General features: G+C 43.5%; 3 protein-coding genes across 3 annotated transcripts; 2 read left to right on the top strand and 1 right to left on the bottom strand.

Annotated features, from left to right (window-relative positions):
• Positions 1–22,040: 22,040 nt before the first annotated feature.
• Positions 22,041–32,574, top strand: LOC311113775 (visual pigment-like receptor peropsin; the record flags this gene model as incomplete). The annotated part of the gene is made up of 6 exons (XM_084157085.1): positions 22,041–22,203; positions 23,205–23,410; positions 30,820–30,919; positions 31,079–31,183; positions 31,558–31,781; positions 32,071–32,574. The coding sequence occupies 6 exons, from the start codon at positions 22,041–22,043 to the stop codon at positions 32,572–32,574; spliced, it is 1,302 nt and encodes a 433-aa protein (XP_084013211.1).
• An 18,664-nt stretch (positions 32,575–51,238) lies between these two features.
• Positions 51,239–117,125, bottom strand: LOC311113263 (striatin-like). Its single transcript, XM_084156471.1, has 18 exons — positions 116,782–117,125; positions 84,965–85,068; positions 76,517–76,593; positions 74,065–74,146; positions 69,113–69,283; positions 68,657–68,792; positions 67,856–68,015; positions 63,832–63,942; positions 62,140–62,283; positions 61,892–62,028; positions 58,651–58,826; positions 58,156–58,203; positions 57,720–57,841; positions 57,213–57,380; positions 55,938–56,078; positions 55,410–55,511; positions 55,163–55,249; positions 51,239–54,870 (listed from the first exon to the last, which is right to left on the bottom strand). The coding sequence occupies exons 1-18, from the start codon at positions 116,998–117,000 to the stop codon at positions 54,701–54,703; spliced, it is 2,355 nt and encodes a 784-aa protein (XP_084012597.1). The 5' UTR covers positions 117,001–117,125; the 3' UTR covers positions 51,239–54,700.
• An 877-nt stretch (positions 117,126–118,002) lies between these two features.
• On the top strand, positions 118,003–118,883 carry LOC311113432 (microtubule-associated protein 1 light chain 3 gamma-like; the record flags this gene model as incomplete). The annotated part of the gene is made up of 4 exons (XM_084156645.1): positions 118,003–118,063; positions 118,151–118,206; positions 118,292–118,398; positions 118,676–118,883. 4 exons carry the CDS (start codon positions 118,003–118,005, stop codon positions 118,881–118,883), a joined length of 432 nt encoding a protein of 143 aa, XP_084012771.1.
• Positions 118,884–144,179: the final 25,296 nt, after the last annotated feature.

Here is a 144,179-nt window from a genome sequence, read left to right as displayed (position 1 = left end):
ATTCTGAACCTTACAGCCCCTGTAACCGATGTGTGGTGGGCGTGTGCCAGTAAGGGCAGTATAAGGCAGAGAATTCCAAAGGGGTGGCTAGATATGTGCGCCCTGGTTATACTGGTTCAACTAGTTAGAATTAGTCACCAGGAACCAAGGATTAAACAGATGTAGGAGGAGTTTTAACAAGAAGAAGAATAGCCCTATTTAGATGGATGCGATTGGGATACCAAGGGGGGGTATCGGATGGATACCGAGCTATGAAACAATTAGGGGAAGGGTTTACTACCACGTTCTTTTGGTTGGTGAAAATAAACAAAATTGTGAATTGGATTAATTATATCTATTACGACCAACAACGATTTCTTGGCTGGACTAGGGATGCAACAGAAGGGATCTTTTGAACAATTATCCGCCATCTCACTCTTATGACTTAGTAAAAAGAGGTTGGCTCTAGATCAGGCAGAAAGGGGTGGTGTCTATAGAATGGTAAGCCATTGTTGTACGTTTATCCCTAACAATACCAGTCCTGACGGGAGTATCTCTAAAGCCCTAGTTGGTTTGGATAAACTATCAGCTGAAATGAAGAGCATGGCTGGAATGGAGGGAAACGGACTGTTCTCCTGGTTGGGGGAGTGGTTTGGTAAGTTCGCATCATTGGTGGTTACTGGATTTCTGACCCTAGTAGTTGTGTTTCTAATATTAATGTGCTGTACTGCCTGTGTAATTCCTTGTCTGAGAAAGTCTGTTACTTATTTTATATTTTATTTTATAAATACTTTTTTTCCACCATAATTTGCAAATAAATTCATTAAAAATCCTACAATGTGATTTTCTGGATTTTTTTCCCTCAATTTGTCTGTCATAGTTGACGTGTACCTATGATGAAAATTGCAGGCCTCTCTCATCTTTTTAAGTGGGAGAACTTGCACAATTGGTGGCTGACTAAATACTTTTTTCCCCCACTGTAATAGTAGAGAGAATGATTTATTTCAGCTTTTATTTCTTTCATCACATTCCCAGTGGGTCAGAAGTTTACATACACTCAATTAGTATTTGGTTGCATTGCCTTTAAATTGTTTAACTTGGGCCAAACATGTCGGGTAGCCTTCCACAAGCTTCCCACAATAAGTTGGGTGAATTTTGGCCCATTCCTCCTGACAGAGCTAGTTTAACTGAGTCAGGTTTGTAGGCCTCCTTGCTCGCACACGCTTTTTTAGTTCTGCCCACAAATTTTCTATACGATTGAGGTCAGGGCTTTGTGATGGCCACTCCAATACCTTGACTTTGTTGTCCTTAAGCCATTTTGCCACAACTTTGAAAGTATGCTTGGGGTCATTGTCCATTTGGAAGACCCATTTAACTTCCTGACTGATGTCTTGAGATGTTGCTTCAATATATCCACATAATTTTCCTTCCTCATGATGCCATCTATTTTGTGAAGTGCACCAGCCCCTCCTGCAGCAAAGCACCCCCACAGCATGATGCTGCCACCCCAGTTCTTCACGGTTGGGATGGTGTTCTTCTGCTTGCAAGCAACCCCCTTTTTCCTCCAAACATAACGATGGTCATTATGGCCAAACAGTTCTATTTTTGTTTCATCAGACCAGAGGACATTTCTCCAAAAAGTCTGATTTTTGTCCCCATGTGTAGTTGCAAACCGTAGTTTGGCTTTTTTATGGCGATTTTGGAGCAGTGGCTTCTTCCTTGCTGAGCGGCCTTTCAGGTTATGTCGATATAGGACTCGTTTTACTGTGGATACAGATACTTTTGTACCTGTTTCCTCCAGCATCTTCACAATGTCCTTTGCTGTTGTTCTGGGAACCAGACTTGTGGAGGTCTACAAATTTTTATTTATTGCTGAGGTCTTGGCTGATTTCTTTTGATTTTCCCATGATGTCAAGCAAAGAGTTACTGAGTTTGAAGGTAGGCCTTGAAATACATCCACAGGTACACCTCCAACTGACTCAAATTATGTCAATTAGCGTATCAGAAGCTTCTAAAGCCATGACATCATTTTCTGGAATTTTCCAAGCTGTTTAAAGGCACAGTTAGTGTACGGAAACCTCTGACCCACTGGAATTGTGATACAATGAATTATAAGTGAAATAATCTGTCTGTAAACAATTGTTGGAAAAATTACTTGTGTCATGCACAAAGTAGATGTCCTAACCGACTTGCCAAAACTATAGTTTGTTAACAAGAAATTTGTGCGATCACTTCCGAGCAGCTATTTGTATGCCCAGCGTAGCGACTTCTTCTCTGTAGCCCTCCGCGAGAAGGCAATTGTCACCCTGAAAGTCAGGGTGTTTGACTTCATCCCGGAAGAGGGCGAAGTGTATGCAACTCCTGCAGCGTTGATAGCCCAATGAGTCCTCCATTTTTTCTGTGCTTGGTCTGTTTCGCAAGCAGTTGCCATACCAGGCAGTGATGCAACTGGTCAGGATGCTCTCGATGGTGCAGCTGTATAACTTTTTGAGGATCTGAGGAACCATGCCAAATCTCCTGAGGGGGAAAAGGCGTTGTCGTGCCCTCTTCATGACTGTCTTGGTGTGTTGGAACCATGATAGTTTGTTGGTGATGTGGACACCAAGGAACTTGAAACTCTCGACCCGCTCCACTACAGCCCCGTTGATGTGAATGGGGACGTGTTCGGCCCTCCTTTTCCTGTAGTCCACAATCATCTCCTTTGTCTTGCTCACGTTGAGGGAGAGTTTGTTGTCCTGGCACCACACTGCCAGGTCTCTGACCTCCTCCCTATAGGCTGTCTCATCGTAGTCGGTGATCAGGCCTACCAACTACAGGAGGGGACTAAGCACACACCCCTAAGGGGCCCTGTGTTGAGGATCAGCGTGGCAGATGTGTTGTTACCTACCCTTACCACCTGGGTGCGGCCCATCAGGAAGTCCAGGATCCAATTGCAGAGGGAGGTGGTTAGTCCCAGGGTCCTTAACTTAATGATGAGCTTTGTGGGCACTATGGTGTTGAACGCTGAGCTGTAGTCAATGAACAGCATTCTCACATAGGTGTTTCTCTTGTCCAGGTGGGAAAGGGCAGTGTGGAGTACGATTGAGAGTGTGTCATTTGTGGATCTGTCGGGCGGTATGCGAATTGGAGTGGGTCTAGGGTTTATGGGATGATGGTGTTGATGATGGTGTTTGAGGGCCCTCAGAGGAAGGCCCTCAAAATTGTCAAAGACTCCAGCCACCGTAGTCATAGACTGTTCTCTCTGCTACCGCACGGCAAGCGGTACCGGAGTGCCAAGTCTAGGTCCAAAAGACTTCTCAACAGCTTCTACCCCCAAGCCATAAGACTCCTGAACAGCTAATCATGGCTACCCGGACTATTTGCACTGCCCCCCCACCCCATCCTTTTACGCTGCTGCTACTCTGTTAATTATTTATGCATAGTCACTTTAACTCTACCCACATGTACATTTTACTTCAACTACCTCAACTAGCCGGTGCCCCCGCACACTGACTCTGCACCGGTACCCCCCTGTATATATACCCTCCCTACTGTTATTTTATTTTACTTCTGCTCCTTTTTTCTCAACACTTACTTTTTTGTTAAAAAATAAATGCACTGTTGGTTAAGGGCTGTAAGTAAGCATTTCACTGTAATGTCTGCACCTGTTGTATTCGGCGCATGTGGCCAATAAAATTTGATTTGATTTGATGTGAGCCATGACCAGCCTTTCAAAGCACTCCATGGCTACCGACGTGAGTGCTACGGGGCGGTAGTCATTTAGGCAGGTTACCTTCACTTTCTTGGGCACAGGGACTACCTAAAGGTTTCTGGCAAGGAACACAAGCATGTTCACCTTTTCTGGCTTTAATAGACTGCGGAGTGGGGTAACAATATTGCCTGCTGGAGGCCTACTGAAAATGTTCAGACTAAACTCTTTTTGCACAGATGCAGAGGTAGTGTTTGAGGGTGACTTTGGCCAAGAGCGGAAAGTGCCCCTCATTCCCTCTCCACCATGCCAGTGGGTCATCATCTCCTCCGATTACATTTTAGAGTAGGTAGGATGAGAGCTCTGCACTGGCCGGCTGTTGCGCACTGAGTGTGACTGTTTGCTTGGCTCTCCCAAGAAGACTGCCCAGTGATGCCTTCTATGGTGACGCACACTCGATCTCAGTTGAAATTGTCCAAAATCACCATTGAAAGGGTCTCATATCACACTGTAGGTCTACAACGTTTGGTTCCAAATCACCATTCAAAGTTATCGGTACCACATATCACCATATGATTGGTTTATATTTATGTATTTATTTGCACACAAGAAAATACAATATTGGTAAGGTGATTTCCACATTGTAGTCAAATGATTAAACTTTAAACGGTGGTTTGCGCACGAAACAGGCTGCATTACACATCGTTTACCGTGTGTCATTCCAGACTCCCCCAACCCTAATCTACATAATGGGACAGTTCCAAGGACAGACTGGGGTGGGATTAGAAGCTATTTAATTGAGTTAAATATGAGACAGCCAGGATCAACAAACGGCACCGTATAACCCCAAATACTTTCATCAGAGTTGTCAACTAGGTTTTACGAAATGGCATGCAACTACAGGTGCTGTATTAAAGTAAAAAACATAATACATCTGGCTGCACACTGGTTGGAGTATGTTCCCAAAACTGCTGTTTTCCGTTGAAGCACTGTCCAAAAAACCCTTAATGACAGAAGAATTCCAAAAAACGTACCATTGAGAGTAATCCTCTCCACTGCAAAAAGGCAGTGAGTGTTGATAAAGAGGGAGAGACAATCATGTGTTTCTCCTCCTCGCTCTAAGCTTCATTGAGGATTCGTTTGAGAGGAAAACGAAACGTAATGTTTAATCACAGAGCTACAAGTCATCCATTCACTGAACACTTCCTCACATTAGCATAGAGATGGTAGGCTAAACAAATAGGCCCTTGTTGACCATAGTCAAGTGGAGCCCAGAGTATGTATCGTTTTAAGCGGTGTGTGTTTGTGCTAACTGCTTTGATATCTGTATATCGCAATCACTTGACAAATTTATACTAACATTAAATAACCCTGAAACAACACTTGAGAATTAAACTCCACCTCAGACTGACAGTACCTCACAGTGGGCAGTGTATCAGGGTTTCCCTGCAGAGGCCCAGTGTTTTCCATCACTCACTAACAGGCATTCTGCTCATCTGATGCAGTGGTTAAAGTGGAACTGACAGCATTTTAACTAATTTGCAGATATGAAGCAAACAGACAATCATATATCAGTAAAAAATATCAAATTCCTAGTTTATGCTATAAAACCAACTTCATAAGAGGTTTTAAAAATAGGTTCAAGCGAGTTAACAGATGAGTCATCTACTTTATGAAATTACAGCCTGATGCGCTTGCAAAGGTGAATTCAACTTCAATTGCGCTGCTTTCGTTTGTTACTTTTACAGCGTGCAGCGGAGGGAAAGTGTACAGACACATGCCACAGTCCTGGCTAGGCTACTAAAATGTTGCAGTCCGGCTTCGGTTTTTAAAGCTTGACAATGAATAACCCAAAAAATAAACCTGCAACAAAACACCATGCAAAGGAGAAACATGTAGGCCTTTACAGGAATATTTGAGCAGTAGCCTAGGCTGGCTACACAACTACAAGACAATTTGAGTGCACTATACAGCAATGCTGCATTCAACCGCACCAGTGAACCATGCAGTGCAAAAAAAGGAAAAACATCTTTTAAGTTTAAATGGTTTCGCAGCATATCATGCAAATCTGCAAGCAGCAAAGTCTGGACAAATATTATTTGTCTCTTCTTTTGTTTTAATATGTTAAAATGCTATACACAGCATACTTTGTACATAAGTGGACATTATAAAGGGCCTTATTTTTTCAAATAAAACAATGGCCAGTTTGGGTTACAGAAAAAAACAGTTACAGTTACAAAAAAAACAACAAATAGGCTATGCCTGGTCCGTGAATTTGTTGTGTTTCTTCAACACGGCCTGTGCACTGATTGAGTTTGACACCCTTGATCTAGCGTATCTATTTATGTAGCTAGCTATTTATTTAGCAAGCTAAAAACACGGAGTCTAACATTAACTAGCTAGCTACTGGGAGGATGTCATGTTATTGGAAGAGTGGGTGAGTGACTGACCTTTTCCCCTCATATCGTTTTTCAGTGGCTAAAACCAGAGATGCAGGTGTCATTTGGTTAGCTAGTAAGAAATGTGAATCGCTTGGCTAGCTAGCTAGCTATGCTGAACTTGAACGACTGTTATCCATAGTTAGCATATATCTTAGCTGTCAATCAAATGTATTTGGCAGGCAGGCAGGCAGGCAGGCAAGTTCCCATTCAGTTGTCAAAACGTGGGTTGGGACAAGCATGCATTGGCAGGCAAGCTGCAGAAGGACGAGCAGGCTACTATTCCCTATCGTTTATCAGTGTAATTTTGACGGTAAACTAGCTGAAAAAGTTTGAGAGGGTTTATCTAGTGTTCCGTCATTAGATTTTAGCTCATCTCGCTCTGGCTAGCATTAGTTGTTGATCTTGTTGTTGTTGATGTGCAAAGGCAACTGAGGGAGAGAGACTACCTTTTCATGGCAGTTTGATCAATAGGACTGTGAAGTTCCCAAATGTAAGAGGACTCACATGGTATTTACATATTTGCAGAAATCCATTCAGGTGGCTTTTGGCGAATGCGTTTCTAATGATCTAAAGTCGCGCTGTTGCAACTGCCTGTAAACACACAGTCCACTTCAAAGTGAATGATAGCAGGCCGTGTGGCAAATGGCTTACTTGCATATAGGCTTACTGTAGCTCTGATTGGCTATGGCTCACTGGTCTGCGTAGACACTGGTCCTGGACAAGACATATTTTTATTAGGTTTTATTTACTGCAGTGTCTATTAATTGTCCAAGCCCACGGCCGCTTTCCCACTCTATATTGCTATAGAATTATCACAGATGCCTTAGTATACATAATTCCCAAATGTTCTATGAATTTATGAAAACTTGAAAATGAAAATATCTAACTGCACACTTGTCAGAAAAAGTTTTTAAAAAGTGTCATATTGTTCCTGGGGGTGTATATGAACAGATTTCATTAAGATTTCATGTTGCTAAAATGCTTTCAGTTCCACTTTAAGCTCTGAACACTTAATGCTATTTGCGCCGTTAAATTGACATAGATCACTGTCTGCCTCCCGACCCCCTCAATCCTACGCTTCCTCATTAACACCCCTCGCTAAGGCCAAACGGCTTCCATTTGCGCCACCGTCAGACGGAGAGCGAGGGGAATTGGTAAACGACCGCGTTAGAGGAGAGAAGAACAGAAATCCTGTAGTGATACAGTAATGGTGATACTATAGAAATAGAAAGGAGAGAGGGAGAAGAGAGCAAGAGACAGATGTGCACATTCAATGTGCTTTGACCTTGGAGTTGGATATACAGTGGGGGAAAAAAGTATTTAGTCAGACACCAATTGTGCAAGTTCTCCCACTTAAAAAGATGAGAGAGGCCTGTAACTTTCATCATAGGTACACGTCAACTATGACAGACAAATTGAGAAAGAAAAATCCAGAAAATCACATTGTAGGATTTTTAATGAATTTATTTGCAAATTATGGTGGAAAATAAGTATTTGGTCACCTACAAACAAGCAAGATTTCTGGCTCTCACAGACCTGTAACTTCTTCTTTAAGAGGCTCCTCTGTCCTCCACTCGTTACCTGTATTAATGGCACCTGTTTGAACTTGTTATCAGTATAAAAGACACCTGTCCACAACCTCAAACAGTCACACTCCAAACTCCACTATGGCCAAGACCAAAGAGCTGTCAAAGGACACCAGAAACAAAATTGTAGACCTGCACCAGGCTGGGAAGACTGAATCTGCAATAGGTAAGCAGCTTGGTTTGAAGAAATCAACTGTGGGAGCAATTATTAGGAAATGGAAGACATACAAGACCACTGATAATCTCCCTCGATCTGGGGCTCCACGCAAGATCTCACCCCGTGGGGTCAAAATGATCACAAGAACGGTGAGCAAAAATCCCAGAACCACACGGGGGGACCTAGTGAATGACCTGCAGAGAGCTGGGACCAAAGTAACAAAGCCTACCATCAGTAACACACTACGCCGCCAGGGACTAAAATCCTGCAGTGCCAGACGTGTCCCCCTGCTTAAGCCAGTACATGTCCAGGCCCGTCTGAAGATTGCTAGAGTGCATTTGGATGATCCAGAAGAGGATTGGGAGAATGTAATATGGTCAGATGAAACCAAAATATAACTTTTTGGTAAAAACTCAACTCGTCGTGTTTGGAGGACAAAGAATGCTGAGTTGCATCCAAAGAACACCATACCTACTGTGAAGCATGGGGGTGGAAACATCATGCTTTGGGGCTGTTTTTCTGCAAAGGGACCAGGACGACTGATCCGTGTAAAGGAAAGAATGAATGGGGCCATGTATCGTGAGATTTTGAGTGAAAACCTCCTTCCATCAGCAAGGGCATTGAAGATGAAACGTGGCTGGGTCTTTCAGCATGACAATGATTCCAAACACACCGCCCGGGCAACGAAGGAGTGGCTTCGTAAGAAGCATTTCAAGGTCCTGGAGTGGCCTAGCCAGTCTCCAGATCTCAACCCCATAGACAATCTTTGGAGGGAGTTGAAAGTCTGTGTTGCCCAGCGACAGCCCCAAAACATCACTGCTCTAGAGGAGATCTGCATGGAGGAATGGGCCAAAATACCAGCAACAGTGTGTGAAAACCTTGTGAAGACTTACAGAAAACGTTTGACCTGTGTCATTGCCAACAAAGGGTATATAACAAAGTATTGAGAAACTTTTGTTATTGACCAAATACTTATTTTCCACCATAATTTGCAAATAAATTCATTACAAATCCTACAATGTGATTTTCTGGAAAATGTTTTCTCATTTTGTCTGTCATAGTTGACGTGTACCTATGATGAAAATTACAGGCCTCTCTCATCTTTTTAAGTGGGAGAACTTGCACAATTGGTGGCTGACTAAATATTTTTTTTCCCCACTGTAACACCTACTCTGACAATCAATGGTGTTACTTTTCTTATATGAAAATGTCTTCAATATAATTGGTTCACAAGAAATTTCCTTTGAGTTGCCATGGTAAAATGAAGCTTTGTAGGAAGCGTCCTAAGTTGCAGTAGGAAATGCTCTACAAGAAAACGTATGTATTTATGGCCTACAGTGCATTCTTCTGTGAATTTCCTTTCGGCATGACATTTCATTTCAAGGACTTCAAACGTGATACACTGATTGTTAAATAGAAACATATGGCTCCGAGAGAGAGCGAGAGACAGAGAGAGATAGAGAGAGAGATAGAGAGGCAGAACGAGAGAGAAAGAGAGACAGAAAGAGAGAGATAGACAGACAGAAAGAGAGAGAAAGAGAATCAGCGATGAAGGCGTGGGTTGGGTGCTGACGCAAGTAAGAGCCCTCATTGAAAACAGCTACACAGGAATAGTGGCGTCCTTCCGTCAGAACATTACTTATTAACCATGACTCACTAAATGAAGGGCCCTCTGTCTGGATCATTGAAGCCAACATCATAATTTGACTCCCATGCGTAAGCTTGGTGGGCTCAGCTAGTTGTTACGTGCAATTAGGTGGTCTAGGAGTACACTTAGACTGAGGTGAAAGGGAGGACTGGTCTTCCTGGTTATGGAGGACATCTGATAGAATTACTTTACATTTACATTTTAGTCATTTAGCAGACGCACTTATCCAGAGCGACTTACAGTTCGTGAGTGCATACATTTTATATATAATTCATTTTATGAATGAACCCAGCTGCTATGACTCTGAAAGCAACAGATATTAACATGCAGTGACAGTGGCTATCAAGAGCTGGCTGGTGTGTGTAACAACGGATATCATGACACAGCTTGTGTGTGTGTTCAGCTCATGAGGTCCATTTCCACGTCACACCTTACATTTGACTAGTGTACACTTGTTCTGAGATCGCACAACTCTCTACTCCAGGTAGAATGTATGTAGCCCCAAGGCACAGATCTGGGATCTGTGTGATCTGTTCACTGTGCCAAAGTTTAACATTAAACATTACACCACAGCAAAACTGATCACGGATCAGTTTAAGCAGCATGTCTCTCTGAGGTCACATTAGCTCAGTAAGCTCCTAATGGGCCTGATCCTAGTAGAGAGGCCATGACAGTGAAGGGATGACCTATGTACACAGTTTGACGTCTCCCTTTGCAGTTCAAGGCATAACAAATGTCTACCAGCTATAGCATGTATCAATCCACAAACCGGGCCTTAAATACAGTTGGCATCTTATATTCACACAATTCACAATCAACACAACATAGGCTATTCTTGATGGTTTTGTTATTGCACTGAGGTTACCAAAGGAAGGTCAAACTAAACAAAAAGTATGTAAATTGTTTCAGATTATTTAAAAAATAAATGAGGGAAATTCTATTTATTTGACCCTTTATGTCAGGGCTATTCAACTATATTCTTACAGGGGCCAAATGTAAAAAAGGTTAATTGCAGGGGGGCTGGACATTTTCCACATGCGAATATTATTTGGAAGAACTGTATAAAAAAGCAACACACACACCAATAAATAAATTTTCTACAAATTAAATGTTGCTAAAAGTAATTAGGAAAAAAGTGGAGAGTGCTCAACCAAAAGATTTGATAATAAAGCACAATGCTCGCTCACCATTTTTATTTTTTATTTAACCTCTATGGGATGGATTGGTGTCCCGTAAACGGGACGGTTGAGCTTGTTTGAGGAGAGTGCATAACAACAAAAAACTTATCACGGCAACTGGTTTGATACATTCACCTCTGAAGGTAAATAATGTACTTACATTCAGTAATCTTGCTCTGATTTGTCATCCTAAGGGTCCCAGAGATAAAATGTAGCATAGTTTTGTTTGATAAAATACATTTTTATATTCAAATGTAGGAACTGGGTTCTACAGTTTGAACCCCTGCTGTCTCTGGCTTCACACCCACCATGCCTGGCCATCTAGAAAGTTAGTGTATAAGCTAATGATCCATTATGTATGACATTCCTGAGAGTGTGTAAACTTACATTTTGTATTACCATATCATTTTTGTATGTTTTCTATAGTTATGTACTTGAAAATGTATTAATTGACCAATTCGGCACATTTGGGCAGACTTTAAACAAAATAGTCCAGTATTGCAATCCTTCACTGGATCAATCTGAAACTTTGCACACACACTTCTTCCATCTAGTGGCCAAAATCTAAATTGCACCTAAACTGCAATATTATATTGTGGCCTTTCTCTTGCATTTTAAAGATGATGGAACAAAAAAATTAGATAAAACGCCTGTTTTTTTGTTTGTATTATCTTTTACCAGATCTAATGTGTTATATTCTCCTACATTAATTTCACCTTTCCACAAACTTCAAAGTGTTTCCTTTCAAATGGTATCAAGAATATGCATATCCTTGCTTCAGGTCCTGAGCTACAGGCAGTTAGATTTGGGTATGTCATTTTTGGCGAAAATTGAAAAAAAGGGTCCGATCCTTAAGAGGTTAAATAACTATTAAAAGCTTCTTAATTAAAAGTAATTAGGTCATTTAAAAATCATCTGAAAGCAAATGATCTCAAATCAGGTAATGCCAAATTTCAGTCTGAAGGAAGTATGCTTTGAATTAATTTCCCTCAGTCATTTCTCTCACACTCCATTTTAACGAGTCCTTGTGAGCATCAGAGAGGAAAACAGAAAGCATGTACATGTTCCTGAGAACATGCTTGCCATTATGGAACAGAACTTCAGATTTTGGCTGTTTTTTTTTTGTTGCAGATCTTTTATTAATGTTCAGAATTGATCAAAGGGCCCGTCTAAATTAATAAATGGGCCGAATCTGGCCAGCGGGCCGCCAGTTGAATAGCCTTGCTTTATGTTTACCATGTTCCATTTAGCTTTTGAGGATACAATATATACTGAACAAAAATATAAACGCAACATGTAAAGAAATACAAATCCCAGACATTTTCCATACCCAAAAAAACCTAATTTCTCTCAAATTTTGTGCACAAATTTGTTTACATCCCTGTTAGTGAGCATTTCTCCTTTGCCAAGATAATCCATCCACCTGACTGACAGTTGTGGCATATCAAGAAGCTGTTTAAACCGTATGATCATTACATAGATGCACCTTGTGCTGGGATCAATAAAAGGCCACTTTAAAATGTGCAGTTTGTCACACAACACAATGCCATAGATGTCTCAAATTTTGAGGGAGCGTGCAATTGGCATGCTTCCAATTTGAATGTCCACCAGAGATTTTGCCAGAGAATTGAATGTTCATTTCTCTACTATAAACTGGCTCCAACGTCATTTTAGAGAATTTGGCAATACGTCCAACCGGCCTCACAACCGTAGACCATGTGTAACCACGCCAGCCCTGGACCTCCACATCCGGCTTCTTCACCTGCTGTCATGAGCCTCTCACTCCACCGGGTTACCACCTTTATTTTCTTCCACTCTGCTCACCACTCTCTCTACTCAGCCTAACTAGCTCCACCTGTCCCTGCTCTGCTCTGCTCTAATTACTCTGCCAGCTGCGCTGCATTACCCACTACCTCTCCCAGTATTTAAGGCCCTGTCTTTCAGCTCTCCGGTGTCAGATCGTCTGCAAAGCTCACACCCGGAACCTGTTTGCTCGCGCTTCTGGCTCACCCTGGTTTTGTGACCCCGGACCTGCCTGATTTTTGGATACTCTTCTGCCCCAGGAGATCCAGACCTGCTTCTGCCATAACGACTCCTGACTACTCTTCAATCCCGGTAACTCTGACCAGCCTTCTGCCTTGCTACTACGTATTTTGGATTTCCCTTGAACTGTACTGCTGCCTTGTTTCATTCCGCCCTGTTGTGTCTGTGTCTCCCCCCCCCAGGACTTCTGGACCACCCACCACCGGCTTCATAGGACGCATCGCTGCCACTGGGGGGGGCACAGACCCAGCACATTGGACGGGATCCCTGTTACCCCTGGAGCCTTCATTCACTCCCTACTTCCCTTTTCCCTTAAGTTTTAATAAACTTTCTGGTGTGACGCAATTGTGGTCCTCTGGTCGTCTGTCTGAACCGTGACAGTACGATCTGACCATTATGGACTCAGCGCACACTTTCCCCGACATGGAAACCGATGAGCATGAGCAGCAGTTCCAGCAGCAGCAACAACAACTCGCCATGATCATTCAACTCCTCACCAACCTTACCCCAGCCAGTCTGCCCACCAGCCCTGCCCCCGAGTTACCTGCCCCGGTCATTGCAGCCGCTGCTCCGGAACCCAAGATTGGAAACCCCGAGCGGTTCAACGGCGATTCAACCCAGGTCCGGCCATTCCTGACTAGCTGCCGACTTCAGTTCTCCTTGCAGCCAAGGACCTTCGCCACGGAGGGGGCTAAAGTTGGGTATGCCATCACTCACCTGACGGGCCGAGCTCGACTCTGGGGAACAGCAGAGTTCGAACGTCAAACCCCCGCATGTGCAACCTTCGACCTGTTTGCTGAGGAGATGCTGAAGGTGTTTGACCTGGATTCACCAACCGCAGAGGCGTCTCGTGAACTGTTCAGTATTCGACAAGGCAGACGTACAGTCGCAGACCATTCCATCGACTTCCGAACCCTGGCTAGACGAAGTTCTTGGAACACACCATCGTTGGTGGACGCGTTCTTCCATAGTTTGGCTGACTATATCAAGGACGAGTTGGTCTCCCATGAACTGCCTTCCACTCTTGATGAAGCCATCGCACTGACTGTCAGGATCGACAGAAGGATACAGACCCGTCGTCGTGAGAGGGGGCGCCAAGGTCCACCTACTACCGGCATTCGGAGAGATCCGACTGGGCTCCTGTCATCTACTGCCACTCACCCAGGTCAGCTTGATCAGTCTGAGCCTATGGAGATTGGGCGAGCCTCTCTCACTCCTGCAGAGCGCCAGCGCCGCTTCACCTCAAACCTCTGCCTCTATTGTGGAGGTGATGGACATCGTGTGGTAACCTGCCCTTTAAAGGGCCGAAGCTCACCGGGCATAGGGGGAGTCCGGTTGAGTTCAATGACCATCCAGTCCTCCGACCGCAAACCCCTGCTGCAAGTTCACCTCCGCCTCTCTGACTCAACTCACACCCTGGCTGCTCTGGTGGATTCTGGCGCCGAAGCCAACATAATGGACATCAAGCTGGCACGCCAACTGGGACTGGAGAACCTCCGTTTGACACCTCCTATTCCTGCCCGGGCACTGGACGGACACTTACTCGGATCGGTCACTCATGTCACGGCCCCGGTCTCGATGGGTCTGTCCGGAAACCATCAAGAAACTATCCAGTTTCACCTGCTTCCCTCTCCAGGCCAACCCCTCATCCTGGGTTACCCATGGCTCCGCCGGCACAACCCTCAGCTCGACTGGGTGACCGGGGTGATCAGGGAGTGGGGAGAGGACTGCCACCGAACCTGCCTGCTTGCTGCCGCACTACCCCCTCGGCCAGTACCTACTAACTCCGCTCCTGACCTCTCCAATGTCCCAGAATGCTACCATGGTCTCAGAGAGGTGTTTAACAAAGCAAGAGCCACATCTCTGCCCCCTCACCGACCGTACGACTGTGCCATCGACCTCCTCCCTGGAACAGCCCCTCCAAAGGGTCGTCTTTATTCGTTGTCTGCTCCTGAAAGAAAGTCCATGGAGGACTACATCAATGGCTCTCTGTCCGCAGGATTAATCCGTTCATCTTCATCTCCTGCTGGTGCTGGCTTCTTCTTTGTGGGGAAGAAGGACGGATCTCTTCGCCCCTGCATCGACTACAGGGGACTCAACGACATCACAGTGAAAAACCGTTACCCTCTGCCTCTGCTCACCTCTGCTTTTGAGTTGCTCCAGGGAGCCACTGTTTTTACCAAGTTGGATCTCAGAAACGCTTACCACCTAGTGCGGATCCGGGAGGGAGATGAATGGAAAACCGCATTCAATACACCAACAGGCCACTACGAGTATCTGGTTATGCCTTTTGGCCTCACCAATGCTCCTGCTGTGTTCCAGGCTCTAGTGAATGATGTACTGCGGGACATGTTAAACAAGTTTGTCTTCGTTTACCTGGATGACATCTTAATCTACTCCAGAAACCTGTCTGAACACACCCGCCATGTCCAGCAAGTCCTTCATCGTCTTCTGGAGAATTCCCTCTACGCCAAGGCAGAGAAATGTGAGTTTCACGTCAAGACAGTGGCCTTCCTGGGGTACATAGTGGCAGAGGGAAGTATCCAAATGGATCCTGCCAAAGTATCAGCAGTCACTTCATGGCCAGTTCCGGAGAACAGAAAGAAGCTGCAACAGTTTCTGGGGTTTGCTAACTTCTATAGAAAGTTTATCCGGAACTACAGTACCGTTGCTGCCCCTCTCACTGCTCTAACCAGCACCAAGCAACCCTTCACCTGGACCCCAGCAGCCGACAAAGCCTTCAGTACCCTCAAGGTGAGGTTCACCTCCGCTCCCATCCTCCAGATGCCTGATGTGGACCGGCAATTCATTGTGGAGGTGGACGCCTCGGATGTGGGAGTTGGTGCTGTGATTTCTCAGTGGGCTGCGGAGGATAGGAAGCTCCATCCCTGTGCCTTTTTCTCACGTCGGTTGTCCCCCTCTGAGTGCAATTACGACATAGGGAACCGTGAGCTGCTGGCTGTGAAGCTTGCCTTGGAGGAGTGGCGTCACTGGCTGGAGGGGTCCACCATTCCATTTCTCGTTTGGACCGATCATAAGAACTTGGAGTACATCCGCACGGCCAAACGGTTGAACTCCAGGCAGTCCCGCTGGGCCCTGTTCTTCACCAGGTTTAATTTCACTCTGTCATACCGGCCTGGATCACGCAACACCAAGCCAGACGCCCTCTCCCGTCAATTCCAGAAGGATGACACCCCCTCCAAGGACCCTGTGTCGATTCTGCCAAGTCCCTGCATCGTTGCAGCTCTGACCTGGGCTGTTGAGGAACAGGTGCTGGAGGCTCTCCGTAACCAGCCAGGTCCCAGCACTTGCCCAGCTGACCGCCTTTTTGTCCCCGAAGACCTGAGGTCCCAGGTCGTTCAGTGGGGACATGACTCCCGCCTAGCTTGTCACCCTGGCTCCACCCGCACTTACAACCTGCTCGCCCAGAGGTTCTGGTGGCCCTCTCTGAGAAAGGATGTACGGGAATTCGTCCAAGCCTGCCCCATCTGCAACCAACACAAGTCGTCCTACCAGCCCCCAGCCGGATTGCTGCAGCCCCTGCCTGTGCCCAGACGTCCCTGGTCTCACATCGCCCTTGACTTTGTCACGGGGCTGCCCCCTTCAAGTGGCATGACCGTCATTCTCACCATAGTTGACCGTTTCAGCAAGATGGCACACTTCATTCCCCTCCCCAAGCTCCCAACCGCCAAGGAGACCGCCCAGGTGGTCCTGGAACACGTCTTCCGGATCCACGGACTGCCAAAGGATGTAGTTTCTGACCGTGGTCCACAATTCTCCTCCGCTTTTTGGAAGGAGTTCTGTCACCTGCTGGGAGCCACAGTCAGTCTGACTTCCGGATTCCATCCCCAATCCAATGGGCAGTCAGAGCGGGCTAATCAGGAGCTCGAGAAGGCACTGCGATGCATGACTTCACGCAACCCCCACTCCTGGTCGCAGCAATTGACATGGGTGGAGTACGCACACAATTCTCTGACCTGCTCTGCCATCGGTATGTCCCCTTTCCAATGTGTTTATGGATACCAGCCTCCTCTATTTGCCAGCCAGGAAGAGGAGGTTACTTGCCCATCTGCACTTGCTTTTGCCCGTCGATGTCGCCGCACCTGGTCACAAGCCCGAGCCACACTCCTCAGATCCGTTGCCAGCTACACTACCGGGGCCAACCGTCGGAGAATTCCTGCTCCCACCTACCATGTTGGTCAAAGGGTGTGGTTGTCATCGAAGAACCTGCCACTCAGGGTGGAGTCGCAGAAGCTGGCACCTCGGTTCATTGGCCCATTCCCTATCATAAGAGTGATTAGCCCAACTGCTGTCCGGCTCCAACTGCCTAATTCCCTGAGGGTGCACCCCACTTTCCATGTGTCTAAGATTAAGCCCATCCATGAGAGTCCGCTGGTCCCTGCTGCGCCTTGTCCTCCTCCTCCACGGCTCGTCGATGGTGGTCTGGTTTACACCGTCCGCCGCCTGCTTCGGTCCAGACGGAGGGGTAGGGGTCTCCAGTACCTCATTGACTGGGAGGGCTATGGACCTGAGGAAAGGACCTGGGTGCCAGCTAGTCGGATTGTGGATAGGACTCTCATCACCGCTTTCCACCAACGGCATCCTGATCAACCTGCAATCCGTAGGGGCCGCCCCAGAGGGGTCCCTAACCGTCCTGCCCGCTCGGCTTCCTGTCCTGTGCCTGATCCTGTCTCGGGACCTGTCCCATCTCCCGACCACGGCCCTCCGGCTTCCTCCGAGGATGAGGACGTTCACTCGGACCGTTCGGAGGAGTTCTAGCCCTCCTCCGGCTCCCCTCCTCCCGCCCGGCGTGGTGTTGCTCTTGGGACTTCTGGGGCCGTCCCTTGGGGGGGGGGTTCTGTCATGAGCCTCTCACTCCACCGGGTTACCACCTTTATTTTCTTCCACTCTGCTCACCACTCTCTCTACTCAGCCTAACTAGCTCCACCTGTCCCTGCTCTGCTCTGCTCTAATTACTCTGCCAGCTGCGCTGCATTACCCACTACCTCTCCCAGTATTTAAGGCCCTGTCTTTCAGCTCTCCGGTGTCAGATCGTCTGCAAAGCTCACACCCGGAACCTGTTTGCTCGCGCTTCTGGCTCACCCTGGTTTTGTGACCCCGGACCTGCCTGATTTTTGGATACTCTTCTGCCCCAGGAGATCCAGACCTGCTTCTGCCATAACGACTCCTGACTACTCTTCAATCCCGGTAACTCTGACCAGCCTTCTGCCTTGCTACTACGTATTTTGGATTTCCCTTGAACTGTACTGCTGCCTTGTTTCATTCCGCCCTGTTGTGTCTGTGTCTCCCCCCCCCAGGACTTCTGGACCACCCACCACCGGCTTCATAGGACGCATCGCTGCCACTGGGGGGGGCACAGACCCAGCACATTGGACGGGATCCCTGTTACCCCTGGAGCCTTCATTCACTCCCTACTTCCCTTTTCCCTTAAGTTTTAATAAACTTTCTGGTGTGACGCAATTGTGGTCCTCTGGTCGTCTGTCTGAACCGTGACACCTGCGGGATTGTCTGAGGAGTGGTGGGGGGAGTGCTGAGGAGTATTTATGTCTGTAATAAAGCCATTTTGTGGGAAAAAAATCATTCTGATTGGCTGGGCCTGGCTCCCCAATGGATGGGCCTGGCTGCCAAGTGGATGGGCCTATGCCCTCCAAGGCCCACCCATGGCTGCACCCCTGCCCAGTCATGTGAAATCCATAGATTAGGGCTGTCACGCCCTGATTTATGGGACTCTTGTATGTTGAGTCAGGGTGTGGATATCTATGTTAGTATTTCTATGTTTTCATTCTATGTGTGTGTTTCTATGTTGGCCGGGTGTGATTCCCAATCAGAGGCAGCTGTCGCTCGTTGTCTCTGATTGGGGATCATACTTAAGTAGCCTGTTGGCACTCATTAGTTGTGGGATCTTGTTCTGTGTAGAGGCTTGTATTGTGTTTAGCCTGAGGACGTCACGTCACGTCATGTTGTTTTGTTGGTGTGTTTATCGTTATAATAAACATGTATGCATTTCACGCTGCGCCTTGGTCTGACCCGTCCTTAAACGACCGTGACAGAAGATCCCACCAAAAATGGACCAAGCAGTGTGCCCAGGAGCAGACATCATGGACATGGGAGGAGATCCTGGACGGAAAGGGATCCTGGATATGGGAGGAGATTCAGGGTGGGATGGATCGCCGTCCTTGGGAGGAGACAGTGGAGGCCCGGTTTAGAGAGGAGCAACGGCAACACAGAAGGCGCCGGCCGAGGAGGAAGCCCGAGAAGCAGCCCCAATACATTTTTTTGGGGGGGGCACACGGGGTGGTTGGCGGAGCCTGGGTTCAGAGCAGAGCCAACTCCCCGTACTCACGCTAGGATGTGTGTGACCGTGCAGGCTTCGTGTTATACGGAGCTACGTACTGTGTCGCCAGGGCGCCGGCACAGTCCTGTACGTCCTGTGCTAGCACCACGCACGTGCCATGCGAAAATGGGCATCCAGCCAGGACGGGGTGGGACGGCTCAACGCTCCTGGTCTCCAGTACGCCTCCTCGGTCCAGCATATCCTGCGCCGGTTCTACGTACTGTATCGCCAGCGCGCGTGCACAGCCCAGTGCGTCCTGTGCCCAGTGCGTCCAAGCCAGTGGTGCGTGTTCCCAGTCCGGCCTGGCCCGTTCCTGCGCCCCGCACCAAGCCAGTGATGCGTGTTCCCAGGCTGGCCCGGCCCGTTCCTGCTCCTCGCACCAAGCCAGTGGTGCGTGTTTCCAGTCCGGCCCGGCCCGTTCCTGCTCCCGGCACCAAGTCAGTGGTGCATGTCGCCAGTCCGGCCCGGCCCGTTCCTGCTCCCGGCACCAAGCCAGTGGTGCGTGTCGCCAGTCCGGCCCGGCCCGTTCCTGCTCCTCGCACCAGACCAGTGGTGCGTGTTCCCAGTCCGGCCCGGCCCGTTCCGGCTCCTCGCACCAAGCCAGTGGTGCGTGTTCCTAGTCCGTTCCGGCCCGTGCCTGCTCCTCGCACCAGACTGGAGCCAGAGTAGTCCGCTCCACCGGTGCCCAGTTCAGCTCCGGTCAGCGGATCCACTCCGGAACCAGAGCAGTCCGCTCCACCGGGGTCCAGTCCAGCTCCGGTCAGCTGCTCCACTCCGGATCTAGAGCAGTCCGCTCCACCGGTGCCTAGTCCAGCTCCGGTCAGCTGCTCCACTCCAGAGCTAGAGCAGTCCGCTCCACCGGTGCCTAGTCCAGCTCCGGTCAGCAGCTCCACTCCGGAGTCAGAGCAGTCCGCTCCACCGGTGCCTAGTCCAGCTCCGGTCAGCTGCTCCACTCCAGAGCTAGAGCAGTCCGCTCCACCGGTGCCTAGTCCAGCTCCAGTCAGCAGCTCCACTCCGGAGTCAGAGCAGTCCGCTCCACCGGTGCACAGTCCAGCTCCGGTCAGCAGCTTCACTCCGGAGCCAGAGCAGTCCGCTCCACCGGTGCCCGGTCCAGCTCCGGTCAGCGGCTCCAGTCCAGACGTCAGCCCCTCTCCAGGTTGGGGGTCTCCCACACCAGGGCCCAGACAGAGCTTGGTGCATCGCCGGAGGATTGCCGATCCAGGCCCAGACGTCAGCCCCTCACCAGGTTCGGGGTCTCCCACACCAGGGTCCAGACAGGGCTTGGTGTATCGTGGGAGGAAGGAGAGGGGAAGCAGCGCGCCGAGGTCCAGACCAGACCAGGGGCGCAACGGGGAGGCTGAGAGAATGTGGTCATCACGCCCGGAGCCGGATCCGCCTCCGAGGCGGAATGCCCACCCGGACCCGACCCTGTTATGTCAGGTTTGGGCGGTCGGAGTCCGCACATTGGGGGGGGGGGGGGGGGGTACTATCACGCCCTAATTTATGGGACTCTTATATGTTGAGTCAGGGTGTGGATATCTATGTTAGTATTTCTATGTTTTCATTCTATGTGTGTGTTTCTATGTTGGCCGGGTGTGATTCCCAATCAGAGGCAGCTGTCTGCTCTTTGTCTCTGATTGGGGATCATACTTAAGTAGCCTGTTGGCACTCATTAGTTGTGGGATCTTGTTCCGTGTAGAGGCTTGTATTGTGTTTAGCCTGAGGACTTCACGTCACGTTGTTTTGTTCGTGTGTTTATCGTTATAATAAACATGTATGCATTTCACGCTGCGCCTTGATCTGACCCGTCCTTAAACGACCGTGACAAGGGCCTAATGAATTTATTTAAATTGACTGATTTCCTTATATGAACTGTAACTCAGTAAAATCTTTGAAACTGTTGCATGTTGCGTTTATATTTTTGTTCAGTATAACTAACTGTGCCACTAGAGATCCTGGTTCGAATCCAGGCTCTGTCGCAGCCGGCCGCGACCGGGAGACTCATGGGCGGCGCACAATTGGCCCAGCGTCGCCCAGGGTAGGGGAAGGAATGGCCGGCAGGGATGTAGCTCAGTTGATAGAGCATGGCGTTTGCAATGCCAGGGTTGTGGGTTTGATTCCCACGGGGGGCAAGTATAAAACAAAATATGTATTCACTAACTGTAAGTCGCTCTAGATAAGAGCGTCTGCTAAATGACTAAAATGTAAATAGGCAGCCTACTTCATCGCAAAAAGATTATTGGCAGCATTAATCAATTTTTACATATTTAAGCATTTTCTTTTAAATACATTTTCTAAATGATTTTTGTCAAGGAATTATAATAATCTTCGCCCAATGCTATAAGTACAGTTACTTAAAAATAAAAGTGACAAAAAGTAGGTTAATATGACGAAATGTAAGTCTAATTGATGTGATATCATTGATTTGACTCAGTCACTGCAACAACCTATTTCTTAAAAGCCTAATTGAAAGCGCTCTCATCATCAGCACCTTGGACAGCGGTTTCAGGCTACATGGAAATCCTTGTTTGCTGTCCCTGCCTGACTTGCTCTAAATTTGACAGCAGCGTGTCCCTGTAAAACGTGTAGGCTGGCTACTCTACTAATATGTTTCATTATACACTGGGTTATATTAAATTGAGTTGATCATGTAGTAAATAAAACCCACAACAACTTGTGCTTAGCCTACAACTTCACCCAAATACAACACACTGACGCTTGCCAAGTTGTCCTCGAGGACAAAACAACATAGCTCAGGTCAGAAACGACAAGTGATTTTCCCCTGCAGGGTATGAACCTCGGGGTATAATTGGGATTAGCGAAGTACGTGTCATCCCTCTCAGACAACACACCGTGCGCCGAAAAATATTTTTAGACAGGATTTAGAGAAAGAGGAGCCGGTCAAGTGTTTTCTCGGAGGAAGCACCTTTGTGTCTTAGAAAGCAGAGAGCGCGCAGCTCCTTGTATGTCTCGGCAGCTGGGACGTTCGGACAACAAAATGTCAGTCAATAATGCTTTTCAAATGGCTAACATTCCATGGAGGAATAACACTTTTACCATGTCAAATAAAGACCCATCTTTCTCGGATCAAGGGGAGACCATTATAGGAGTATACCTGTTGGTGCTAGGTGGGTATACATTTAGAGAACTTGCTTATGGAGTTGCTGGAATGTAATTTCGTTTTTAAAATGCAGCTTTGCTTTTATGATGCAAATACATTATTTAGTTTTGCTTTCATGGCTAAAAATCTGGAAATATGTCATTAATGGCTTGTTTACCACTACATAATTTCTCTATTATTTCCTAAACGTTAAGGTAAGATGAATGACAGTACTTATTTACTAATTTACAAAATATGTGATTCAGAGTAGCCTACATTATCTTGTTCTTTTTTAACTCTACCATGTGTTGATATCGCAGTATACAACAATTGGGTGAATAGTTCGATTGCACTGCAGAATACAAATTACCAATGCCAGAAAGCTTTGTTATTGCAGTTGTTATACTACTGTCAGTGTAGTGTATGGGCAACAGTTAGTGGATTTGGTGCTATAAGTAGCTCAGGACAAATCTTCTCCAGGGAGAGAGGTGAATCCTGCAGCCATTAAGATCCTGTCTAAGCCATGGAAATCGTCAATCAAGAAAGGATGGCAGTCAGCCAGACTTTCTTTAAGAGAGGGCAGAAAGACATATAATTCCCTGTTATTTGGTGCAAATATATTTAAAATGATCCTGACTTTTGAAATCAATAGGGTTATTGTAATTTTAGTTAGAGGATAGGTAGGCTACTCAGTGCACCTACTATTATCTCTAAAGGAAATTTCATGAAGGAAGATTTATGCTCATTTCAGCATTTGAATATTTAGTGTTTGAAGAGAAGGTCAGTAGGTTAAAATCACAGATGAGGCACTTTGTCACCTCAATGCTTCATGCTGCTTTATGAGCTGCATTTTGAATGGCTACAATTCCATTACTTTTCACAAAACTGAAGAGGCCTTTGCTCATAGGTAGTGTGGGACACACTGGTAATAGATGGGGTGAGTTTCCCTCTATGTAGTGCTTTTAGTGTCTGGAAAAGAGCTACATAAAGCCAATCAGTTAGTATGTCAATGGGTTTTTTCCTCGTCAGGTTGGCTGTCGTGGTTCGGCAACAGTATCGTGATCTTTGTCCTGTACAAGCAGCGTGCGTCACTGCAGCCCACGGACTATCTGACCTTTAACCTGGCCATCTCCGACGCCAGTATTTCCATCTTTGGCTACTCCAGAGGGATCCTGGAGATCTTCAATGTGTTCCGGGACAACGGATACCTGGTTACCTCCATCTGGACATGCCAGGTAGGCAATGAGGGGATCTGGTTGGAGGGGGAAAAGTTGTTTTGTGAGATGCTTCCAATTTGTATGCTTCAAATTAGTATTGTATGTGAATGGTACTGTGTTGCATGTGTAGCATGTGCCATCCTACTGCAGGATCCGATACTATACTTACTTACAGCAATACTCACAAAACACAGACATTACCGCTATCCCATAAAACATGGCATTATTGGATAGGACTTTAGTAGTTCAGGTCTCCTGGAAGGTGACGTCACTGTGAGATGCTAACTTCGCCATCCTCTACACAAATGTCAAACACACAACCAGGACAACTTACCTTTATGATTGCAGATTTGCAAAAACATTGCTCTATGGCTTTGTTCCTATTGACAGTTCTTTATAATTTCCAGCTAATTGCCTAGTTATGAATATCAACGGTCCACTCAGAATGGAAGACTAAGTAAATATAACACAATGGGCAAAGCATAGAAATGTGTTGCAACAGATCATTATATTCACTACACTACAAAGGTTCTTTGGGGGGATGGTCCTTTCTATTATTAGCTTGGTGACGAATAGAATATTAACAATGGGTGCTCCGGACAGTTGATAATTAATTCAATAAAAAGTAGTGTGTTGGCATATTCATCACATTGAGTGATGACGATGAGTCACCTGGAAGAAGCGAGATGGTGGTTTTACAAGGTGTCACAAAGGCATTATATTGCTAACTACAGCACAGGAGAAAAGGTCTATAGGCTTCACCTGAAGTAATATAATTTTAACACTATCTTAGGGGGGAATAAGAATGCTTTAGCCACATCAACAGCCAAACATAGATGGATGGTTAAGGTCTGGTACATGCTTATTGCATTTGATAAAGAGGAAGCGTGATTTGCACAAGGGTCAATATCAATAAGGTGTCCTGTAATGTCTGTTTCCTTGTGTACGCGTGATTAACGGGCAATATCCATTACCTTGTTTTATTGGGGTCTCTTCTTGAAAATATACATTTTAGTTCAAGCCTATCAATCAATTTACCAGATGGGTTTTTGTTTTGGTGCACAGTGTGAGAAAATGGCACCTAAAAAAAAAAACGGAATGCAATGTCTGTGAAATTACAATGTAATCCCTGTTTTATTTGTATCAAACTTGTTAACACAACAACAGTATGTGTGTTTTAATGTTAATTACAGTTATTTCCCCAAGCAGGTGTTGCTGCTTGTTTGGTACAAATCGTAGTTGAATAATGTCCAACTAACACTGAACAAAAATATTTTCATTAACTATTGGCCAATGCTAAAAACAACAGGAAAACAACTAAATGAAAACTACTGTATGAAAACAAACAAAGGAGAGAGTAACAGGGCAGAGAGAGAGAGATGAGGAAAACATAAATATGAGGAAGAGAGAAAGGAGAGTTTCTTCTGAGAAAGAAAAGTGGTGAAAGAAAAGTGGTTCACAGGTCAACATTATCCCTGAGGTCAGCAGACATTGAAAGCTGGATTATAGAATGTCTGGGTCAGAGTGAGGTCAGAGAGTAGTCATTTACATTTACATCATTTAGCAGACGCTCTTATCCAGAGCGACTTACAAATTGGTACATTCAACTTATGATAGCCAGTGGGACAACCACTTTTTATTTTATTTTATTTTTATGGGGGGTGGGGGAGGGGATGGTCAAAGATGAGATTGCGGACCATAGGATAAAATCTAAGTTTAGACATTTCTAACATATACTGTCCTAATTTTTGTAAGAAAAGTGAAGATAATATGAAAGATTAATCTCTCGTGAAATTGTATGACTTGACTTAAACCATATTTTTTTTATAGACAAAAATATTTGATAAAATATGTGAAAAGTCCGGACTGGGTTTAATGGGTACTGAATGTACCCTTTAAGCCCATGGGTATTCCAAATAAGCCCACCTCTTAAATAATCCATTTGAATTATTTCCTAATGCTGAAAACGTACAAACTGACATATCTTATGTTAACTTAAATTATAATAATCTCCCCCAACGTTATTAAAATCAACTGATCATTACTATTCATCATGGAAGTATCACTCATAAAAGGGGGTGTCCAATCGTATCCGCAGAGAACAATGTGGGCCCAGGCTTTTGTTCATGCCAACCAGTACACACCTGATTCGACTAATCAACTAATCATAGACTTCAACCAAGACTTGATAAGTTGAATCAGTGTTACTGCTTGGTTAGGACAAAAACATGCACCCTCACCGGCCTTCTGTGGATAAGACGCCATGCACAAAGACCATAACACAAACAACTTTTAAAGAATTATCTAAAAGCTGGTTCACATTTGCTGTACTCTTATTCTTGTTCATTAGTTCAACTTGTCTTCCTAAAGCTTGTCTGAAGACAGTTTAAAATCTCCCTCTCTACTGTTGTATTACAAAGGTACATGTGCTGAACGAAACAACAGAAACACCTGGATGAACGAGGGACAACCATATGACAATGCCCCTGGCTCTAACTGCATAAGTAGTCATCCAATAATCATCGTCTTGTCCCTCATTTGTTTCCATTTTTGTCCACTACTTTTAGGTCTTCCATCCCTGATATCCTTCAACCCTGATCTTATTCTACTCTCTCTGCATCAATGACTACCTGTCCACTCCAAACGTCTTGCAGAGAGAGTACAGAGGCTTTTAATTGTTCTTAATTGTTTTTAATCTTGTTAAACGCACCATTGATAGATGCATAATATGCATAAATGTAGTTTGAGCATTTTAATGAAAATAAATCTGAAGAAAAATCATTTATGCTCAGGTTCATTGAATATTAGGGATATCAACACACAATCTCCATGTGTTTCAATGCAAACCGGGCTACTGGGCTTAATCGGAACAACAGTGATTTATGGTAAAAAAAGACAGAATAGCAAAGTTCAGTCAAACTATTTGGAAACCAATGGTTTTCGGGTATAAATATACACTATAGACTACAATATGATGTGATGTTAGTTTTGATCATATTGAACAATATTATTTAATTTTCATTTACATTCTGTATAGAGCGAGTGCTTTTTGTGCTACTGTACCCTTTAAACCCATCTGAGATAAATGTCCAATTTACAAAAAAGGCATCCATGTATAAAAATGCAAGGTTCATTTAACAGTAAAATAAGACAAAATGAATTTAAAAAATGTGAGCTGTGAGTGCTTAAGATCTGTTATATTGTTGTGGTTCACCAAGTTATGTTGCTACTGTATTGACTGACATTTGGTACGACTGCTAGCATGAAAAACCCATCTTTTCAATTGGCAAGAAATAGTAATTAATACCTACAGTGAGGGAAAAAAGTATTTGATCCCCTGCTGATTTTGAGTTTGCCCACTGACAAAGAAATGATCAGTCTATAATTTTAATGGTAGGTTTATTTGAACAGTGGGAGACAGAATAACAACAAAAAAATCCAGAAAAACGCATGTCAAAAATGTTATAAATTGATTTGCATTTTAATGAGGGAAATAAGTATTTGACCCCCTCTCAATCAGAAAGATTTCTGGCTCCCAGGTGTCTTTTATACAGGTAACGAGCTGAGATTAGGAGCACACTCTTAAAGGGAGTGCTCCTAATCTCAGTTTGTTACCTGTATAAAAGACACCTGTCCACAGAAGTGATCAATAAATCAATCAGATTCCAAACTCTCCACCATGGCCAAGACCAAAGAGCTCTCCAAGGATGTCAGGGAAAGATTGTAGACCTACACAAGGCTGGAATGGGCTAGGTCCATCGCCAAACAGCTTGGTGAGAAGGTGAAAACAGTTGGTGCGATTATTCGCAAATGGAAGAAACACAAAATAACTGTCAATCTCCCTCGGCCTGGGGCTCTATGCAAGATCTCACCTCGTGGAGTTGCAATGATTATGAGAACAGTGAGGAATTAGCCCAGAACTACACAGGAGGATCTTGTCAATGATCTCAAGGCAGCTGGGACCATAGTCACCAAGAAAACAATTGGTAACACACTACGCCGTGAAGGACTGAATTCCTGCAGCGCCCGCAACGTCCCCCTGCTCAAGAAAGCATATATACAGGGCCGTCTGAAGTTTGCCAATGAACATCTGAATGATTCAGAGGAGAACTGGGTGAAAGTGTTGTGGTCAGATGAGACCAAAATTGAGCTCTTTGGCATCAACTCAACTCGCCGTGTTTGGAGGAGGAGGAATGCTGCCTATGACCCCAAGAACACCATCCCCACCGTCAAACATGGAGGTGGAAACATTATGCTTTGGGGGTGTTTTTCTGCTAAGGGGAGAGGACAACTTCACCGCATCAAAGGGACGATGGACGGGGCCATGTACCGTCAAATCTTGGGTGAGAACCTCCTTCCCTCAGCCAGGGCATTGAAAATGGGTCGTGGATGGGTATTCCAGCATGACAATGACCCAAAACACACGGCCAAGGCAACAAAGGAGTGGCTCAAGAAGAAGCACATTAAGGTCCTGGAGTGGCCTAGCCAGTCTCCAGACCTTAATCCCATAGACAATCTGTGGAGGGAGCTGAAGGTTCGAGTTGCCAAACGTCAGCCTTGAAACCTTAATGACTTGGAGAAGATCTGCAAAGAGGAGTGGGACAAAATCCCTCCTGAGATGTGTGCAAACCTGGTGGCCAACTACAAGAAACGTCTGACCTCTGTGATTGCCAACGAGAGTTTTGCCACCAAGTACTAAGTCATGTTTTGCAGAGGGGTCAAATACTTATTTCCCTCATTAAAATGCTAATCAATTTATAACATTTTTGACATGCATTTTTCTGGATTTTTTTGTTGTTATTCTGTCTCTCACTGTTCAAATAAACCTACCATTAAAATTATAGACTGATCATGTCTTTGTCAGTGGGCAAACGTACAAAATCAGCAGGGGATCAAATACTTTTTTCCCTCACTGTATGTAGTATGCTATCATGTGCATATATCAACACATTAATCTCTTAATTTTACATTAAGTGTGATCGCTTATCTGAGAAGGTACAAAAAATATCTAAAAAATGTGTTTATCTGAGAGTCACCTCCACACCAAAGTTTTTTTGCAGCTTTGAAATGGACCGCTAGTAGGAACTTACACATAACTGTCAATAACTTAATAATACAACATCTGATTGTTATTTCCATAACAGTTTTTATTCTAAGACAATCAGATGAATTGGTTGAAACATTAAACAGCAGGAAATGTTTTTTTATATTTTTTTATCCAAAGATGGAAGTGGGCTTCATGGGAACGTGGGCTTAATAGGTACGCTTACCCTAACAAGCAGCAAGTAAAATGCATGATGGGACATGAACTCTGACATATAACTACTTTCCAACCAGACCTGGGTTCAAATACATGTGTATTTGAGTATCTGGTATTTAAAATACTTTTTTCTGTGTACTTGAGCTTAAAAAAAATACACAGCCCAAAACAAGTACTTTTATTGAAATATTTGAATGGTTATTCGTAAAAACCAAATCTACCAAATTGTATTTGAGAGTATTTTCAAATACTTTCCAAGTGTATTTCCAAATACATTAAAATATTAAACTACTTAAACTACTTTTCAAATAAAATATATCTGTATACTTACTTTGAATGTATGTAAAAGGAATTGAGATATTTGAAAAAGCATTTGAACCCAGGTCTGTTTCCGATTACAGAGAAACCCCATTTGCAGAAAATGCTATGTTGCTCGAAGCATCCCACCAGGTGTTTTTCAAATTATGGTCCAAGGTTTTTCCTCCAATAGACATTTGAATTGTCCTCCAAAGTGCAGTGGTGGAAAAAGTACTGAATTGTCATAGTTGAGTAAAAGTAAAGATACCTTAACAGAAAATGACTCAAGTAAAAGTGAAAGTTACCCAGTAAAATACTACTTGAGTAAAAGTCTAAAAGTATCTTGTTTTACATGTACTTAAGTACAGTGGTAGAAAAAGTACTCAATTGTCATACTTGAGTAAAAGTACAAAGTAAAAGTAAATGCTATACATCAAATTCCTTATATTAAGCAAACCAGACGGCACAAATGTTGTATTATTTTTAATTACGGACAGACAGGGGCACACTCCAACACTCAGACATAATTTACAAACACAGTATTTGTGTTTCGTGAGTCCACCAGATCAAAGGCAGTAGGGATGACAAAGCGTTATATTGATAGGTGCCATAATTCTGTTGTGCTTGAGCATTCTAAATGTAACAAGTACTTTTAGGTGTCAGGGAAAATGTATGGAGTAAAAAGTACATTATTTTCTTTAGGAATGTAGTGGAGTAAAAGTAAAAGTTGTCAAAAATATAAATAGTAAAGTAAAGTACAGATACCCCAAAAAACGACCTAAGTAGTTACTTAAAAGTATTTTTACTTACGTACTTTACACCACTGCCAAAGTGTATCTGACCGTGAGGCAAAAGTGAATGGGGCTTGGATGTAAATATATTAGATTAGATTAAGTAATCCGATCAGTCAAAGTACATTGGGTCCTGTCTCCACTAGGAAGACAAGTTAATTCGGTAGAAGCTGTCAATCTTGATCAGACATACTCACCACTGCTGACCATAGCTGTAATGGACTGATCTTTAACTCCATTCAATATACAGTTGAAGTCGGAAGTTTACATACACCTTAGCCAAATACATTTAAACTCAGTTTTTCACAATTCCTGACATTTAATCCTAGTAAAAGTTCCCTGTCTTAGGTCAGTTAGGATCACCACTTTAATTTAAGAATGTGAAATGTCAGAATAATAGTAGAGAGCTTTTATTTATTTCATCACATTCCCAGTGGGTCAGAAGTTTACATACAGTGGGGAAAAAAAGTATTTAGTCAGCCACCAATTGTGCAAGTTCTCCCACTTAAAAAGATGAGAGAGGCCTGTAATTTTCATCATAGGTACACGTCAACTATGACAGACAAATTGAGAAAAGAAAATCCAGAAAATCACATTGTAGGATTTTTAATGAATTTATTTGCAAATTATGGTGGAAAATAAGTATTTGGTCAATAAGAAACTTAACAAAAGTTTCTCAATACTTTGTTATATACCCTTTGTTGGCAATGACACAGGTCAAACGTTTTCTGTAAGTCTTCACAAGGTTTTCACACACTGTTGCTGGTATTTTGGCCCATTCCTCCATGCAGATCTCCTCTAGAGCAGTGATGTTTTGGGGCTGTCGCTGGGCAACACGGACATTCAACTCCCTCCAAAGATTTTCTATGGGGTTGAGATCTGGAGACTGGCTAGGCCACTCCAGTATTCAACAGCAGGATACTTGTTTTCAACTTGATCTTCTGAGTGATTGCGGTCCTTCAACTTCTGCAAGAACAGTGGATGTCTGTTTTTTCTACTGTTTTGTATTTGTTTTGAGATTCTCTTCCCTGCACCTTCCCCCTCTAAGCATCACTAACGGTATTGTTGGTCTTTCCCAGGTGGACGGCTTCTTCACCTTGGTCTTTGGCCTCAGCAGCATCAATACTTTGACTGTCATCAGTGTCACAAGATACATCAAGGGATGCCATCCGAGTAAAGGTAAGGCACTGTGACACGACCTTTAACCTTTAATCTTCATCTCAATGATTCTAATAAAGTTGGAAGAAAAATGCCCCTGTAGGCTAGATGTTCTAGTCAGAGACACAATGTTCTTGTGGGAGCCTTTCTTTTAACTTTCAACTCTTTTCCTTTACCTAGCTCACTGCATAACCAACACAACCGTAGGAATGTGCCTAATATTCATCTGGTTGGGGGCTGTGTTCTGGTCGGGTGCGCCCCTTCTGGGCTGGGGGAGTTACACAGGTGAGATAAACATGGCTAGTAATCATGTGACATACTATTTTATACAGGGGCACTTACTTCTGTTAGGATCTTGTAACATTCTGGTTGGGCAACATTTTCAAGATTTGTATGTGCACAATGACGACAAAAAAATAATAGCACTAAAGCAAGTTGTTATCTAAAACATTTGCAGAAGACAATCTTTAAACGAGAACTGACCATATTTTGACATATGTGGACCTTTTTTCACCCTGACTTTTTTAAGGGCCATAATAGAGGAAATTCTTCTTACATTTTAAACAATCTTCACCTGAACAAATACAAAAAAAATTCTAACATACGCAAAAACGTTTTTACCTTCATGTGTTTGTATCTCAATCTCCTCCTCCTTTTAGATCGTGGATACGGAACATGTGAAATCGACTGGGCCAAAGCCAACTACTCCACCGTCTACAAGTCCTACATCATCTCCATCCTCATCTTCTGCTTCTTCGTCCCCGTGCTGGTCATGCTCTTCACCTACGTGTCCATCATCAACACAGTGAAGCGAGGCAACGCCATGGCCGCTGAGGGAGACCTGACCGACAGGCAGAGGAAGACTGAAAGGGACGTCACCATTGTGAGTAGGATTCAAATCAAATCAACGTTTATTGGTCACGTACACAGATTTGCAGGGGTTACTAGCTCCAAGAGTGCAGTAGAATGTCTCGCAAATACAATACAAAAATCTAAACAAGAAATCAAGACATGACAGAGTGAGTCCAATAAACAATCCAGAGTAGATATATTAGAGTGAGCATGTGTCAGAATCCAGAAAATAAGAGATGTACAAACAATACTACATATAGACCAAGCGTTAAACGATGGGTTATGATTTAACGGTCATCCTAACTTTCGTTTTCTCCCAGATATCCATTGTCATCTGCACAGCCTTCATCCTGGCGTGGTCGCCGTACGCCGTGGTCTCCATGTGGTCGGCCTGTGGCTTCCACGTACCCAGCCTTACCAGCATCTTCACCCGCCTCTTTGCCAAGTCGGCCAGCTTCTACAACCCACTCATCTACTTCGGCCTCAGCTCCAAGTTCCGCAAGGACGTCGCCATCTTGCTGCCCTGCACCGGCGATGGCAAGGACACGGTCAAGCTCAAGCGTTTTAAGCCGAAAGGTGAGGGTCACCAGGGCTCCGGAAGAGGCAATGGACTCAAAGCACCTCCTCATCACCAGAAGATGAAGGAGATGAAGTATGCCCCTGGAAATCCGTATCCGCTCACAGCGCTTAAGGCGGCCCCAAGCCCAGATTCGGGAGTGGGGAGCCCCCCCTGTACTCCTCCTCCTCCCGCCAACAACGAGGTGTTCTTTATCAACGTGCCCCATCTGTCTGATGGGCCAGAGTGGGAATGCGACAGACTCTAAGAACAATACATTTGTTTTTTGTGTTACTTTTTTATTTGAAAACACATGGGAATTTACTTGAAAGGGGGCTACTTGAATTTTAGGGGATCATGTTAAGGATAAATATTTTTGTATTTGATTTGTGTAAGTATGTATACCTGTTGATACAGTTAGTTATTTTCTTAATGAATTGTGTTTATACTTGTGAATAAAACTGTTTCTATTTAAAGGGAACAAGTTGAAAGATGTTTGCAATATCAATACTCATTCTGTCACTCTTTTAAAATATATATTTCTGTCCAACATAATAATTCAACCCCATGAGCAAATATAGGAGAAGACATTACAGAAATGTAAGTGTATCTCTTATGAAAATGCTCAATATATCCTACTGGCTCTGAGATGCTCAGCTCACGCATAGCCGACATACCAGTTCTAATGATAACTTTACTTGAGTGAGGCAGGCACGTCTTCATGGGCTGACTTGTTTTCGTCCAGTGAAAAAATAATCCATCTGTTCCCCCTCCTTCCAAGGAACTCCACACAAACCAACTTTACCTCAGATAGGACAGGTGCCATAAGAAACAGTTGAAGTGAATTAAAGTGCATTAAACTTTATGATAGGCTACAAGAATAAGCTACAATACCCAAGAGAGCTGGACTAATACAAAACATAAAACGGATACGCCTGCAATATGCTCGCGCGTGGGACACGTTTATTAAGTCCGACATTGGAAAGAGGGAGAAAGTAAAAAATCATTTGAAAGGTTCTTCGAAGCCCCACAGGACAACAGGTTAGCAGATGTTATTTTTGTTTTCTTTATCTTCATGCTTCCTTCAACTTATTTGATGGTGTCTATTCAATAGTTTGATTGCACATTGTGCAAATAGCCTACAGCTTTTAACATTAAGGTAAGCAATTTAACATTTTGCCAAGTGTTGCAAGAATTCTCACTAATGGGGCGGCAGGTAGCTTAGTGGTTAAGAGCATTGTGCCAGTAACCGAAAGGTCGCTGGTTCTAATCCCCGAGCCGACTAGGTGAAAAATCTGTCTGTGACCTTGAGCAAGGCACTTAACCCTAATTGCTCCTGTAAGTCGCTCTGGATAAGAGCGTCTGCTAAATGACTCAAATGTACTTCTAATGTTTGTCTTGACATAGGCTATTGGTCTGCAGTGGACAATAGCCCAAGACACACTCTTAAAGGAAAACTCCACCCAAAAACTATATTTTGTTATTTGTTTCATTAGTCCATTGTTGACATAGTCCCAAAATGTTTTGCTTGTCAGCAATCAAGTTTTCAAGACATGTAACTTTCAAAATACAGAAATCATCCCTGTATGATGCTTTTTGCATCATATGAAGCAAATTGCATCATACGAGGTGATTTCTGTATTTTCCTTTAATGAGCCTACCATTACTCCTTAAGGTCCAAGGACCTTGTGTACTGAACAAAAATATAAATGCAACATGCAACAATTTCAAATATTTTACTGAGTTACAGTTCATATAAGGAAATCAGTCAATTGAAATAAATACATTAGGCCTTAATCTATGGATTTCACATGACTGGGAATACAGATATGCATCTGTTGGTCACAGCTACCTTAAAAAAAAGGTAGGGGCATGGATCAGAAAACCAGTCAGTATCTGGTGTGACCACCATTTGCCTCATGCGACACATCTCCTTCGCATAGAGTTGATCAGGCTGTTGATTGTGACTTGTGGAATGTTGTCCCACCTCTCTTCAATGGCTGTGCGAAGTTGCTGGATATTGGCCGGAAGTGGAACACGCTGTCGTACACGTCGATCCAGAGCATCCCAAACATGCTCAATGGGTGACATATCTGGTGAGTATGCAGGCCATGGAGGAACTGGGCCATTTTCAGCTTCCAGGAATTGTGTACACATCCTTGCGACATGGGGCCATGCATTATCATGCTGAAACATGAGGTAATGGCGCCAGATGAATGGCACGACAATGGACCTCAGGATCTCATCACGGTATCTCTGTGCATTCAAATTGCCATCAATAAAATGCAATTGTTTTTGTTGTCCGTAGCTTATGCCTGCCCATACCATAACCCCACCGCCACCATGGGACAGTCTGTTCACAACGTTGACATCAGCAAACCGCTCACCCACATGACACCATACACGTGGTTGGCGGTTGTGAGGCCGGTTGGTCTAAAAAAAAAACGACGTTGGAGGTGGCTTAAGGTAGAGAAATTAAAATTCACTTATCTGGCAACAGCTCTGGTGGACATTCCTGCAGTCGGCATGCCAATTGCACGCTCCCTCAAAACTTGAGACATCTGTGGCATTGTGTTGTGTGACAAAACTGCACATTTTAGTGGCCTTTTATTGTCCCCAGCACAAGGTGCACCTGTGTAATGATCATGCTGTTTAATCAGCTTTTTTATATGCCACACCTGTCAGGTGGATGAATTATTTTGGCAAAGGAGAAATGCTCACTAACAGGGATGTAAACTAATTTGTGAAATAAGCTTTTTGTGCATATGGAACACTTCTGGGATCTTTTATTTCAGCTCATGGAACATGGGACCAACACCTCACATGTTGCATTTATATTTTTGTTCAGTGTATGATATCTTCAGAGGTAGACTCTGGCAGCCAAATACTCCATCTAAACGTGAATCGATTTTAAATTGCGATACGGTTCTAGAAACATAAAGCCCTTTACTTTCATATCACATCTAAATGCAAAATATACAGTTGCTGTACACTGTTTTAACCGGCTTTATCACAGTTGCAGCCGATAGTCTCCTTCCGTTACACATAGGTGTTCGGCGCATGTTAGATAGCTAATTAGCACAGGTGGTACCTCTGTCTTCCGTCTGTGTTCCGTAAACACGCAATGTAACATGGATATACACAGTGGCGGCTCCTGAAAAAATTCTCAGGAGGGGCAATTTTTCTGATGATTTAGGTGACCTACACACGTGCACGAGTCCGTGCACGCGATTCCAGATATCTTTACCTCTGAATAAACTGCCTTTATTATACCATATCCACCCTGTCCAAAGTCTCTACTTGGTCTCAGTTCTCCAGTAAACTTGTGATTATCAACAGTACACAACGGTAACAAACAATTGGGGGAACTCACGGGGCAGATAGTAACCACTTAAAAGGAAGCGATTCCCAAACCTTCCATAACAAAGCCATCACCTACAGAGAGATGAACTTGGAGAAGAGTCCCCTAAGTAAGCTTGTCCTGGGCCTCTGTTCACAAACACAAACAGACCCCACACAGCCCCAGGACAACAACAACAACAACAACAACAACACAATTAGACCCAACCAAATCATGAGAAAACAAAAAGAGAATTACTTGACACATTGGAAAGAACAAACAAAAAAACAGAGCAAACTAGAATGCTATTTGGCCCTAAACAGAGAGTACACAGTGGCAGAATACCTGACCACTGTGACTGACCCAAACTTAAGGAAAGCTTTGACTATGTACAGACTCAGTGACCATAGCCTTGCTATTGAGAAAGGCCGCCGTAGGCAGACCTGGCTCTCAAGAGAAGACAGGCTATGTGCACACTGCCCACAAAATGAGGTGGAAACTGAGCTGCACTTCCTAACCTCCTGCCAAATGTATGACCATATTAGAGACACATATTTCCCTCAGATTACAGCGATCCACAAAGAATTCGAAAAAACAAACCCAATTTTGATAAACTCCCTTATCTACTGGGTGAAAAACCACAGTGTGCCATCACAGCTGCAAGATTTGTGACCTGTTGCCACAAGAAAAGGGCAACCAGTGAAGAACAAACACCATTGTAAATACAACCCATATTTATGTTTATTTATTTTCCCATTTGTACTTTAACTATTTGCACATTGTAACAACACTGTATATATACATAATATGACATTTGAAATGTCTTTATTCTTTTGAAACTTCTGAGTGTAATGTTTACTGTTAATATTTATTGTTTATTTCACTTTTGTTTACTATCTACTTCCCTTGCTTTGGCAATGTTAACACACGTTTCCCATGCCAATAAAGCCCTTAAATTGAATTGAATTGATAGTAAGGTCGCAATGACACAGAAAGCAGTTCAATGTCGGGGTACAGAGTCGCTCTCTTACCAGGATCGCGGTCCGCTCTGACCAGGGTGAAGGTGGCCGGCTCCACTTCTCTGTCCGGGACTCATCCAGCCAAGTCTCCCAGCTGTATTGGGATTCAGCTGCCAGCAGCGTTTTCATTATTTAGTCCGTTCGTAGCGGGTATGTACACGATCAACAAGATCAGTCCAAAACCAACCACTGGAAATCCATGGTTGGCAGAATGTTTGTAAACTAAGTCTACAAATTAAAAACATAAAATAACGCCGCACTGCAGGTCGCAACAGAGACGCTGATAGCCGCCATTGTCTTAGTTACGTTCAACGTTACGTCACGTATGACGAAAGCGCGTAAGTGCAAGCCCACAGACACCCATAGAGAATGTATTGAAAGCTTTGAAATGTGAAAAAAATAGATTTTACATGACAGGCTATGAGAGACTTCTGGGCGATTTTCAACTTGACTGAAATCGCCCCAAAAACGGGCGGGGCCATTTGAAGCACGACTTTAGCCTGATTTGACATTTAGTGGCTGGCAGATCAGACGTGAACACTGATAACTGCTGTTGCCGTGATATAATTGATTAGAAAAAAAATCCCTTCCTTTTCCCGTTTGGCAGTGCGTCGCCCATATCGCCCTATTGAACAAGCCGTCCCTGGATATACAGTATCGTCGTCTGGGAACACTAACCCTAACAAGGTGTGTATCAATGTATCCTTTTGTTTTTTGAAAATTATTTCTCGAAGAAATGAAAGATAAGGTCCTTATTCTTCCAAAACCTTACCGCAAGCAATGCGTGTTAACAAAACTCCCCCGTACAGAAGACGCCTTCGTCCAATGACTCTTATGTGTAATGTAATGGGACTGAGAGTCATGATCAAGGGCTAGTAAGACAAGTGCGGACTTGAGCATAGCCTACTATGTGCTTTTCCTGTTTCCCATTTTTAAAGGCACACCCACATATTATAAGGTTGCTGTTAGGCCTGTTTTAACTCATTGGATAAAGTAAACATTCCAGTGTGCTTTTGAATCTGGTGAACTCAACATGCTGATTTCCAGCATTATCTGCTTTAATAACTCTTCTTATAAAATGATATAGGCCTACATGACTTGACAGACAGAAAAACATTAACTCATACGCCACTGTATCAAAACATGTGGGGTTGAGTCTTTACTTTGACAAAGGAATAATATGTTATACAATTTATTTTATGTATTATTCTTTATTTATTCATTGAGACCATGGTCTCATTCCCAACGGTGCCTTGATCACAACAATACAACAACCAATACAATGGCAATCAAAACAAAACATTGATGAAAAACTATCACAGTCCTAGGTCCTTAATTAACACCCAAAACTGCCCGATCGGCACCAGAGCATCTAATTGTAATGAGTTATGCAAATTGTTTCAGCAGTGAGGCGCATTAAAACTAAAAGCGGATTTACCTAATTCGGTGGAGACGCGAGTAACCTCAAGAGTTAACCAACCCTGTGAACGGGTTTGGTAACTGGTGTTTTTATAATTCAACAATGCAGTTATGTAAATCAGAAGCTTGTGAAGTAGAGCTATATACTGTAGGGTAATCTAGGATCGTATTGGTGGTCTGTAGGATACTTGCAACGACCTAATGGCTTTTTGACAGGTACCAGGGCAGCAGATACAGTACATGGCTGTGTCTGATGTCACATGGACCTTTTACCTTGCCTCTGCATGAATATACTGTCTCCCTGGCATTCTACAGCAGCAGAACCGCACATAAACATACATACATCTTTAGCATCATGTCTCCCTGCTTCCAAGTCACAGCAGTGACAAATAGTACCTGCCACCTAGAATAACAGTCAGTGTTATCAACAATCTGTCCTTATCCTCCACTGGACATTAATATACTTCCATAGGATGGATGCTAAAGTGTATAGTCTGGCTGGCTGTGCTCATACATTTTTACTCCCCCAAACCAGGGTTTAAAAATACTATTTTTTGAGTGCTGAAAAAACAGTGGGCTGGAAGTCCTTCACCAATATAAAATGTCTAACAATCATGGGGTGCCCATATTCATATCAATGCTTATGGGTGTGGCCACACACCTGGTCACCTCTGTAATTTGAACCCTCAAAACTGTCCACCCTGCAGACCCACTAGACTGTTCATGCTTTCTGTGATTCCTCAAATGGGTAAAGAAGAGTGGTCATTACTACAATTCTTCAAAACTTTCCAATTGTGTACACACACAATGTACGTAAACCTGCATAAGCTTTATGCCATAATTCAGTAGAATGAAAACAGACTTCAGTCCACTTCAGGTCTTCAGGGATTCTTTAGCCTGATATTGGAGCTTGCTGTAGTGTCTTACTAGTCTAGACCATGGTTAAATTAAGATTGTTTCTGTGGGGACATCACTGGCATTGTGAGTCGTCGTGACATGTTCTTTCTCCAACTGTGCCCACATGTTGGTTCAACTGAAGAGGTTCCAAAACCTGTTTCAACTCTGGAGTGGTGATGTACAGGAAGAGTCCTCAGCTCTGTTTGTGTCTGTAGGTGTCCTTTCGGAAATCACATTACCCTTTTAATCTCCACCATCACATTTTACATTTACATTTTAGTCATTTAGCAGACGCTCTTATCCAGAGCGACTTACAGTTAGTGAATACATCTTTTTTTAAATACTGGCCCCCCTTGGAAATTAAACCCACAACCCTGGCGTTGCAAACGCCATGCTCTATCAACTGAGCTACATCCCTGCCAGCCATTCCCTCCCCTACCCTGGACGACGCTGGGCCAATTGTGCGCCGCCCATGAGTCTCCCGGTCGCGGCCGGCTGCGACAGAGCCTGGATTCGAACCAGGATCTCTAGTGGCACAGTTAGCACTGCGATGCAGTGCCTTAGACCACTGCGCCACTCAGGAGTACACCATTCATTACAGATTACAGGACCACACACAGAATGCTTTGAACCGAATGTGGCTGGTTATATTGAATTTAGCTTGATCTGTTGGGGGTTCAGTGGTAGTTGAGGCAAGGGATCAACCTGTTTAACTTCTATTAGAGAGAAGAAAAATAGGGCTTATATTGAAGGGTTGAACAGTAACCAGCTGTTACTTAGCATTTTAGGTGAAGCGCCGCTGTCACCTTGGACATAAATCAACATTATTCACACACAGCTTATGATTACAGTGAGGGAAAAAAGTATTTGATCCCCTGCTGATTTTGTACGTTTGCCCACTGACAAAGACATGATCAGTCTATAATTTTAATGGTAGGTTTATTTGAACAGTGAGAGACAGAATAACAACAACAAAATCCAGAAAAACGCATGTAAATTTTTTTATAAATTGATTTGCTTTTTAATGAGGGAAATAAGTATTTGACCCCTCTGCAAAACATGACTTAGTACTTGGTGGCAAAACCCTTGTTGGCAATCACAGAGGCCAGACGTTTTCTTGTAGTTGGCCACCAGGTTTGCACACATCTCAGGAGGGATTTTGTCCCACTCCTCTTTGCAGATCTTCTCCAAGTCATTAAGGTTTCGAGGCTGACGATTGGCAACTCGAACCTTCAGCTCCCTCCACAGATTTTATATGGGATTAAGGTCTGGAGACTGGCTAGGCCACTCCAGGACCTTAATGTGTTTCTTCTTGAGCCACTCCTTTGTTGCCTTGGCCGTGTGTTCTGGGTCATTGTCATGCTGGAATACTCATCCACGACCCATTTTCAATGCCCTGGCTGAGGGAAGGAGGTTCTCACCCAAGATTAGACGGTACATGGCCCCGTCCATCGTCCCTTTGATGCGGTGAAGTTGTCCTGTCCCCTTAGCAGAAAAACACCCCCAAAGCGTAATGTTTCCACCTCCATGTTTGATGGTGGGGATGGTGTTCTTGGGGTCATAGGCAGCATTCCTCCTCCTCCAAACACAGCGAGTTGAGTTGATGCCAAAGAGCTCCATTTTGGTCTCATCTGACCACAACACTTTCACTCAGTTCTCCTCTGAATCATTCAGATGTTCATTGGCAAACTTCAGACAGGCCTGTATATGTGCTTTCTTGAGCAGGGGGACCTTGCGGGCGCTGCAGGATTTCAGTCCTTCACGGCGTAGGGTGTTACCAATTGTTTTCTTGGTGACTATGGTCCCAGCTGCCTTGAGATCATTGACAAGATCCTCCCGTGTAGTTCTGGGCTGATTCCTCACCGTTCTCATGATCATTGCAACTCCACGAGGTGAGATCTTGCATGGAGCCCCAGGCCGAGGGAGATTGACAGTTCTTTTGTGTTTCTTCCATATACGAATAATCGCACCAACTGTTGTCACCTTCTCACCAAGCTGCTTGGCGCGGGTCTTGTAGCCCATTCCAGCCTTGTGTAGGTCTACAATCTTGTCCCTGACATCCTTGGAGAGCTCTTTGGTCTTGGCCATGGTGGAGAGTTTGGAATCTGATTGATTGATTGCTTCTGTGGACAGGTGTCTTTTATACAGGTAACAAGCTGAGATTAGGAGAACTCCCTATAAGAGTGTGCTCCTAATCTAAGCTCGTTACCAGTATAAAAGACACCTGGGAGCCAGAAATCTTTCTGATTGAGAGGGGGCAAATACTTATTTCCCTCATTAAAATGCAAATTAATCCATAACATTTTTGACATGCGTTTTTCTGGATTTGTTTGTTGTTATTCTGTCTCTCACTGTTCAAATAAACCTAACATTAAAATGATAGACTGATCATTTCTTTGTCAGCGGGCAAACGTACAAAATCAGCAGGGGATCAAATACTTTTTTCCCTCACTGTATAGTGGAATTCACCTTAAAACTCAGTGACAACAGCAGTAATGCACACATTTGATTTATTTCCAACACATGTAAATACTCATTGTACATATTCATTATGGCCCTAAAACCTCCACGTGCTTAACTCAAGTTTCCTCACAAATATTCCATTGACATTGGTGGATTAAACTGAAATTGCAACCAACTTTCTATGGCTTGTTTTAAAAATAGCAATATTTTGGAGATTATTTCATTTTCAAATAACCGAAAGTGTCAGGTTGTAATCTGAATAAAGGGAAAAAGGCCATTCTTAAACATGAGGTGAGACATTTACTAATCTGCTAGACAACAAGTTCGGATTTTAGTATAACTTTTGTATTACTGACGCCTTTAGTGAGAGGTATAATGCTTTAACATTTAATAATTTCGGCCCTCCGAATTCATATTCATTGTATAAATCAAATAAATCAAATGTTATTTGTCACATACAACAGGTGTAGACCTTACAGTGAAATGCTTACTTACAAGCCCTTAACCAACAATGCACATTTAAGAAAGACTACCAAGAATAAAAATCACAAAACAATACAATATCAAATAATACGAAATAAAAGTAACAAATAATTAAAGAGCAGCAGTAAAAATAACAATAGCGAGGCTATATACAGGGGGTACCGGTACCGAGTCAATGTGTGGGGGCACCGTTTAGTCGAGATAATTGGGGTAAGATGTACATGTAGGTAGAGTTATTAAAGTGACTATGCATAGATAATAAACAGAGAGTAGCAGCAGCGTAAAAGAGGGGTGGGGGGGCAATGCAAATAGTCTGGGTAGCCATTTAATTAGATGTTCAGGAGTCTTATGGCTTGGGGTAGAAGCTGTTTAGAAGCCTCTTGGACCTAGACTTGGCGCTCTGGTACCGCTTGCCATACGGTAGCAGAGAGAACAGTCTATGACTAGGGTGAAATTGGCTCATTTAATTTTGTCTGGCTTACCGTTCCAAATAAAATTGAATATTTTTTGCTCATATAATTTCAAAAACAAGTTGCTAGGTGTAGGCAAGGCCATAAGCAAATAGGTAAACTGGGATATGACTAAAGAGTTAATCAGGGTGATTTTCCACAAATAGACAGGTATTTTCCTTTCCATGGTAGCAAGATCTTATCTATTTTTGCTAACTTTCTATTAAAATGTATTGTAGTGAGATCATTTTTTTCTTTCGGGATATGTACAGTTGAAGTCAGAAGTTTACATACAGTTAGGTTGGAGTCATTAAAACTCGTTTTTTCAACCACTCCACAAATTTCTTGTTAACAAACTATAGTTTTGGCAAGTCAGTTAAGACATCTACTTTGTGCATGACACAAGTAATTTTTCCAACAAATGTTTACAGACAGATCATTTCACTTATAATTCACTGTATCACAATTCCAGTGGGTCAGAAGTTTACATACACTAAGTTGACTGTGCCTTTAAACAGCTTGGAAAATTCCAGAAAATGATGTCATGGCTTTAGAAGCTTCTGATAGGCTAATTGACATCATTTGAGTCAATTGGAGGTGTACCTGTGGGTGTATTTCAAGGCCTACCTTCAAACTCAGTGCCTCTTTGCTTGACATCATGGGAAAATCAAAAGAAATCAACCAAGACCTCCACAAGTCTGGTTCATCCTTGGGAGCAATTTCCAAACGCCTGAAGGTACCACGTTCATCTGTACAAACAATAGTAAGCAAGTATAAACACCATGGGACCACGCAGCCGTCATACCGCTCAGGAAGGAGACGCGTTCTGTCTCCTAGAGATGAACGTACTTTGGTGCGAAAAGTGCAAATCAATCCCAGAACAACAGCAAAGGACTTTGTGAAGATGCTGGAGGAAACAGGTACAAAAGTATCTATATCCACAGTAAAACGAGTCCTATAGTGACATAACCCGAATGGCCGCTCAGCAAGGAAGAAGCCACTGCTCCAAAACCGCCATAAAAAAGCCAGACCACTGTTTGCAACTGCACATGGGGACAAAGATCATACTTTTTGGAGAAATGTCCTCTGGTCTGATGAAACAAAAATAGAACTGTTTGGCCATAATGACCATCGTTATGTTTGGAGGAAAAAGGGGGCGGCTTGCAAGCCGAAGAACACCATCCCAACCGTGAAGCACGGGGGTGGCAGCATCATGCTGTGGGGGTGCTTTGCTGCAGGAGGGACTGGTGCACTTCACAAAATAGATGGCATCATGAGGAAGGAAAATTATGTGGATATATTGAAGCAACATCTCAAGACATCAGTCAGGAAGTTAAAGCTTGGTTGCAAATGGGTATTCCAAATGGACAATGACCCCAAGCATACTTCCAAAGTTGTGGCAAAACGGCTTAAGGACAACAAAGTCAAGGTATTGGAGTGGCCATCACAAAGCCCTGACCTCAATCCTATAGAACATTTGTGGGCAGAACTTAAAAAGCATGTGCCAGCAAGGTGGCCTACAAACCTGACTCAGTTACACCAGCTCCGTCAGGAGGAATGGGCCAAAATTCACCCAACTTATTGTGGGATGCTTGTGGAAGGCTACCCGAAACATTTGACCCAAGTTAAACAATTTAAAGGCAATGCTACCAAATACTAATTGAGTGTATGTACACTTCTGACCCACTGGGAATGTGATGAAAGAAATAAAAGCTGAAATAAATCATTCTCTCTACAATTATTCTGAGTTTAAATGTATTTGGCTAAGGTGTATGTAAACTTCCGACTTCAACTGTAGTAACCAAAAAAGTGTTAAACAAATCAAAATATATTTTATATTTGAGATTCTTCAACTAGCCACACTTTGCCTTGATGACATCTTTGCACACTCTTGGCATTCTCTCAACCAGCTTCACCTGGAATGATTTTCCAACAGTCTTGAAGGATTTCCCACATATGCTGAGCACTTGTTGGCTGCTTTTCCTTCACTCTGCTGTCCGACTCATCCCAAACCATCTCAATTTGGATTGTGGAGGCCAGGTCATCTGATGCAGCACTCCATCACTCTCGTTCTTGGTAAAATAGCCCTTACACCGCCTGGAGGTGTGTTGGGTCATTGTCCTGTTGAAAAACAAATGATAGTCCCACTAAGCCCAAACCAGATGGGATGGTGTATCGCTGCAGAATGCTGTGGTAGCCATGCTGGTTAAGTATGCCTTGACCATGAAGGCTTGATTCACACAGTCCCCTCTGAACAGTTGATGTTGAGATGTGTCTGTGACTTTAACTCTGTGAAGCTTTTATTTGGACTGCAATTTCTGAGGCTGGTAACTCTAATGAACGTATCATCTGCAGCAGAGGTACCTCTGGGTCTTCCATTCCTGTGGTGGTCCTCATGAGAGCCAGTTTCATCATAGCGCTTGATGGTTTTTGCGACTGCACTTGAAGAAACTTTAAAAGTTCTTGAAATGTTCTGTATTGACTGACCTTCATGTCTTAAAGTAATGACGGACTGTCGTTTCTCTTTGCTTATTTGAGCTGTTCTTGCCATAATATGGCCGCTGTGGCTGCCTCAAGGAAACAATAAGTCTGGAGGTCCTTCCCTGAGTCCAACCATGAGACTGGTAAGTATTCCAAACACCTGATGATCACTGTAGGATGAACTTGCTGAACGGGATGTACTGTATGTATTACAACAGTAAATCTAACTTTGAATTCTCTCAGGTGTTCTCTCACAAGATCAAGGTCCTGAGGCTATTCCTGAGGTTATTCCTGAGGTTATTTCTAAAGGAGACCCAAGTAGGTACACATGATCGTCATCTCTCAATGTTATCTCATGTCTTTCTATTAGGAGAAAAAGCTGGATGTTTTTACTGAAGTGAAGCTCATTAGTCACACATTTTTTAAATAGCATTTTTGTTGAAGAAATTGACTTAATAACATAATGAGCGATAATGTATTATGTTGTCACCACCAGACTTACTGCTCTGCCTCCCTTTTCCCCTCAACTAGAGAGAACAAGAGAAATGTAAGAACAAGATATTTGATATGGTCACTAGGACGTGCGTTCATCCAAACAAAGTAACTTACAGAACTGTAGTCCCGTGTAGCTCAGTTGGTAGAGCATGCCGCTTGCAACGCCAGGGTTGTGGGTTCGATTCCCACGGGGGACCAATATGAAAAATGCACTCACTACTGTAAGTCGCTCTGGATAAGGGCGTCTGCTAAAATGTAACTGTCAACAGTGACCCATTTATTAAATAACACCCTGGTGTTGCTAGCACCATGGTCTCAGCCATCTTGCAATGTAAGACATAATATTTGAATGTAGGCATTATTAACTCGGTTCAAATTCAGTACAGGATCATGACCGTGTTTTCCCAGTGACAACCCAGTGACAGAGTTTGGACTGAAGGCCCATCGCAACCCCAGGGATCTTTAAGGAGCTATAGAGCGTATTATCTAAAAAGGGGGTCACTCCAATGTGGGTGAGTTGCCACACACAGGATTTTAAATAATTTATTTGACAGTTTAAAAAATATATAATAAGCTGCTCCAGCGAGAGATAACATACATAAAAATTATTGAGGATAACCTTGATAAAGCCTAAAGGCTTATTTCCATTGTGGGCAACAGGATGGCAGACAGGCAGGCAAGGTTGACACTCAATGCAATTTAGAAAAACTAGATAGTATGGTTTGGGTGGGATGGGTTTGGGTGGGATGGGTTTCCAGGGATTAGCCACAATATGTCTCTTGCAACGACGTGAGTGCTACGGGGCGGTAGTCATTTAGGCAGGTCACCGTCGCTTTCTTGAGCACAGGGACTATGGTGGTCTGCTTGAAACATGTAGGTATTACAGACTCTGTCAGGGAGAGGTTGAAAATGTCAGTGAAGACACTTGCCAGTTGGTCCACGCATGCTCTGAGTACATGTCCTGGTAATCCGTCTGGCCCCCGCGGCCTTGTGAATGTTGACCTGTTTAAAGGTCTTGCTCACAACGGCTACGGAGAGCGGGATCACACAGTCGTCCGGAACAGCTGATGCTCTTATGCATGCTTCAGTGTTGCTTGCCTCGAAGCGAGCATAAAAGGCATTTAGCTCGTCTGGTAGGCTCGCGTCATTTGGCAGCTCGCGGCTGGGTTTCCCTTTGTAGTCCGTAATAGTTTGCAAGCCCTGCCACATCCGACGAGCCGGTGTAGTAGGATTCAATCTTAGTCCTGTATTGATGCTTTGCATGTTTGATGGTTCGTCTGAGGGCATAGCGTGATTTCTTATAAGCGTCCGGATTAGTCCCACTACCTGAAAGCGGCAGCTCTAGCCTTTAGCTCGGTGCGGATGTTGCCTGTAATCAATCCATGGGTCTGGTTGGGATATGTACGTACGGTCACTGTGGGGACGACGTCGTCGATGCACTTATTGATGAAGCCGTTGACTGAGGTGGTATACTCTTCAATTCATTAAAGTCCCCGGCCACTAGGAGCGCCGCTTCTGGATGAGCATTTTCTTGTTTGCTTATGGCCTTATCCAGCTCATTGAGTGCAGTCTTAGTGCCAGCATCGGTTTGTGGTGGTAAATAGACGGCTATGAAAAGTATAGATGAAAACACTCTTGGTAGATAGTGTGGTCTACAGCTTATCATGAGGTAATATTAGACATTGCGCACCAGCTGTTATTTACAAATACACACACACCCACACCACTCGTCTTCCCAGACGTAGCTGTTCTGTCCTGCCGATGCATGGAAAATCCATCCAACTGTATATTATCCGTGTCGTCGTTCAGCCACGATATTACAGTTTTTAATGTTCCGTTGGTAGGATAGTCTCGAACGGAGATCTTCCAGTTTATTCTCCAGTGATTGCATGTTGGCCAATAGAACGGATGGTAGAGGCGGGTTATCCACTCACCGACGAATTCTCACAAGGCACCCTGATCTCCGCCCCCTGTATTTCTGTATTTACTTCACGCGGATGACGGGGATTTGGGCCTGGTCTATGAGAAGCAGTATATCCTTCACGTCGGACTCATTAAAGAAAAATCTTTGTCCAGTTCGAGGTGAGTAATTGCTGTTCTGATATTCAGAAGTTATTTTCGGTCATAAGAGACCGTAGCAGCAACATTATGTACAAAATAAGTTACAAACAATGCAAAAAAACACACAAAATAGCACAGTTGGTTAGGAGCCCGTAAAAACGGCAGCCATCCCCTCCGGCGCCATTATATATACCAGTGTATGCTAATGTCCATTTGTCTTTTTATTGATCCTGACAAACCAACTCTGATAATTTACCTTGTCTTGTCCCCAATTGTGCACGTGGATATGTGTTCTGTTTTCATTCAAAGCCGGTATATAGTACAAATGAAATAACACTGTGCTGCCTCCGTGTGGTCTTCCAGGGAAGTTACATAAAAGTGTCCACTAAAGTTCTACAAAATAATATTCTACAAAATAATGTGTTACATTCATGATAAAGCCTGATTACCTTCTAATTATTTGGAATACTCTCTCATTGACTGTTCCTGGGTCGTGTTCAGTAGGCACCAAACGGAAGAAAACAGGGAGGGACTACGCTTTGCGTACCCTAATGAACAAGTCCCTGTTCTCCCAGGCAAGCCCTTGGCCCACATCAACAATCACTACTTTACTTACGGCAACATTAACCGGGGACAGGCGCCTAACGATGCCGTGGTCCTGGTGGATGGTAGGCCCTCGACCACGTGGAGGAGGCTTCAAGGCTTGCCCGGGAGTATTATACAATTTTTCATTATTTTTGATGAGGAATCTTTCAGTTCATGAATTAAAACATCAGTTAAACACACTTTAACTGACAACCTCCTTCCTCTTCTCCTCTATCCTCCTTTGTCTATTCTCCTTTCCTCAGATGGTGTCGGCCCGGCAGCTTCTTCTCCCTGCCCGTTGTCAGTTGGTTCTCCTTACTCTACACCGCGCGGCCCCTGGTGAAACGCATGTGTTCCACGCCCCGCCTGTTATACAGCCGCACCTGCCTCAATGCCCACGACCTCATCTTCCTATTGGATGGCTCCAGCAGTGTGGGCACCGCCCACTTACTCAAGTTTGTCGCCAATGTTACGTCAATGTTCGACATATCCAACATGGACACGTGTGGCGCTAATGCAGTACTCATATGAGCAGAGGTTGGAGATAGGCCTTGGGGAATATGGTGGAAAGAAGGAGCTGTTGGACGCCATTTTGGGGATAAGCTACTGGAGCGGGGGGGACGAGCACAGGGGCGGCCATTGCGTTCACCATCCGGGAAGTTTTCGGCCAATCGAACGGGAGTAAGCAGAAGGTCATGGTAGTTATCACTGACGGGCGTTCCTATGATGACGTCAGGGACCCTGCTCTGGCCACTCAAGTTAGGTAAGGTAGGGAGGGAGGGAGGGTCAAGAGGTGATTGGCTAAGAGGGAACAATGGGGGGTGGAAAAAAAGAATTGTAGTAGGACAGAGGCGCCCTATTTGAAGACTTTGAAAATACACCTCTCCTTCATTTTTGAGGTCCCATTTGTGTGACTTGAGTGAATGAAAGCAAGGTTTCACTTTCCACATCATTGCTTTCATCTATTTAATCAGGTGCTTGGGATTCCCAGGAGCAGCTAGAAGACATAGCCAGCGAGCCAGTCAAGGAGCACTTGTTCTTGGTGGAGGACTTTGATGACCTCCATAAACTGGTGCCCACTATCGTACACAACATCTGTCAAGAGTTCAACTCACAGCCCCAAAACTGAACCCTTAAGTATAACACACCAAAACGACGGTCAGCTTAGAGTACCTCAGACCAGAATATCAGGTAGCATTTTCTGGTCATTTTACAACGATTCTACATGTTAAATTGGCAAAGAAAACAGGCACTGCTCCCTATAACATACCCCACGGCGAAAGTCATTGATGGAACGGCCCCTACTGCGCTCGGCTGACCATCGTTCTGGTGTATGTGGGCTCTTACACACTGGGAGAAGTACTACATTGTCAACAAATGATATGTACATACAGTGAGGGAAAAAAGTATTTGATCCCCTGCTGATTTTGTACGTTTGCCCACTGACAAAGAAATGATCAGTCTATAATTTTAATGTTAGGTTTATTTGAACAGTGAGAGACAGAATAACAACAAAAAAATCCAGAAAAACGCAAATGTTATAAATTGATTTACATTTTAAATGAGGGAAATAAGTATTTGACCCCCTCTCAATCAGAAAGATTTCTGGCTCCCAGGTGTCTTTTACACAGGTAACGAGCTGAGATTAAGAGCACACTCTTAAAGGGAGTGCTCCTAATCTCAGTTTGTTACCTGTATAAAAGACACCTGTCCACAGAAGTGATCAATAAATCAATCAGATTCCAAACTCTCCACCATGGCCAAGACCAAAGAGCTCTCCAAGGATGTCAGGGGCAAGATTGTAGCCCTACACAAGGCTGGAATGGGCTACAAGACCATCGCCAAACAGCTTGGTGAGAAGGTGACAACAGTTGGTGCGATTATTCGCAAATGGAAGAAACACAAAAGTACTGTCAATCTCCCTCGGCCTGGGGCTCCATGCAAGATCTCACCTCGTGGAGTTGCAATGATCATGCGAACGGTGAGGAATCAGCCCAGAACTACACGGGAGGATCTTGTCAATGATCTCAAGGCAGCTGGGACCATAGTCACCAAGAAAACAATTGGTAACACACTACGCCGTGAAGGACTGAAATCCTGCAGCGCCCACAAGGTCCCCCTGCTCAAGAAAGCACATATACATGCCCGTCTGAAGTTTGCCAATGAACATCTGAATGATTCAGAGGAGAACTGGGTGAAAGTGTTGTGGTCAGATGAGACCAAAATGGAGGTCTTTGGCATCAACTCAACACGCCGTGTTTGGAGGAGGAGGAATGCTGCCTATGACCCCAAGAACACCATCCCCACCGTCAAACATGGAGGTGGAAACATTATGCTTTGGGGGTGTTTTTCTGCTAAGGGGACAGGACAACTTCACCGCATCAAAGGGACGATGGACGGGGCCATGTACCATCAAATCTTGGGTGAGAACCTCCTTCCCTCAGCCAGGGCATTAAAAATGGGTCGTGGATGAGTATTCCAGCATGACAATGACCCAGAACACACGGCCAAGGCAACAAAGGAGTGGCTCAAGAAGAAGCACATGAAGGTCCTGGAGTGGCCTAGCCAGTCTCCAGACCTTAATCCCATAGAAAATCTGTGGAGGGAGCTGAAGGTTCGAGTTGCCAAACGTTAGCCTCGAAACCTTAATGACATGGAGAAGATCTGCAAAGAGGAGTGTGACAAAATCCCTCCTGAGATGTGTGCAAACCTGGTGGCCAACTACAAGAAACGTCTGACCTCTGTGATTGCCAACAAGGGTTTTGTCACCAAGTACTGTCATGTTTTGCAGAGGGGTCAAATACTTATTTCCCTCATTAAAATGCAAATCAATTTATAACATTTTTGACGTGTGTTTTTCTGGATTTTTTTGTTGTTATTCTGTCTCTCACTGTTCAAATAAACCTACCATTAAAATTATAGACTGATCATTTCTTTGTCAGTGGGCAAACGTACAAAATCATCAGGGGATCAAATACTTTTTTCCCTCACTGTACCAATTGTATATGTATTTAAATAATATACATCTTAGATTTATTTATTAAATGTTTTTTAAAGTATTGGTATAAACGTTGCTATTGGATTACAATTAATACATATTATGGGGTACTTAAAGTATTAATCAAATACAAATGCATTTTCCTATAGGTAGGTATATACTTGAATGGAAAATGTGGATTAATGTTGAAGCAATGAAAGGCATTATTCTAAAGGTGGGAAACAAATACTACATTACCAGTATGATATACAACATATTCCTTTATTGTTGTTATTGATAAATCTGTCACTCTCCCATCTGAGAAAAAATACAATACATCATGAAAAAAGAATAAACTATAATGACAATAATTATATGTACTGTATGTACAGTCCAATTAGCATATTTATCAAATTCACATCATCTTAAAAGAATTCTCTATACACCTGGAGGTTAAAAAGGGCAATGACTTGATTTACAACAGGCAAACTTGGCTTCGCCCAGGACTTTGTGTTTGTTTTCCCATTGGTTATTAATAGGTTCTTTGTTTTGTGTGATCTCTTTTCATACACTTTGTAGTGCTTGTAAGCAACACCCCCTGCTGCTCAGAATAGACAAGTGAATTTTAGATGCATATATGAGTCACTATTTAGACTATAGCATTCTGCTTTTACACTGCCTTTCACAGTATGATAATTATTTGTTCAAATTGTCCGACTCCTGGTTCTGGAGGACCACTGTATTTGCTTGGTTATTATTATTCCAATTGACGACCTTATGCAGTATTGATGGACACACAGCTAACTATGGTATTAGACCCAGTTTCAAAAACGACAGCTCAAACTGGTTTGGAGAAAACAAGTATTTAAAGTGGTTCTCTACGACCCAAAAAACACACAAAAAATACACACTAGCCTATGGTCAGCCTCATTATTCTGTCATTCAAATGGACATACAGCCCATTAAAAGACATGAAATGAGAGCCAACCTGCTGAAATATGCTTCTTCCACATTGTGAGCAGCAGGGGGCCCTATAATAACTCCTATTTTGTTCAACTACTCAGTGTTGTGATGAAACTACTGTACGTTTACCACGACAAGCGCACCATACATACTGACTCCATTTCACATCACTCAATATACTGTGTTAATAAATATCTTTTTTTTTATACTTTAAAACTGTACACATTTTTGTTCTTGCCCTTACATTGTCTAAAATTACCTGACACCAAAGTAAATAAAAAAGAACAAATATCTTTGTACAACGCAAGCACACCGAATTCCCCACAGATTTTGATCCATCCTTGTCATTCAACAGTCCTCATTTTAGAGACCAAAGCATTTGGTAGATCACGAAATCCTAATCTCTCTCTGTTCAACTGCAGATGAAACAACTTGGAGAATAATGACAAAATCTGTCTTGTTTTGTAATGCTCACAACCAAAGGCATACAACTTTTGATAAGACCGGCAAATCTCCAACCATTCCACTACAAAATAAAAAAAGTACACAAGTCCCCCAAGGAATAACTCCTAAATGTTCAAGTAAAACAGAAAATATTCTTTAAAAAAATATCTACCTGTATTTAACAAGGATTTCTTTACCTTTTTCAACAACCATGTATAGTAAATAAAAAAACGAGTAATTGTTCAAAATAATGAGACAATTCTATTTTCAAACAGTTATTATATAAAGCATTTACCTTGCTTTCTGACCAGAGCTGGTCATATCGCCTAAACACAGGAGCGTAGCTTGTGGGCAGTTGAGTACTGAGAGACCTCAGTTCTGCAGTCAAAAATGGGAGCCAAGGGGCTAACTCAGCACAGGGGCAAGCAGGATAGCTATGAAGAAACTACCTTAGCAGTCATAGCTAACTTAGCATTAACTTAGCATTAGCAAAAGAGCTAACTTAGCGTTATAAGCTGAAAGAGCCAATTTAGCGGTCGCAGGAAACTTTACATTCGCAGGCTCTCTGTGAAGCATCTTGTCGTTGTAAGACAATACTTGGTTGATCCTTTTGGCTTAAAATGACACGGAGGCATAAATAAATACACAGCTCAAATAAAAACAATCAAATGAATAAATTGTTTCACTGCAAACCATTTTCAGTGCAGTTTGTCTGGTTGTTCAACTATAAATACACGATAAAGCAGCATGTACTCAAATTAGGTCAAACCACAACATTGATCAATCAATTGCGTTAAATTGTGAAACAAAGTTTGTGTAATTGATCTACTGCTAGCAAAGTGTCACAGGACAGATCTTGTTAAGAGTTAACGCTTCTACTTATGTTGGTACTGTATATTACAATGTAGGAGTTGCGGTCCTATTTATGTAAAGAATGGAACATCCAAACACCAAAAGAGGCACTCCTTGTACCTAGGAGAACTGAAGCTGGAGCATAAAAGCATTTACAATTTAATTGGAAACTAAATTAAGTTTAAGAATGGATGTGGCCTGGGTAAGTCAGTGTTTTGGCTGTGTACAGACAATTTGGATTTGAACACTGATTCAACAGTGAAGCAAAGCAAGCTGGAATACAAGGATGGCTTACTCACATAGGTGACAGATTCACATGGGCTAATATGTAGGAATTTTGTTAGCAAAGTTTCATTACACAATTACATTACTTTCATGGGGTTGGCTTTTCAAGAGGGTGCAAAACAAGTGTGTGCACAATAGGCACTACGTAAAAAGCTACATTTTTACTTTTTAGAGATGAACTAATGGAGTCATTTCGAATTTGTTGTGATTAAATACAAAACCACAGACATAAAACAAGGCTATAATAAATCACACATCGAGGAAATGCAGCCTCATGGCCTTTACTTCAACTTCAAACGGACTTTCAGGTTACTTTAAACTTCTTTACCATTTTTCTTATTCAGGGGGACTCCAGTTCTGCACGCTACTGTATATTTCAGTGGATTTGAGGGCATTGTGGCTCCCAACTCCCACGTTCAATAACTAAAACAGTACTGTGACTATTGACCACTAGCCATACATATGCTGTGCACATAGAATGAAAATATAATTATTTTCAAACTTAGTTTTATGGATCAAATGGAATAGACAATGTCCAGTACTATGTTGGACAATAAATGATAACTTGTTGTTGAACGCCCTGCCCACTCCTACGTTGCACACAAACTGTAAAATAACGTTGTTTGCAAGACGATTGACAAAAAAGGCACATTTTCATGAAATCTTTGAAAACGACAACATTGAAGACACAGGCAGTCTTAGGGGTGGCCGGGGGTGGGGGTGCAGAATACGAGTCTTGTGTTTCTGTTAGGACACAAACGCAATGTTTCTAAATGAGAGTACAGGTCTTGAATTTCCTGGATATCCGCCTGGTCTTTGTGATGTTTAACCACTGGTCTCCTGGTTTGGATGTAGCACCCAGGCCTGCCCGGGTTAGCTGGGGAGTGTGTGTGTAGGACAGGAAGTATACGGTGGAAAGATAGTAGCCCTCTTTCTCGCCAACTCTCACGTTCACCCCTTTCAGCCTTCAAACCATCAGGTGTCTAACCATCCCGCTCGACTGCCACTGGTCGAGACCCAGATACCAATGGCTAGTTACCCATCCATCTCACTACATTTCCTTCCACACTGCCTTTGAGTTGGGCTCTAACTCCCATCCCTCCCTTCAGTTACACCACACCTCGTCCCCTTTTTCATGGTCCTTCGAGCCGGACGCAGCTGTTAGCCATTGGAATTTGCGGTCATACGAAGACCTTGGCAAGCGCGTCGGCCCCGGCGCTGCCGATGTAGCACTTGGTGGGATGGAACGCCACGTCGTGAATGGCCTCGTCCGACTTCTTGCGGTGCGCTGTGAACTCCTGGATGCATGTCTTGCTCTCCATGTTCCACAGGCGGATGGAGCAGTCGTGGCCTAATAGGGCGGAGGAGGGTAAGAACAAAAATATTAAGAAATAGGGAGGTAGAGTGAGAGAGGGAAACAGAGAGAAAGAAATAGAGGGAGATGTTACAATTCTAAAACTGCCTGTTAGTGAAAGTTACCACAAGAAAGATCCAAGGGGGCTTCCGTTTCTGTGCTCAGATATCATATTTGCCACACTACCAGTTTGTATCTCCAGTTTTGCAAGGAACAATATTTCTGTAACTACATGAAACGCTAACCACCATAAACACTAGTACTTCTCTGTTACCAGATAAATACTTACTGCCAGACATCAGGTACAAGCCGTTGGGATCCACAGCTAAACAGGTGACTGCGTCCAGGTGGGCCACCATGGAGTGAATACATTTCCCTGTAATTGGAACGCAGGATGAGTACAAAATCACTGTTCTCAATGTTATAGCCAACTGTTATAAATACATTTTATACTGTGACAAAATGTCTTACTATGTATATCTTTTATTTTAATTCCAGCTGGAATGTCGGTTCAAACTGGACGCTGTCTATCTCACCCGTGTTGTTGTCGAAGAACTGGATGTGTCGGTCCTCCTGGGCCGTGATGGTTATGGGCAGAGTGGGGTGACTCAGCACCTTGTTGATCTTGCACGGGGCTTCTGTGTGTGCGGGGTGGACGTGAAAAGACATGCAACTCAATTGAACATTGCTATTAGCCTTTCTCATTTACATTTAGTCATTTGTCAGAACAACAGGATAAATGTGAGTTATAACTCGAGCCAAAATTATTCAAAAGAAGGGAGTTGGAAGGGAGAGCCACAGAGCTATAATATAATTGGAGGGTACTAGGGTTATTATATTGCTGACTTTACTGACCCTGTTGCTAATATAACTAAAACATATGTTAGGGAAACTTTCTGAAGTGAGTACACCAACAAAATAAGAGTATGACTTTTAATGCACAAACATAAACATTTGTGTTGTGACAAGAGGGTTAAAGGGAGTTGACAGGGAGAGAGCAAGAAAATAGCCAGTGAGTGCATAGTGCTATAGAGTCACTGTGTAGAAATGGCAGCGGAGTTTACCGGGCTCTCCGGTCTGGTCCAGCTTGAGAATCAGCTGCCGCGTCTCCATGTTGAAGAGTCCGATCTCCCCCGTGCTGAACGACGTCACCATGTGGGCCGGCTCACTGCACACCAGGTCCACTGACGTGGGGACGCCCAGCTCTGAATCCGACAAGAGTTGGAAAGGTTATGAACTAATCCTAGAGTAGTGGTTCTGTTGAAGGGGGCAGGATTTGCGTGTGGTGACGATAGAATTAGAATGCCATTCTATAGATCTATTTCTATGGTGGTGACCTGGTCCTAGGTCAGACCTTTTTTTCTGGGGCTGATAGTGTCCTGAATTGAGTAACTCTTTATGGAGCTAATTCTAGATCCGTTTTAGCTCTGAATCAGACAGAGGTAGAAGTGGAGAGGTTAGGGTTTGGCTGTGGGGACCTGGCTGGTCCTAGGTCAGACCTCTTTTTGGGGCAGGTAGTGTTCTGAATTGAGTAACTCCATTTTGATATCAAAAATGTTTTGCAACCCCACCATGTAAAAAAAATTATGTAATCAACGGCAAATGTTTACTTTTTTTAATTGGGACTATTACAAATCAGTCTGATAGTATTTTTGACAGTATTTCAATTTGAAGACCGTATGGTTGAAGTGACTGAAATGCATCAGAAAGGTATTGGGAAGTTCAGAAGACCATCAGGCAATAATGTTGTATGATCTTCTGTGTAGAAAACAACATCATCATTGATGATGTTCTTTCCCCCCCCCCCCCCCCCGAGTCTGATTTAGTACGTACGTGTTCCTGAATGTCTTATCTTTCAGTGATGGGGTCATAATATTTTGTAGCATAAACCATTCAAAAGATAGACACATTTGTAGAAAGAAAACAGAAACCCCTCTGTTTCTTACAACCGCATTTAGCTGCTACTGGTGGTTACTAACGTAACCCCGGTTCTATGAACCAAGCGTACATTTTCTCTCGAGACCCCATTTTTTAATCAGGTGACCCTACATGGGGTCGCGACCCCTAGTTTGGGAAACCCAGGTGTAACTCTTTATGGAGCGGATTCTAGGTCATTGTATAGCGTGAAATTACAAATATATTTTATGAGCTGATCATAGAGCAGTGGTTATGTGGGACAGTCAGTGTAAGCGGGTCAATTAGGTGTTGTGGAACATTAAGTTAAAATGTGCGAGGTATCTGTTTTATGAACTGATGCTAGTGCAGTGTTTGTGTGGGAGAGCCAATGCAAGTCTATTGGGGGATCATTTCGTTGATCTGATCTGCGTTCAGCATCTCACCTCCTTTCTCGTTGAAGATGGCGAGTGCGGGGGAGGTGTTGGCAGCGTTCCACAGGCGCACAGTGCCGTCCCCGGAGCAGGAGAGCAGGCGCTGGTGGGCCGAGCTGTAGACCACTCCCCACACTGAGTCAGTGTGACCCAGCATCGCCCCCCGCAGCACCGAGGGCTCTATGGCAGGAAAGAGAGAGGGAGAGTTAGAAGGAAGCAGAGGTGGAGAATTAAGAGGTGGGGAGAGTTAAAAGGAGGGAGGGGAAAAGGAGAGAGGGAATGATAGAGAATGAAAGATCATGTGGAGACAGGGAAAAAAAAGAGTTGGATAAAGAGAAGAGAATAGAGTGAAAGAGGAGGATGAAAGGAGGATGGAAAGTTGGAAGAGAGATGTAGTGAAAGGGAAAATAGAGGTAGAGAGGGAAAGAAAGAGTAAAGAGATTAAGAGGATATGAAAAAAGAGAAAGAAGAGCGATGTACTAATAATCAGTGGTGTAGCTAAGGCATCTGGGGGCGTACCATATGAGTCATAGGGGTCGATATTAGGGTTGGGGGTGTTCCAGCTCTGAATGGTTCCATCCACCCCCCCACTGAAGCACTGCTCCCCTGTAGAGCTCATGGTCACACACAACACCGCACCCCTACAGAAGACAGAAACATGCAATCTCATTATTAACTTCAACTTGTTTTTGGAAGACAAAACACAACACCGCACTCCTACAGGAAAAAGTGGCAATACCTGTCATTATAAAATTCAACACGTTATTTTTTTTTCTTCCCATTGCACTTTAGCAGTGTTTTACTTATGCAAAGATACAAAGTATGTGAATATGTACATTTGATGGTTTGTATGGAATACATTTGATAGAACAAATTGTTCATGTATACAAGAGTATCAGTCCAGTTGTCCATTTATAAAAAGGTTGGGTTATAGTGGATAAGGAAGGTTACTCACCGATGGGCCCTGAATGTATAGATGGGTTCCACATCTAGAGCAGCACATCTAGGAAGACAGACAGGGAACGTAACTACCTTCGATGTACATATTCAACAAGCATACACTAACTAGAACAAAATGTCCCATTACAGCCCTCAGAAATGTATAAGAAAAAGGCATGCTTTAACTATCGATTGTCTTTTCACAATAGCGCTCTTAACAATTCCACATGATTCTTACCCCATTGAGTGGCTAACACTTTCACTACTTAGGTACCTTCTTCAAAGCATCACTGTCTTTGATTGACAGCAGGGTCGTATTCGTTAGTGCAAACCGAGAGCTTCTTTAATAATGTGTATCGCTCTTAACTTTGTCAGGTCGTTATTGTAAAAGAGAACGTGATCTCAATTACTTCCCTGGTTAAATAAAGGCAAACATTTACATTGTTTGGGGTCTAGTAAATACGACCCAGGTGTTTGACTGACAGCAGGGTAGGCCTATGCGAGCTCTTACTTCTTGGCGGGGGCGGTCTTCTGGAGGTTCCACAGTTTGAGGGTGTGGTCCTCGGAGGCAGTGACCAGGACGGGCTCCACGGGGTGGAAGGCCAGGCCCCGGATGGAGTCAAAATGGCTCCGCAGTGTGAACTTGGGGTTCCACGTCTTCCGCAGCGCATCCTGGCTGTTGGTCACCTGAGGAAAATGGCAAAGAGTATTGATGTCAATTGGAGATTTGCAACAAAATGCAAGTTATGCACACATATGTCCCCCTTTTGACCACCTCGCAGTCCAGACCTACTCTGTCATATAGCTGTTTATTTGATTGTTTTTGTTTCGCTTATAGAAGTTGAGAAATGTTTTATTATTATTAGGATTCAAGCCTAAGTGCTGTACAATAATGTATCAGAAGGTATAGCAAGCTAGGAGTCACTAGTTTTGCCTTATTTATTTCAATTTACAAAAAGTAACTTACGTAGTCACACTGACTTAATAAAGGTTTGTTCCTGTTTGCAATTGCTGTTCAGTGGTGCTATGCTCTTCATTGAGTCTGCTAAGCATGTCTGCAATGTGCCCCTTGTGCTTGACCCCAGTAGATAGTCACTGCTTAGATCTTCATATCCTTTTAATTTCCTGCTTGTTAGAGCTGCAATATCTTAGTATGACAGTTCCCATAGAAACTTTAATGTTATCTAATGCACACAAATCCATGCCTATTTTGAGATGAGTGTGTCCATCATAGAAATATAATTAGAACACTATGGTGTCCTCCCACACTGGGTCGAACTGAGCAATGACACTCAGTCTCTTCAATCACAACCTCATTCTGCATGCTAGTGTGTGTAAGTGCCTGTGTCTCTGTGCGGCGTGTGCCCGCTTGTGTTAGTGTGTATGCGTTTAGGCGTGTGTTAGTGTGTGTCAACAAAAGCTCAAGTCAAAGCCCATGCTAATCAGACCAGCCTGTTTAAATATTGACATTTTGAAAGCTGGACACCAGCCTCTTCCATAAGCTTGGCTCAGTTCTGTGGATTACTATTGATTTCAAGGCTTCTGTTTACAGTCCCTCTCACTAACTCAAAGCCTATGCATATAAGCTCAGAGTTAATAATGTTAATAAACCTACTCTACCAGTCAGCTTGATCTTAGGCATATTGCCGTGCTCCGGGGTGAAGGATCAGTTTCTAGGATCAGTTTCTCCTCCCCCAATCCTAACCTTAATCATTACCAGGGAAAATGCTAAACTGAACCAAGATCAGCAAAAACGTACCTCTACTCCTACTGGCTCACCTGGGGTACATACCTGGGGTACATACCTGGGGTACATACCTGGGGTACATACCTGGGGTACATACCTGGGGTACATACCTGGGGTACATACAATACAGTAACTCCACTACGTACAAGTCTTATCTGTCAATGATAACTGGCTAAGGTTTTGAAAAATAGGTAGGACTTTTAGATAAATATATGCCTTTCTACTTAGTGTTCCAGTTTGGAAGCTCTAAATCTAGCTAATTAATTAAATGAATTGATCTTCTGCTACACGGCAATGTAAAGCAGTAGATATTTGCTGCCCCGAGGGACCTAAGTGCTGAAAGAGTTGTCCATGGGGCTCCACAGGTTTAAGGTCATGTAGATACATAGTTAATTTACCTGGGTGCAAACACACCATGCAGTACATTCCGAAAGTATTCAGATTTGTCACATTTTGTTACGTTACAGCCTTATTCTAAAATGGATTAAATTGTCCCCCCCCCCCTCAATCTACACACAATACCCCATAATGACAAAGCAAAAACAGTTTTACAAATTTGAGCAAATTCATTAAAAATAACAAATTGAAATATCAAATTTACATAAGTATTCAGATACTTTACTCAGTACTTTGTTGAAGCACCAGCCTTGAGTCTCCCAGTCCCTGCTGCTGAAAAACATCCCCAAAGCATGATGCTGCCACCACCATGGTTCACCGTAGGGATGGTGCCAGGTTTCCTCCAGACGTGACGCTTGGCATTCAGGCCAAAGAGTTCAATTTTGATTTCATCAGACCAGAGAATCTTGTTTCTCATGGTCTTAGAGTCCTTTAGATGCCTTTTGGCAAACTCGAAGCGGGCTGTCATGTGCCTTTTACTGAGGAGTGGCTTCCGTCTGGCCATAAAGGCCTGATTTGTGGAGTGCTGCAGAGATGGTTTTCCTTCTGGAAGGTTCTTCCATCTCCACAGAGGAACTCTGGAGCTCTGTCAAAGTGAACATTGGGTTCTTGGTCACCTCCCTGACCAAGGCCTTCTCCCCCAATTGCTCTAGGAAGAGTCTTGGTGGTTCCAAACTTCTTCCATTTAAGAATGATGGAGGCTACTGTGTTCTTGGAGACCTTCAATGCTGCAGAAATTTTTTGGTACCCTTCCCCAGATCTGTGCCTTGGTCACAATCCTGTCTCTGATCTCTATGGAAAATTCCTCCGACCTCATGGCTTGGTTTTGGTCAACTGTGGGACCTTATATAGACAGGTCTGTGCCTTTCCAAATCATGACCAATCAATTTAATTTACCACAGGTGGACTCCAATCAAGTTGTTGAAACATCTCAAGGATGATCAATGGAAACAGGATGCACCTGAGCTCAATTTCGAGTCTCATAGCAAAGGGTCTGAATACTTATGTAAATAAGGTATCTGTTTTACATTTGTAATACATTTGCAAAAATGTCTAAAAACCAGTTTTCGCTTTGTCAATATAGGGTATTGTGTGTAGATTGAGGAGGAAAAAATAAGGCTGTAACGTAACAAAATGTGGAAAAAGGCTATGGGTCTGAATACCTTCCAAATGCAATGTATATACAGCAGAAAATAAAATATGTGAATGCTGCTGCCCGCTGTTTGGTGGTGGTGCACTTTGCTCTGATTAGCTGAATGTTGTACTGTCTGTCATTAATTGCTATGTCCGTGTCTACAAAACATTTTCCGATTGCAGTGGTCATGATATGCAAATAAAATTCCCTTCGGGGCAATAAAGTGTGTCCTTAATAAAGGTTTTCATTAATTTATTAATTTATTCATTCATTCATTGCTAGCTGGCTTGCTCCTGCTCCTACATCTTGCAGTGGTTGGTGCCCCTTGTAAGGAAGGACAGATGCCACTCCCGTTGTAGGCCAGGCTGTCGGCTTTGTTGGCCATGGTTATGTTCCCAGCTCGCCCCCCTTACTCCCCTCACCCTCCCTTCCTTCCTTCCTTATCCTCCCTTCCCCTCAGAGGTAGGTACTCACGTCGTAGGCCAGGCTGTCTGCCTCGTTAGCCACAGTGAGGCCCGCCAGCTCGCCCAGGCCCAGCTCGCTCTCTGCCGCCTCGTCCGGCCCCATGATGAACGACTTCCCTGACGTAGGCGGAAACGTCATGGCCTCCACTGGGATGGATGGATGAGATAGACGGATTATTTACAGTCAATTACGTATATTTGGAAATTGTGCATTCTGTAAATTCAAACCCTTTGAGGACAATTGAGCTCTCGTCTTACCTTCTTCGGGGCGGCCCACTTCGTGCTCGTTGAGCCTGGGGACGCTGGGCCGGGAGGGCGGTGTGACGGGGGGCTGCATGGATGGGAGGTCCTCTGCGTCTCGCAGGTTGGCCAGCATATCCTGCAGTTTGGACCGGTTAGGTCCTGGGAGGAGGAGGAGGAAGATGAAAAGAGGATCATGGAGGAGAAGGAGTAGAGACAAAGAAGGAAAGGAGAGGGAGGAAGAAGAGGAAGAAGAGGAGAAGAAGTAGTATACAGAGAGGACCAGGAAGGAGAAGAGTCAAAGAAAGAAAGGAGAGGGATAAGGAAGGAAAAGAGGAGGAGAGGAGAGGAGAATGGAAGGTCATTATCTTAGAGTAGAAGGGCACCCAATCCTCATCTTAAATACTGTAGGGCAGGGTTCACCAGCTCTTTGGAGTTACTGGGTGTGCAGGGGTTTGTACCAGCCCAGCACTACTAACCTATCAGTTTCAAATAATCACAGGTTTCAGTCTGAACCATTATTAGTTGAATCAGGTGCACTAGTGCTGGTTTGGAACAAAAGCCTGCACTCCTAGTAGCTGGAGGGTTGATTGAACACAATCAAAAATCAACAGGAGAAAAGTGATGCAGAGAATGGACAAGATAATTGGGCCCGTATTCATTAAGCATCACAAATTAGCAGTGCTGATCGAGGATCAGTTCATCCTTTTAGATAATAATGGTGATAATGATTTTATGGACAGGGGGAACCCGATCCTAGCTCAGCACTCCTACTCTGAGACACTTTATGAATATGGTCCCTGAAATAAGCAGCTTGAAGAGCAGGTCCATGGCTGATGCTTGGCGAAGGAGAACTTTGTAGCTAGAACATAGAAATAACTCATAGAAAAATGAAGGCAACTAAAGTTGGGAGGAAAGGAGAGTGTTAAGTCACTGACATGATACTTTCAGAGAAAATAAGAAGTTGGAATGGTTGGAAAATACAGAGAACCAGCACACATACAAAAGACACAGGTGCAGCTGATAACCTATGGCAGAATAAAGACCGGTACAAACATGACGAAACGGGGATGGAATGTCTTGGGTAGGATGGTGCAACCATACACATACAATTACTAGAAGGGGCGCGCCCATTCAACACAATGAGGCCATAGGGTATGGGCTATGCCCTTTTTAGTAATTATATTTCTATGGGTGCAACTTAAAACAGCAATGAGTATTGTCAACACAGTGAGGGTTAGGAATGCAGTACTGTGTACTTTGCTTATAGTGAATGTGGTTATAGTGATCGACCACTTACAATAGTGATCAAATTGTCCTGCACGGGTCTGATCACTGTGAGGAGAGGCAGTGTATTGCAATCCCATTGAAATGTTAATAAACATACAACAATTTATGCACAGAGCCACACACAGAAGCACAGACACAAACAAGCTCTTATCGGGTACTAGATGGCCGAAAAGGAGCGCCAAAACGAAGCGATAGAAAAGGAAGAGTGTCTCTAAGGTGCTTAGCGTGTCTGTTGAATATTATTTTTGCAATATAGTTAACCTCAACCCGAGAAAGAGAGAGAGAGAGAGAGAGAGAGAGAGAGAGAAGCTCTTATCGCCAGGACAAGGAGAAAGGAAGAGATAGAAGGCAATGGAGAGAAAGAAAGAGATCGAAAGCAATGGAGAGAAAGAAAGTGAAGGGGAGGCCTGATAGACTTACTCTTCACCCCCTTTTTGCCCTTGCGCTCCTTCCTGTACTGCTCCTTGAGTTGGGCTATGAGGCCCTGGTCCACGTCCCAGGCCTCGGGCATGGGGCACTGCTCTTCCTTCTCTACACCCGAAGGAAGGGGTTGGGGGGAGGGGGGGGACAGAAACCGAGAAGCCGGTCAAACTCAACTAAAATCCAAAGTATTGTGAAATTAAAGGTGGTTCAAGTGAAGATGGCCTCTTTAATCCTAATATATATAGCCTGTAAAACGTCCAAATGTATTGTAGAGACCGTTGCTTACAATCCCCCCCTCCCCCACCCCCCTACCCCTCCCCCTCCCCACCTCTATTGGAGCAGTGGTTAGCGAGTTTGCCTACAGGCTGGGAGACCTGGGTTTGAGACCCGCAATGTACAGTATGTTGCATTATCGCCGTTTGCTGCAGTATGTAAAAAAGTGTGTGATGGAAATTCTATCTGGAATACTTTTTTCCCCCCCCCCACAGAGAGACCCAAGTTTAGGTTTTCTACAGGCCTTCGGGCCTCTCTCGAAGCAACTATAGGGGGGTGGTGATGTCAACACATTGGGGTCACAATTGGTCAAATTCTATTCTCATACGACAACAGACAGGGATGGAAGGGGAGAATAGAGTCATGCCTGAGGGTTACCGTCTCTGCACCACTCGACATGGAAACATAAAAACACAAAACACAAAACTGCCATTAAACAAAGGGTTTAGGGGGGGGGGGGGGGTACAGCTGACATCAAATGTTGAATTTGATGGCTGGCAGCAATCCTGAACATTTTTTGTGTTAATGTATTAAAAAATATTAATGTCAAAGAAAGCTGTCCTGCCAAATTAGGTGACAACAAAGCATATGGTGGAACAGCCATCATGCCATGCCTCACTCAGTCTCTGCAAGGCTTTGTCCTTAGTGCCGCAACACCAGTAGCAGCAAACATCATCATAACAAAAACATGCTAATGTTAAGATAATGCAAATAACATTCAATACCCCCCCAAAATGCAATGCCATTCAATAACTCGGTCATGTTTTGAAAAGTTCTATATATATATATATATATACAGTGGGGAAAAAAAGTATTTAGTCAGCCACCAATTGTGCAAGTTCTCCCACTTAAAAAGATGAGAGAGGCCTGTAATTTTCATCATAGGTACACGTCAACTATGACAGACAAAATGAGAAAAAAAATCCAGAAAATCACATTGTAGGATTTTTTATGAATTTATTTGCAAATGATGGTGGAAAATAAGTATTTGGTCAATAACAAAAGTTTCTCAATACTTTGTTATATACCCTTTGTTGGCAATGACACAGGTCAAACGTTTTCTGTAAGTCTTCACAAGGTTTTCACACACTATTTTGGCCCATTCCTCCATGCAGATCTCCTCTAGAGCAGTGATGTTTTGGGGCTGTCGCTGGGCAACACGGACTTTCAACTCCCTCAAAGATTTTCTATGGGGTTGAGATCTGGAGACTGGCTAGGCCACTCCAGGACCTTGAAATGCTTCTTACGAAGCCACTCCTTCGTTGCCTGGGCAGTGTGTTTGGGATCATTGTCATGCTGAAAGACCCAGCCACGTTTCATCTTCAATGCCCTTGCTGATGGAAGGAGGTTTTCACTCAAAATCTTACGATACATGGCCCCATTCATTCTTTCCTTTACACGGATCAGTCGTCCTGGTCCCTTTGCAGAAAAACAGCCCCAAAGCATGATGTTTACACCCCCATGCTTCACAGTAGGTATGGTGTTCTTTGGACGCAACTCAGCATTCTTTGTCCTCCAAACACGACGAGTTGAGTTTTTACCAAAAAGTTCTATTTTGGTTTCATCTGACCATATGACATTCTCCCAATCCTCTTCTGGATCATCCAAATGCACTCTAGCAAACTTCAGACGGGCCTGGACATGTACTGGCTTAAGCAGGGGGACACGTCTGGAACTGCAGGATTTGAGTCCCTGGCGGCGTAGTGTGTTACTGATGGTAGGCTTTGTTACTTTGGTCCCAGCTCTCTGCAGGTCATTCACTAGGTCCCCCTGTGTGGTTCTGGGATTTTTGCTCACCGTTCTTGTGATAATTTTGACCCCACGGGGTGAGATCTTGCGTGGAGCCTCAGATCGAGGGAGATTATCAGTGGACTTGTATGTCTTCCATTTCCTAATAATTGCTCCCACAGTTGATTTCTTCAAACCAAGCTGCTCACCTATTGCAGATTCAGTCTTCCCAGCCTGGTGCAGGTCTACAATTTTGTTTCTGGTGTCCTTTGACAGCTCTTTGGCCTCGGCCATAGTGGAGTTTGGAGTGTGACTGTTTGAGGTTGTGGACAGGTGTCTTTTATACTGATAACAAGTTCAAACAGGTGCTATTAATACAGGTAACGAGTGGAGGACAGAGGAGCCTCTTAAAGAAGAAGTTACAGGTCTGTGAGAGCCAGAAATCTTGCTTGTTTGTAGGTGACCAAATACTTATTTTCCACCATAATTTGCAAATAAATTCATTAAAAATCCTACAGTGTGATTTTCTGGATTTTTTTTTCTTAATTTGTCTGTCATAGTTGACGTGTACCTATGATGAAAATTACAGGCCTCTCTCATCTTTTTAAGTGGGAGAACTTGCACAATTGGTGGCTGACTAAATACTTTTTTTCCCCACTGTATATATATATATCAAAAGCAGCAACCATGTAGGTTTTATAGTGTAAGCTGGCTAAAGAACTAAAAATACAAAAAATAATGGATTTAAACAAAAAAAGTCAAATAATGTGGTGGAGTTATCTGTATCTATACCTATAAGCATATTCATAATTTCAGATGCACGCATTATCATATAATATGGGGTAAACTGAATGGCTATTCTAATTTCCCATTGCAGCCCTCAGCTACAGATGTTTCTGGTTCTGTCTCAAATGGCACCCTATTCCCTATATAGTCCACTACTTTTGACCAGGGGTCCATAGGGCTCAGGTCAAAAATAGTGCAGTATATAGGGAATAGGGTGCCATTTGGGACACATCCGTGGGACCAAGCGGAGGAGATGAACACTTGAGAGCACAGCGCTGCTGATGACAACGGTTTCATAAGTGATCAGCTGAGCGCCTCGCTGCCGCTGGACCTTTAATACCATCCATCTATCCGTCCTTTGCTGTGTGTTCAGCTCTTGGCTTCTTCAATTATGGTTAACATAGAGAAATGCGAACAACTCTGTTTCGCATGCAAGTTGACCTAATTATCCCAATAATACAGGAATAGTATTTTTTTAATAGTCACCATTATTTATATGAACTACTATTGAATAATAGTATTTTTAAAAATAACTGGATTGTCAACATCTAGTCAGTGGGTCAATGAATCATAGACAATTGGTCATTTGTTGTGGCTGTGTTCTAATGTCTACACTAGCTATAGTATGGATATTGGAAGATAGCCTAAGTCTTCAACTGGATCCCTCTGGCTTCCTCTGTTACACAACCAGCGACGCCAAATCATCCCTTCTTCTTTGACTCACTGATTGCGTGGGAATGCCCTTTGTTGTTGAGTGGAGATAAACACAAGGCGTTGCTAGGTGACGGGAGTGAAGGGGGTTCTCTGTAGAGCTACAGTAGCCAGGTGGCCAGCTGTGTCTGTGTGAAGACTAGGTTAGACAATACAGGGTTCTGTGTGAGTCCCCTCAGTGGGGACTGTTCTGTGGCGCTAGAGCTGGAAACAGAGTTACACTCAATGTTCTCTTGACCCAACTGTCCCAGCTATGGCCCACTGGTCCTCCCTTTGGTCTACTGTCCTCTTTCAATGCCCTCCTGTCCTGAGAATACATGACTGTCCCCACTTACTTGTCCACTATAGTCTTACAATGGCCACTATAGTCCACTGTCCCAACTATGATCCGCAGTCAACATTTACCCTTCACTGTTACTAGGCCTACTAGTCACATGTAAACTTGAATTTGTCTTAAACTTGTACTATTCTAGTTTGAGTGTTCATCAACCAACCAGTCAAATAACCAACCCCACCCCCTCACCCCAGTCTCCGCTGTCTTCGGCGCTCCGGGTATCGGGCGAGCCGTCCATCTCATCTGGGCTAGCCAGGAAGTCAAAGCCCTTCAGGGCCTCCTCCGTGTCCAGGTCGTCACTCATGTCCGAGGATGAGGAGGGGGACGAAGACGTCTTCTTCCGCACCATCTGTGGAAGACAGAGAGGGTTGAAGAGGGGGTCTGAGTGACTGAATGTGTTGAGTGTTAAAGTGTAGGTCTGAATGAGTAGGGTGTCCAATCAAAAAGCTTTTTATTTTAAAAGCCTTTTACATTTCATTCAGCTTGTGTCATGCTAATTTAGCTTTTTGTGACCCACTGAAACAACTTTGGAGACGACGACCACAAAATGTAAAATCCTCAAAAGTTAAGAAAAACCTGCACCACTATGTCAACACCGATTGGTGCTTATTATCGGATGTATTCGGCTACGAAATCTGACTTTTTTGATATAATGTTAATGATATGTTAGAGAAAGACCCCACTGAATGATTCAGAACATGAATCATCATATTTGTCTTGGTAAAATGTATTTTGTAACATAAGTAAGTGAAATAGTATCACTTAATTTTATCACCTCCCTAGAATGAAGTATGACGAAAGAGCTAACATGGCTTGTGACTGCTACTGGTTCTCCTTGACTGTTATTGCTGCCTGTCGCTAACGCAATCGTTACTGCTGTTACTCTATTGTTGTAGCCATTGCTAATGATATTGCTAATGGCTAAATAGAATTGCCCCATGAAGAAGCCCAAGTCAGATCGTATATGTGTGTGTGTGTGTCCTTGCTTACAGTGGCCAAGTTCATAATGGTCTTGTCCCTCCCTTCGCTGTCTTCGTCGTCCTCCTCGTCGCTAAACTCGGCGGCGGCGCTTTCTATGAACTTGAAGGCCTCAAGGACAGTGGCCGAGTCAGACATGTCAGGTTTACTGACGGAGAGAACAGGGAGAAAACGAGACAGATGTTAGTGAGAACACAAAAACAATGCAACCCTACATTGTTTCTCACTGGACTTCCTTGACGAATGCTAGTTATCCATTAGTGATAGCATTAGCAATGGCTACGACAATAGCATTAGCGATGGCAATAACAATAGCATTAGCAATAGCTCGAGCAATAGTATTAGTGATAGCAATAACAATAGGATTTAGTCTTAACCATAGCAATAGCTTTAGCGCCAACTACAATAACAGCATTTAGCAATAACCATAACAGCAGCAATAGTCATTAGTAGTTAGCGGTAGCTCACCTGATCATGCCGCTGTCCTTCAGCAAAGATGGCTCGGTGCCGTTGACCATGGGTTCCGGTTTCCTGTCTGACGGCCTCTCTCCAGAATCTCCAGCCAGGCCCAGCAGCGCCCTGACTCTCTGGGACTTCACATCCAAGATGGTGTCCGTGTAGCCCACCTCCTGAAGGTACCTGGATGAGTGGAGAAAGTAAGGGCCGATTGAATATTACGGGAGAGATCGGCTAATCATTTTGAGATTTTGTGCGTAGAGTGAGAAGCGTCTTTAAGTACTGATCTAGAATCAGCCCTAAATCCTAACCTAATCCCCCAACCCTCACCATTGGGGAGGGGGCGGGGGGGGATGCTAAATTGACCTTAGATCAGATTCTAGGTGCAACTTCCATCTACTCCAGTTTTCACATCACAACATTACAGAAGCGACATGACTATATTAGTCATATTTTTACGACTGCTTATGATATTTGGTGTGTCACGCTAATCACTGTGTAAATTATGTTTCAAAAGAGACGTTTGGAGTCGCAAGGTTAAAGGGATAAAATTACACTTGAAAAAGTGTTTCTATAGCCATTTCCATTTATATTTAAGTTATTTGGAGTTAACTGTATTTAAGTGGCGTTCCTGGTGTGTTAGTCTGACAGAATAGAGCTGGACACTGACCATTTCAAGAGCAATATGTATTGGATTAGATAACCAAAACAAAATCCTGGAGAAAAAAAACAATCAAGTTTTGTTACAAAGGCAAACAAGCTATAAATATTCAATATGGGCTACTTTATAGGATACAGTTCCTGAAGAAAACAAACACGTTCCTTTATATACCATAGGGTCCAAAGAAAGCAATTGTGTTAAAAGGGAATGAAACACAAGAAACTGTATGTATACAGTTTTGCATAATTGAACCAATTAAAACCGCACATGAATACAAACTACTTAATAAGGTCAAATGCAAAATTGCAGTAAAGCTCTCCAAAACCACAACATACCTCGCAAGGAAAGGTCAAACCAAAATCAAGATGACACCCTTCTATCCTTATTCCTTCAAGACACGCTTAAGTTCTGATGCTGATGCTCCACGGTCGGAGGTTTTGATAAAACAGCATCTTGTGCAAGCTTTAACAGAACGACAGAAGGAGGAGAAAAAAAAATTGAGGAGAAAAAAGTTCCCCTCCGTCTCTTGCTGTACCAGCCTCTCCAGTCGCAGGAGCCCTGAATGCCCCGACACAATCCTCCATTCATGGCCTAACACCATCTCTGTCTCGGACACTGTGGTTCGTTACACAGACACGCCAGAGACAATACGCACATACACACCAGAGACGAACATACACAGAGATGGACACACACAGGCACGCACACACAACATCGATGAACACACACACGCGTTTCCTCTCAATGAGACGCTGCATTCACATTCCTTCATCCAAGGACGTCATCCAAGGATAATACAATTTAGTGCCCAGATTTATTGCTTGATGTATTTTGGCAATAAGCACATATTCCACATAACATAAGGCCTTGTACACTGTGGGTATTGGAGCTACGGGCAACAATAAAATGTTCAGTTGAGTTCTCAACTTCTCAATTGCAAAAACTGCTCATAACATGCAGAGGAACGCAAATTAGCCCAAACCTAGTATTTATATATAAAACAAGTTTAAGTTCAAATTGTTGAGAAAAGGTCAAGTATTTTAGAACTAGAAGTCAAGAATAGGTGTAACAATGAATGTTGGACTCTGATCAAGTGTCTGTTGAACTTTTCCTAAAAAAAAATTTCAAACTGTCTTTAGACTAGCTGCATTCCATGATTCTCTTCTCTGCCCTCTTCCCATCTCTTCTCCTCTATTTTCCCCCCTTTTCTCTCGCTCTTTGTCAGGTCCGGTTCAGTGAGTTCATGGTTGGGATGGGGGGAGGGACCCTGTCCCTTCAGTGCCTGCCTGTAGCTACCGCTCGCATCACTGTTTGCAACACACACAAGCAGACAGATACGACATACACACAAAGAATACACAAAGATATATATATACACACACACACAAACACAGACCCTCGCTCTTATCCCATTTGAGAGCTTGGGTGTCATTTTGAAACACAACATTCACACACACACACACACACACACACACACTCACACATATTTTATTTTATACATGCTGACACACACACACGGGGGAGCTGACAAGCACTGAGATATATACGTTCTGCAGCCCGTGTCAGTGAAAACGGTGTAATATCGACATGAAGAAGCGTTCCATAGTGTGGGATGGCGAGATGAGATTAGGGTTTGGGGCTGTGTGGACCATCTGCTGTGCTGTCTGTGGGTCTGTGTGTGTAACTGTGCTCTGACGTGAAATCAATGACCGCTCTCTGGAACGGTAGCCATGCTATGTGTGCTGCTACTGTCTGTGTGCTCTAGGAGTTGTGTGGATCATGAGAATGTATAGCAGAGAGAGCGAGAGAGAGATTGTGTCTGTGTATTCACTCTGTGTTGGGAGTTGCAGTGCTAACCCTAGTCTGTGCTTCCATAGATCGTACGGTGTGTTGGTGGCTGGGATAATAATACAAGTGGATGACTCAGCAATGGATGAGCAAAGACACACACACTTCTCTCATTGCTCCATCACAGTATTCTCTCTGTCTATTCCTTTTTCTCCATATGTCTCACTCCTACCCACGCACGCACACACACACACACAAGCATGCACAGACACACAAGCAGGCGCACACACTCTCTGTATCCCCCTTCCGCTCATTCTATGTCCTGACTACTTTTGACACCCAGAGGGCACCCAAGTACAAGCCTTTTAACAGCTTTCACACTCCTTTGCACTCACATGCTCAGAGTAACACACAGTGTGTCTCAACATGTGTATATCGCTCGCTCTCTCTCTGTGTGTGTGTGTGTGTGTGTGTGTGTGTGTGTGTGTGTGTGTGTGTGAGCATGTGTCTAAGTGTCTGTCTCTGTGTGTCTCAGTGTGTGTGTGTGTGTGTGTGTGTGTGTGTGTGTGTGTGTGTGTGTGTGTGTGTGTGTGTGTGTGTGTGTGTGTGTGTGTGTGTGTGTGTGTGTCTGACGCTCCACACGTCCCCCCAGTCTCTGGGGGATTACTCCATTACTCTATTCATACCTAGGCTCTTAATCTCCATTAAGAAGATTTTCCTCCCTTTGAAGGCTTTTTGTCTTAAAACAGACACTTGCAGCTGATGGTGGTGCCCTATGGCTTCAGCCACATACACACAGATGGTAAAAAGAAACAAGAGCACACACAAATGCGAACACACACACACACACACACACACAGACAGTCTGGTGGCGTACAGTCACCCACTCCCAGAGGCCTTCCCTATTGAGTCAGTGGTCGTTGTGACAGCCCAGATGCAGGATAATATCAATTGTCCATGTTGCCACGCAGCTCCCAGCCAGAAATGAGGTGCTAGGGAGTTTCACACAGCTGCACAGGGATAAAAACACACTGCTAAAAACAATAGATTATAATGGATTGCATTTAAAGGCCCAATGCAGCCGTTTTATAGCAATATCAAATCGTTTCTGGGCAACATGCAACAATTCCAAAGGTTTTACTGAGTTACAGTTCATATAAGGAAATCAGTCAATTGAAATAAATTCATTAGGCCCTAATCTATGGATTTCACCTGACTGGGAATACATATGAAAAAGAAAGTAGGGTCATGAATCAGAAAACCAGTCAGTATCTGGTGTGACCACCATTTTCCTCATGCAGTGCAACATCTCCTTCGCATAGAGTTGATCTGTGGAATGTGGCCTGTGGAATGTTGTCCCACTCCTCTCCAATGGCTGTGCGAAGTTGCTGTATATTGGTGGGAACTGGAACACGCTGTCGTACACGTCGATCGAGAGTATCCCAAAGATGCTCAATGGGTGACATGTCTGGTGAGTATGCAGGCCATGGAAGAACTGGGACATTTTCAGATTCCAGGAATTGTGTACAGATCCTTGCGACATGGGGCCATGCATTATCATGCTGAAACATGAGGTGATGGCGGCGGATGAACGGCACGACAATGGGCCTCAGGATCTCGTCACGGTATCTCTGTGAATTCAAATTGCCATTGATAAAATGCAATTGTGTTCGTTGTCCGTAGCTTATGCCTGCCCATACCATAACCCCACTGCCACCAAGGGGCACTCTGTTTTCAACGTTGACACCAGAAAACCACATGCCCACACAACGCCATACACGTGGTATGCGGTTGTGAGGCCGGTTGGACGTACTGACAAATTCTCTAAAATGACGTTGGAGGCGGCTTATGGTAGAGAAATTAACATTAAATTCTATGGCAACAGCTCTGGTGGACATTCCTGCAGTCAGCATGCCAATTCCACGCTCCCTCAAAACTTGACACATCTGTGGAATTGTGTTGTGTGACAAAACCACACATTTTAGAGTGGCATTTTATTGTCCCCAGCACAAGGTGCACCTGTGTAATGATCATGCTGTTTAATCAGCTTCTTGATATGCCACACCTGTCAGGTGGATGGATTATCTTGGCAGAAATAAGCTTTTTCTGTGAATTGAACATTTCTGGTGTCTTTTATTTCAGCTCAAGAAACATGGGACCAGCACTTTACATGTTGCCTTTATATTTTTGTTCAGTGTAAAGTACCTTACTGTAATACATTTCCATAAAAATTGGCAAAAATTGCTTTTTAGCAAAAAACTATTTATCCAGCAAGAATTTTGACACTGAAAACCAGCTGTTATTGGCAGAGAGTTTTGTAACTCTCTTTGTTATTGGTCTATTAACCAATATTCCACATGTTGATGTCACCGTGGAAAGCCGAAACTCCCGCCCATGCAAACCTACTGATCAGAAGGTCACCAGGTCTCAAAGCACTTAAGTGTACAGCCATAGGGCACCATTAAGACAACAAATGCAAAGACAAGACAAAAAGGTGTGTGTGAGTTGCACTCACTGTCTGAGTAGCTGCCGTCCCTGTTTCCAACCCAGCTGACTACTGTTGGGGGGGCTCGGGACCTCGTTTTCATTCCCTTCATCTGAGGGGAGACAAGAATGAGACACAGACAGAGAGAGAGAGAGAGAAAGAGATGCACTGTGCTATTAAGGCTCCACCCACAGTATTGAAGCATGGACTGAAATACTTACAGTACATATGCTGCATTCAATTTCACTCCAAAATTCCAATTGAAACACAAGTCAGGACACATGGAGCAATCCAGGTTAGATTGTCAGAATGCATATAGTATATCTGAACGAAACATGTCAGTATTGTGACATTTGACATGCACAAATGTGACTCGTTTCAGGAAACTAGGCATATGTCGCACGTCACTACTTCACAGGAGAGGCATTTGAACAAAAACATTTATTTTTTAATCTAAATGCGTTTTGGGGCAGAAATGCCTTCTGGAACATGTTAACCTTCATGTGCTTTAATAACAAACTTGTATTCCATCCGTAAATACGAATACAATTGTTAAATTGTGAGCCTAGTTGGTTTAGCCACAGAAAATGATAGGAACTTTCCCGCTAGCCATGATTGGCTGAGATAATGGATGGGATGTACATGCCAGGAGATGAGTTTGGATTGTCTGCCATGTAGCATGCTTATGTCTATAAAGTGAACTGCTCAGTATGTGTTGATAGTAATTTCTACTGCGCCGTTTTTGAAAGATAACGTTAGCCATCGAGAACTACAAAAGTTTTGCTACTTTTCTCAACAACATTGATGCCCTGAATTTAGCAGGCTCTATCAAAGTGATGGGCTTCTTTCTGCACACGCCACGGTCAGTGTGAACCAGAGTGACTTGACACAACGCTGGCCAAACAAGATATAGCTACAAATAAAACTGAGTTAAATGGTTCCAGTCTTCCGTTAAGCGTTCATCCATGTATACGGGTAAGAGTCTAACTACATTTTCTGATATTATAAGTTTCTAATTTTGTCAGAAAGTTGTTTTCATTGTAAGTTAAAGCGTACTGTTAGCTAGCTAGCGAACTTTAGCTTGCTGGCTCGCTAGCTAACGTTACGCGAATGATCTGTGTAGTAATATTATTCAAATCAGAAATCCATTTGCATTGCTAGTTATAGCCTAATGGTAGCTAGCTAACATTGAACCTAGTTGGTTAGCTCTTTAGCTACATGCAGATTCATACTACAGCTATGACAATGTTTGTATTGGTGGTAGTATAAATTGGGATTATGCTACCTACATGTCTAAACAAAAGACTCCACTTCGCCAGATGATTACATGACCCATCAAGTTAGCCAGGTGTGTCTGGGGGTGTTTACGGCCATCTATTGTATTTCATGAACATGTGTAATAATAATAAATAATAATATGCCATTTAGCAGACGCTTTTATCCAAAGCGACTTACAGTCATATGTGTACATGTCTAGACAACAGTGACCCATCCACTTAGCTAGATGTGGCTGGGGGGTGGTTACAGCATTTCCTTCACACAATCCATAAATTTAGACAAGTGTGTCGGGTAAATGTGTCTAATAATTATAAAATATTTATATCTGGACACTTTTTTTTTGTTGATATTGCTACTATGCAAGTAACCATTTTACTGTACCGTTTAAATCTTCTGCATCCTTAGCATGTGACAAATAAACTTACAGTAATGTGAAGAACAACATGACCTGCACCAAAGTCAGATTAGGATATAGGCCAAGGACTAGATAAAGTGTATTTTTACCTGGAGTTTTTCCTTATTGTAGGCTACTACTTTTAGTCTTGAAATCTTTGGTTGTTTACTAAACTACTCACTCTGTTTAGCACATTGCCTCACATGTGAATCCTTAAAGAGATGGGTGGGGCTAAGGCTTAAGAGGGTGTGAACGATGCTGAATGGTTGTAGATGACAGAAGAGCTCTCCAGTAGGGGTACCAAAACGTTCAAGGGCCATTTTCTCAAAAGTGGGGTTACAAGTTGATCAACTTTCAAAGCAGAATTACTTTCCCATTGTTCCTCAACTGCAGTGTATCATATACCATATTCTAGCTCGGAGTCTCTACTTTTATCCAATGTAAAAAACACAATTTCAAAATTAGCTACATAAGACCGAATCGAGGCGGTTGTCATCCATCATGAGTGATGACTGCTGATGAGATCTGCAAAGTCATGCTTTCATTTACAACCACTAACCTAGGTGCTATATGGTTGCGTTTTTTTGTTGTTGCCATTTTTGTTTTTAAATGTATTCCATCTATGTCTACAGTGTGTGTGAACACATTGTGTTATCTTGAATATGTAAAGCACTTGGGGTCTGAGAAAGGAGCCATACACATATTTTATTAATAATTTTAATTGTGGCATTAAAAGATAGCTTTACGATGTAGGACTCACAAGTGGTGTCAACGCCACCGGTTGGTCCTAAGATAAGAGGTGGAACTTACCGGAATCATCGTAGCTGGGAGGTTTCATGTCTCCTTGGTTCAACTCTGTTCCATATTTGAGCTTGTGGTATTTTGACCTGAGGGTGAAAGGAAAAGAAAGAAAGAAGAGAAAAAGAGAGAGAAAGAAAGAATAATAGAGATGAGAAAGAGAGATAAATAAAAAGCTTTAATGATAAGGCAGCCACAGTGAGTTAACAGCTCATTAATGATCTAACACAAGATAACCATCTCACTGTTGATTGTATCTGTAAATTAACTGGCTTCATACATACATTTGAAGAAGTGTCTTGTAAAAGACATATATTATTATATTAAGAACATGTGGGTGGGATGCTACATTTGTTCATTCACTGGGTTGATATTAATCTAAATGTAATAGTGGATATTAAGCCATGAGTTTCTTTTGCCCAAGATTGATTCACAGAGGTCATCCAAAACAAGAGAACTCCCCAAAAAGTAGTCAAAGACGGTACAGTATGAAGATTTTACATTTTTACATTTTAGTCATTTAGCAGACGCTCTTATCCAGAGCGACTTACAGCTAATGAGTGCATACATTTTCATACTGGTCCCCCGTGGGAATCAAACCCACAACCCTGGCGTTGCAAGCGCCATGCTCTACCAACTGAGGTACACGGGACTGGGAAGATAGGCTAAATAGCACACAAACTATATACTACATATTTTATAGGTCGGCCAGATGAGTGTGTTATATCTCAGCCTGTACTCATAAAGCGTCTCAGAGTACTCCCAATCTCCCGAGTGGCGCAGTGGTCTAAGGCACTGCATCGCAGTGTTAGCTGTGCCACTAGAGATCCTGGTTCGAATCCAGGCTCTGTCGTAGTCGGCCGCGACCGGGAGACCCATGGGGCGGCGCACAATTGGCCCAGCGTCGTCCAGGGTAGGGGAGGGAATGGCTGGCAGGGAGGTAGCTCAGTTGGTAGAGCATGGCGTTTGCAACGCCAGGGTTGCGGGTTCGTTTCCCATGGGGGGGCAGTATAAAAAAAAAATAAAAAAAAAAAAAATAATAATAATGTATGCACTCACTAACTGTAAGTCGCTCTGGATAAGAGCGTCTGCTAAATGATTAAAATGTAAATGTAAATGTAGAGTACGAGTGCTGATCTAGGATCAGGCCCCCCCGTCCATTCCTTATAATCTAAAATACAAAACTGATCCCAGATCAGGCTTTTTGATTCCAGGCCATGGATGGGTGCCCTATTGTGAAGGAAGATGCACTTTAATGAGAACTTCAACTTGCTTAGCTAGACTGTGACTAGACTGACTTGACTTGGTGTCACTCAAACATCGAATCACTACAAACAAAGGCCATGAGGAGAGAGGATTAGGCGAGTGGAGTGCTGGTAATTCTATAAGAGAATAAGACACTGAGGGGATGATGGATCACTTTAAAATTACCATCACCACCATCATTGTCCTCATCAATACCATCATCATCGTCATTTAACTCATTTGTTTTTCAAATCGTTTACATAGGGATTTATAATTAAAACATTGACACATTGAATGTAAAACAGTCAACTGCATTGCACCATCACACCATAGCTTATGCTAATTTCCAGTGATTCTTATCATCATCACCATCACCATCGTCCTCATTACCATCATCAAGATCATCGTCATCATCACTTATCGTCAGCCCCAAAAACTAAAGGTCTCTTTTTGTCAGTAACAGTATTACCAGGAGAAGTCATTCAAAACAAGACGCTGATCTTGGGTCACTTTTGCATTTCCCCCACTAATGGTTAAGGTAAGGATTGGGGGAAGGGAAAACTGTTTCTCCAATAGAAATCCCCGATCACACTTGTAGGCGATGTCATGGCGATGTTGGCTTGCTAAGCTCAAGTGCAGAAACACGTCATCGGGTCTAACGGTCATCTCGCAACGAACTGCGCATGTGCAGGCCGTCAAATCAAATGCACTCCTTCGATATAAAGTTGTTTTTGACAACAACAAAAAAACGTGTCAGTTTGTCACTTTCACTAAGTTGGATTAATAACATGTTCAAATACTTAAGACATCTAGGTTGTGCCTTTAGATTTTGATAAAATTAACAACTAAAAGGAATACTTTTTCACCTCTCTCATTGACTTCTCAAACCCCAAACCCCAGCCTGGTCTACCTAGTCTGCTTCGCAAGCGTTCCCGGAGGTCTCGCGATGTTGCGTCTCTGGTTTTTTCAGTTATCGTGTGTGACCACAGATGATCCATTATATTGACCAGATACTTAAGTGGCCGCTCTAACAATGAAAATAAATGTCTTTAAAAAAAATGGAAGGCAGTTAGCCTGGGTAACAGTTTCTTTAGCTAATCCACTCCCTGTACTCCATGTCATGTGCCAAAGACTGCAATTCCAACCACAAAACATCTTATACAACAACTTGCCCAGCTAACAGCTAAATGTTTGTTATTGACTTTGTTATAAAGTCAAATTCTATTTGAGGCTCCACATGTTGTCATGGAAAATGACAACATGTGGAGTGAACAACAACCAATGAGCAACTCCGCCGTAAATCCAGCGCATATTGAACATTGAGATTGCCAAAAGGGCAGTCTCTTTGGCAATGACAAGGAGTGTCAAGAAGTGGAATGTTAGCTAAAGAGACTGGTACTCAGACTAGAAGGCAGTCGGGAAGAGGCAAGATCAGGTGGGACCATTCTAGCCAATGAGAGGGCAGATACGCGTGTGCACAACAGGCACAGCTCCGATATAACGTTTTTTCCCCCCTCAAAGTTGTCTACTTATCAGTACACTCATAACAACCTAAGCACTACAAAACTTATATTCAATGCATTGAGAAGCCTTTGTCCATAGATACCACATATCAAGATTCATGCAGATCGGTCTTTCGATGCCAGAAGAGTAGCGTTTTAAGTGTTTTTCACAAAATTCAAAATGGCGGAACATTCGTCATGGCGGACCTTATGGGTCCCTGAGTCAAATTTGTTCCTTGTAAGGAGAGGGACCTATGTACTGAATTTCATGACTTTAGGTCAAACAGGGTGAGGGGCGTGACCTTTCAAAGTTAGCATTTTCACTCTCTTGTATAAATCGGGTTAGTGCTGTCTGAGATATCGCATGTGACTACCGGACGGACACACATCCACAGTCCTCTCCCCGATTTCATTGCGGGGGACAACTAAAAATAAACCCTTCTTGCTAACCATGGGGGTGACCTTGCCCTCATCCCAAATAGCATCCTATTCTCTAGTGTACTACTTTTGACCAGGGCCCTTAGGATTCTGGTCAAAAGTAATGCACAATGTAGGGAATAGGGTGCCAGTTGGAACGCAGCCCTTGACTTTGCCACAGTCCAGGAGTTATAGCCCGGTCCCAGATCCGTTTGTGCTGTCTTGCCAACTCCCATGATTTGACATGACAGTGACCATAGGAGTTGGCAAGACAGCGCAAACAGATCTTGGACCAGGCTACAGGGGTGGAGCTTAGTAGTCTAATGTAGTTTCTTCGATTCATCTCCTCTCCATCTGCATTGGTTTGTACACAGGGGACAGGTGAACGTAGTATTGTGGATGCTTCTCTCAAACTATTTATACTTTTTTTACTCCCTAGTTCTTTCATTTTAGTGCAGAATGCAGATGAAGGAAATTACACATAACTGAAGTACTTCGGCATAAGTCAATAAATGCCAACACTACGCACAGTAGGTGCAAACTGATACAGATACACAATGCAATGTTAGCTTTCCAATATGAACGGACAGACTGTTTGATTTGAAATAAACTGTAGGTTGGATGCTCAAGGTTTCTCCTACATGGAAAGGCAGAGAGAAACGTATAATACCAGTCGGAACTCAGAATGATGCAGAATGACTCATGCTCAATTGAGTGGGAGAGAGGGAGAGAAAGAGAGTGTGGGAGCGAGGGAGAGAAAAGGAAAGTGTGCAAAAGGGAAGAGATGGAGAACAGAAAGGTAAGGAGAAGAGGGCAGAGAAAGTGAAACAGAGATGGGAGACGTGCAGGGTCAAAGAGGGGGAAGGATGGACAAGGAGAGAGAGTGTGATAAGGACAGAAAGAGTGACGACAGAGAGAAAGAGAAACAGAATGAGAAGCGGGCAAAGGAGAGCAAGAGAGAATAAGACTGAGATCGAGAGAGCAAGAAAAGGGTGGCTGAGTGACGTGGAGTAGCAGGGAACATTTTGTTCCCGGGGTTCTCAGAAAGACCATGTCGTTCAGGTTCTCTTCATTCCTTCATTCACCCTACCAGACTCCGTAGGTTTAAGACTCAGAGTGAGGCTCTAGCTAGCCTGTAATCCAAACTGATAATGGGAGACTGGACATGTGGTTGGGATGGCTAAAGCCTGGACTCCAAACTGGCATACTCCGTTTCACCAGTGATTCCTAGCCTGGAATTAAAAATTAAACGGAGCATTCGAGAGTCTGGATTCCAGGCTAGGTTTCAGCCATCCAAACCACATGACCAGTCCGAGTCTCCCATGTAGTCACTCTAGTCTAATCCGCAGGTCGCCTGGTAGTGTGTGGCAGACAAAGATCCTATTAAATTACTCTATATGTCCTATATGTAATTATGGTGGCAGACAGGTGGAAGAGGGGTGTGACGCCGTGCTGCGTTACCCATGATAAGGTGTGTGAGCAGCACATGACCGTGGGAATGTGGTTATAGGGAACACGGCGCCGCCTCGTGCTGCGTTTTCCCACGATGTGTGTGTGTATGTGTTTAACGTGACATAATCCTGTGTAAGGGACAAGTGGTTACAATATGGCACAACAGGGCGGAAGTGTGTGTGTGTGTGTGTGTTTGTGTACATGTGTGCATGAGCAGCAGGTTATCCTGTATGGTACAGTGCTTTCAGAAAGTATTCATACCCCTTGACTTACTAAACATTTTCTTGTGTTACAGCCTGAATTCAAAATGGATTAAATCGATTTTTCCCCCCCTCACCAATCTACACACAATACCTAATTTACATAAGTATTCACACCTTTGAGTCAATACATTGCAGAAGCACCTTTGGCGGCAATTACAGCTTTGAGTCGTCTTGGGTATGTCTGTATCAGTTTTGCACATCTGGATTTGGGGATTTTCTCCCAATCTTCCTTGCAGATTTTCTCAAGCTCTGTTAAATTAGATGGGGAGTGTCGGTGAACAGCAAGTCTTTCCACAGTTTTTCAAATGGGATTTAAGTCTGAGCTTTGGCTGGGCCACTCAAGGACTTTCACATTCTTCTTCTGAAGCCATTCCACCGTTGCTTTGCATGTATGCTTGGGGTCATTTTCCTGTTGGAAAGTAAATCTTCACCCCAGCCTAAAAGGTCATTTGCACTTTGAAGCAGGTTTGCATCAAGGATTTGCCTGTATCTGACTCCATTCATTGTTCCCTCTATCCTTACCAGTCTCCCAGTCCCTGCTGCTGAAAAGCATCCCCATAGCATGATGCTGCCACCACCATGCTTCATATGATAGGGATGGTGTTAGACGTGTGATGAGCTGTGCCTGGTTTTCTCCAGACATAGCGCTTAGCATTCAGGCCAGAGTTAAGTTTTTGTCTCATCAGACCACAGAATCTTTTGCCTTATGATCTCAGAGTTTTTCACGTGCCTTTCTGCAAACTCCAGGCGTGCTGTCATGTGCCTTTTTCTCAGGAGTGGCTTCTTTCTGGCCACTCTTCCATAAAGCCCAGATTGGTGAAGTGCTGTAGAGACTGTTATCCTTCTGGCAGGTTCTCCTATCTCAGCCAAATAACTCTGTAGTTCTGTCAGTGGTCATTGGGTTCTTGGTCACCTCCCTGACCAAGGTCCTTCTTGACCAGTTTCCCAATTTGGTCTGACGGCCAGCTCTAGGCAGAGTCTGCATAGTTCACTACTTTTTCTTCTCTCCAAATGGTGAAGACCACTGTGCTCTTGGAAACATTCAACACTCCAGAAAATGTTTTTGAAAAAAAAGTTGGGTGAATTTTGGCCCATTCCTCCTGACAGAGCTGGTGTAACTGAGTCAGGATTGTAGGCCTCCTTGCTCGCACACGCTTTTTCAGTTCTGCCCAAACATTTTCTATAGGATTGAGGTCAGGGCTTTGTGATGGCCACTCCAATACCTTGACTTTGTTGTCCTTAAGCATTTTGCCACAACTTTGGAAGTATGCTTGGGGTCATTGTCCATTTGGGAGACCCATTTGCGACCAAGCTTTAACTTCCTGACTGATGTCTTGAGATGTTGCTTCAATATATCCACATCATTTTCCTTCCTCATGATGCCATCTATTTTGTGAAGTGCACCAGTCCCTCCTGCAGCAAAGCACCCCCACAGCATGATGCTGCCACCCCCGTGCTTCACAGTTGGGATGGTGTTCTTCGGCTTGCAAGCACCCCCTTTTTCCTACAAACATAACGATGGTCATTATGGCCAAACAGTTCTATTTTTGTTTCATCAGACCAGAGGACATTTCTCTAAAAAGTACGAACTTTGTCCCCACGTGCAGTTGGAAACCGTAGTCCGGCTTTTTTTAATGGTGGTTTTGGAGCAGTGGCTTCTTTCTTGCTGAGCGGCCTTTCGGGTTATGTCGATACAGGACTTTACTGTGAATATAGATACTTTTGTACCCATTTCCTCAAGCATCTTCACAAGGTCCTTTGCTGTTGTTCTGGGATTGATTTGCACTTTTCACATCAAAGTACGTTCATCTCTAGGAGACAAAACGCGTCTCCTTCCTGAGCGGTATGACGGCTGCGTGGTCCCATGGTGTTTATACTTGCGTACTATTGTTTGTACAGATGAACGTAGTTCCTTCAGGCGTTTGGAAATTGCTCCCAAGGATGAACCAGACTTGTGGAGGTCTACCATTTTTTTCCTGAGGTCTTGGCTGATTTCTTTTGATTTTCCCATGATGTCAAGCAAAGAGGCACTGAGTTTGAAGGTAGGCCTTGATTGACTCAAATGATGTCAATTAGCCTATCAGAAGCTTCTAAAGCCATGACATCATTTTCTGGAATTTTCCAAGCTGTTTAAAGGCACAGTCAACTTAGTGTATGTAAACTTCTGACCCACTGGAATTGTGATACAGTGAATTATAAGTGAAATAATCTGTCTGTAAACAATAGTTGGAAAAATTACTTGTGTCATGCACAATGTAGATGTCCTAACCGACTTGCCAAAACTATAGTTTGTTAACAAGAGATTTGTGGAGTGGTTGAAAAACGAGTTTTAATGACTCCAACCTAAGTGTATGTAAACTTCCGACTTCAACTGTATGCCTCATCACAATTATATCTCGGAGATCTAGGGACAGTTCCTTGGACTTCATGGTAAAGTTTCTCCACAGTCAACTGTGGGACCTTATATAGACAGGTGTCTTTCTTTCTAAATCATGTCCAAAAAATGTAATTGGCAACAGGTGGACTCCAATCAAGTTGTAGTGACATCTCAAGGATGTGAATACTTATTTAAAAGAGATCTCTATTTCACTTTCAATACATTTGCTAACATTTCTAAAGACATGCTTTCACTATGTCATTATAGGGTATTGGCCCTCCTGTAGCTCAGTTGGTAGAGGATGGCGCTTGCAACGCAAGGGTTGTGGGTTTGTTTCCCACGGGGGGCCAGTATGAAAAATGTATGCACTCACTAATTGGAAGTCGCTCTGGATAAGAGCGTCTGCTAAATGACTAAAATGTAAATGTAAATGCAATGTGTGCGAAAAAATGTAAATGTAATCTATTTTGAATTCAGGCTAAATGTGGAATAATAAGTCTGAATGCTTTCTGAAGGCACTGTATGTGATGGGATAAAATAGTAATGTCTCAATGCTAATATTTCCACATTGTGTGTGTGTGTGAGTGTGTCATGTGATACTCCTAGGGCAGTGTTTCTCAATTCTGGTCCTGAGAAAACACTGTTGGATTTCCCTCCAGTAAGACATCAATTCACAGTATAGCTGTCTGTTGTTGTGTGGAAACATATTGAGTGAGAGACGAGTCCCTCTTGGGCTTTTGGGTCAATGAAAATGTATTGGATCATAGGTAGCATACCGCTGCTACATGCTTCAAGAATTACAAGGCGCCTACAGTTATGTTTGCATGCAGTATGTGATGTATAGCTATGTTGACATATTCCAGACAGTATTTAGCAGAGACGGGTGACTCCAGTCATGGAGGCCTCTAAGACCTGGAAAACTGGCACTCCTTTCACACTACGGAGCTGAATCGAGCCAAATTGACCTGTACTGCCCTGGCCTGGTTAAGCATCCCCCGTAGTTCTGGAACAGTACTGCACAGGACAATGTGAAAGGAAAATACTCAAGCCTGCACAGTACGGTTCGTCATGATAGTGTCAAAAGGGTACAAGTGTGGGCAAAAGAGACAAATCTACCAGCAGACACTCACTCAGCCCCCGGAGTTGCCCGTCCCTAGGGTAAAGACTGAAGGTGAGGTGTAGTTGAGTGTAATGTGGTCCTCACCTCTCCTGTTTGAGGGCATACTCCAGCATCTTGATCCTCCTGACCAGGTCCTTCTTCAGGTTCTCCTGGCCCTTCCTCTCGCCCTGCAGGAAGGCTATCTGGGCCTGGAGGAGAGAAGAGCGAAGAGGTCAATTTCCTGAAGACAAATGTGTGTGTTTGCTTCAGCTGAGCTATCTTTTTATTTTACGTCAAATGTTTTTTATGGCAGTGTAAGTTGTAGTGGTAGTAGTGATTGCATGGTGGTGGTAGTAGTGGTACTAGTAGTGGTAGTAGTGGTACTAGTAGTGGTAGTAGTGGTACTAGTAGTGGTACTAGTAGTAGTGACTGTATGTGTTGAATTCAAGGTGAACATTAGACCAGGAGAGACAAAATAAGGTTTGTAAGCCATCAGTACATAGTGGAGGCACATCTAACAAACTTCCACAGGAGCAGGGTGAAACAAAGGCCAGCAAAAGAAGAGAAATACCTGCACATTATTTAGCTAGGTGCTCATTTAGTTGTGCTCATCGTCAGCTTTAAAGCCACAATCTCTGATGGCACCCTATTCCCTATAGTGTACTACTTTTGACCAAGGCCCATAGGGCTCGTAGTGCACTATTTAGGGAATAGGGTGGCATTTGAGACGCACCCACGCTTTTAACAGTAGACCCGTACCGGAACTTGTTTTCTTTCAAGTGTTTGGCTACTCAACTGCGATACATTTCCTGTTGTTTGTTTTGATCTGAATTATTTTAACTGCTTCCAGGAATTTTAGCTGGTCAGCCGATTTGTGACATAATGCTATGGTTGACTGGTGGACTCACTGAGTGGGTGTTTGTGAAAGTTGCCTTTAAAAAGGACAGATCCGGGCCAGTCTTGTTTATCACCTCGTAATAATTAAGGTTAGGATTGTGACAGGCAGACCTGATCCCGGATTTGTCGCTGGGGTGAACGGGCTAATTGTGCCAGGCTACACAGCACTCTAAATCGCAACTAATCCGATTAAGGATAAACACAAAAAGGAATCATTTTCCTCCCCAATAATACACACACACACACACACACACACACACACACACACACAGTGAGTCACATACAGACACACACAAACACAGTTTTCTATGACTAGCATCGGGATAATGAGCTATTTTGCTAAAGCAGCAACATAGATAACCTCCACCCACATTCACCGGCCTCTTTTCTTCTCTGTACATGGTAGAATCACGCAACAAAAAATTAATACTGCTTTAAATACTTAATCAAAGTTATTAATAAGTAATAACTTTCAATTAGCAGAAAATGTAGCCTACTTAGAATAATAGACCTATTTAACACTTCAGTTGAAGTGAGACTATATACAAAACACTTACACAGTATACTACACGCACACCGCACAAACACACTGATCAAACCCTGTCTCGTAAAACCCTCACTCCAAACCAACATCTACAGTGAATTCCAGTTACCCAGTTGCTGATGGCAAGGGTTGACCATGGTATCTGCGCTATTCATCTCCAAAATGGCCATCTATTTGGCTCGTCACACATTCCTGTTGGTTTGTAGAGAGCCGCAGGGCTTCCAACCCCCACGTAGCCCATGGACACCGGAATGCACTGACATAACAAGCACTTCGGCCAAAACAAGCCCCATTTGGTCTGAAAACTCAACCCAGTTTAAAACTATGGGTCCTTCTTTTCTAAGCCTTTTTGAGCCATTTAGACTTTGCAGAGCTCATCATTTATGTATTTTGAGTAACAGCAAAAACATTTAAACTTAAAATTAGGCCTTTGTGGGACTGAATAGTCTTGAGTTTCGCAACTTCGTTCTCAGGCTGGACTACTAGAGTCAATTCTCTGAACATTAGCTAAAAACGTTAACTAGCCAAGTCTAAATGTAAGCCTAGCTTGTGTACCCAGTAAACAGACACTCACATCGATGACCTGATTTGATTTAAACTTACTTAACATGAGTTAACATGATACAAAATCAGTACCATGAATCACATTCAGTTAATTGAGCAAATATAGTGAACTTGTGTACTACAACACACGCTCAGATCAATGACCTAACCTGATTTTAGCTTAACTAATATGAGTTAGCCGTACATTCAAATCAACGTTTATTGGTCGAAAACACAGATTTGCAGATGTTATCGCAGGTGCATCAAAATGCTTTTACAGTACTTCTTGCGTCAACAGTGCAGTAATACCGAGAGAAAAATAAATAAATACTTATATCAGAACGAGCAATGTCAGAGACCGGAATATAAAAATATATATATTTTTCTTTATTTTTACACTGTAGAACAATATTGAAGACATCAACACTATGCAATAACACACATGGAATCATGTGGTAACCAAAAAGGTGTTAAACAAATCAAAACATATTTTATATAATTTGAGGTTCAAATAGTCACCCTTTGCCTTGATGACAGCTTTGCCACTATTGGCATTCTCTCAACCAGCTTCATGAGGTAGGTCACATGGAATGCATTTCATTTAACAGGTGTGCCTTGTTAAAAGTTAATTTGTGGAATTTATTTCCTTCTTAATGCATTTGAGCCATTCAGTTGTGTTGTGACAAGGTAGGGGGGTATACAGAAGATGGTCTTTTACCAAATAGGGCTAAGTCCATATTATGGCAAGAACAGATCAAATAAGCAAAGAGAAACAACAGTTCATCATTACTTTAAGACATGAAGGTCAGTCAATATGGAAAAATTCAAGAACTTTCAAAGTTTCTTCAAGTGCAGTCGCAAAAACCATCAAGCGCTATGATGAAACTGGCTCTCATGAGGACCGCCACAAGAATGGAAGACCCAGAGTTACCTCTGCTGCAGAAGATAAGTTCATTAGAGTTACCAGCCTCAGAAACTGCAGCCCAAATAAATGCTTCACAGAGTTCAAGTCACAGACACATCTCAACATCAACTGTTCAGAGGGGACTGTGCGAATCAGGCATTCATGGTTGAATTGCTGTAAATAAACCACTACTAAAGGACACCAATAAGAAGAAGAGACCTGCTTGGGCCAAGAAACACGAGCAATGGACATTAGACCGGTGGAAATGTGTCCTTTGGTCTGGAGTCCAAATTTGAGATTTTTGGTTCCAACCGCTGTGTCTTTGTGAGACGCTGTGTGGGTGAACGGATCATCTCCGCATGTGTAGTTCCCACCGTATACATGGAGGAGGAGGTGTGATGGTGTGGGGGTGCTTTGCTGGTGACACTGTCTGTGATTTATTTAGAATTTAAAGGCACACTTAACCAGCATGGCTACCACAGCATTCTGCAGCGATATGCCATCACATCTGGTTTGGGCTTAATGGGACTATCATTTGTTTTTCAACAGGACAATGACCCAACACACCTCCAGGCTGTGTAAGGGCTATTTTTACCAAGAAGGAGAGTAATGGAGTGCTGCATCAGATGACCTGGCCTCCACAATCCCTTGACCTCAACCAAATTGAGATGGTTTGGGATGAGTCGGACAGCAGAGTGAAGGAAAAGCAGCCAGCAAGTGCTCAGCATATGCGGGAACATCTTCAAGACTGTTGGAAAAGCATTCCAGGTGAAGCTGGTTGAGAGAATGCCAAAAGTGTGCAAAGCTATCATCAAGGCAAAGGGTGGCTATTTGAAGAATCTCAAATACTATATTTTGATTTGTTTACTTTCTTGGTTACTACATGATTCCATATGTGTTATTTCATAGTTTTGATGTCTTCACTATTATTCTACAATGTAGAAAATAGTAAAACATTAAGAAAAACGCTTGAATGAGTAGGTGTCCAAACATTTGACTGGTACTGTATATAAATATATATACTGTACATATAATGGTGTGTAAAGACATGAATAGAAAAGGTGTGTACAGCAGCAGTTATATAGGATGAGCCATGACTAGAATACAGTATATACATATAAAGTGGGTAAAACTGTATGTTAACATTATTAAAGTGACCAGTGTTCAATGACTACAGAGGGGGAAAAAAGTATTTAGTCAGCCACCAATTGTGCAAGTTCTCCCACTTAAAAAGATGAGAGAGGCCTGTAATTTTCATCATAGGTACACGTCAACTATGACAGACAAAATGAGAAAAAAGAATCCAGAAAATCACATTGTAGGATTTTTAATGAATTTATTTGCAAATTATGGTGGAAAATAAGTATTTGGTCAATAACAAAAGTTTCTCAATACTTTGTTATATACCCTTTGTTGGCAATGACACAGGTCAAACGTTTTCTGTAAGTCTTCACAAGGTTTTCACACACTGTTGCTGTTATTTTGGCCCATTCCTCCATGCAGATCTCCTCTAGAGCAGTGATGTTTTGGGGCTGTCGCTGTGCAACACGGACTTTCAACTCCCTCTAAAGATTTTCTATGGGGTTGAGATCTGGAGACTGGCTAGGCCACTCCAGGACCTTGAAATGCTTCTTACGAAGCCACTCCTTCGTTGCCCGGGCGGTGTGTTTGGGATCATTGTCATGCTGAAAGACCCAGCCACGTTTCATCTTCAATGCCCTTGCTGATGGTAGGAGGTTTTCACTCAAAATCTCACGATACATGGCCCCATTCATTCTTTCCTTTACATGGATCAGTCGTCCTGGTCCCTTTGCAGAAAAACAGCCCCAAAGCATGATGTTTCCACCCCCATGCTTCCACCCCCATGCTTCACAGTAGGTATGGTGTTCTTTGGATGCAACTCAGCATTCTTCGTCCTCCAAACACGACGAGTTGAGTTTTTACCAAAAAGTTATATTTTGGTTTCATCTGACCATATGACATTCTCCCAATCCTCTTCTGGATCATCCAAATGCACTCTAGCAAACTTCAGACGGGCCTGGACATGTACTGGTTTAAGCAGGGGGACACGTCTGGCACTGCAGGATTTGAGTCCCTGGCGGCGTAGTGTGTTACTGATGGTAGGCTTTGTTACTTTGGTCCCAACTCTCTGCAGGTCATTCACTAGGTCCCCCCCGTGTGGTTCTGGGATTTTTGCTCACCGTTCTTGTGATCATTTTGACCCCACGGGGAGAGATCTTGCGTGGAGCCCCAGATCGAGGGAGATTATCAGTGGTCTTGTATGTCTTCCATTTCCTAATAATTTCTCCCACAGTTGATGTCTTCAAACCAAGCTGCTTACCTATTGCAGATTCAGTCTTCCCAGCCTGGTGCAGGTTTACAATTTTGTTTCTGGTGTCCTTTGACAGCTCTTTGGTCTTGGCCATAGTGGAATTTGGAGTGTGACTGTTTGAGGTTGTGGACAGGTGTCTTTTATACTGATAACAAGTTCAAACAGGTGCCATCAATACAGGTAACGAGTGGAGGACAGAGGAGCCTCTTAAAGAAGAAGTTACAGGTCTGTGAGAGCCAGAAATCTTGCTTGTTTGTAGGTGACCAAATACTTATTTTCCACCATAATTTGCAAATAAATTCATTAAAAATCCTACAATGTGATTTTCTGGAGAAAAAAATTCTCAATTTGTCTGTCATAGTTGACATGTACCTATGATAACAATTACAGGCCTCTCTCATCTTTTTAAGTGGGAGAACTTGCACAATTGGTGGCTGACTAAATACTTTTTTCCCCCACTGTATGTACATAGGGCAGCAGTCTCTAAGGTGCAGGGCAGAGTAACCGGGCGGTAGCCGGCTAGAAACAGTGACTAAGGTTCAGGGCAGGGTACTGGGCGGAGGCCGGCTAGTGGTGACTGTTTATCAGTCTGATGGCCTGGAGATAGAAGCTGTTTCTCAGTCTCTTGGTCCAAGCTTTGATGCACCTGTACTGTCTCTGCCTTCTAAATGGCCGTGGCTCGGGTGCTGGGTACACCTTCAGTTAACAGGGCAAATATAGCCTGTGTGTGGATGTGCACACAAAAAAAACGATGTTTAGTAATCAAAACCTAATCTAACTTGATGTTACCTTTAACTCAATGTTATGCTGTAACATGCTGTGAATCATATCCTGAGCAAAGCCCTGTTCACACTAGCCTGATCCAAATATTTGTTTGTGCTGTCTGGCCAACTTGGCAAGATGGCACAAACTGATTTGGGACCAGGCTATATTTGTGCCAGGCTCTTAGGGTCATGCCTCTGAAGCACTGAGGCTAGTGTATATTTAGTCTGCGCGGCTGAGCCACCCCCCCCCATACCCCTGGCTTTGCTGGCATGGTGGTGAGAATGCAGACAAGACTCTTGTTAATTAGGTGATAAATGTCTGCCCTGGTCAGTGTCAAGACAGACTGGGCCTCCCTCTTTCTCTCTCTACCCCTTTCCCTCCATCACTCTCTGTCCCCATCTCTTGCTCTCGGACTTCCCAGTGTGTCTCTGGATCCCGCTCTCTTTCCCTCCGTCTCTCACTCTTTCCGTTTCTATCTTTCTCTATTCGCCTCTCTCACTCAGTCCCTCCCTCTCTCCGCATCTCACTCCCTCTCGGTTTGTCTCTTTCCCCAACTCTCTCCCTCAATCTCTCTTTCCCTTGATCTTTCGCAGTCTCTCAGCCTCTCCATCTCTCACTCACTTTAAGCCTTCTGGCCTGATTCTAGGCAGATCGCACAAGCCACCTGGGAAAAGGGGGGGGGGATTCCATGCATCAAAAACTCGGGCTGGCTCCCCTCGTCGAGGACGTGCACTGACCGCGCACTCGTGACTCGTTAATGAGAGACGTCTTAAACTACTCCGTCTGTTGATCCAATTTAATGTCAAAAGTGACATCTCAAAATGGTGTTCACTGACGGTGATATGTGACATACGGTACTAGCTTAGCTGTGGGAAGAAGAAAAAACATAAATGATCTTAATATAGCAGCTAAAAGGGAATTCTTAAGCGCCGACGCTCAAGTGATGCAATTCTGCGCCAGTGAACACATTCTAGTAATATATGCCATTTAGCAGACGCTTTCATCCAAAGCGACTAACAGTCATGTGTGCATACATTTGACGTATTGGTGGCCCCAGGAATTAAACCCATAATCCTGGCATTGCAAGCGCCATGCTCTACCAACTGAGCCACACAGGACCAGATAGTAAGGAGAGGCTGGATTGGTTGGTGCATATTGGCCAATAACACATTACAATGCTGTGTCAACATGACATACTGAGGTGTCTGGGTGGGTAAAGGTACTGTACCTGCGGTAGGCAGTGTGATTCAACTTTTGTGGAAACATTTTCCCCAAATGCCTTGCTCCCTTTCCCCAATATCTGCTCCTAAGCTTCTCTTCTCCAGACTCCTCTCTATTAAGAGTACACTCATCTTCCATTGCCTTAAGCTTCTCTCTCTTGCTGCCAGTTTTTGTTTGCGAGACACCCACAGTTTCCAAATGGAGCGGTATGATGAGGCCAGCTCACTCGCATCCAAACACAATCGAAGCGGGGAACGCCACCCCAAACCACCACCCACCCTCCGTAGCCCCGGGGACACGGCCCAGAATGCAACAACGGCCTGCTTTTCCTCTCTCCAAGCAGTCACTGTCGATTTCCCCTCTTAAACTTCTCCTCAAGACACAGCGCTAGCCCCTCCACGCTAACCGCTAACTTAGCTGCATTACCCGCTCTCATTTCAAGTCACTGTTTCAACTAAACTCCTTTATTTTCTGTGTGGTGGATGATGGGAGTTTCCCCCATTCTATTTAAAGTGCTCTCAGCTCTGGAGAAACACTATATAAATCCAATCAATTATAATGAATTATTATGTAGTTAGCAACCCAGTTGAAGTCAGTAGGAGGAGTTACCTTCATCCCCTCTTACGATAGTGCATCTCCTTGTTTTCATCATTCTACCCAAAGCATCATCGCTTTCTCGTTTTGTTTCGTTTACCCCAGCATGGTTTGAAGCTATACAGCGAGGGCCAACAGCTCAGTGAAAGCCTGCATGGGCCACAGCGGTTAGCGTAGTTAGGTAGGAGGCTGACCCCAGCCGAGGCCTCTGGAGTGACGTCACAGTAGGCCTCGTCTTAAAGCTAATTTCTCATCGTTTTTCCCCCTTTTCCTTATACTTGGCTTCTTGTATTTGTTTGTGTACGGGAAAATGACTAGGCCAGCTGACCTGTTTTGAGTATGTGAGTGAGAAAGCGAGCCTGTGTGTGCGCATGCATACATGTTTGTGTGTGCTAGTGCAAATGTGTGTGTTTGCTCAGACTTTTGTTAATTCTAAGCCTGTGCCCTGATTATCCAGCAGGGATTTAACTAGAGGGAATCTGCTGTGCCTTTGAACACACTGATCCGTTAGACATAGAGAATTCCAAATGATGTCAAAAAGACAGTAATGATTGGCACATTACTTTTCAGGCAAACTGGGCTGTTTCAACATTGTATTAACCAACTATTGTGTGAAATAAAACAATATCCTAGAGTCATTATGCAGTTTGTGAGGCTTGTGATGTTGCCACTTCTTGCCAGTTTCCATGGCTGCTCGGAAATACAGCGCAGCTAATGTTTCTGATCATGCCCCAGTATATAGAAATGTTCATATACAATGTTTATTTACACAGTGTTCAAAACATTAGGAACACCTTCCTAATATTGAGTTGCACCCCCTTTGCCCTCAGAACAGCCTCAATGTGTCAGGGCATGGACTCTACAAGGTATCAAAAGCGTTCCACAGGGATGCTGGGCCATGTTGATTCCAATGCTTCCCACAGTTGTGTCAAGTTGGCTGGATGTCCTTTGGGTGGTAGACCATTCTTGATACACACAGGGAAACTGTTGAGAGTGAAAAACCCAGCAGCATTGCAGTTCTTGACACACTCAAACCGGTGCGCCTGGCACATACTACCATACCCTGTTCAAAGGCACTTACATCTTTTATCTTGCCCATTTACCATCTGAATGGCACACATACACAATCCATGCCTCAATTGCCTCAAGGCTTAAAAATCCTTCTTTAACATCTCCTCCCCTTCATCTACACTGATTGAAGTGGATTTAACAAGTGACATCAATAAGGGATCATAGCTTTCACCTGGATTCACCTGGTCAGTCTGTCATGGAAAGAGCAGGTGTTCCTAATGTTCTCAGTGTATGATGCTTCATCCACTAATAGAAAAGTGTCCCAACTTTCAACTTCACCCACATGATGATGCTAAGCCTACCTCTCTGGCAGTCTAATGTGCAAGGTTACCAAGGCAACTGACAGGTTTTTTTTTGTAGAGGCAGAGGCACAAGGCAGACGGGCAGAGAGCAGGTCTTCCAATGATTAGCCACCGTCTCTCTATCACCCTTGCTCTAGGAACAACTCGATACAGCAACAGATTCAAAAATATCTCATTATGTCATAGTTGAGTCACTGATCTAGTTAGACGACTTTATTAGAGAACAGTAACCCGGAAAATAAAATCCTTGGGCACATGCTCCTACTCTGTATGGATTCAGGAAGCCCATTTGTTGAGTCCTTAGAAATCTAGTTATTTTAAAGTGACTAGAGAAAAATGTCCTCTTCTTCTTTATTAATTAGGCCTACATAACACTTAAATTAAGAACCATAGTTTACTGCTCCTAAATGTGTTATATGAACCTTTTGCCTCTGGGGGTGCTCTACCAAAAGAGGGTCCCCTAAATGGACAAAGATATTGTCCAGAAATTACCTCATTGGACAGAAAGGGGCACACCTCCCAACACCAATGAGTAAAAGCATATAGCTATGCTCTTAAAGTAGGAAAATGGATTCCTGAAAAATCTCTCTTGGCCCTAGAGGACTTGTACAGGCTCTGTCTGGTCCTAAAAAGGACTATGCTGGCAATGGGGCCTTCGTGTGGAGGTACCTTCGTCTACATGCAGGAAAACCCACTGCAGGAAAATTCCCTGTGTCTTGTCTTTACGAGTTGCTGCTCTACATGAAGGGACAGAAGTAGAACAAATTAGACTGACAGTCTCTGATTCATATCCTTCCAACAGAGTCTTTGTGCCTTCTGACAACATTTCATTTAAATGAAAAGACTGATAGACTGTCCCAACTCTGCAGAGCAGTGTTCCAGTTTTTACTTCTTGTGTTTCTTTATGCGTTATTCATCGTAATGAGATTTGTGAACATGTGTAATGTGTCTAAAAGCTGACCTACATGCATTGTAAAATAGCCCAAAGCATAGGAAGCATAGTAGATCTTGGATTGGGGCTGGATGCATAGTTGATGACGGAGGACACATAATGAGTAAATGGGCACAGACTGGTGACCCTCTTATGATCATCACCAGACATGCAGAGTGAATCCCAGAAGAATCATGACATTTCTGCTGCCATATGGGTTACGGAATATCCCTGGGGTCATTTCCAGCTGAGCACCTGTTGTAACCTGTCATAACCAGCATGTCAGCCCCACCTCCTGTGTGGAGTGCAAGACAAGCCCCTTCAGGTTGAATCAGGTGCAGAGGCAGTACAAGGCAGCACTATAATGAAGTTTTTCTTAACGCCACAGAAGTCAAACCCAACCTCAATTATTCTGTAACCAAACTTCAAACTGGTGGCAATGAGTAACCCCTCTACCACGATCACATTTCCGACCCAGAAAGTCAGGGATTTTCTGGATATAAAGTGAGCGGCAACAGATTCCTTGGGGGGGAATGTCCCCTCGTCAGAATCTGGAGCAGCACAGGGATGATTCATCGAGAGAAGGAGGGAAGAAAAGAGAGAACTAGAGGGGAACGAAAGGATGTGCTGAGTGAGAGAGGGAACCGTGCATGACAAACAGTAGCTTACTCAGAGCACCAGCTCTAGCTCGTAGGCAAAGCCATCACATTCAGTTTTAAGTATTGCAGCAGGTTCAAAAAGCTTATCCCAAAAGGACCATGGCTGAATTCGTACAGTCCGTACACAAAGTCATATCTATAGGCCTAAATGTGATCAGTACAAAATCAAATTTAAGTTAAACCATTTGGCAGTGAGCTGAGGACCAGTAACCTTAGGGCAATTCCACGGTAAGGGAAATACGCTGTGACTCAGTTTTTTCACTTTAAAATGTATGCCAAACAAAAACCATTGATTTCAAAAGGTTAACAAATCAAAACTCTGCAAAATGAATACTTTTAACATTTTAAACTGAAGAATTTACAAAAACTAATTTAGTGGAAGAACTGTGCAGATGCAAACTTTGGTAATGGAATTACGGTAAAATCTCCCTCAGTTTTGTATGCGACCACGTTTTCCAAAAACTCTTAAACATCTGCTCCGAATTAAGATTCAAAGATGTCTGCAGAAAGAATTATATGGCACCTTGAGATTGAAAAAAATCTATTTCGGTTACTGAACTACATATAAGTGAAGTGGATTTACACCCGGTAACGGAATTACGGTAACAGAATTACATCATGGGTCCCTGAACTGTACTACACAGAAATGCATTATGTATATGAATGTCATTCTCATGTTTCACACGTTTGGACATCACAGTGCAGCACAGCAGAGTACAGTAGAGTTCAGTACAGTACAGCACAGTACAATAGTGGTGGGGGAATTAAATAGATAGATAGTTACATACCGGGATATTATTTTACGATATATTGTATCGTTTTGACAATTTCGCACTATTTCTTTTATGCTACTTGGATTTACCTGCACCAGAACGTTTATAGCTTGTTCCCCATCTTTTTAAATAGGGAGCCAATTTGTTTTCAGCACTTTTATTTCCATGACTAATTAAAACTAGTTTTCTCATGGCTCTCCCTTGTCCCTCTGCAGCAGACAAAGGTGAGCAATATGTTTGGAACACAAATCACAGTATCGAATCGCAATACATATAGAATCGTGACAATCACAATACATATTGGCACCGAAGTATCATGAGGTCCCTGGCAAGTCCCAGCCCTACAGTACAATATAATGTACTGCATTGAACTGTACTTATTGTACTGTCCTCTACTGTGCTCTACTCACTGTTCTGTACTCAGTAGGGCTGGGACTTGCCAGGGACCTCACAATACAATACTTCGATGCCAATATGTATTGAGATTATCACGATTCTTATATGTATTGCGATTTGATACTGTGATTTTATTGCATTCCAAACATATTGCTCACCATAAGCCTGCTGCAGAAGGACAAGAGAGCCATGAGAAAACAAATTGTCTATACTGGAGTTTTGGTGCAGGTCCAGCAAACTAGCACGTCATCAGCTCTGGTAACTCAAATGTATAAAGAACACAGCGACTATTTAATTATTTCATACTAGGGAGGGCATGCATGTCTGCAGTATTTCCTCTACAGGTTTGTTTTGTAATCACAGATTTGTTTTGTGACTGACTGGATCCATTGTCCTACATCCTGAACTCTGCAATATTCAGTGTGGTCTGCATTCCCGTAAACCAGCCGTGGCTACACCAGAGTGATGCAAAGAATCTCTATGCTAATGTTCGAGCGTCAGAGGACACAGAGAGAAACCTTCCGGGGGAAAATAAATTCTCCTGGCTCTTGGCAAATAATGAGTTAACATTCTCAATCTTTCACTCTCTTCCTCATACATACACACTGCAGTGCCCGAGGGGACTACCTTCAGTTGGATACCCACAGCACTGGCATTGTGATGAACCCAAATTCCACAGCTCCACAGTAACCACTACTAATAGATAGGAGGAGGAAGGGAGGAGTGGAGCGTAAACTCGACGAGGCCTTTTGTGTTTAGCTCAGAGAGAGAGAGTAAGAGCGAGGCTTCTGAAATGGCAGGAACAACGGAGTGACGCAGCAGCCCTGGCCCACCCCACGGGGGGGAGAACGCTGACATGCGTACACTTCTGAGGGCAACAGCTCTTTATTTAGAACAGCAAAACCCTCGGAGCCAGGGGCAGGGAGAAGAGGAGGGGGGAAAGAGGAGGAGGAGGAAGAGCCCTTGCAGATTGTGTGTGTTTGAGCTCGGGAAGAGTATATAAAGGAAAGACTAGTCCTACATGTAAATATGCACAATTTACAAGCCGCTCACTGAACAAACTAAGTAAATCCAGGTAGCTTTTCGTTTGCGGACGTTCTTTGGCTGTAGAGTTTTATTGAGTGGACTATCTGAGCTGGAGGCAACTAGTTAAGTGAAAGAGGGAAGGAACTGACTACACTGAACTATGATGCCAGACAGTCTGCGCCCACTGATGGCCTGACCTTTTAAGCTCACACATCGCTTGTTCCCTCTGCCTTACACACGAGAGGTGCTTGAGAAAACCCCTGCAAGTTAGTCCTGTGATCTGCAGTACTGTATTGCACAGAACAGGAGGACCATCTGACGAGTGGGAACCAATCATCATGACACTGTAGAAGGTGTGTAACCCCATTACATGTAAGTCGGTTGCGTCCCAATCCTCTACGCTTCTGCCAAAGTGTGCACTTGCTTACTTCCCTTCATTTAATACGGTGGAAACTCCCTCTAGCCCATGCTTATGCCAATCCAATTTTAAATGCATGGGGAGGAGTGCACGAGTATACCGTATACGAGTATACCGTTACTAGAGAATATGGACAGCAGGGAAGGTCTGTAATTGTAAACACTCGCTGCCCCACTAAGCAGTGGATGGAGCATGGAGGCAATGTCAGAGGGGGTCGAGGTGGGCTGGGGAAGAGTGGGTGTGGTGGGGTTCGTGTGTAGCCCCAATTACAGTTGAAGTCGGAAGTTTACATACACCTTAGCCAAATACATTTAAACTCAGTTTTTCACAATTCCTGACATTTAATCCTAGTAAAAATTCCCTGTCTTAGGTCAGTTAGGATCATCACTTTATTTTAAGAATGTGAAATGTCAGAATAATAGTAGAGAATTATTTATTTCAGCTTTTATTTCTTTCATCACATTCCCAGTGGATCAGAAGTTTACATACACTCAATTAGTATTTAGTAGCATTGCCTTTAAATTGTTTAACTTGGGTCAAACGTGTCGGGTAGCCTTCCACAAGCTTCCCACAATAAGTTGGGTGAATTTTGGCCCATTCCTCCTGACAGAGCTGGTTTAACTGAGTCAGGTTTGTAGGCCTCCTTGCTTGCATACGCTTTTTCAGTTCTGCCCACAAATGTTCTATAGGATTGAGGTCAGGGCTTTGTGATTGCCACTCCAATACCTTGACTTTGTTGTCCTTAAGCCATTTTGCCACAACTTTGGAAGTATGCTTGGGGTCATTGTCCATTTGGAAGACCCATTTGCGACCAAGCTTTAACTTCCTGACTGATGTCTTGAGATGTTGCTTCAATATATCCACATCATTTCCCTTCTTCATGATGCCATCTATTTTGTGAAGTGCACCAGTCCCTCCTGCAGCAAAGCACCCCCACAGCATGATGCTGCCACCCACATGCTTCACGGTTGGGATGGTGTTCTTCGGCTTGCAAGGTACCCCCTTTTTCCTCCAAACATAACGATGGTCATTATGGCCAAACAGTTCTATTTTTGCTTCATTAGACCAGAGGACATTTCTCCAAAAAGTACGATCTTTGTCCTCAAGTGCAGTCTGACTTTTTTATAGCGGTTTTGGAGCAGTGGCTTCTTCCTTGCTGAGCGGCCTTTCAGGTTATGTCGAAGTAGGACTCGTTTTACTGTGGATATAGATACTTTTGTACCTGTTTCCTCCAGAATCTTTACCAGGTCCTTTGCTGTTGTTCTGGGATTGATTTGCACTTTTCGCACCAAAGTACCTTAATCTCTAGGAGACAGAACGCGTCTCCTTCCTGAGCGGTATGACGGCTGCGTGGTCCCATGGTGTTTATACTTGCGTACTATTGTTTGTACAGATGGACATGGTACCTTAAGGCGTTTGGAAATTGCTCCCAAGGATGAACCAGACTTGTGGAGGTCTACCATTTTTTTCTGAGGTCTTGGTTGATTTCTTTTGATTTTCCCATGATGTCAAGCAAAGAGGCACTGAGTTTGAAGGTAGGCCTTGAAATACACCCACAGGTACACCTCCAATTGACTCAAATGATGTCAATTAGCCTATCAGAAGCTTCTAAAGCCTTGACATCATTTTCTGGAATTTTCCAAGCTGTTTAAAGGCACAGTCAACTTAGTGTATGTAAACATCTGACCCACTGGAATTGTGATACAGTGAATTATAAGTGAAATAATCTGTCTGTAAACAATTGTTGGAAAAATTACTTGTGTCATGCTCCTAACCGACTTGCCAAAACTATAGTTTGTTAACAAGAAATGTGTGGAGTGGTTGAAAAACGAGTTTTAATGACTCCAACCTAAGTGTATGTAAACTTCCGACTTCAACTGTACATACAAGTCAGGGTCTTTCATTGCCGATTCTCGCTGTTCCACTAAGCTGCAGGGGGGGTAATGTCAGATCAGAAAGGGTTAAGGTGGGGAGGAATGAAAGGGGGGTATATATAAATGCCTGAAAATTTGAGACATGACGTAATAAATGCTTGAAACTTGGAGACATGACGTAAGGTCTGGCTCAGTGGGACCATGATGTTTGCGGACTAAAGCCCCCGCTCCCTGGCCAGTTCGCCCAGCTTAGCAGGCACCGCCATATTAGCATTAAATTGTGCCCGGCCGCATATGTAAACACGTGTACTCAAATACCCCTTTTCGATGGGCAAAAACAATAAGGCCCTTGGGAAAAGGAGCTGCTATGCTGACGTAAGGAACTGAATGCTTGTTAAAACAGTACGTTCTGTTTTTCTCCTTGATGCTCGAGAAGCTCAGTGGAGTGTATGCCTTAAATGCACAAAAACGAATATAACACAGACACACACACACACACACACACACACACACACACTACTAGTATAGGTAGCTGATATAGCGTATCCTGACGGGCTTGTAACAGCTATGCCTTCGAATTGGTGTCTTTGGCATTTCCAAAATAAGTCAATGTTAAGTACAGTGAGGGAAAAAAGTATTTGATCCCCTGCTGATTTTGTACATTTGCCCACTGACAAAGAAATTATCAGTGTATCATTTTAAATGGTAGGTATATTTGAACAGTGAGAGACAGAATAACAACAAAAAAATCCAGAAAAACGCATGTCAAAAATGTTATAAATTGATTTGCATTTTAATGAGGGAAATAAGTATTTGACCCCCTCTCAATCAGAAAGATTTCTGGCTCGCAGGTGTCTTTTATACAGGTAACGAGCTGAGATTAAGAGCACACTCTTAAGGGAGTGCTCCTAATCTCAGCTTGTTACCTGTATAAAAGACACCTGTCCACAGAAGCAATCAATCAATCAGATTCCAAACTCTCCACCACGGCCAAGACCAAAGAGCTCTCCAAGGATGTCAGGGACAAGATTGTAGACCTACACAAGGCTGGAATGGGCTACAAGACCATCGCCAAGCAGCTTGGTGAGAAGGTGACAACAGTTGGTGCGATTATTCGCAATTGGAAGAAACACAAAATAACTGTCAATCTCCCTCGGCCTGGGGCTCCATGCAAGATCTCACCTCGTGGCGTTGCAATGATCATGAGAACGGTGAGGAATCAGCCCAGAACTACACGGGAGGATCTTGTCAATGATCTCAAGGCAGCTGGGACCATAGTCACCAAGAAAACAATTGGTAACACACTACGCTGTGAAGGACTGAAATCCTGCAGCGCCCACAAGGTCCCCCTGCTCAAGAAAGCACATGAAGGCCCGTCTGAAGTTTGCCAATGAACATCTGAATGATTCAGAGGAGAACTGGGTGAAAGTGTTGTGGTCAGATGAGACCAAAATGGAGGTCTTTGGCATCAACTCATCACGCCGTGTTAGGAGGAGGAGGAATGCTGCCTATGACCCCAAGAACACCATCCCCACCGTCAAACATGGAGGTGGAAACATTATGCTTTGGGGGTGTTTTTCTGCTAAGGGGACAGGACAACTTCACCACATCAAAAGGGACGATGGATGGCGCCATATACCGTCAAATCTTGGGTGAGAACCTCCTTCCCTCAGCCAGGGCATTGAAAAATGGGTCGTGGATGGGTATTCCAGCATGACAATGACCCAAAACACACGGCTAAGGCAACAAAGGAGTGGCTCAAGAAGAAGCACATTAAGGTCTTGGAGTGGCCAAACCAGTCTCCAGACCTTAATCCCATAGAAAATCTGTGGGGGGAGCTGAAGGTTCGAGTTGCCAAACGTCAGCCTCGAAACCTTAATGACTTGGAGAAGATCTGCAAAGAGAAGTGGGGCAAAATCCCTCCTGAGATGTGTGCAAACCTGGTGGCCAACTACAAGAAACGTCTGACCTCTGATTGCCAACAAGGGTTTTGCCACCAAGTACTAAGTCATGTTTTGCAGAGGGGTCATATTCAATACTCATTTCCCTCATTAAAATGCAAATCAATTTATAACATTTTTGACATGCGTTTTTCTGGATCTTTTTGTTGTTATTCTGTCCCTCACTGTTCAAATAAACCTCCCATTAAAATTATAGACTGATCATGTCTGTCAGTGGGCAAACGTACAAAATCAGCAGGGGATCAAATACTTTTTTCCCTCACTCATTAACTACAATACAAAAGGGCGGACAGAGTTTATGAGGAAAGAGGGAGAAGACTATGAATCAGACTCCTACAAAGAGCGTAAGGTGTTACAACATATTGTGCAGTAGTAGGAAGGAGGAAATGAACACACTGTCAGACAATTATTCATCCGTTACCTTAACACAGAACGACAACACCCAAAATGAAGTGTTGAAGGACTGCCTTGTATTGAGTGAGACTTCATTTCCCCTTCTTTTTCCCCTCTATGTTCAGTAACCTCTGCACCTCATGGCAGAAGAATCAACACAATTAGTACATTCTGGTTCTAACAGACTCCATAATACATTCATACGCTAGGCTATACCTGGCCGAAATTGAGATTATACACGGCTGACGTTGATGGAGTGAGGCACCAAAAACTAACTGTGTTCTTTCTGCCTGAGAGCAGCCAGGACTCACAGATTGAACGCAACATTGCTATGCTAGCTCGCTATGCTAACACACAAAGTGGCTGTGGATGGTATGCGTGCGAGCTTAACCAGCATTTCATAGCGGGTCACATAGGCACAAAGCGCCCGCTGTACCTTTGATTCGCGGCGGCTGACAAGAGTCAACTCCCAAGGATTACGGGGCAACAGTGTGGGCATTGAGCTACCCGGCGACCGTTACGAGGTGGTTAAGTGAGTAAGAACGAGAAGATGAAAGTTGTGGTTAGAGTGGTTAGCTGATCATAGACAGCCAGCCGGGGTTAGCTCTACAGTGAAGTCTTGCACAGGGTGTGTTGAAATCAAATAAAAAGTGGTGGTGTTTGTGGAAGCAGTCTGATTATGCCGCCAAAAACATCAGCCAATCAATGGTGAGGTATTGCAAAGTCCAAAAAGCTTATTTACTGTCAGTTAAATAAGCAGAGGCCAAGGAAACTGTTGCGTTTAACTTGTTGTGCCACATTATTTATGTACACAGTCCATACACCGTTCACGATTCCAGTACACAAGCCACAAAATGTATTTCATCCTTAAAAAGGTTTCAGAGCTGCTTAGTTCAAGCAATGACTCCACCATTATGTTGACTGATATACCATTAATATAACGTTTGGTTTCACGGCTTAATAAGAGGCTAAAATCATCAGGAAGTAATATAATACTACATAATGACTATGGAGTTGTCAAGCTATAGCTCAATTCAAAACAATGCTCCATTTCAACGGTATTTCAATGACGAAAGGTCTTTGACTGACAGGACGTGGGCCTATGTGACCTTAAGAATATACATAGAGGGCATGGCCAACGTCGCCATGGTTACAATGTGCCAAATCAGTATTGCCCTCCATGTCACAATACAGTAGTGGGGAGCAATGGGGTTAGGGATCAGAAGACAGAGTGTGGTACACACACACACACACACACACACAGAGCTACAGCTTTGACAGATAAGAGGTGATTTAAGGCAAACACAAAGCGTTCACACAGAGTGGTTGCATTTAGATGAATAACAAACATAACCCGACAGCTTTAAGAAACCAGGGGCCGTATGTATCAAGCACCTCAGAATGCTTTGCGCCGTGGCTGGTCCATGAGCGTCCGCGTCACTAAGCTGTGATGAAGGACCAGAGAGGAGCATTCAGGATTGCATTTTGCCAGGGAGGTGAAATACAGTAACAGTAAAACAATGTTCACGCGGACGCTCGTGGACCAGCCACGGCGCAAAGTGTTTCAATTGATTTTGTTTAATACGCTGGATAAGAGCATCCTGCGGGCCATTTTCTGTGCCAAGCGGCGGCAATTGGAGCCGACAAGGCCAACTGGGAGAGGAGTAACGGCCAAGGATCATTACGGAGGGTAGTTAAAGTGTATTTGGTAACTGCAGACTGACTGATCTACAAATCACCTGGCATCCTAAATGACTACTCCGTATGATCTGTAGATCGGTCGGTCTGCAGTAGCCGACTGCAATGTAGTCGTGTGTCATTTCAAATATGCACAAAGACTCAACCCCAAACTCCTACTGTATGTAGCTCAAGGTCTTGCCGTTAGACAAAACATCTCCAAAGTGATTACTGGTACATTTGGTTTGAATATTCAGTCTTCGAATGACAATTCAGTCGTTTTATTTACAAAGGAGTGCCAAGATGAAGAGCTCATCAACAATGCAGCTTTGCTAGTTTATCCCCTGTCCCTTGATGCCTGCTATGCCCATTTCACACTATTGTGACGATCCGAAGCAAACTGTGCTGGCTCTGATACTTTATTTTCACATTGTCCTTTTAAGCACGGTTACAGCAACTACGCTGGATACGTAACCAGGTCAGCTCAGTGCAGTTTGGCTCAGTAGTGTGAAAATCCCTTTATAGGTAGCCTGCTAGAAAGGTCCTGAGAGAGCACTGAGACTTTCCCAACACAAAACAAGAAACAACATGACAGCTAACAGCAGGCCAACAGGTTTAGCCAAAGCGCTATCCTGGATACTGGCGTTTAACACTTTAGTAAAAACATACTGCTGAGATTAACGTCGGCACGGTCTCTCTCCAGTGCTGAACCTTAATTCAGATTAATACCGAAACGGCTAGAGCAGTCCACTAGCACGCTCTGTCTGAACTGATGGCAGCGCGCGCGCACACACACACACACACACACACACACACACACACACACACACACACACACAGAGTGTAAACAACACTGTGTGTGGAGACTGCGTACCACAAGAGTAGGTGGTCTCCCTGAGGCAGACACGTTGTCTGCTCAGATTCCTTTTAATCTGGCAACCGACATGGAAGAGCTTCTGGAGGATAGAGCATACATACGCCTGTGTGATTACTTCAAAAAGGAAACATTTGTGTTTAATGGTATGGTTAATTCAATACACACATCAATTCTATATTTCATGACCATCTCTAGAAATTATGAAATTATATACTTTTTTTCCCTGTGAATATTTACAACTCCAATGATTTTCTTTATAAAACCAGTAGACACTTTAAAAGACAAGAAACAAAATCGATCAAAACAATTCCAAAGGAGAAGGACCAACCAGGGGCTTTGACAAACTGAAGAGATTTTCTGGGAGACTACGAAAGCCGCGGGTGTATAATTACATCAAAATGTGAATTACAGGATTCATAATCCCCTTTTGGTTTTCGGTTTCCCCTGAGGGGCACGAAGGGAGTAGGAAGGAAGTACTTTCTCTCTGGAGAACGCCACAGGGCCCTCGCTCTCTTCCATCTCACTCTGTGGAGCGAGCCTGACGACTTCTCACCCTCCACCCAAGTACTCCCTCTCTATGCCTCGCTCTCAGCCTGTTGTCATCTGGTCCACATGCTTGAGGACCAGATGACAACTGCCATGAGTTGTAACCCATGGATAATATCACAAGGGCCAGAAAGAAGTTAACAGTGCTGACTAGTAAGAACTGACGACCCCATGTGACCATATTATTTTCTTCTACCATGTCAGTTGTCCTTGCTATGGACTGCAGGGGTGGTGGGGTTTTCATTTTGTAAATCTCCCCCACTCTTCCCAAGGCCCTTTCTTAAAGCAACGGCAAGCCCCCCCAGCAACATCCAGGACCTGTATGCATGATTTTGTGTCCAACACGGCTACTGAGCTGGAGCACTTGGCTAAGTGGAGCAACCAGTTAGTTCTCGGAGGGATATCTAACTGAAACTTGAAATCAGGTCACCAGTCCAATCGCATCCATCACTAATGTGTCATCGCTGCTGTCATCATCACATGATCCAGGTTATAAGAAATCAACTGATAGTGGTCAAAAACTGTGGGACAGAAACATTCCTATACATGGTAAATCAGTTGGACTGGTGACCTGTAATTCATGTGACTCATATAACAGGAGTATAGTGTTTACAGAAAGATAAATACCACATCTGTATACATTCATTAGGCCTACATCAGGTTTACATTGCACAGGGATGCCAGGACTCGCATCTGCAGGTGCACAAACCCAAAGTCACTCTTACACACTCACGGTTCCCTGGGTTCTCATTTCACAGCACAAAAAGGTGAACATTTTGGAGGCACAATCAATTTTGCACTGGCCCGGAACACATTGTAAGATGGACGAGGTGCCACTCTTCAGAGTGTTATGTCTGCCAGGCACCTACTGTTGTTGACAACAATAGTTGAGTGCTTATGGTGCTTAGGCGTGACCTGGGGTGTGGTGCATTTGGCTCTGCTGTTTGCATTACATGGCAAAACAAGTAGGTGTGCATACCATTCCTTACAAGGGAGCCTCTGAAAGAGATCGAAGGGAAGTGGTGTAAACCTGGGCTTTGCTTTGGCCTGTGTTGCCGTCAAAGAAGCGTGGGAGTGCTCGGGTGACGCATCATTGCCGAAGAAGCATGCATTGTGTCTTTCCCACGCATCCAACAAGTGGTCCCGTTGCGGCTCGGTTGGTAGGGCACGGCGCTTGCAACGCCAGGGTTGTGGGCTCGATTCCCACAGGGGACCAGTACGAAAAAGTAAGACAATGTATGCACTCACTACTTTAAAGTCGCTCTGCTAAATGACTAAAATGTAAATTACATTATTTAAACACAATGCATCATGGGGTATAAATCAACCACCTAAAAACCACAGTCAGCAGCATTACTGCCACAGACTGAGTGGTATTGTGAAATGACGTGTGGGAGTCGGTTGTGATTTCCAGACCTGTCCAGACAGGTGAGGAAGCCCACACCCCCTCCCACCTCCATCTCCAAGAGATGGAGAAGAATGGGAGGGAGACTCATCTATGTGAATCTGACACTAACTGCTGGCAGGGCTCTTCTGTGATCACACTGCTGCAGTAACATTATACCTGACATTGTCAGCACTTCAGCTCCGCTGCTACAGCGAAGACATAAAGGTGAGAGAGACAGTAGGCCACAGACACTCCATTAGAACAGCAAGTGGACCAAGAAAAGCTAAACAAATTCCAAGGCGCTCCTGTATAACTCTGAAAAGCCTTTTTGGTGTTGGCATATCTTCAAAGAAAGGGTTAAAAACAATAGCCACCAGCACTCTTCAAGAATAGCAAGAGGGACTTTATTTTTGTTTTAAAAAAATAGAACAACAAAAAGGTTTACTGGTCCAAAAAAAAGGACAGGAACCAACACTCATCTCATAAGAATGCTACAGCCCCCTGGTTTTCAACCTTCCCATATCACATGATACTTTTTTGGCCGGTGAAATAGATTGTGACAATTGCATTGGAACCACTTTTATGCGCGAATATTGATATAATAACCATCATGAGCCACAAGAGGATAAGTTGTGTTGTCCTCCCACCATGATGTGGAAAAGCATGAAGAGTTTATTAGGCAGGTGAAATAGGAGTTATGATGAACTTCACATGGTGGTTTAGTGCACGGTGATGAGCTTAACGCAAATTTCAAATATATATCCAGGGTATTATTTGTAGGCTGATGACACAATGATCGGTGCTTGGCTGAATATTATAAAATAAAAAAGGATCTTGCTCTTATCCATGTCTCATCATACCTTGTCCACTTTACCAGTGAACTATTGTCTACAGCAGTGGTTCCCAACCTTTTAGCGTTCCGGGGACCACCAAATCACTGTTAAAAGCTCGAGGACCACCATTTGCAGAGTCACATTATAAAACAAAATATCTTGCCGGTCGAACTTAGTCAATGATAGCAGTGAATGTAACAAATTAAAGGCCTATTATTATTATAAAAAATTAGCATTGTGAAAAGTAAAGTAAAATTGCTTATAATACCATTAAAACTCCCAACTGTTATTTTTATTTTTTCTAAAAAATATATATACATTTTCTTTTTAATGCGGACCATCTGCAGTTCAGGTTGGTAACCACTGGTCTAGAGACCATTCGCCAAAACCAGATTGGGCAAGTTTGCTATTTATCAAATCAGTTTTTTGTAACAAAACCATCGGCAGAGTAAAAAAAAATATATTTTTTGGTACATGAAAACTTAAGCGAAAAAAAGTTTTTTATGTGCACTACATAACTCACAGCCTTTTATCCGCAACAAGTCAATTTGATGGAACACCTCTGTTGGGAAAATGCGCATATTTATTTATTTGATGCGGATCTTAGAATATTCGCATGAAAATCTGTCGCCAATTGGATGGAAACTAATTTCGATGATTTCTATTCTGTCATGCTTTGAGGTGAGGTACCCTTTGTACTGTCACACTTTTACTATACAAATTGCTGGAGAATATATTTCCAAATTCTAAATTGGTTAATGAGATATTTACGCCTGATACCATACAAATGTTGTGGCAGGGCCAAAAGTGTTTCTGGAGCTGCTAGATGAGCTCCACTGGAGTAGGCCGTCAGCCTCTGGGGCGCTCCGTCTCAATTCTCCCCCTCCGCCATCGATCCAGAGGTCGGAGAGACTGCTTATAGATGCACTATCCCCAGTCTGATGGACTCCACGCCTTCTCCCCAGAGTGGGCAAATTGCTGCCCGGGTGTCCCTTGATCTCCTGAATATATGGAGAGTACACCGATTTGTGTCATGCCATAATAACATGGTGGTAAATGTGCAAAGTGTGAGCAAATAAACATATCTCAGACAGCAGAACAATAATAGTCTTGTCTTATGATAAACTACCTCATTACATGGGATAACGGATGGAAAGCCATAAAAACAGTGATCTGGAATTTGAAGTATGCGCTGCTATGACAGCAAGGTCCAGACTTTGCCTTGACATGCAGTCAGGTATGCATAATCCTACGCATACCATGTCTACACACAGCAAAGGTCAGAGACCTGGCCGTGTGGTGCCAGGATAACAACCTCTCCCTCAACGTGATCAAGACAAAGGAGATGAATGTGGACTACAGGAAAAGGAGGACCGAGCACGCCCCCATTCTCATCGACGGGGCTGTAGTGGAGCAGGATGAGAGCTTCAAGTTCCTTGGTGTCAACAAACTATCATGGTCCAAACACACCAAGACAGTCGTGAAGAGGGCACGACAAAGCCTATTCCCCCTCAGGAGACTGAAAAGATTTGGCATGGGTCCTCAGATCATCAAAATGTTCTACAGCTGCACCATCAAAAGCATCCTGATTGGTTGCATCACCGCCTGGTATGGCAACTGCTCGGCCTCTGACCGCAAGGCACTACAGAGGGTAGTGCGTAAGGCTCAGTACATCACTGGGGCCAAGCTTCATGCCATCCAGGACCTCTATACCAGGCAGTGTCAGAGGAATTGCCAAAGACTCCAGCCACCCTAGTCATAGACTGTTCTCTCTGCTACCGCACAGCAAGCGGTACCGGAGCGCCAAGTCTTGGTACAAAAGGCTTCATAACAGCTTCTACCTCCAAGCCATAAGACTCCTTAACAGCTAATCAAATGGCTACCCAGACTATTTGCATTGTCCCCTACACCCCCTCTTTTTACACTGCTGCTACTCTGTTTATTATCTATGCAGTCACTTTACCTCTACCTTCATGTACATATTATCTCGACTAACCTGTGCCCCCGCACATTGACTCTGTACCGGCACCCCCTGTATTTAGCGTCGCTACTGTTATTTTACTGCTGCTCTTTAATAAATAAACAAAATTATTATTTTTTACTTATCACTTATTTTTCTTTAAATTGCATTGTTGGTTAAGGGCTTTAAGCATTTCACTGTAAGTTCTACACCTGTTGTATTCGGCGCATGTGACAATTTTTTTGATTTGATTGGATTTGCACACTGGTCTCTTGACGATATCATTTAATTAGTGAGAGGAATATAGTCTGAAAAAAATACCTTAAAAGATAAGGGCATTGGAATTACATGCCAAAGCAGTGATACTTTAATAGTGGCCTGCAGGCCTTATTCACCCCCCCCCCCCACAAATAGCTCATCACCATAACTTTGCATAATTTAAGTGTCATGATACGATAGCAAACACACTAAAAGCATGGTGGTATGTAAATCATAAAGTATAAGTATATTATTTAGTTTAAAAAACGTACATTATGCAGAGTTATAATTGAGATTGCAGAGTTGGTTGATGTCCCCTTTTCTTTGAATAAATGGCTATCTTATTGAGTATCCACGCACTGAGGGAGGTCCAGCATTTGCTTTGGCACTGTATTATATGTACAGTATATAGAACTAAATGTCCAAAGACAAAAAGTGATTCTGAAGTAAAAGTTATTCCTGTTGTGAAACAACTCATGAAGTGCAATCTCTAAATCATCTAAAGGCCAATGCATTGTGGAATAAAATACAAAAAAAACAACACAGCAAAACAAGTATGAATACTGCAGTGTTGTCCACAGTGCCAGACAGAACCTTCCGGTATAAACGCCTGTAAAACACACTGATGGTGTTCGTAGGGCTAGCAGGTTGGCCTCTCGTTAGAATACCAGACATGGTTACATAGACTAGAGGTGCCGGGCTACTGTAAACCCAACTGCCTGAGAGAACACTCTCTGGCTACGTCCCAAAATGGCACCCTATTCCCTTTAAAAAAGGCCCATAGGTATCTGGTCAAAAGTAGTGCACTAAGGAATGGAGTGCCATTGGAGATGCACACTCTCTCCTTCAGAGAGGACTTTCTCACACTCCCACTTTCACATTCTCAATGGACATACCAGGGTGGTCGAAGGGAGTCATTGGAATAAACACTTGTGGGGAAATTACAAAATGTGATGACCAGAAAAGGCCAGGAACTAATAGTATATTGAGTATGCGTAACATGTCGACTAGTATACTAGTCAGTGTGGCGGAGTATGTACACCAAAAAATGCTGGGGTAGGAAGCATTTCAAGAACTTGTGTGTTTGAAATGCCTGACTGCATGGCACCCTCCCACACCTCACCAGCACTGGGTAGTAGCTGCCCGAGATTCAGCCTGGGAAGTCGGGAGCTTGCTCCTGTGAAGAACACGCAGAAGCCGACAAGCAGTGAGAGCCGAAGGATCCCAACGTCGCGGGCCGCCTCTGAACGAGGAAAAGGACTATTATTCAAACGTCTGAGGGAGTTGAATACCAAACGCTGACAGGCAGCTCAGATAAGGGGGGAAATGACTGCCTTGTGCAAGCAAAAGCAAAGACATAGGCTGAACAGGCCCATGTATTGTCTTCCTCAGAGACCCAGCTCTTACATTAAGTGTGGGTTATGTAGAAGAAAAAAAAAGAGGGGAAAAAACAGTGAGATCTCCCAAAAGGAGCTGTTGAGCATTGGTCGGTTCTTTCTCCCATTGGTTGTTTCCTTCTGCACCCACTCCCGTCTTCGCCTTCTCTGCAATGTATTTATAGTGCGGGAAGGAGGGAAGGAAAAGTGGTGATGATGCCAGACATCCTCTGGGGCAAAGGAGGAGCAGAGGCAGAGTGAGGCTCATAGTGATTATTTAACTGACACACACACTCAGGGTGATGTCATGGATGCCTAGTGTTGTGCAACAGCAATACTTCGGGGTCAAAACACTAGCAGTGCCTGTCGGTGATCGTCGGATGTTATTGTCCAACTCCGACAGCAATGGTCACAAAAGCAGCCATTTTGAATAGGACCCATCCCAGAGACAGACTATATACACACAAAAGTATGTGGACACCCCTTCAAATTAGTGGCTTTGGCTATTTCAGCCACACCCGTTGTTGACAGGTGTATAAAATCGAGCACACAGCGATGCAATCTCCATTGACAAACATTGGCAGTAAAATGGCCTTACTGAAGAGCTCAGTGACTTTCAACGTGGCACCGTCATAGGATGCAACCATTCCAACAAGTCAGTTCGTAACATTTCTGCCCTGCTAGAGCTGCCCCGGTCAACTATAAGTGCTGTTATTGTGAAGTGGAAATGTCTAGGAGCAACAACAGCCCAGCCTCGAAGTGGTACGCCACACAACCTCATGAATCACGCTTCACCATCTGGCAGTCCGACGGACGAATCTGAACAGTACCTGCCCAATGCATAGAGCAAACGCTAAAGCATACAATAACATTCTAGACAATTCTGTGCTTCCAACTTTGTGGCAACAGTTTGAGGAAGGCCCTTTCCTGTTTCAGCATGATAATGCACAAGTGCACAAAGCGAGGTCCATACAGAAATGGTTTGTCGAGATCGGTGTGGAAGAACTTGACTGGCCTGAACAGAGCCCTGACCTCAAGCCCATCGAACACCTTTGGGATGAATTGGAACGCCGACTGCGAGCCAGGCCTAATCGCCCAACATCAGTGCCCGACCTCACTAATGCTCGTGGTTGAATGGAAGCAAGTCCCTGCAGCAATGTTCCAACATCTAGTGGAAAGCCTTCCCAGAAGAGTGGAGGCTGTTATAGCATCGAAGAGGGGACCAACTCCATATTAATGCCCATAATTTTGGAATGAGATTTTCTTTGCCGAGTGAAACCCTACAGTCACACCTCTTGACTTGTTCCACATTTAGTTCTGTTGCAAATTGGGATTAAAATGGATTTCATTGTCTTTTTTTATCAACAGTCTACACAACATACTCTAAATGTCAATGTGAAATAAAAATGATAAAAACACTAATATATCTTGATTAGATAAGTATTCAACCCCGAATCAATACATGTTAGAATCACTTTTGGCAGCGATTACAGCTGTGAGTATTTTTGGATCTAAACAGTTTTGCACACCTGGATTTTACAATATTTGCCCATTATTCTTTTTTTAACTCTTGCTCTGTCAAGTTGGTTGCTGATCATTGGTTGTTGATCAAGTGTTGCCATAGATTTTCAAGACGATTTAAGTCAAAACTGTAACTAGGCCACTCAGGAACATTCAGTGTCGTCTTGGTTAGCTACTCCAGTGTATATTGGCCTTGTGTTTTAGGCTATTGTCCTGCTGAAAGGTGAATGTGTCTCCCAGTGTCTGTTGGAAAGCAGACGACCAGGTTTTCCTCTAGGAGTTTGTGCTTAGCTCTATTCCGTTTCTGTTTATCCTAAAAAAACAAACAGATGACAAGCATATCCATAACATGATGCAGCCAACACCATGCTTGAAAATATGAAGAGTGGTACTCAGTGATGTGTTGCGTTTGCCCCAAACATAATTGTTCGTATTCAGGACAAAAATTAATTTATTTGCCACATTTTTTGCAGTATTATTTTAGTACTTTATTGCAAACAGGATGCATATTTTGGAATATTTTTTATTGATACACCATCCAAAGTGTCATTAATAACTTCACCATGTTCAAAGGGATATTCAGTGTCTGCACCAATAGGTGCCCTTCTTTGCAAGGCATTGGAAAACCTCCCTGGTCTTTATGGTTAAATCTGTGCTTGAAATTCACTACTCAACTGAAGGACATTACAGATAATTGTATGTGTGGGGTAAAAGCAGAGATGGGGTAATCATTCAAAAATTGTTAAGAACTACACTGAACAAAAACATGTAAAGTGCTGGTCCCATGTTTCATGAGCTGAAATAAAAGATCCCAGAAATGTTCCATACAAACAACAAGCTAGTTTCTCTCAAATGTTGTGCACAAATTTGTTTACATCCCTGTTAGTGAGCATTTGGTGTTTCTGTCTGTAATAAAGCCCTTTTGTGGGAAAAAATAATAATTCTGATTGGCTAGGCCTGGCTCCCAAGTGGGATGGCCTATGCCCTCCCAGGCCCAGTCCATGGCTGCGTCCCTGCCCAGTCAAGTGAAATCCATAGATTAGGGCCTAATGAATTTATTTCGTTATATAAACTAACTCAGCAAAATCTTTTAAATTGTTGCATGTCGCATTTACATTTTTGTTCAGTATATTATTGCACACAGAGTGAGTCCATGCAACCTATTATTGTACTTGTTAAGATTTATTAATGTTTTACTCCTGAACGTATTTAGGCTTGCCATAACAAAGGGGTTGAATAGTTATTGACTCAAGACATTTCAGATTTTCATTTTTTATTATTAAAAAAAAATTCCACTGACATTGTGGGGTAATGTGTGAATATCAGTGACAAAATCTCAATTTAATCAATTTTAAATCCAGGCTGTAACACCACAAATGTGGGAAAGGTCAAGGGTGTGAATACTTTCTGAAGGCACTGTATATCCGGTCTATAAGATTTTCACATTAGCTAAGACTTTAATGGAATGCAGGGTCGCTACTATACTATATAATAGCACAGTAGCAGAACAAATGCATTAAGATATGAAATTGGTTTCTTCTCATTGCCAGTGGAGCGGTTCTGACACTCATTTGTCGCTTGCCAATGAGCTCCCTCTACTACTGATAAGCACTAGAAGTAAATGGGGAGGAACCTTTTTCAAAGAAAACCTACTCCGGAATCAGGAGGGTATCTGCAATACAACTTCGACATCTAGGCCTATTCGTTCTCCTTTGTCCAGGCATAATAAGAAAGAAATTAAAGCCGGGCTTTGATCGAGGGAAGACATTTTCAAAGTAAATGATGCACAAATGCCACGTACGTTAGTTACACATAATTCATTTAGAATCTGACGAAGCATTGCCCTTTAAAATTGAAAAAATGCCTATTGAAATGAATGAATGCACCCTCATAAAAGCTGTAAATGATGTAATACGTAAGAGCAGCAGATAACGCTCAAGTCATTTCTGGAGAGCGCACTTCGCTAGCCTAGGCAGCCGATAGGGCGTTAGATCTGCACAATCGTCTAGCTTTAATGGCGAGAAGGCAGAAGAAAATTGGAAAATAAGCGTCCTTCCTTTCTGAAACAATTTTCCACCATCATTTTCAGACAATTTTGGGTGTTGCACACCCTTGGCTGAACACAGTGTACAACATCCTAAATTGTCCGAAAAGGTTGGTGGAAAATTGTGTTTTATAAAGAAAGTACGCATACTTTCCCCGTTTTTCCCCCCACCTTCTCGCCATTAAAGCTAGTTAACTAGTAAAAATATGCCTTTGCGGCCTGAAGAGGATGCTTTATGTACGAGCCGGTCTACTGGGGACACGAGTGTATTACCGGGAATGAACATCAAGCCTAGACGATTGTGCAGATCTAGCACCCATGCACTATTGGCTGCCTAGGCTAGCACTTAGCTTGGCACTTGGTTAGCAATGTTCGGAGGCACTAATGTACACTGAACAAAAATATAAACGCAACATGTAAAGTGTTGGTCCCATGTTTCATGACCTCAAATAAAAGATCCCAGACATTTTCCAAACGCACTAAAAGCTTATTTCTCTAAAAATGTTGTGCACCATTTTTTATTTTTTTTTTACATCCCTGTTAGTGAGCATTTCTCCTTTGCCAAGATAATCCATCCACCTGACAGGTGTGGCATATCAAGAAGCTGATTAAACAGCATGATAATTAAACTGGTGCACCTTGTGCTGGGGACAATAAAAGCCCACTCTAAAATGTGTGGTTTTGTCACAACACAATGCCACAGATGTCTCAAGTTGAGGGAGCATGCAATTGGCATGCTGACTGCAGGAATGTCCACCAGAGCTGTTGCCAGAGAATTGAATGTTAATTTATCTACCATAAGCCGCCTCCAATGTTGTTTAAGACAATTTGGCAGTACGTCCGACAGGCCTCACAACCGCAGACCACAACAGAGTGCCCCATGGTGGCGGTGGGGTTATGGTATGGGCAGGCATAAGCTACAGACAACGAACACAATTGCATTTTATCTTTGGCAATTTGAATGCACAGAGATACCGTGACAAGATCCTGAGGCCCATTATTATGCCATTCATCCCCCGCCATCACCTCCTGTTTCAGCATGATAATGCATGGCCCCATGCCGCAAGGATCTATCCACAATTCCTCTAAGCTGAAAACGTCCAAATTCAACTGCACTCTTCATAAGAATAATTGTCAATTATTCAACAGACTTAAATTGGACATGCCATTGCTAATGTACTTCACAGGTGAACTCAGCTTTCAATAACATGAACTGTGTGTAGGCCTACTGAGTTACTTGTTCAATACACTTGTGTTTGATATTTCGATACAACCATTATGATTGAGAATGGGATGTAGATCTTTGGAATGCATCATGCAATGTTTCTCTGCATTCCAAGATGTAGGTATTCAGGACAGACAGGTCCTTGGGTCTACCTGAACACTTTGGATAGCTTTCTATCATTTAAAAACAATGGTGGTATATAATTTGCACATGGTAGGCTACACTTGGAAATTAAACGTTGTGTACAGTACAATACTGGCAGTGCTCTGCTATAGCAAGGTCCCCCCGTTTTGGTTTTTGCCCCAACACTACACAGCTGATTCAAATAATCAAAGCTTGATGTGTTGGTTATTTGAATCAGCGGTGTAGTGTTCTGGCAAAAACCAAAACGTGCACCCAGGTGGGCCCAGGACCGAGTTTGGGAAACCCTGTGCTATAGTGACTAACGTCATCCGACCCAAGACTACCCTAGTAGCTACGTAGCTCGAGCAGTTCACGCCACAAAGACCGTAGCGCGCGAGTAGGCTTCCTGCCACAAATGTCAATCTTCCTAGAGCGAACTCAACACAGTAAACACCCACCAAAAACAAGCGGGGTATTTTGACGTGGTTTACCTGCAATTCGGCTCGCTCCACCTCCCATTGCGCTCTATCCACCTCGAAGCGGGCCCATTCGTGTTGCAGAAAGTGCAATATGCCCGGAATGTTGTAATGAGCCTTGGCCGCCTCTCCGCCACCGACGTCGCCTGGCTGCTGCGGTCCTTTGCCAGCGCCAGGCAAACCCGAGTTGTTGTTGTTGTTAAAGAACACGCCGGGCCCTGCCTGTTCGTCCATGCCCAGGCCAGGTGTGTGGGTTCGGTTCGCGCAAGCTGGCACGACTGTGCTCAGACGGATGGGTTTTCCTTTAGCCGCCCCTGTGATATGAAATGGAAAGGAAATCGCTACCTACAGCTCTCTCTACTGGGCAGGCACACGCATGTCTGAGCAGCCAGCTGTCTATTGGTGACGTTCACACTGAGCTCCCACCCACATCCAGAGTTTTCCTTACCCATTGGTCGATTTCCACGATTCACACTGGAATAAGCCAATCGGATATAAATGCGCGTTGTATTGACAATTGTTGCATCCTACGCATGATGGAATTTGAAGTTCAAAGAAGATAGAGCTGCATTTTTCACCCTAAAATGCACCCTTTCTCTTTTTCTTTAATTGTCCTACGAAGTATATTTTTTGTATCTGAAATTGGAAATGTCATAATGTATGCTACATAAGTGTATCTGTGGTAGCCATATTTAATATATTATAGCACATTCCATTCATTTATCTATGCATTCCATAGATGCATTCATCCAGTTGTTTACTTAGCACCCACACACAAGCCTATCACCCATGTCCCCCTGACTGAATTTCAGGCCCTTTGAAATCCAAGAAAAAACATGAAATAAAATGTTTCCAACACATGATGTAGGGGCTACTTTAGTGTGATAATATTATAAGGCCTCTATGTATGATTTGTAAGATATTTTAATTACTAAATTACCTCTATTTAATGTTTAGTAATTCAACATGTTTTCTTGTTTTCAAACATATATTACATGAAACATTACATTCAGGTCATTTATTAGATCTGAACAATTTGGATTGGTTTTAGACACAGCTGAGTCATTATGCACGGTCAATTCATTAGCCATATGAAGCGTGCTGACACAACCCCATGGTAATCAGGTGATACGTCACTGCAACCACACTACTTAATTTCTGTTGGCTGATCTGCATGGTCAAATCGTATAGCCTAGATCAGAGAACAGGAATTGAAGAGGGGAGTCACTCGCCCACATGATGCCGCCATTTGAGAAACCACAACACCCCAAGTCCTTCAAGCAGAGAAAAAGCTTTGGTGATTAATTTTCTTTAATGATTTGCATGTAGTAGGCTATGACATGTGTTGCTTTATAATCTCACCCACGTTTTCCATCCCACTCAGCCACGAGAAAACAGGAGGTCGCGGGGATCCGAACAAAGTTTCCAACTAAAATTCCGGTAAGTTCGCTTATTTCTAAAACCTTATTCAACCCTGAAGTTCCATTTAATTTGCACCTTCTAAAAGTAATCCCCTCCCCCCCAGGTTATAATTGAAAGGTATCAACGGGAGAAGTACTTGCCGCCTCTTGATAAAACGAAATTCCTGGTCCCCCAAGAACTTTCCATGACTCAGTTTGTCACCATTATAAGGTGAGTCTCTTTTGAGAAACGTTTGGCTGTGAATGTGTTTATTTAACTTGGTAAACGTAGATTAACATGACTGAAATTGACCTAAATCATGTTAGGTTTTTGGTTGCAAGAACTCGTGCGTAATTTCAAACTTGGTAATCAGCTGATATGAATCAGCCACGAGTGCCGGGCGCGACTGTCACTTGTCATAAATTACTCATAATGACTTGCGTTTGTGCAGGACAATTTCTACATTTGATTACGTTTTGTCAATACTTGCTGCACTTTCTCGTTTCAGAAATCGTATGTCTCTGATGCAGAGTCAAGCGTTCTACCTGCTCATCAATAATAGTGGCCTGGCCAGCATGTCTCTTACCATGGCACAAGTCTACAAGGACCACAAGGATGACGATGGCTTTCTCTACATGACATATGCTTCTCAAGAAATGTTTGGTAATTGTGTTGAGATCCATGAGAAGACATTGCCAATTGCTGGAAATGTTTGAGAAGACTTAAATTGCAGGATCGGTTAATGTGAGGCCTCAGCTTTTGGCAGGCCCAATAACTGAACTTCGTGAATAGCTATAAAGTGCGGTTTAAATATAAGAATATTTTTGTATTGTTTTTAAAGTAATAAATGTTTCAAACTTTTGAGGATCATGCTCTGAATTACTTGACTTTGGCCATATTGCTTAAAGCCGCGATATAACTTTTTGGGTGACCAATCAAATTCGCATGGAAATCGTAGTTGTAGGTCTGTCATTCTCGTTCAAAGTAGGTCTAAGAAGCGGTAGATCTGTTCTGTACTCTATTTCTATTAGTTTTGTATTTGCATATTTTTTTGGTTTGTATGCCAGCATCGAACAGCTGAACATAAAATCTTTGGTTATAGAAAAGTGATTTCAGTGGTGTAGATGGTACAATGATTCTCTTTTTGGTCACAATCTGAAATTGGGCGAATTTAGCAACCAGGACATGGTGGAGCGACGTCTGCATATTGCACCTTAAACAAAAAATAAATCTTGTCACTCAAATGTGCTTTTTCAAACGTGCTGAGGCATCAAATATAAAGGAAGGACCTGTTGACACCTTGCCCAATTCTCCCAAATCGACTCCTATACTGCCCTACCTAGCAAAAAAGCAGTAACTGCTCATACAGTAAAACAGAATGACTTGTTTTATTGTCCAGCCAAATCAATTGTAGGCAGGTCATTGGAGATGTGGTTCTGTCTTACTATGAGGTTATTTTTATTAATATTGACTCTGACATGACCTTTGGCCCTAGCTGACAGTTACTGCCTTCTTGCTTGGTACACTCACTGGAATACGTTTCCATGATTGAAAAAAAAATTGTTTTACACAGTTGTTAAAATATTTGTACGTGGCTGTCAGTGTCATATAGTTTACTTGTATCAGCGAAGAACAAATAATTCCAAGGTCAATTGTAGACACTGCAGCCCAAAGCTCAGTGAAACCAAGGTAACTGGAAGTAATGTTTGATGGCAGTTACTGCCTTCTCCTTGGTTTCACACACTTTTTGCAGTTACTGCAAACATGATAAAGCATGTATTTAATGTATAAACATTTTCAACTAATTTTTGACCAAATGCACAGTTCCTGCTATTTTGCTTGGTAGGGCAGTATACTACATCTAGGTACTTGTATGTATCTGATTGGTCAAAAGACCAGATGATGAAATATCAGAACTATTCCTATTCAATGGGTCCCTTTTTTGCCATAATGGGGATCAGACCTCTGTTTAAATACCTTTCAAATATGTGCTTGATTAAACTAAACCAATAGAATCGCCCCAAAACCACAACCCTCTCCTATCTGGCACTCCAGGCAGTCTAGATAACACAAAGTATTTGAATCAAGGTCTGATGGAGATTGAAGCATCAGAGGACTGCATTCAAAGGGGGACTTCCAGAATAGGAACAATACTCCTGAAGGGGGCCATGTTGTTCCACTACATCTTAAGTCTGTTCTACATGGCTGCACAGTATGGTTTGAATTTTGAGGTTTTCGATCTTGTAAGGCTGAAGTTCTTGAAGGACTTTGAGTGTAGAGGCTGCAAAACATATACTAGTAAGAGAACCATTCCAACTTATAGAAAACCATTTTGGTAGTGTAGCCTAACCTAGCATATTTGACTGGACTGATGTATTTCAAACAGGAAGACTTGGTGTTGAAATTTCATTGTGGCGTGGGCCCTGTAGCACCTTCACTGACTCACTGAGGTCCTATTGATCTTAAGGGACCACTTTTTGGCAGGAACATGAAATGCCGTGACTTCACTTCCTGAATGTAATCAAGCCAAAGACCAAGTAGACCATGCATCATCGTAATTGTGTTTCTCGTGGTTGTTTTAGTCTTAGGGCTACAAAGAGGGGAAAGGGGCCCAATTTAGACTGACTCCATGACTACAGGGCCATATGGCAATGATGAAGTATGAGCAATACTACTAAAACACCACAAAGAAGTTCCAAAATCAATGTGAGGTAAATTTTTATGAGTCACTGAGGTCCTATTGAGATGTGAAGAATGCATAGAATATTTAGAATTGTCAATTCACTTTCTATCATGTGGAATAAAATGAGGAACTCCAGACTATGCACAACATGTCTGTATGGAGTGCTTAAGGCTGCATTTACACAGGCATCCCAATTCTGATATTTTGTCCTATTGGCAAAAGAGCTGAAATGATTGGTCAAAAGACCAATTTGTGGAAAAAGATCAGAATTGGGCTGCATGTGTAAACTCAGCCTAAATGTTGCAACTTGTGGCCCATAGATATGGGGTGGTCACAGGTCTGCACTGCAAGGGACTGGACACTTTCCTTGACAGGGCAGGGAGATTGGTGAACCCAGAACAATGTGAATCACTTTCTGAATTCCAAATCAACCCCTAGCCCCTATTCCTAAATCACTCCTGTAGCGCTAAGAGGATTGAATTATATTTTTATTTTGGGTAAAATAATACATCCATTTGATCCCAGAGTATAGGCCTATCACTTGAAACACTTATTTCCTAAATGGTCCTCAAAGGATCATAGTGTCATGAACAAGTACATTTTCTTTGTAGAATAAAGCTATTTTTTTAAGCTGCTTATTTTAGGTAAATTTGTATTACTTTCTGGATATTAGTGAAAATTGATTTCAAGCTTGTGAGTTGTGAGGCTGCAATTAAAATGTGTTCTGTAGATACTGTAGTGAAATGTTTATCTGACTCCATAAAGTTTATTTAGCAATATGCAAGAACACCATAGTTGAGTGACAGTAATAGGTGATTAATAAATGTCTGAGACTTGTCTATATCAAAGGTATATATTTAATTAACATTGTACAATGACTGGATTCACATACAAGGCATATGGCTTAAGTTACAAAGCATTAACAAGCATTACAAGGCATTATCCTAAGCATGGTGAGAGAGAGAGAGAGAGAGAGAGAGAGTGTGTCTCACCACAGCAGTTCAGGAACAAAAAAGAGAAAGAACAATGAATCTAACACCCTTTTATAAGCATCTGAGTTGTTTGGATTCAAAATCTGAGTTGTTGACCAATAGTATAACTGTAAAGTTAACCTCCAATCAGATATCAGACCTACAGTACATGATGTAACCTCTGGAAAATGGGGGTTGGAGACTTAGGAATGCTGAATTCCTAAGACAACACAGAGGAAATTCTTGCATACAGTTGATATGAAGAGTCACTTCGGGAGATGCCCTACAAGATAGAAACGGATATGCTTCTGCACGGAGACTTTTATTAAGTGACTATATCACTGACCGCAAGGGGGAGCACGAGATCCATATAATATGTTGAGCTGTTGTGATGGTTAAAGAAGTTCAATATCAGTCAGCACTGCAGTGCACCTGATATTCAGTCCCAAAATGTACAGCCCTGTTGGCTTTCACACTTGAATCAGACTACATTACATTATTGCTTTCACCTTTGAAGACTTTGTAGAGAACACTCTCCTCCCAGTGCTGCATTGTCGACGTCCAGTACATTGGATCGGCAGCATAAAGTTTTATGGGCCATTAACCGTAATGGGATTAACCAAATGTATTACGTCCCAACAATATTGACCATCTTATTCTGACTGGGAAACAGCAGGTTGTTTTCATTTTGCTTAGTCATGCCCATGACTGTGTTAAATGGCTTTTCTTTGCAGCATTAAAAACATCTTGTTGTGACGTTTACCCACGGACGCTACCAAGTGTTGAGAGGACGGTGAATAAAAAATAGAGACAAAGCTCTGTGGAATATAATCTGAAAGAACTCAAAGAGGAGCATTCAACAAATACAGTAGTTGGAGAGACAGACAGTACAATTGTCTTTCTCAATTGTCTTTCCTCGTGTTCTCTCTCCTGGCCTCCCTCTCAAAACGCATTGGAGGAGAGGATCCAAGGTTCCTTTCCTCTGACCTTTTCCTCCTACGTGTGTTGAGAGAGAGGCCAGGAGAGAGGAAACGAGGAATCAGGGTAAGACATTTGAGAGAGAACCCTGGTGGATGGATGTAGAGAGGGAGAGAGGGAGGGAGGGGGGCCAGAGAGATAAAGCAAGAGAGGACCACTTGATTCTCTGCAATCAGGACCATCCAATCAAAAGTTCACTATATTATCATTCTCATTGTGGATTCCAGTGGTGATTTTGTTTACATTACCAAATTACATTGGTTCATTGGGGGACAATGAACACACGCACACATACATACATACACACACACACGCACACACACACACTGTTCATCACAAACCCCCTTTTCCAATGCCTGCCTTTTTATCGGTGACTGGGGAAGTGGGTATATCCTTTTTGTGGGTATATCCTTTTCCACTTTGAAGGAGGGGGCGAGGGAGACATTCAGACCTATTTGTTTAATGGTATAAAGATCCCGGCTTAATGTGCCATCGCAATCAGCAAGCAAGCAGCCACAGACCTTTGGAGCGCCAATACTGAAAGTTAATGGAGCCTATTGTTCAACTGAAGAGCTTTAATGTTCCAAATTAACTTTACAAAGTCTAATTCGTCTGAGTTACCAGGCCCTTTGTTTTGGCAAATGTTTTAACGTAAGTGTTCCGGTTATATTAGTCATCATATAAAAAGCAGTGTGCCTCACTAAGAGCAAATTCAAAGGATCATTACATACATAGACAGGCAGACAGACTGGGTGTTTGTACGTGCATATGGGCACACCTGCCTGTGTATGTGGCAGTCTGTCTGTCCTCATCATTGAGTTGTTAGAGGGCTATATGTCAGCACAAAATACTAGTCTTACCATCTAGAAACATGGTAGGATTTCAGGATATTGGGATCAGTTATCCCATGTCCTTCAGCCCCTTTATACAGCTGTTAGGTTATGACCTAGCACAGCAGACAGGTCATAGAGAGAACTGCGACAGGTGACAGGCATCCTGCTGGTGTGTGTGTGTTTAATTGTCCTAAGTGCTAGGTAGCCCAGAAGCTCCTGGCACACACACACACACGCACGCACACACACACACACACACACACACACACACACACACACACACACACACACACACACACACACACACACACACACACACACACACAACACACAACACACAACACACACACACACACACACACACACACCAAGCTGTAATTAACAAGCTGCCATAGCAGTAATAGCGACCCTTCAGCAGGCCAAAGGGAGCCTGCTGTGTGGGGAGAAAGTAGGCAAAGCAGCATCTGGAGGAGAGAAGAGGTTTGCTTCTCAAGGTCGGAAAAGTCATGCAAACATTGTGCAAACTTTGTGATCAGGGCTTTGCCTCTATCTCTTTAGGCTCTTGTTGTGCAAACTCTATCTGTGATGTGTCATATTACTTCCAGATGTAGGATCTTAATTGGATCACTCTTTTGTTGCTTAGAATTTTCCTGCATAGCAGGAAATGCAAACTTGTAGTGTATTCAAGGTTTAAAAAGGCTTCTTAAGTTTGTAATTTCCACTTACAAATGTCAGACTTGATTTGCGTAACCAAAAAATGGACCCCGATCAGGCACTATATCCTCAGGCACCCCGTAGTGCCGGAAGACGTGTGTGAACAGGGCCTCAGCAGTTTGTAGGGCAGTAGGGAGACCTGGCAGGGGAATGAGACGGCAGGCCTTCGAAAACCGATCCACAACGACCAAGATAGTCGTGTTCCCCTGGGAGGGGGGAAGGTCCGTGACAAAATCCACCGATAGGTGAGACCACGGCCGTTGTGGAACGGGTAGGGGTTGTAACTTCCCTCTGGGCGCCTTACACTGGGCGCACACCAAGCAGGAGGAAACATAAACCCTCACGTCCTTCGCTAAAGTAGGCCACCAGTACTTCCCACTAAGGCAGTGCACTGTCCGACCAATACCAGGATGACCAGAGGAGGGTGACATGTGAGTCCAATATATCAAACAATTGCGAACCTCGAGCGGCACGCACTTCAGACCCTCTGGACACTGTGGAGGAGTAGGATCGGAACGTAACGCCCGCTCGATGTCCGCATCAACCTCCCACACCACCGGTGCCACCAGACAAGACTCCGGGAGTATGGGAGTGGGCTCAATGGACCTCTCCTCGGTGTCATATAGTCGGGACAGGGCGTCTGCCTTAGCGTTCTGTGACCCTGGTCTATAGGTGAGCTTAAATACAAATCGGGAGAAAAACATGGCCCACCTTGCCTGGCGAGGGTTCAGCCTCCTCGCTGCCCGAATGTACTCCAGGTTACGATGGTCAGTTAGAATGAGAAAAGGGTGTTTAGCCCCCTCAAGCCAATGCCTCCACACCTTCAGGGCTTGAACCACAGCTAACAGCTCCCTGTCCCCCACGTCATAATTGCGCTCCGCCGGACTGAGCTTCTTAGAATAGAAAGCACAGGGGCGGAGTTTAGGTGGCGTACCCGAGCGCTGAGACAGCACAGCGCCGATCCCAGCCTCGGACGCATCCACCTCCACTTGGAACGCCAAAGAGGGATCCGGATGTGCCAGCACCGGAGCTGAGGTAAACAGGTCCTTCAGACGTTTAAACGCCCTGTCCGCCTCAGCCGACCACTGCAGACGCACCGGACTCCCCTTTAGCAGAGAGGTAATGGGAGCTGCTACCTGTCCAAATCCCGGATACTACCGGATAAACCTCCGGTAGTAATTGGCAAAACACAAGAATCGCTGCACTTCCTTCACCGTGGTGGGAGTCTGCCAATTACGCACGGCAGAAACGCGGTCAATCTCCATCTCCACCCCTGACGCGGACAAACGATGTCCCAGGAAGGAGATGGACTCCTAGAAGAACAGACATTTCTCCGCCTTCGCATACAGGTCATGCTCTAACAGTCTACCAAGCACTCGACGCACCAGGGATACAAGAATGTCATCAATATACACCACTACACCCTGTCCATGCAAGTCCCAGAAAATCTCGTCCACAAATGATTGGAAGACTGAAGGAGCATTCATTAAACCGTATGGCATGACGAGGTACTCATAGTGACCCGAGGTGGTACTGAATGCTGTCTTCCACTCATCTCCCTCCCTAATGCGCACCAGGTTGTACGTGCTCCTGAGATCCAATTTTGTGAAGAATCGTGCCCGTGTAATGACTCCGTCATACTAGCAATCAGAGGAAGAGGATAGCTGTATTTGATTGTGATCTGATTGAGACCACGGTAATCAATACACGGGCGTAAACCCCCATCCTTCTTCTTCACAAAAAAGAAACTCGAGGACGCAGGGGAAGTGGACGGCCGTATGTATCCCTGTCTCAGAGATTCGATGACGTATGTCTCCATAGCTGCCGTCTCCTCCTGAGACAGAGGATACACGTGACTATGTGGAAGCTCAGCGCCTACTTGGAGGTCTATCGCACAATCCCCCTGTCGATGAGGTGGTAATTGAGTCGCCTTCTTTTTACAGAAGGCGAGTGCCAAATCGGCATACTCAGGTGGAATGTGCATGGTGGGAACTTGGTTCGGGCTTTCCACCGTCGTTGCCCCTACGAAAACACCTAAACACCGCCCAAAACACTGATCAGACCTTCCCTTGAGAGCCCTCTGTTTCCATGAAACGTTGGGGTCATGAGATGTTAACCAGGGAAGCCCCAACACCACGGGAAACGCAGGAGAATCAATCAAATACAAACATAGTATCTCCTCATGGCCCTCCTGCGTTTTCATCCGGAGAGGCACCGTGACTTCCCTAATCAATCCTGACCCCAAAGGGCGGCTATCTAGGGCATGGATGGGGATGGGCACATCAACAGGTACGATAGGAATCCCTAACTTATAGGTGAATTGGCGATCGATAAAATTCCCAGCTGCGCCTGAATCTACTAGCGCCTTATGCTGGGATTGAGGAGAAACCTCGGGAAACACAACTTTAATACTCATATGAGCAACAGAGACCTCTGGGTGAGTTGGGTGCCTACTCACCTGGAATGACTCATCAGTGCGCTGCCTACTGCCTCGATTCCTAGGAGACCCTCCCCAGTCCAGCGCGAACTCCTGCGCGCTCCTCCTCCCCTGTCTAAGGTGGAATAGACGCTCACCCGCCGCTTTACCCTCTGGTGGATGATCGAATACTACCCTGAAGCGGCGGGTGAACTCTGCATAGTTGACAGTAGCGGCGTCTATTCCCCCCCACTCGGCGTTGGCCCACTCCAGCGCCTTGCCGGACAGACAGGAGATGAGGGCGGACACGCTCTCGTATCCCGACGGCACCGGGTGAATGGTTGCTAGGTAGAGTTCAACCTGGAGCAGGAAACCCTGACACCCGGTCGCTGTGCCATCATAAGCCCTCGGGAGCGAGAGCCGAATCCCACTGGACCCTGGAGGTGAAGTGATGGGCATCGCCGATGGTGGTGGTATCGTTGGAGGGGGCGTAGGCAGACCCCCTCTTTCCCATCGCTCAATGGTGTTCACCACCCGTTCCATGGCGGTGCCAAGAGCCTGGATCATGGCCACTTGGTGTTCGACGCGTGCCTCCATTGATCCAGCTGGCACCGCCGCTCCTGCTGACTCCATGAGAGGTGTGTGATTCTGTCAGGGCGACGTGTATGCAGAATGCGAAGTCAAGCGCAGGACACCGAGTTACTGGCAGACAAACTTTACTTTGCACAGTAAATCCAAAGATACAACACAAAACCTCCAAAACAGGGAGGAACAAATACGCATACACCCGAACTGCCGACCTAACGGAAAACAATCACACACAACAACAAACGTGAGACAGGGGTTTAAGAAGGGAATACAATGTAACATAATGGGAAACAGGTGCAAACAATTAGGACACACTAGACAAACGTCGAAACATCGATCGGTGGCAGCTAGTACTCCGGGGACGACGAACGCCAAAGCCTGCCCGAGCAAGGACGGAGTGAGTTTTGGGCTATCTCTGCCCAGGGAATATATCCCGACCAGCTAGTACTCCGGGGACGACGAACGCCGAAGCCTGCCCGAGCAAGGAGGAGGGGCAGCCTCGGCTGATTCCGTGACACTGCCTCAAATTAAGATCCTACATATGTAGATTATGGGCGTAGCACAACAGTCAATATTTTCCTTGTCTCCTTTTCTGTCTGAACCCTGATCTCTGTCTGAACCCTGATCTCTGTCTGAACCCTGATCAGTTATTTGTGGTCATTGGGGAGAGGACTCCAGGAACATTTCTTTGCATTTGCCCAATGTCATTTTATAATTTAAAGAAAAATTGCATCACTCATGTACAGTGCACCCAGCACTTTTTAATAAACCACAAACACAATATAATCGAAGCTAATTAATATACTAGTTTAATTAGCCGTATTGACCTGTATGAAAAAGAGTTTCACAAGGTCTCAAAGTGCTTCAATAATTACTACACTGTCACAATCATAATCTGGCCTCAGGAAAACCTGACGTGTCATCAAGCTACGATCTTAAGGGACCACTTTTTGGCAGGAACATGAAATGCCTTGACTTCACTTCCTGAATGTAATCAAGCCAAAGACCAAGTAGACCATGCATCATCGTAATTGCGTTTCTCATGGTTGTTTTAGTCTTAGGGCTACAAAGAGGGGAAAGGGGCCCAATGTAGACTGACTCCATGACTACAGGGCCATACGGCAATGATGAAGTATGAGCAATACTACTAAAACACCACAAAGAAGTTCCAAAATCAATGTGAGGTTAGTATTTCTAACCAATTTTTTACTTCTAAAAGTGTAAATTACCTGTCCAAACTCCAGAATAAGATTTATTAGTTAATACATTTGTTTGTTGAGACTAATTACAATTATATTACTTCACTCAACGACACAAAATTAACTTATTAGGACTATTAATGTTCTGCCTTTTCAAACGGTGAACGTTTGAACCGAACACATTGGAATCGTTTCTTTTTGTTTGAGAATGTTTTCTGGAAAACGCATATTTTTTTTAATGATATGCGTCAGAAGATTTGCTCTACTTGAATGTCAACAAGTGCAGGTTGGCATTCTCAGCAGTACACAGTGGAATTCCCAAACTGTAGTTGTTGACATTTATACATTGTGTGTATGTGCGAGTGTGAGGGTCTATGCATAAATGTGCGTGCGTGTGTGTCCTAAAGTGAGTGCATTAATCCTAAGTATCTCTCTTTAATGTTATGTTGTAGCTTCTGCCAAAGGCAAGCTATCTAGATAGATCCATTTTAGTCCATACATTCCCACAGACTGTCTACTGAGTAGACTGCTAGTGCATCCCAAATGGTACCCTATTCCCTATATAGTGCACTACTTTTGGCCAGAGCCGTAGCCTAAAGTAGTGCACTATATTGGGAAAAGGGTGCCATTTGAGATGCAGTCCTAGACTCTGCTGCATAGCTTTAAGCCATACATTATTACTTCATCTGATGTCTGTCTAGAATCTAGACTCCTTGCTGGCTCTGATTTTCAGTCCTAAGCATGATCGATCAGAAGGATCAAATCAAATCAAATCAAATCAAATTTTATTGGCCACATGCGCTGAATACAACAGGTGCAGAATTACAGTGAAATGCTTACTTACAGCCCTTAACCAACAGTGCATTTATTTTTTACAAAAAAGTAAAAATAAAACAACAACAAAAAAAGTGTTGAGAAAAAAAGAGCAGAAGTAAAATAAAATAACAGTAGCGAGGCTATATATACAGGGGGGTACCGGTGCAGAGTCAATGTGCGGGGGCACCGGCTAGTTGAGGTAGTTGAAGTAATATGTACATGTGGGCAGAGTTAAAGTGACTATGCATAAATAATTAACAGAGTAGCAGCAGCGTAAAAGGATGGGGTGGGGGGGCAGTGCAAATAGTCCGGGTAGCCATGATTAGCTGTTCAGGAGTCTTATGGCTTGGGGGTAGAAGCTGTTGAGAAGTCTTTTGGACCTAGACTTGGCACTCCGGTACCGCTTGCCGTGCGGTAGCAGAGAGAACAGTCTATGACTAGGGTGGCTGGAGTCTTTGACAATTTTGAGAGCTTTCCTCTGACACCGCCTGGTATAGAGGTCCTGGATGGCAGGAAGCTTGGCCCCAGTGATGTACTGGGCCTTACGCACTACCCTCTGTAGTGCCTTGCGGTCGGAGGCCAAGCAGTTGCCATACCAGGCGGTGATGCAACCAGTCAGGATGCTCTCGATGGTGCAGCCAAATCTTTGCAGTCTCCTGAGGGGGAATAGGCTTTGTCGTGCCCTCTTCACGACTGTCTTGGTGTGTTTGGACCATGATAGTTCGTTGGTGATGTGGACACCAAGGAACTTGAAGCTCTCAACCTGTTCCACTACAGCCCCGTCGATGAGAATGGCGGCGTGCTCAGTCCTCTTTTTTTTCCTGTAGTCCACAATCTTCTCCTTTGTCTTGGTCACGTTGAGGGAGAGGTTGTTGTCCTGGCACCACACAGCCAGGTCTCTGACCTCCTCCCTATAGGCTGTCTCATCGTTGTCGGTGATCAGGCCTACCACTGTTGTGTCGTCGGCAAACTTAATGATGGTGTTGGAGTCGTGCCTGGCCATGCAGTCATGGGTGAACAGGGAGTACAGGAGGGGACTGAGCACGCACCCATGAGGGGCCCCCGTGTTGAGGATCAGTGTGGCAGATGTGTTGTTACCTACCCTTACCACTTGGGGGCGGCCTGTCAGGAAGTCCAGGATCCAGTTGCAGAGGGAGGTGTTTAGTCCCAGGATCCTTAGCTTAGTGATGACAACATAATCAAGCAAATCTGCCCTCTGGCCAGGAAACAATGAATTACTACTGCACCATGACAGCATACAGGTCAGGTCAGTTTGGCTATGACTGTGTCCCAAATGGCACCCTATCCCCTATATAGTGCACTACTGTTGACCAGCTCTGGTCAATAATAGTGCACTATAAAGAGAATAGGGTGCCATTTAGGATGCACCTATACAGCATATTGTGCTATATGCATTGTCTGTCATATATAGCTACATACTGTAGAGTCGAAAATCCTAAATATTGAATTTTTGCTTCCATACATGTCTTATTATGGGCAAAAATGACAAAATACCAGATCAATGTATCAAAATAAACATACCAAAATGAACTGCAATGCACACTGGTTATTATTATTGGCCTTGTTTTGGGGCAGAGCAGAGTGTACAAAACATTATGAACACCTGCTCTTTCCAAGATATAGACTGACCAGGTGAATCCAGGTGAAAGTTATGATCCCTTACTGATGTCACTTGTTAAATCCGCTTCAATCAGTGTAGATGAAGGGGAGGAGACGGGTTAAATAAGGATTTCTAAGCCTTGAGACAATTGAGACATGGATTGTGTATGTGTGCCATTCAGAGGGTGAATTGGCAAAACAAAAGATGTAAGTGCCTTTTGAACGGGGTATGGTAGTTGATGCCAGGTGCACCAGTTTGGGTCAAGAACTGCAACGCTGCTGGGTTTTTTACACTCAACAGTTTCCCATGTGTATCAATAATGGTCCACCACCCAAAGGACATCCAGCTAACTTGACACAACTGTGGGAAGCATTGGAGTCAACATGGGCCAGCATCCCTGTGGAACGCTTTCGACACCTTATAAAGTCCATGCTCTGACAAATTGAGGCTGTTCTGAGGGCAAAGCTGTTTTGTAGAGTCAGTGTACATTAATATTTAGTTCATTTAGCAGACACTCTTATCACACCATAGTGCCTTCAGACTTCTGATTCCAATGCAGGGCGAAATAAATAATTAAAATACATATTTCAAATACACGTAGCAGAAATACTGCCCATCTCTACACACACGCACACACATTACACTGCCATTCACTGTAAGCAGATTATCCCTTGAGGTTTTGTGCAGTTGTTTCCTGTATTTGTGGGTCCCCAAAATATCTATATAGGAAAGATAAGTAAAGAAGAGATTTGTACCAAACAAGTGACAGGTGTGTGTTCCCCTGGGTTGTAAACACTATGTTAAAATGGTGTGTGTGTGTGTGTGTGTGTGTGTGTACCTGCACATTTACACACAGTATATCAATGTTTGTGTCGAAGGAGAGGAGAGGGAAATACAGTGCCTTCAGTAAGTATTCACACCCCTTGAATTTTTCCACATTTTGTTGTGCTACAGCCTGCATTTAAATTGATTCAATTGAGATTTTTTTTGTCATGTTTTCACTTTGTCATTATAGGGTATTGTGTGTAGATGGGTGAGAAAAAAAACTATTAAATCAATTTTGAATTCAGGCTGTAGAACAGTAATCTCAGTAAGAAATATGCTAACATGATTGCCATTGCTAGCTAAAACGGTTGCCTAGCAACAAACATCTTAAGAAGATTTGTAAGAAGATATTTGAGAAGTTCGTAAGAAAGTCATTAAATCTTAAGATATTGTTGAGGAATTGCACTTACGAACTTCTTTTTTTATTTTCTTATAAAGCTTCTTAAGTTTTTGCGTAATAAGTGTTTTGTGAATCTGGGCCCTGGCCCTGGTCCTCATGTGGTCCTCATGTTCCTTTAAGGAGGTCTTCGACTGATAATGTCGTGCCTCAAATGCAAATAGTGCAATTATCCGGATCTTATGCAAGGTACTCCTGGAATCATGGTAACCGTAGCCCATCTGTAATTAGCCCACCCAACTACCTCATCCCCATATTGTATTTATATTGTTATTTATTTTGCTCATTTGCACCACATTATCTCTATTTGCACATCATCTTCTGCACATCTATCACTCCAGTGTTGATACTAAATTGTAATTATTTTGCACTATGGCCTATTTTATTGCCTTACCTCCATAACTTACTACATTTGCACACATATAGATGTTCTATTGTGTTATTAACTGTATGTTTTGTTTATTCCAAATGTAACTCTGTGTTGTTGTTGTTTTTATCGCACTGCTTTCCATTATCTTGGCCAGGTCGCAGTTGTAAATGAGAACTTGTTCTTAACTGGCTTACCTGGTTAAATAAAGGTGAAAAAAAAAAAAACGTGACGACCTGTACTTCGACAGTGTGTGTGTCGGTGGCAGTGAAGGGTTAGTCCAAGGCTGGTCAATATATTACATAATTAGCGTCTTACATGGTAAAATATTTATACTTTAACCTCTAGAAACCAAGAAAATTAAGCAGATATTTTTTTACCTCCTAATCAAAAGTTATGAAATGTTACGTATATGTCACATTGGACTTTAGAGGGTTAATCTATGCATTGTCATTCCTTAAACAGGCCAGTCAACTGAGAACCTGTGCTAATTTACAGCTAAATGGCAAAAACACAGCAACACAATTAAAACAAAACATGGACAATACAAGAGTTAAATGCAGGAGTACAAGGAATTATGGGTTAATAATTACATAAAATCCCATTAACCAACATCGTTCACTCATATTTTCTTTGCATGAATACAGTGTCCATATCAGTCTCAGAAGGACTTGTGTCAGTCTGAGTCTGTCTTAATATGGACACCATACATTCATAATATGGGCGGAGAATGCCTATGGGTGCTAAACTGCATAGCTGTGCCCTTCATAGGATTTCAATCTTGTCATTTGAGGAGAATATCTGATAGCAAACCTGGGCCAGACGGAAGAAAACTGACTGAAACAGGGAGGGAATTTCTGGATTTGTCCAGTAAGAATTGCTAATTTTCGTTTTCCGTTTTAAAATGTTTTGCATCGTGTGTCCTAATGAATATGATCTTGTAAGGGATAGTCTTCTGAGAGGTGTGACAGATTGGAAGAACAAAGGGAAGAAGAAGAGAGGAAGCACCCCTCCATCCCAGTCCTCAATCTGCTCTCTGCTGAGACACAGGCTGGCACACACATATGGACACACACACACACACACACACACATACACACACACAAACACACACACAAATCCACCTATTGTGCATGCATGCTCACACACAGATACACATGCAAACATTTATATAAACATGTCATTGTTCAGAAAGTATACACATCTTTAGGTGCAACATCGTTTAATTGATTATTCTGCTTATAAACCTCATTTGAGGCCCTTGTAGGTCAGACGGTAGTACCGTACATCAGCCCCAGGGGGCACTGTTGCTCCAGGCTGATAAGTGCACTCTTGAAATCAGACGTTTCCTCCAGCATTTCACTTCCTCCTTAACAACAGTTAACCTCCACAATATCCGATTTCACTAGACTCTAACAACTGAAGCTGAGGTGGAAAAACAAGTTGCCCCTAAATGATGATCTGAGATCAGTTTTTATAAATTGTTTCTACAAATGTTGATGTTATTTAAGCAACCCTTGTAGTTTCTACAGCGCCACCAAGTGCATTGGTCAGCCTTGCTGGTGTCGACGTCCATATGTAACGTAGCCTGGTCGGAAATCTGTTTGTGCTGTCTTGCCATGTAACCCATCTGGCGTTTCATCCTCCATTAGAGTTTGCATGTGTATCTGCTAACTAGCGCTACAGACAGCCTTGAGGGGGGAAAAGACAATGCTAAGGGCTTATTGCTATGTTAACCGCACTTTACTTCCTCATGTAACCAAATTTAAATCAAACGCATTCATTAGTATCTCATATCTCATATTTCATAGCCTTGAGGTGTTGCAGAACAAACACAGGACTTGGGTGGTGGGTGAAACTCCTTTCCGATACATTATGTATGCAGTGTTTGGCAATAAAATGCAGAAGTATCGTGTAAAAAGAAAAAAGAGAGCACGTAAAGTAGATATCGTGTTCAGAGGCTTTGAAGTCTTTGTTGCATGTTACGGAGGACAGGGATATTTCGTAAAGGGGGCCCCGAGGCTGTGTTTCTGGGCATGTTCGGGAACGGGAGGTATTGGAAACATTCTGAACCGCACCTACTTCGTCTCTCCCTCCTCTTCCTCCCTTCCCTCTATCCCTCCCTCCCAAGTTCTGAGATGATGAAAGGCACTCGCCTTTTTTTTCTCTCTCTCTCTCTCTTCCCTCCCTCCATCCCTCTCACATTTATCATCAGCCCTTTTCTTGTTTCCTGTTTACATGGCTGGGGGCCGGCACCTCCGAATGAAAGAGACGAGCCCTCTTATGATGCAATCTGCACTCCCTGCCCTCTTCTCCCATCCCTCCCTCCTTCCCTAGTCTGATCTCGACAGCACCAATAGAGAGAGAGAGCAAGAGAAGGGGGGGAAAAAATATGTTTTTTTTGTCCTTCTGTCTTTGTTGTGTGACTCGGCTGACTCTGAGGTCTCGGCACCACCCACTCTCTCTCTGACTTGAATGAGCTCAAACATCTGCGGGAGTTTATCCCTATGGAGTTCGTCTCTACTGCACCACCTCCAAACACACACATGCACGCGCACACACAAAAACCTCTCTCCCAAAATGGATGTGAGATTGCGCAAGAAGGTCCACTTGTGTGTTACAACAATACCTGATGGGGATTTTAATTGCGTGGTGTAGTGGTGGATTTGTTATAGGTTGCATTTCTGTTCAAATACATTGAATTGAATACAATGTAACAGGACAAAGAAGTAAGGTAGTGAGAAGAGGTCAAAGGTCAACATTCTTTGAACATTTGGTCAACATTCTTACAACATTCATTCTTCTTGCCTTGTATTCAACCAGTTAGGCTATTTGACTTTGACCAATTTATCTAGATTCAGAGCAATGATTTTGAAAAATACAACTCAAATTGATTGTTGCTAGGCAGTTTCTTGCTCTAAAAGACCAAGGGTGAGTCAGTACAACTGTTGCATTTTAACTTTCTTCTCCTGAGTGAACATTTGTGGCAACATTATTTTCCATTTTCAAAACAACTTAGCTATATCCCTGTTGCTGCATTTCCACATACTTCTTCGAGAACGCTGACTCCACAATTTGAGCCATGTTATTCAGCCTTACTCGCTTTAGTCAAAAGTCAAACGTTCATATTCAGCTAAATGTGACATTCTTTTATTGTTTTCTGTGCTTAGAGTCCCAGTCAGTCTTGGCTATTCTCCCAGAATGGGGTATACGCAGCTGCGTAGCGAACCACAATTAGTGTTAGCTTGAGACTAACCCTGATCTCCATGGTGAGATTAGGCTAATTTGAGGCCTGGTCCGTTGTGTCACAAACACAGATGGTGTAATCAACCTAGAGGTAGACCACCAAAAAAGATGAGCCCCATGTAAAAATAGTCAAATAGTCCGCCCTCTTCAGGGTTTCTGTTGCCAAGGAGGGCGAATGTACTGGAAGAGGGACAGGGGGGACCGGGGGGACAACTCCCTCACCCCTGAAGAGGAAAGGGCAAATTAGTTGATATCCCTTTCCACATGGGCGGGGTTACACGTACCGGAGCATGCCCTGCCATACGCTCGCCACGTTGTCATCGGAGAGGGCATGTTACAGGAGAGCAGTGACAGATGGTATGGCCTGAGTCTAAATATTACACGCGGCAAGCCTACACGACGATAGACTATTATGTGTGACTAACATTTGCGACTACTTTGACTATTCTATACGATAAGCCTTTATGACTATTCTATATGATTATCCTATATTACTATTCTGTGTGACTATCCTGACTATCATATGTTGTGAGCCTGCATGACTATGTGACTATACATCACTATTCTGGCTTACTATTCTATGCGACTACCCTATATTACAATTCAGTGTGACTATTCCCACTATTCTATGTGAGTGGTCTGTGCTACACTGTGTTGTATCATTGAGCATGAGCATCCTATGGAGTTTTTTTGCACACAAATGAATAGCGTAAGCTAGGTTACCCTGGACTTAAAGCAGTTATGCTATGCTAGCATAAATGGTTCCTAAAATAGGGCCTTCATCGATGGTTATGGATGTCTTTTGGTTTACATGCTGCTCCCTCGCTGCCTTCTTTGGGGCACGTGGGTTTTGCATTTGCATTTACATTTGCACACACACACACACACACACACACACACACACACACACACACACACACACACACACACACACACACACACACACACACACACACACACACACACACACACACACACACACACACACACACACACACCCCTGACTCCCATTACAAATGAGCTGAACTAGAGACGGCCACTTCAGCAAACAAGTGTTGTTTCCCCCGCACCCCCCATAATCCTATCAGCCCATTGTGAAAGCTTGACTAATCCACCCCCGTCCGTCAACCTACCCCCCCTTACCCCATCCCCAAATATGGAAACAAAAAGCCCCTCACATCCTCTCTTCAGCTGGTGTAGAGAGAGAGTGTGTGTGCCAATGAATAATTGTGACACTGTGGAAACATGTTTATTTTTGCACACAAGCGCAAAGAAGCGCCGCCTCCGCCTGCCGCCGAAAACCCAATTTACATCTGAAAAGAAAATAACTCTCTTTTGATGTCTTTATCTGAGGGGCGAGGGCTTTGAAGCTTCCGACTGTAACCGTGTTTGTTTTGCAAATGTGATGGTTGGGGGAGAAGCGGGGGAGATTGGAGGGAGGGTGGGGGACGAGGAAAGTGGGGATCAGAAGCGAATCGCGAGTGGGCCGAATATTAAAAGCAAGACATGCTCTTTCCCTCTTTTCCTTCGTGCATCATCCCTCACTCTCTGCCTCGTAGCTAATCCGTCTTCGCTAATTCACAGCCCTCCTGAATTAAATTGACACAAAGCTGATTAACAAATCAATTAATGCGTTGTTGTTTTTTCGATCCCGGGTGTGGCGTTGATGTTTGACCCCCCCGTAGCGACCCCCCCCCCCCCCCCGAGTGGCTGATGTAACACCCCAGAGAGATGACTAGTGGCAAGAGATCGTCGGAACGACATCAATAATTTAACAACACTTTGGTGTCGGTAATGACTTATTTGAGCTACCCTCTCTGCCCTCCTTCTCTCTCTCTCTCTCTCTCTCTCTCTCTCTCTCTCTCTCTCTCTCTCTCCCTCTCTCTCGTTTGTGCATGGTGAGGTCGTCCCAAGCTGATGTTGCCATGGGGGGCCACAGCCTTGTTATGTAGCATACCCCATTGATTTATGAGCTACATAACCAGACAGATAGTTGTGTTTGTGTGGGCTGTTATACAACTGCTGTCCAATACATGCAGTACAAAGATGGAGTGATTATTGTATCAGGCTCATATTCATTAGGGCAGCAAAACGTTTCAAAAATGTTGTGTAACAGAAGACAAAAACATTATTGGACAACTTCAGATAGTACCTCCCCCTTTTGGCCTGTTTTCTTTGGTTTCGTGGCAAGTTAATATAACCTAGCTGTCATATATCAGTTGTCAGTGATTATCTCCCTGTTCGGTACGGAATTGTGTAAATACTTTAAAAAACCAAGCTTTGGAAAGTGTGCGCCAGTGAGCTGCTAGCTCCTTAGGGTTTTTTCCCCATGGCGTTATCCCTCAGAGTTATAAGGTAAATCCCTAGTTAAACTCTGTGACTCCATTTGGCTGTGGAGAATTGGTAGGCTCTCACACACTGGTTGCCACTTGGGCATTAAAGACCGACTCACCTTTGGGAAATGTCCATTTCATAGAACATCACAACCAATTCCTGAATGAATCGTGACTAATGATGAGTGAGAAAGTTACAGACGCACAAATATCATACCCCCAAAAATGCTAACCACTGTTATTGTAATAGTGAGAGCATGTCTTGGGGGTATCATATTTGTGCGTCTGTAAATTTGTCCCAATACTACATACAAAAATGGATGTAACTTCTAAACGGTTCACCCGATATGGATGAAAATACCCTCATATGAAGGCTGATAGTCTGCACTCTACCCCCATAGTCATTGTTTGATATCAAATCCAAATTTTTGGAGTATAGAGCCAGAATAAGAAAAAATGAGGGCACCGTAGTTACCGGGTGTGTTTATAATCAACCCTTTTCGACCGTTTGGTCTTCATCGTGGCTGTTTCATATCATACTTTGTTTACCTGCTCATCCATCATACTGTCGTTGGAAGTTAGCGAAGGGATAAACATTGATAGCTTGACCGTGAGAGTGCTAGGTTACCCTCTGATACGGCAGCACTGTTCATTTTCATGCAGCCCAACTCACTATTTTGAAACCACAAAGAATCGGGTCCACAACAGCTGAGTTTGTGGGTTTTCCTCACCCTCACCCTTCTAGTGTTAGTCCTGTTTAGTTTTCTGTTTGTGGTGTTTTTGTGGTCAATCCTTCAAGTGGACCTGCATTCCAATACATAGTAAATGGAGGGAGGTTGCCAGGACAACCGTTAGAGAGCCTCCAACCCTTTGAGGACCTTTGAGCGAGAGGCTCTGTGCGCATATTTTAGTGTAGTGAAATTCTTCCCAGCAGGGATTGGGAAACAAGTGCCTTTCATATAGGTAGAAGTGAAAGGGGAACTAGATGAGACTATACAAAAGTTAACTTCTACAGGGAAGCCGGGGTGATTTTTATTCCTCAAAATGTGTAATTTAAGTAAGACAACAAGAATCCAAAATGTCCTAACATACACAAAAAAGACAATGAATGTCAGAAATGTACCTAGACAAATTGTTAGTTGTCAACACTGATTGTTCCGCTGAGACCTAGGAAATATGAGCCATCTGGGGGATTTTCTGATGTGGCGGCGTCGACAACATCCCCATGCGACCCTCATCAGCCTCTAAAGAACGTCTAGAGATCAAAAGCGCAGTTGGAGGTTGGAGGTTTGTTTCCCGCCCCTTGACAATGACTGCGAGCACAAAACACCTCACTTCCACGTGTATTGCGTTCTGTTGACATGGCAACGAGGTGTTCCATGCCGGAGCTGGGTTGCCAGGTAACGGCTGGGTTATGTGCGTGGGTGCATGAAGGTCGTTGGGTGGGGAGTAGGGCGTAGGAGGATTCACAGGCTAGTACACCAAAAGGACAGGCAAGGGAGGGTGGGTTGGAGTGAGTGAAATCGCCCCCAGAGTTACCAGACAATAGGCACTGATCAGGCCTGGATTGAAAACAAACCCTTTTTATGTCAATGTCTTCTTTCCTGTGTAGCCTAGCCTACATTTACTGGTGTGAACGGACACTTGTGTCTCCATGCTTAGTGAGTGGATGAGAACACGCTAAGGACATGTGCTTCCCATGTACTAATGAGCTACATCTAGGTGACCTAGCTTGAGCTAGCTGAGCTTGAGCAAGCTAAGCTAATGCTGGAGCTAGCTTGGTGACCAACCGTAGCAAAAGTGGCCTTGGCTAACAACCTTTTTGTGCTTTTCCAAAAGGCTACTATTTTGAGTAAATGCTTTGCTTTGATCAAATGAGGAATGAACTGCTTGTGAAACTATACCCAAAAGCTTGAAACGGCTAACATGCTCTAACATGCCCTGAAGCCAATGAGCAAAATGTTAGCGCTGTCAAATATTACATTTGGCTATGTTACCGTATTAACCAATTGTATAATTCCTTCTCGAATTTGCTCGCTCTCCTCCTCTCACCTTTTCCCTTCGCTTGTGGACTTCAGTGCACAACACATCAGTTGTCTGTGACCAGGCAAAAAAACATTCCAAGCTAAACCTTCATATCATAACCTTCATATCATAATCTCTCTCTCTCTCTCGCTCTCTCTTGCTTCTCCTTCATTCTCCTTCATGTTGAACTATTGTATTTCTCTATCTTTGAGTCAGCTACTCACCACATGTTATGCACTGCAGTGCTAGCTAGCTGTAGCTTATGCATTCAGTACTAGAGTCATTCTCTGATACTTTGATTGGGTGGACAACATGTCAGTTAATGCTGCAAGAGCTCTGATAGGTTAGAGGACATCATCCGGAAATTGTCATAATTACTGTGTAATTCTATGGAAGGGGGTGAGAACCATAAGCCTCCTAGGTTTTGTATTGAAGTCAATGTACCCAGAGGAGGATGGAAACTAGTTGTCCTCCGGATACACCATGGTGCTGTTGAGGCTACTGTAGATCTTCATCGCAAAACAGTGTGTTTTAATCAATTATTTGGTGACGTGAATATATTTACCTAAAAAGGATAACTTTTTTAATGTTTCACTGAAATTCACTGAGGAGGATGGTCCTCCCCTTCCTTCTCTGAGGAGCCTCCACTCGTGAATACATGGTTTTCTGTAACTGTACACGGAATGTTACATGTCTGTCTAGAAAAATTATGACATTGACTTTTGACGGAGTAGCCTGCAACTTTTAAAATGCTACCATGTGTTTGTGTTGATATAGGCCCACAGTCTCTGTGCCAAGTAGACAATTGTGTGTACAGTGCCTTGCAAAAGTATTCATCCCCATTGGCGTTTTTCCTATTTTGTTGCATTACAACCTGTAATTTAAATGGATGTTTATTTGGATTTCAAATCAATTCAAATCAAATTGTATTTGCCACATGCGCCGAATACAACAGCTGTAGACATTACAGTGAAATGTTTACTTACAAGCCCTTAACCAACAATGCAGTTTTTAAGAAAAAAAAAAACGTGTTAAGTAAAAAATAGATAAGTAAAAAAAAAAGAAAAAAATTAAAGAGCAGCAGTAAAATAAAATAACAGCAGGGAGGCTATATACAGGGGGTACCGGTACAGAGTCAATGTGCGGGGGCACCGTTTAGTCGAGAAAATTGAGGTAATATGTACATGTGGGTAGAGTTAAAGTGACTATGCATAAATAATAAACATAGAACGGATTTAAGTTTCCCTGCATTAAAGTCCCCGGCCAGTAGGAGCGCTGCCTCTGGATGAGCATTTTCCTGTTTATTTATGGCCTTATACAGCTCATTGAGTGCAATCTTAGTGCCAGCATCAGTTTGTGGTGGTAAATAGACAGCTACGAAAAATATAGATGAAAACTATCTTGGTAAATAGTGTGGTCTACAGCTTATCATGAGATACTCTACATCAGGGGAGCAAAACCTCAAGACATTCTTAGTATTAGATTTTACGCACGAGCTGTTGTTTACAAATATACACAGACCGCCACCCCTTGTCTTACCGGAGTCAGCCGTTCTATCCTGCCGATGTAGCGTATATCCCGCCAGCTGTATGTTATCCATGTTCAGCCACGACTCGGTGAAACATAAGATATTACAGTTTTTAATGTCCCATTGATAGAATAACCTTAATCTTAGGTCATCCAATTTATTTTCAAATGATTGAATATTGGCTAATAGGATTGATGGAAGAGGCAGTTTACTCGCTCGCCGTCGGATCCTTACAAGGCACCCCGACCTTCGTCCACGATATCTCTGTCTCTTTCTCATGCGAATGACGGGGATTTGGGCCTTGTTGGGTGTCTGTAGGATATCCTTCGCGTCCAACTCGTTGAAGAGGTGAGTAATCGCTGTCCTGGTATCCAGAAGCTCTTTTTGGTCATAAGAGACGGTGGCAGAAACATTATGTACAGAATAAATTACAAATAATGCGAAAAAACACACATAATAGTACAATTGGTTAGAGGTCTGTAAAACGGCAGCCATCTTCGCCGGCGCCATTATCCATTTCATTCATGTAAAGAACATACACAAAATAGTCCATATTGGTGAAGTGAAAAAAAATAAAAAAAACTTGTTTCAAAAAATTCAAAAAAATAAATAACGGGAAAGTGGTGCGTGCATATGTATTCACCCCCTTTGCTAAGAAGCCCCTAAATAAGATCTGGTGCAACCAATTACCTTCAGAAGTCACATAATTAGTTAAATAAAGTCCCCCTGTGTGCAATCTAAGGGTCACATGATCTGTCACATGATCTCAGTATATATACACCTGTTCTGAATAGTTATGCACGCTCTAGTTTTCTGTTTTTTTGTCTTATATCTTGTTAGTTTCACACAAAAAAATATTTTGCATCTTCAAAGTGGTAGGCATGTTGTGTAAATCAATTGATACAAACCCCCCCAAAATCCATTTGAATTCCAGGTTGTAAGGCAACAAAATAGGAAAAATGCCAAGGGGGGTGAATACTTTCGCAAGCCACTGTACATGGATGAAATTCAAGCAAATCTGCTAGAGACCTGAGGCACTGTCTCAACTGCATTTCGCTGTTAGGAAACAAATGAAGAAGTTACTCAACCTGATGTTGCAATTCCAGAAGTTTCTTGAGAATGCTTTGTCATCATCCCCTCTACACCATAGTTTAGAAGCAAAGCATGCTTACTGACTTGGCCAAAAATATAACCCTTTCCTACATACATGAGAGTCAGGCAGGGACGGCCTGTTCAATAGGGCGATATGGGCGACGCACTGCCAAACGGGAAAAGGAAGGGATTTTTTTTCTAATCAATTATATCACGGCAACAGTAGTTATCAGTGTTCACGTCTGATCTGCCAGCCACTAAATGTCAAATCAGGCTAAAGTCGTGCTTCAAATGGCCCCGCCCGTTTTTGGGGCGATTTCAGTCAAGTTGAAAATCGCCCAGAAGTCTCTCATAGCCTGTCATGTAAAATCTATTTTTTTCAAATTTCAAAGCTTTCAATACATTCTCTATGGGTGTCTGTGGGCTTGCACTTACGCGCTTTCATCATACGTGACGTAACCATGAACGTAACTAAGACAATAGCGGCTAGCAGCGTCTCTGTTGCGACCTGCAGTGTGGCGTTATTTTATGTTTTTAATTTGTAGACTTAGTTTACAAACATTCTGCCAACCATGGATTTCCAGTGGTTGGTTTTGGACTGATCTTGTTGATCGTGTACATACCCGCTACGAACGGACTAAATAATGAAAACGCTGCTGGCAGCGGAATCCCAATACAGCTGGGAGACTTGGCTGGATGACAGAGTCCCGGACAGAGAAGTGGAGCCGGCCGGCTTCACCCTGGTCAGAGCGGACCGCGATCCTGGTAAGACAGCGACTCTGTACCCCGACATTGAACTGCTTTCTGTGTCATTGCGACCTTACTATCTGCCCCGTGAGTTCCCCCAATTGTTTGTTACCGTTGTGTACTGTTGATAATCACAAGTTTACTGGAGAACTGAGACCAAGTAGAGACTTTGGACAGGGTGGATATGGTATAATAAAGGCAGTTTATTCAGAGGTAAAGATATCTGGAATCGCGTGCACGGACTCGTTCGTCAAACTCTTAGGGAGAAGAGAGCCCCGAAAACATTGTGTGCAGACATTTTATACAATAAATGATGTAGGTTGAATCTAGTAGTTCTGATCTTCTGATTGGTCCTGATGAGTTGGGCGAGGTCCCCTCCACTGTTGCATTGGCTCTGAGTCGGTTTCTCTGTCTTCAAATGTTCAGCCTAAAGAGAGGGATTTTTGTGTGTGTGTGTGTGTGTGTTTAACAGTGATGATGTGTGTGTGTGTGTGTGTTATCAGTGATGATGTGTGTGTGTGTGTGTGTGTGTGTGTGTGTGTGTCCTCAGAGCAAGAACTCGTGAGTTGGAAGAACTGAGAGACCTATGGCGTGGGTGTTGTCCTTGGCCACCTGCTGACAAGGCTGACAAGA

The sequence above is a fragment of the Coregonus lavaretus genome, assembly GCF_964263955.1.
Source record: "Coregonus lavaretus genome assembly, chromosome: 40".
NCBI classification, from domain to species: Eukaryota; Metazoa; Chordata; class Actinopteri; order Salmoniformes; family Salmonidae; genus Coregonus; species Coregonus lavaretus.
The sequence above is the reverse complement of the archived record's forward strand: the minus strand, read 5'-3'. Positions and strand labels throughout refer to the sequence as shown.

Coding starts and splice junctions, on each gene's coding strand:
- LOC311113263 (XM_084156471.1), bottom strand. CDS start 117,000: ATGGACGAACAGGCAGGGCCCGGCGTGTTCTTTAACAACAACAACAAC. Junction 62,029..62,139: donor AGTGGGCCGCCCCGAAGAAG/GTAAGACGAGAG, acceptor CATCCATCCCAG/TGGAGGCCATGACGTTTCCG. Junction 55,250..55,409: donor GTTCTTCGACAACAACACGG/GTGAGATAGACA, acceptor TTCCAATTACAG/GGAAATGTATTCACTCCATG.